The sequence below is a fragment of the Zea mays genome, chromosome 10 (genome assembly GCF_902167145.1).
Source record: "Zea mays cultivar B73 chromosome 10, Zm-B73-REFERENCE-NAM-5.0, whole genome shotgun sequence".
NCBI lineage: Eukaryota > Viridiplantae > Streptophyta > Magnoliopsida > Poales > Poaceae > Zea > Zea mays.
The window spans coordinates 137,375,743-137,519,495 of record NC_050105.1 but is presented as its reverse complement, the minus strand read 5'-3'; the positions used below and the strand labels follow the sequence as shown (position 1 = coordinate 137,519,495).

Sequence of the window (143,753 nt, the reverse complement as noted above, 5' to 3'; positions counted from 1 at the left end):
ACAAATCCGGCAAGGTGGTTGCCAAGTATGTTGGGTACAAACACAAGGGATCAAAGACTTGTGTTTGGGTACCCAAAGTTCTCGTATCTAATGTCAAAGGACCCAAAACTGTTTGGGTACCTAAAATCAAGAACTAAACTTGTGTTGTAGGTTTACGCATCCGGGGGCTCAAGTTGGATCATTGACAGCAGGTGCACGAACCATATAACTGGGGAGAAAAGAATGTTCTCCTCCTACGAGAAAAACCAAGATCCCCAACGAGCTATCATATTCGGGGATGGAAATCAAGGTTTGGTCAAAAGATTGGGTAAAATTGCTATATCACCTGACCATTCCATTTCCAATGTTTTTCTTGTAGACTCTTTAGATTACAACTTGCTTTCTGTTTCTCAATTGTGTAAAATTGGCTACAACTGTCTTTTTACGAATACAGGTGTTACTGTCTTTAGAAGAAGTGATGATTCAGTAGCTTTTAAGGGAGTATTACAGGGTCAGCTATACTTAGTTGATTTCAATAGAGCTGAACTCGATACTTGCTTAATCGCTAAGACTAACATGGGTTGGCTCTGGCATCGCCGACTAGCCCATGTTGGGATGAAGAATCTTCACAAACTTCTAAAGGGAGAGCACATTTTGGGACTAACAAATGTGCATTTTGAGAAAGACAGGATCTGTAGCGCATGCCAAGCAGGGAAGCAAGTTGGCGTTCATCATCCACATAAGAACATCTTGACGACTGACAGGCCACTCGAGCTCCTCCATATGGACCTATTCGGCCCGATCGCTTACATTAGCATCGGCGGGAGTAAGTACTGTCTAGTTATTGTGGATGACTATTCTCGCTTCACTTGGGTATTCTTTTTACAGGAAAAATCTTAAACCCAAGAGACCTTAAAGGGATTCTTGAGACGGGCTCAAAACGAGTTCGGCTTGAGGATCAAGAAAATTAGAAGCGATAATGGGACGGAGTTCAAGAATTCACAAATTGAAGGCTTCCTTGAGGAGGAGGGCATCAAGCATGAGTTCTCTTCTCCCTACACGCCACAATAAAATGGTGTAGTGGAGAGGAAGAATAGAACTCTATTGGACATGGCAAGAACCATGCTTGATGAGTACAAGACTTCGGATCGGTTTTGGGCCAAGGCGATCAACACCACTTGCTACGCCATCAACCGGTTGTATCTTCACTGAATCCTCAAGAAAACATCTTACGAACTCCTCACCGGTAAAAAGCCAAATGTTTCATATTTTAGAGTCTTTGGTAGCAAATGTTTTATTCTTGTTAAAAGAGGTAGAAAGTCCAAATTTGCTCCTAAGGCTGTAGAAGGCTTTTTACTAGGATATGATACAAACACAAGGGCATATAGAGTCTTTAACAAGTCCACTGGACTAGTTGAAGTTTCTTGTGACACTGTGTTTGATGAGACTAACAGCTCTCAAGTAGAGCAAGTTGATCTTGATGAATTAGATGATGAAGAGGCTCCGTGCGTAGCGCTAAGGAACATGTCCATTGGGGATGTGTGTCCTAGGGAATCCGAAGAGCCTATTCAAGCACAAGATCAGCCATCCTCCTCCATGCAAGCATCTCCACCAACTCAAGATGAGGATGAGGCTCAAGATGATGAAGAAGAAGATCAAGAAGATGAACCACCTCAAGAAGACGGCAATGATCAAGGGGGAGATGCAAATGATCAAGACAAGGATGATGAGCAAGTTCCAAGGCTGCCACACCCAATAGTCCACCAAGCAATCCAACGAGATCACCCCGTGAACACCATCCTCGGCGACATTCATAAGGGGGTAACTACTAGATCTCATGTTGCACATTTTTGTGAGCATCACTCTTTTGTTTCCTCTATTGAGCCACACAGGGTAGAGGAAGCACTTCAAGATTCGGATTGGGTGATGGCGATGCAAGAGGAGCTCAACAACTTCACGAGGAATGAGGTATGGCATTTAGTTCCACGTCCTAACCAAAATGTTGTAGGAACCAAGTGGGTCTTCCGCAGCAAACAAGACGAGCATGGTGTGGTGACAAGGAACAAAGCCCGACTTGTGGCCAAGGGATATTCACAAATCGAAGGTTTGGATTTCGGTGAAACCTATGCACCCGTAGCTAGGCTTGAGTCAATTCGCATTTTACTTGCCTATGCTACTTACCATGGCTTTAAGCTTTATCAAATGGACATGAAAAGTGCCTTCCTCAATGGACCAATCAAGGAAGAGGTCTATGTTGAGCAACCTCCCGGCTTTGAAGACAGTGAGTATCCAAACCATGTTTATAGACTCTCTAAGGCACTTTATGGGCTCAAGCAAGCCCCAAGAGCATGGTATGAATGCCTAAGAGATTTTCTTATTGCTAATGGCTTCAAAGTAGGAAAAGCTGATCCTACACTCTTTACTAAAACACTTGCAAATGATTTGTTTGTATGCCAAATTTATGTTGATGATATTATATTTGGGTCTACTAACGAATCTACATGTGAAGAGTTCAGTAGGATCATGACTCAAAAATTCGAGATGTCTATGATGGGGGAGTTGAAGTATTTCTTAGGATTTCAAGTGAAGCAACTCCAAGAGGGCACCTTCATTAGCCAAACGAAGTACATTCAAGACATTCTAACCAAGTTTGGGATGAAGGATGCCAAGCCCATCAAGACACCCATGGGAACTAATGGGCATCTCGACCTCGACACGGGAGGTAAATCCGTAGATCAAAAGGTATACCGGTCGATGATAGGTTCCTTACTCTATTTATGTGCTTCACGACCGGACATTATGCTTTCCGTATGCATGTGTGCAAGATTCCAAGCCGATCCTAAGGAAAGTCACCTTAGGGCCGTAAAACGAATCTTGAGATATTTAATTTATACTCCTAAGTTTGGCCTTTGGTACCCCAGGGGATCCACATTTGATTTAATTGGTTATTCCGATGCTGATTGGGCAGGGTGCAAAATTAATAGAAAGAGCACATCAGGGACTTGCCAGTTCTTGGGAAGATCTCTGGTGTCTTGGGCTTCAAAGAAGCAAAATTCTGTGGCTCTTTCTACCGCCGAAGCCGACTATATTGCCGCAGGCCATTGTTGCGCGCAATTGCTTTGGATGAGGCAAACCCTCAGGGACTATGGTTACAAATTAACCAAAGTTCCTCTTCTATGTGATAATGAGAGTGTAATCCGCATGGCGGATAATCCCGTTGAGCATAGCCGCACTAAGCACATAGCCATTCGGTACCATTTTCTAAGGGATCACCAACAAAAGTGGGATATCGAGATTGCATATGTTAGCACCAAAGAACAATTAGCCGATATCTTTACCAAGCCATTGGATGAACAAACTTTTACCAAACTTAGGCATGAGCTAAATATTCTTGATTCTAGGAATTTTGAATGATATTTTGCACACATAGCTCATATACATACCTTTGATCATTTCTTTCATGTGCTATAACTAATGTGTTCTTTCAAGTCCATTTCATGCTAAGTCATAGATTGAAAGGGAAAAGGAGTCTTCGGCGAAGACAAGGCTTCCACTCCACTCCATCGAATCATTCATCCTTCGCCGTCGCTCTACACACCTCTCCAATTTTGGTATAATCTTCACTCATATTTTTATATATGCCAAAGGGGGAGAAAGTTTGAACAAGGGCTTATATTTCACTTAAGTATCCGTTTTTGGCGATTCATGCCAAAGGGGGAGAAAGTATTAGCCCAAAGCAAAAGGACCGCACCACCACCAATTTTAAAAATATAGTCTTTCAATTGGTATTAAAAGAAGTTTTTCAATTGGTATCTTATTTTTGATATAATTTCAAATTAGTATACCCTCTTCAAAATTAATATCTAAAACCCTCTTGAACACTAAGAGGAGGATTTCATTAAGGGGGAGTTTTGTTTAGTCAAAGGAAAAGCATTTGAACCAAGGGGAGAAAATTCCAAAACTTGAAAATGCTTCTCAAAATCTTATTCATTTACCTTTGACTATTTGCAAATGAACTTTGAAAAGAAATTCCAAAACATTTTGCAAAACAAAACATGTGGTGCAAGTGTGGTCCAAAATGTTAATAAGAAGAAAAGCCATCCATGCGCATCTAGTAGTAATATTTATTGGTTTCATTCCAAGCAACCTTTGCACTTACATTATGCAAACTAGTTCAATTCTGCACTTCCATATTTGCTTTGGTTTGTGTTGGCATCAATCACCAAAAAGGGGGAGATTGAAAGGGAAATAGGCTTACACCTATTCCTAATTGATTTTGGTGGTTGAATTGCCCAACACAAATAATTGGACTAACTAGTTTGCTCTAGATCATAAGTTTTACAGGTGCCAAAGGTTCACAATAGACCAATAAAATGACCAAGGAAGGGTTCAAACAAAGAGAGAAAAGACAACCGAAGTTTGCCCTGGTCTGGCGCACCGGACTGTCCGGTGTGCCACCGGACAGTGTCCGGTGCACCAGGGAACTTAACGCTGAACTTGCCACCTTTGGGAAAATCAGAGGGCGCTCCGCTATAATTCACCGGACAGTCCGGTGTGCCAGCGGAGCAACGGCTACTACAGCGCCAACGGTCACCTGCAACGCATTCAATGCGCTACAGTGCGCGCCAGAGTCAGAGCGGCGCCAGAAGGCGCACCGGACAGTCTACAGGAGATGTCCGGTGCACCACCGGACAGCCAGATGGCCCCACCTGTCAGAGCTCCAACGGTCGAACCCTAACGGCCCGGTGACGTGGCTAGCGCACCGGACTGTCCGGTGCGCCATGCGACAGCAGCCTCCACCAAACGGCTAGTTTGGTGGTTGGGGCTATAAAAACCCTAACCACCCCACCATTCATTGCATCCAAGTTTTCCACCTTCCAACACATTACAAGAGCTATAGCATTCATTACAAGACACATCAAAGAGATCAAATCCTCTCCCAAGTCCGGAATCACTCCAAATTAAATAGTGATTAGAGAGAGTGACACTTGTGTTCATTTGAGCTCTTGCGCTTGGATTGCTTCTTTTCTTTCTCATTCTTTCTTGTGATCAACTCAATTGTAACCGAGGCAAGAGACACCAATTGTGTGGTGGTCCTTGCGGGGACTTAGTGTCTCGTGTGATTGAGAAGAGAAGCTCACTCGGTCTAAGTGACCGTTTGAGTGAGGGAAAGGGTTGAAAGAGACCCGGTGTAACACTCGAAAACCTATTGTAGGATTTATAGGAGTTTTTTTCAGAAAGTTTGAGTAAAACAAAATGTCTTTTAATATATTCCTCTTTTTACAATGTATATCTCCCTAAAGTAAATGGATACTAATATTAAGGGTTGATATTCAAAACCTAGGTACAAAGAAACTAGAATATGAGTTTCTACATAATTAAAATATTGTGCATATATATATGCATTCATGCTAGCACTTTGGTTGAGTATTTGAGTTCAAGTGTCAAGTTTAAAACAAAGAGTGAATAAATATAAAGTATATATATATTTCAGTCAAAGTAAGTAAGAAACAAATATTCATTCTTGAATTAACGACCACTCATCATATTTCTTTCTTCTAAAACAAACAATAAGTAAATTTATATGATTTGGAACATCTACTTAAGGAAGAGTAATAATAAGCAAATATATATTTTTGCATTTGCATACTGGAATTTTGTTGGTGCTTTTGAATAAGAGTTTGAATTTTAAAGCTAGATTTAAATTGAATTTGAAGTTTGAAAATTGGAGAAATGAACTGAAAAAAAGAAACAGAAAGACCTCACTGGGCCGATTTCTTTTCCCCCGCGGCCCATCTCCACCTTTTCCCTTCTCTTCACCGCGCCGACCCAACTCTGCTTTCTAAGCCCAGCCGGCCCATCATTCCCACGGCCTTTTCTTTTTCTCCGTTGTGTATGGCACGTGGGCCCCGCGTGGTCAGCACCATCTCCTACCTGTGGCGACCGACACCACTGGATCCACCGCAACAGACGCCGCGTGCTTCGCGCGATCTTCTCGGTCCCCCGCGGACCCCGCGTTTCAGCTGGTTGCGGCCTGGCCGAGGCTCCCTCTCCGGCTATAAATGGAAGTCGTGACCCCCCCCCTTCTTCATCCTCTCAGAACGTCGCGCCGTGTGCCACTTTGTCGTCGTGAGCCACAACAAACTCGACTCGAAACAAACTCCGAACCCCACCCCATGATCCCCTCTGGCCGGATTCCGCCGCGACGCTATAAAGCACGAGGATTGTGACTCCCCAACCAGCCGAAGCCGTGTATAGCTTGGTGCCGTAGGCGCATGGATGGGGGGTGCGGGGAGATGTGATTGCCGCTGCCGCCATCGATCCTGCCCATGGGCGATCCTTCGGCCTCGACGGGTGGTACTGGGGCATCGAAGGATCCCGCCGCGCACATATGTGGCCTTGTCGTGCGTGAACCCCGGGCGGGAGACCAACAATTTCACGCCGATGCTCACCCTGTCCACCAATCCGTAGCATGTCGTGGGCGGGCATACTCACTGGTGTACTCTCGGTAATATGCTATTGATCGCATTTGTTACCTTCCGATCTTTGCTTGGCAGCTTTTGGGGGATCGATTAGGCCACTGTTTCGTCGTTGTTTGGTGCGCCGGCGAGGTGCCGCCGTGGAGATTCCTGTTCACCGATGGTTGATCGGTGAGCAAGGGGATGGGTCTGGTGCCATTGGATTGTTGGCGTGCGGCTGCGATTGGATGGAGGATAAGGCTTCGGCCGGGAATATCTGTACCGTCTGATGTAATCGAGCAGTTGGTGTGAGATGTGGCGTCATGAAAATCCTAACCGTGGGTCTCGGGATCGACGGTCTATAGCGCATGTCGTTTTGATGAAGCTCTAATCTAATCCGAACCGCATATATCATATCCTACGGCTGATACTGGGTGATACCCCTTCGGCCCACCCCTTTTGCTAATAAGCCCCTGCGCTTACCAGAAACTAGCCCGCCATCCACACTCGGCGTAAAGTAATTACTAAAAGATCCTGGAATTAACAAAAACGACCCTGAGCTCTCTGGTATTTGCATCAGCAGTCCACAAATCCCAGAAATTCATAAAATAAGTGTTAAAAATACATAGAAACTTGTTTATTCCATAACTCATTCATTTTAACTCTGTTTTAGTCCATTCAAATTGCGTTGGTTTCATGAAAATTTTTTCTAAGCAGTACTAACATTATTTGTAGCATATCAAGTACTTTTATATTTATTTAACCTATGGTTAAGTACACTAACTCTTCTAATCCAAGGACGACACATCTATAATTATAATTTTACTATAATATGATTTCTAAATAAATTATAATCTAGATTAAAGTTTACTTAATCATTTGGAGTATATTTTCTCATACAATGTATATTAACCAATTTATAATGTAGTTTAAATGTTCAAATCACATTTATCTTCCATAAATCATATCTCCTTAACCATAACTCCAATTTTAGTGGTTCTTGAACCCACGATCTCGTAGCAGCGCGTAGATTATTACTACACAGTTTATTCTTATGTTTGGTGTAATGTTAATTTTTGCCTATACCATGTTTGTCTGTGTTTACGTTTAGCAGTGAGGACACGTGTCATCTGAAGAGCAAGTTGGTACCTGGAATCTCAAGTCCTAGGCAAGTTGTGCCCTTGATCACTTCTTTTTACCCATGCATGTTCTAATTAATCATGATGATCTGCATAGGTTAATTTTGATGGGACCCAATAGGATACCCTAGTTTGTCTATCTTTATACCTTGTTTACCACTGAACTTTCTGGGTAGTACTTGCTAGTGCTATATGTGGTTTTAGGTATGGAGATACATTATTCATGATTACACTTTTGTTATCAGTTGTTATTTACTGTTCATGATAAGATCATTATGTTAATTGGAACATGGAGAACCACCCGGGAAAATAGTGCTACCACAAGGGTTTAATGGGACGCCCTTGGCTGATTAATTAGGAAAGCTAGTGGATGACTACCTTACCCGAAAGGGGCAAGGGCAGTAGGGGAGTGGTCAGTGTAGGGAGGCCCTTGGGATGATTTTGCTGCGATGGCGGTCATGCGAGGGATTCCTGCATTGGAGCTTCCTGTAAACTGTAGCGGGTTTTCTGAAGCTAGTGGAACTTTGTAAAGGCCTCGTAGTGTTACCCTGCCTCGCCTCCTCGGTAGAGGTGTATGAGATTGGCCGTCTCTTGGCAGATGGGTAACATGACTTGTGGGTAAAGATGCGCAACCTCTGCAGAGTGTAAAACTGGTATACTAGCCGTGCTCACGGTCATGAGCAGCTCGGACACTCACATGATTAAATTATGGAACTAAATTCAATTTGTCATATGCATTGCATCGCAGGTGATGTTGTTACTTTTGTTCTATTACTTAATTGGGTTTGGTATTTACTTATACTTAGTAATTGCTAATAAAATTTTGACCAACTTTAAAAGCAATGCGCAGCTTCAACCATCCTCTTTGGTAAGCCTTACACTTCACGTGAGCTCCCACCTTTGGCGAGTTCATGCACATTATTCCCCACAACTTGTTGAGCTATGAACGTATGTGAGCTCACTCTTGCTGTCTCACACCCCCCACAGGTCAAGAACAGGTACCGCAGGATGAGGCGCTTGGAGGATGCTGCGATGTGTTCGTGAGAGGTCTAGGCCGTCGTCTCCCAGTCAACTTTGGGTTGCTGGACCGTTGTCTCCTTATAATGTAATTATCTATTTATTTTATATAGAACTCCTGTTATATAGTGAATATGTGACATTCGATCCTGTGCCATGATTCATCATATGTGTGAGACTTGGTCCCAGCACACCTGGTGATTATGTTCGCGCCCGGGTCTTGGTGCCCCTAAAACCCGGGTGTGACACCCGGTCTTTGTGGCCACCTCAACGAGGAGTAGGTTTGCAAGAACCGAACCTCGGTAAAACAAATCCTTGTGTCTCACTCTTTATTTGCTTGCGATTTGTTTTTCACCCTCTCTCTCGGACTCGCTTATATTTCTAACGCTAACCCGGCTTGTAGTTGTGATTAAGTTTGTAAATTTCAGATTCGCCCTATTCACCCCCCCTCTAGGCGACTTTCAGTTACGATGACGTGCGGCCGCAACATAATGAGAACATGGAAAATGGTATTGTCTAGGTTTACCACAACCGCACGAGAATGCATCAAGTAACACGACATGTGTCCTCGAAGGTTGTACCTCACCGTCGGAAGTTATGCCGCCTAGTGTTGTTACCTCGTATTTACCCAACTCCTCATCAAAGCATTGTATCTCATGTCTATGGGCACGTTCCTTTGCATTATTAAGGTGTGATGTTGGTTTAGGTGCCTATCTCTACCCTCGCGTCTGCATTGCCTTGGCATGTGCGTGTCTATCATTAAACCAAGCCACAAGCCTATAAAAAGTGAATGTTACTATAGCATTGACTGGCATGCCGCGTATACCCTTGAGCACACTGTTAAATGACTCGGCCATGTTGCTAGTCTGAAACTCGAACCGCCAGCCACCTTCGTCGTAGGCCCTTGTCCATTTCTGCGGTTCCCTCAGCAATCCAGTTCTTACCTTCAGCATTTGTTGCATCTTTTAGTTCCTTCAACTTATCCTCGAAAAACGAAACCTCCAACTGTCGACATACCTCCTCAAAAAGGGGGAAGTTAGCCTTGCTATGATCCTTTCGAAGAAGATTTTCTACTAGATGTCGAGTGCACCATCTGTGGTGCATGGATGCGTAGCCAGGAATCTGCTCTTGCACTGCACTAAGAATACCTTGATGTCTGTCAGATATGACACCAACCTCACGACCAGGGCCTACGACATGGATCCGAACAAGCCGCAAGAACCAAGACCAACTATCTCTGTTCTCCCTCTCCACCAAAGCAAATGCCAAAGGAACCAGTGCGTTGTCTGCGTCGCATGATATGGCAACCAACAATGTGCCCTTATACTTCCCAAGCAGAAAAGTACCATCAATAGAGAGCACGGGACGACAATGCCTGAAGGCCTCTACGCAATGCGAGAAACACCAGAAAGCACGAAAAAATATCTCTCTGTCGTTCCTCCATTCATTAGGTTTGGGGATGTACTCGTAATGCATGCCTGGGTTTTTTGCTTTAATTGCATTGAACAATGCTGGTAACTTCTCATAACCCTCCTCCCAATCCCCGTATTTCATCTTCCATGCTCGCTGCTTTGCCCTCCATGCTTTCCCATATTTGATCCTGTAACCAAACAGCTCCGAAGTCATGGTCATAATTGACTCCACCTTCAAGTTTGGCTGACCCTTCAATATCCCCAATATCCTTTTCGCAATCAGGGTAGATGTCAACTGACGATGCTTAGAGCTCAGCTCTGTCTGGGCACAAGTGTGTGGACCTACAATTTTGGTGATCTTAAACTTTCCGGTGTCCTTCTGCCTTCGGGCACATACCCTCCAATTACATTCCGACACCTCGCACACAACAGTGTAACGACGCTGTGCATACGAATGTCTCACCTTGAACGGCCTCTTGCGGTTCACAGAATATTCCTGTAGCCATCGTCTCAGTGTAGGCAGGTCCTTGAAAAGTAAGCCTACCTTAATCTCAATGCTGTCGGCGTTATCCGGAGCCTCTAGCAGTTCATCATCACGTCCTTCAGCATATGCACGGGTGGAATGACTTAGACTGCTAAATTCATGTACTGCAGGGTCACGCTCCGGACACAAACGTCTTATGAGTTCAATTTCTTGCTCGGTCATTTCTTGAACCGGACGGTCATCATCAGAATCTAAGGCACGTGCAGCCTCATATGGCTCCTCCTCATCCTCAATCTGAACATCAACACTATTGGATGCCCTGCATATGTTGTCCATATTATATGACACAGGCACATCAAGATAAGCACCATTATCAATTTGTGGAGATCCTGCATCGGGTCGAAGCAAGAAATACCACATTAAAAAGTCTAATCAAACGAAATAACGATGGATATGAACAACGTGTCAAAGACACTTACTAGGATGATCCTGAACTGGATCCTGGGTCAATGGGATCTCTTGGGGGGTACCACCGGATTAGAAGCCCCACAAACGCCAGGAAGAGGACGAGAAATCCCATACTCGTGCGGCCCCGATTGAGCATCGGGCACAACAACCACTTCTTCCGGAAGCTCTACCAAAGGAGCTTCAATACGAGATGCATTTGGCATTTGTGGAGACAACCCGACTGGAGCATCATGATGAGTAACAGATAACGGCTGAACAACCACATCCAAACATGGTGGAAGCATCGTCTTCACAATTCTTACATATCTAACCCAATCATCTTCTGAGGCAATGGAGATCAACCGTCGGACAACTGTTCCATATGTAATATGGGACAACAAACCCTGAATTGATATTCTAGGGTTGTTTATGTCGCAACTAATCTCCTCACAAGCTCGAGCGAAAATCTTGTCAAAAGATGGTCTTTCATCGAACAACATGGTCACGATCTTCATACCATCAAAACTAACATTCCCATAAGCATCTATCCCCACGCTTCCTCCATGGTATAGTGTCACTAGGATGTCCATCTATTGCAAAAATGGATTACTAACTTAATAATGGCTAGGTACTTAAGCCTAAAAACTTACTGAAAGTCGCCTAGAGGGGGGGTGAATAGGGCGAAACTGAAATTCTCAAAAATAATCGCAACTGCAAGCCGGGTTAGCGTTAGAAATATAATCGAGTCCGCGAGAGAGGGCGCAAAACAAATCGCAAGCGAATAATGAAGAGAGACACGAGGATTTGTTTTACCGAGGTTCGGTTCTCTCAAACCTACTCCCCGTTGAGGAGGCCACAAATGCCGGGTCTCTTTCAACCCTTCCCTCTCTCAAACGGTCCTTCGGACCGAGTGAGCTTCTCTTCTCAAATCACTTGGGAATCAAACTTCCCGCAAGGACCACCACACAATTGGTGTCTCTTGCCTCAATTACAAGTGAGTGTTTGATCACAAGAAAGAATCAAGAAAGAAGGAAGCAATCCAAGCGCAAGAGCTCGAAAGAACACAAGCAAATCTCTCTCTCTAGTCACTAGGGCGTTGTGTGGAATATGGAGAGGATTTGATCTCTTTGGTGTGTCTAGAATTGAATGCTAGAGCTCTTGTAGTAGTTGGGAAGTAGAGAACTTGGATGCAATGAATGGTGGGGTGGTTGGGGTATTTATAGCCCCAACCACCAAACTTGACCGTTGGCTGGGCTGTCTGTTCGATGGCGCACCGGACAGTCCGGTGCACACCGGACATGTCCGGTGCCCCCGCCACGTCACCAGTGCCGTTGGAAATCGACCGTTGGGGTTCTGACTTCTGGGCCTGCCTTGATGTCCGGTGGCGCACCGGACATGTACTGTAGAGTGTCCGGTGCGCCAGCATGGGCGTGCCTGACCTCTGCGCGCGCTGGCGCGCAATAAATGCGCTGCAGGTAGCCGTTGGCGCCTGAAGTAGCCGTTGCTCCACAGATGCACCGGACAGTCCGGTGCACACCGGACAGTCCGGTGAATTATAGCGGAGCGGCTGGAATGAAAACCCGAGGCTGGAGAGTTCCTGGGGCCGCCCTTCCTTGGAGCACCGGACATGTCCGGTGCACACCGGACAGTCCGGTGAATTATAGCGGAGTGGCCTCTGAAAATTCCCGAAGGTGACGAGTTTGAAAACTGAGTCCTCTGGTGCACCGGACATGTCCGGTGGCACACCGGACAGTCCGGTGCGCCAGACCAGAGGAGCCTTCGGTTGCTCCTTTGTATTTTTGTTGAACCCAACACTTGGTCTTTTTATTGGCTAAGTGTGAACCTTTGACACCTGTATAACTTATACACTAGAGCAAACTAGTTAGTCCAAAGATTTGTGTTGGGCAATTCAACCACCAAAATTATTTAGGAACTAGGTGTAAGCCTAATTCCCTTTCAATCTCCCCCTTTTTGGTGATTGATGCCAACACAAACCAAAGCAAATATAGAAGTGCATAATTGAACTAGTTTGCATAATGTAAGTGTAAAGGTTGCTTGGAATTGAGCCAATATAACTACTTACAAGATATGCATGGATTGTTTCTTTCTTATTTAACATTTTGGACCACGCTTGCACCACATGTTTTGTTTTTGCAAACTCTTTTGTAAATCCTTTTCAAAGTTCTTTTGCAAATGGTCAAAGGTAAATGAATAGGATTTTGCAAAGCATTTTCAAGATTTGAAATTTTCTCCCCCTGTTTCAAATGCTTTTCCTTTGACTAAACAAAACTCCCCCTAAAGGATATCCTCCTCTTAGTGTTCAAGAGGGTTTTGATATATCATTTTTGAAATACTACTTTCTCCCCCTTTTGAACACAATAGGATACCAATTGATAAATACTCTTGGAAAACACTAAGTTTTTGAAATTGGTGGTGGTGCGGTCCTTTTGCTTTGGGCTCATACTCTCTCCCCCTTTGGCATGAATCGCCAAAAACGGAATTATTAGAGCCCTCGAAGTAATGTCTTCCTCTTTGGTCATAAACAAATGAGTTAAGATTATACCAAAGATGAAGTCCTTTTGTTCTCTCCCCCAAAGATGGAGAGTGGCTTGGAGCGACGGCGAAGGATGGGTTGCGGAGTGGAAGCCTTTGTCTTCGCCGAAAACTCCAATTCCCTTTCAATATACCTATGACTTGGTTTGAAATAGACTTGAAAACACATTAGTCATAGCATATAAAAGAGATATGATCAAAAGTATATAAATGAGCTATGTGTGCAATCTAACAAAAGAAGTTGCGGGAATCAAGAATATTGAGCTCATGCCTAAGTTTGGTAAAAGTTTGTTCATCAAGAGGCTTGGTAAAGATATCGGCTAATTGATCTTTAGTGTTAATGTAAGAAATCTCGATATCCCCCTTTTGTTGGTGATCCCTAAGAAAATGATACCGAATGGCTATGTGTTTAGTGCGACTATGCTCGACGGGATTGTCGGCCATCTTGATTGCACTCTCATTATCACATAGAAGAGATACCAGGGTCGGATTGGAATCTTGCACACATGCAAACGGAAAGCATAATGTCCGGTCGAGAAGCACATAAATAGAGTAAGGAACCTATCATCGACCGGTATACCTTTTGATCCACGGACTTACCTCCCGTGTCGAGGTCGAGATGCCCATTGGTTCCCATGGGTGTCTTGATGGGCTTGGCATCCTTCATCCCAAACTTGCTTAGAATATCTTTAGTATACTTTGTTTGGCTAAGGAAGGTGCCCTCTTGGAGTTGCTTCACTTGAAATCCTAAGAAATACTTCAACTCCCCCATCATGGACATCTCGAATTTCTGTGTCATGATCCTACTAAATTCCTCACAAGTAGATTCGTTAGTAGACCCAAATATGATATCATCAACATAAATTTGGCATACAAACAAATCATTGTCAAGAGTTTTAGTGAATAGAGTAGGATCGGCCTTGCCGACTTTGAAGCCATTAGCGATAAGGAAATCTCTAAGGCATTCATACCATGCTCTTGGGGCTTGCTTGAGCCCATAAAGCGCCTTAGAGAGCTTATAGACATGGTTAGGGTACTTACTATCTTCAAAGCCGGGAGGTTGCTCAACATAGACCTCTTCCTTGATTGGTCCATTGAGGAAAGCACTTTTCACGTCCATTTGATAAAGCTTAAAGCCATGGTAAGTAGCATAGGCTAATAATATGCGAATTGACTCAAGCCTAGCTACGGGTGCATAGGTTTCACCAAAATCCAAACCTTCGACTTGGGAGTATCCTTTGGCCACAAGTCGAGCTTTGTTCCTTGTCACCACACCATGCTCATCTTGCTTGTTGCGGAAGACCCATTTGGTTCCTACAACATTTTGGTTAGGACGTGGAACTAAGTGCCATACCTCGTTCCTTGTGAAATTGTTGAGCTCCTCTTGCATCGCCACCACCCAATCCGAATCTTGTAGTGCTTCCTCTACCCTGTGTGGCTCAATAGAGGAAACAAAAGAGTAATGCTCACAAAAATGTGCAACACGAGATCGAGTGGTTACCCCCTTATGAATGTCGCCGAGAATGGTGTCGACGGGGTGATCTCGTTGGATTGCTTGGTGGACTCTTGGGTGTGGCGGCCTTGGTTGTTCATCCTCCTTGTCTTCATCATTTGCATCTCCCCCTTGATCGTTGTCGTTATCTTGAGGTGGCTCATCCTTTTGATCTTCTCCTTCAGCAACTTGAGCCTCGTCCTCATCTTGGGTTGGTGGAGATGCTTGCGTGGAGGAGGATGGTTGATCTTGTGCATGTGGAGGCTCTTCGGATTCCTTAGGACACACATCCCCGATGGACATGTTCCTTAGCGCGATGCACGGAGCCTCTTCATCACCTATCTCATCAAGATCAACTTGCTCTACTTGAGAGCCGTTAGTCTCATCAAACACAACGTCACATGAGACTTCAACTAGTCCAGTGGACTTGTTAAAGACTCTATATGCCCTTGTGTTTGAGTCATAACCAAGTAAAAAGCCTTCTACAGTCTTAGGAGCAAATTTAGATTTTCTACCTCTTTTAACAAGAATAAAACATTTGCTACCAAAGACTTTAAAATAAGAAATATTGGGCTTTTTACCGGTTAGGAGTTCATATGATGTCTTCTTGAGGATTCGGTGAAGATATAACCGGTTGATGGCGTAGCAAGCGGTGTTGACTGCCTCGGCCCAAAACCGATCCGAAGTCTTGTACTCATCAAGCATGGTCCTTGCCATGTCCAATAGAGTTCGATTCTTCCTCTCCACTACACCATTTTGTTGAGGGGTGTAGGGAGAAGAGAACTCATGCTTGATGCCCTCCTCCTCAAGGAAGCCTTCAATTTGAGAGTTCTTGAACTCCGTCCCATTGTCGCTTCTAATTTTCTTGATCCTTAAGCCGAACTCATTTTGAGCCCGTCTCAAGAATCCCTTTAAGGTCTCTTGGGTATGAGATTTGTCCTGCAAAAAGAATACCCAAGTGAAGCGAGAATAATCATCCACAATAACTAGACAGTACTTACTCCCGCCGATGCTTATGTAAGCAATCGGGCCGAATAGGTCCATGTGTAGGAGCTCCAGTGGCCTGTCGGTTGTCATGATGTTTTTGTGTGGATGATGGGTACCAACTTGCTTCCCTGCCTGGCATGCGCTACAAATCCTGTCTTTCTCAAAATGAACATTTGTTAATCCTAAAATGTGTTCTCCCTTTAGAAGCTTATGAAGATTCTTCATTCCAACATGGGCTAGTCGGCGGTGCCAGAGCCAACCCATGTTAGTCTTAGCAATTAAGCAAGTGTCGAGTTCAGCTCTATCAAAATCTACCAAGTATAGCTGACCCTCTAACACTCCCTTAAATGCTATTGAATCATCACTTCTTCTAAAGACAGTGACACCTACATCAGTGAATAGACAGTTGTAGCCCATTTGACATAATTGGGAAACGGAAAGCAAATTGTAATCTAATGAATCAACAAGAAAAACATTGGAAATAGTATGGTCAGGTGATATAGCAATTTTACCCAATCCTTTGACCAAACCTTGATTTCCATCCCCGAATGTGATAGCTCGTTGGAGATCTTGGTTTTTCTCATATGAGGAGAACATCTTTTTCTCCCCTGTCATGTGGTTTGTGCATCCGCTGTCGAGTATCCAACTTGAGCCCCCGGATGCATAAACCTACAAAACAATTTTAGTTCTTGACTTTAGGTACCCAAACGGTTTTGGGTCCTTTGGCATTAGACACAAGAACTTTGGGTACCCAAACACAAGTCTTGGAGCCCTTGTGTTTGCCCCCAACAAATTTGGCAACTATCTTGCCGGATTTGTTAGTCAAAACATAAGATGCATCAAACGTTTTAAAAGAAATATTATGATCATTTGATGCAATAGGAATTTTCTTCTTAGGCAACTTAGCATGGGTTGGTTGTCTGGAACTAGATGTCTCACTCTTATACATAAAAGCATGGTTAGAACCAGAGTGAGACTTCCTAGAATGAATTTTCCTAATTTTGTCCTCGGGATAACCGGCAGGGTATAAAATGTAACCCTCGTTATCCTGAGGCATGGGAGCCTTGCCCTTAACAAAATTTGACAATCTTTTAGGAGGGGCACTAATTTTGACATTGTCTCCCTTTTGGAAGCCAATGCCATCCTTAATGCTAGGGCGTCTCCCATTATAAAGCATGCTACGAGCAAATTTAAATTTCTCATTTTCTAAGTTGTGCTCGGCAATTTTAGCATCTAGTTTAGCTATATGATCATTTTGTTGCTTAATTAAAATCATGTGATCATGAATAGCATCAACATCAATATCTCTACATCTAGTACAAATAGTGACATGCTCAATGGTAGATGTAGAGGGTTTGCAAGAATTAAGTTCAACAATCTTAGCATGTAGTATATCATTCTTATCTATAAGATCGGAAATTGTAACTTTGCAAACATCAAAATCTTTAGCCTTAGCAATCAAATTATCATTTTCTACTCTAAGACTAGCAAGAGAATCATTCAATTCCTTAATCTTAGCAAGCAAATCATCATTATCATTTCTAAGATCGGGAATTGAACCAATACAAACATGAGAATCAACCTTAGCAATTAATCTAGCATTTTCATTTCTAAGGTTGTTAATGGTCTCATGGCAAGTGCTTAGCTCACTAGACAATTTTTCACATTTTTCTACCTCTAGAGCATAAACATTTTTAACCTTAACATGTTTCTTATTTTCCTTGATTAGGAAGTCCTCTTGGGAGTCCAAGAGATCATCCTTTTCATGGATGGCACTAATTAGCTCATTTAATTTTTCTTTTTGTTCCATGTTAAGGTTGGCAAAAAGGATATGCAAATTATCTTCCTCACCACTAGCATTATCATCACTAGACGATTCATATTTAGTGGAGGAGTTGGATTTAACCTTCTTTCTTTTGCTGTCCTTTGCCATAAGGCACTTGTGGCCGACGTTGGGGAAGAGGAGTCCCTTGGTGACGGCGATGTTGGCGGCGTCCTCGTCGTCGGAGGAGTCGCTAGAGCTTTCGTCGGAGTCCCACTCCCGACAAACATGGGCATCGCCACCCTTTTTCTTGTAATACCTCTTCTTCTCCCTTCTTCTCCCCTTCTTGTCGTCGCCCCTGTCACTATCACTTGATAATGGACATTTAGCAATAAAGTGACCGGGCTTACCACACTTGTAGCAAACCTTCTTGGAGCGGGACTTGTAGTCTTTCCCTCTCCTTTGCTTGAGGATTTGGCGGAAGCTCTTGATGACGAGCGCCATTTCCTCATTGTCGAGCTTGGAGGCGTCTATAGGTTGTCGACTTGGTGTAGCCTCCTCCTTCTTTTCCTCCGTCGCCTTGAATGCGACGGGTTGAGCTTCGGATGTGGATGGATCATCAAGCTCGTTGATCTTCCTCGAGCCTTCGATCATGCACTCAAAACTTACAAAATTTCCTATAACTTCCTCGGGGGTCATTTTAGTATATCTAGGATTACCACGAATTAATTGAACTTGAGTGGGGTTAAGGAAAATGAGAGATCTTAGAATAACCTTAACCATTTCGTGGTCGTCCCACTTCGTGCTCCCGAGGTTGCGCACTTGGTTCACCAAAGTCTTGAGCCGGTTGTACATGTGTTGTGGCTCCTCCCCTTTGCGAAGTCGGAACCGACCGAGCTCCCCCTCGATCGTTTCCCGCTTGGTGATTTTGGTGAGCTCATCTCCTTCGTGCGCGGTTTTGAGCACATCCCAAACTTCCTTGGCGCTCTTCAACCCTTGAACTTTGTTATACTCCTCTCTACTTAAAGAGGCGAGGAGTATTGTTGTCGCTTGAGAGTTGAAGTGCTCGATTCGGGCCACCTCATCCTCATCATAGTCTTTATCCCCTACGGATGGTACCTGTGCACCAAACTCAACAACATCCCATATACTTTTGTGGAGTGAGGTTAGATGAAATCGCATTAAATCACTCCACCTAGCATAATCTTCACCATCAAAAGTTGGTGGTTTGCCTAATGGGACGGAAAGTAAAGGTGCATTTTTAGAAATGCGAGGGTAATGTAGGGGGATCTTACTAAACTTCTTACGCTCTTGGCGTTTAGAAGTTACGGAGGGCGCATCGGAGCCGGAGGTCGATGTTGATGAAGTGTCGGTCTCGTAGTAGACCACTTTCCTCATCCTTTTGTGCTTGTCCCCTCTCCGATGTGGCTTGTGGGAGGAAGATCTCTCCTTCTTCTCTTTGTGGTGCGAAGAAGATTTCTTCTCCTTCCCTTTGTTGGAGGAGTTCTTCTTCTTCTCCTTCCTCTTGGTGCGGGACTCTTCCGATGAAGTGCTCCCGTGGCTTGTAGTGGGCTTTTCGCCGGTCTCCATCTCCTTCTTGGCGTGATCTCCCGACATCACTTCGAGCGGTTAGGCTCTAATGAAGCACCGGGCTTTGATACCAATTGAAAGTCGCCTAGAGGGGGGGTGAATAGGGCGAAACTGAAATTCTCAAAAATAATCGCAACTGCAAGCCGGGTTAGCGTTAGAAATATAATCGAGTCCGCGAGAGAGGGCGCAAAACAAATCGCAAGCGAATAATGAAGAGAGACACGAGGATTTGTTTTACCGAGGTTCGGTTCTCTCAAACCTACTCCCCGTTGAGGAGGCCACAAAGGCCGGGTCTCTTTCAACCCTTCCCTCTCTCAAACGGTCCTTCGGACCGAGTGAGCTTCTCTTCTCAAATCACTTGGGAATCAAACTTCCCGCAAGGACCACCACACAATTGGTGTCTCTTGCCTCAATTACAAGTGAGTGTTTGATCACAAGAAAGAATCAAGAAAGAAGGAAGCAATCCAAGCGCAAGAGCTCGAAAGAACACAAGCAAATCTCTCTCTCTAGTCACTAGGGCGTTGTGTGGAATATGGAGAGGATTTGATCTCTTTGGTGTGTCTAGAATTGAATGCTAGAGCTCTTGTAGTAGTTGGGAAGTAGAGAACTTGGATGCAATGAATGGTGGGGTGGTTGGGGTATTTATAGCCCCAACCACCAAACTTGACCGTTGGCTGGGCTGTCTGTTCGATGGCGCACCGGACAGTCCGGTGCACACCGGACATGTCCGGTGCCCCCGCCACGTCACCAGTGCCGTTGGAAATCGACCGTTGGGGTTCTGACTTCTGGGCCCGCCTTGATGTCTGGTGGCGCACCAGACATGTACTGTAGAGTGTCCGGTGCGCCAGCATGGGCGTGCCTGACCTCTGCGCGCGCTGGCGCGCAATAAATGCGCTGCAGGTAGCCATTGGCGCCTGAAGTAGCCGTTGCTCCACAGATGCACCGGACAGTCCGGTGAATTATAGCGGAGCGGCTGGAATGAAAACCCGAGGCTGGAGAGTTCCTGGGGCCGCCCTTCCTTGGAGCATCGGACATGTCCGGTGCACACCGGACAGTCCGGTGAATTATAGCGGAGTGGCCTCTGAAAATTCCCGAAGGTGACGAGTTTGAAAACTGAGTCCTCTGGTGCACCGGACATGTCCGGTGGCACACCGGACAGTCCGGTGCGCCAGACCAGAGGAGCCTTCGGTTGCTCCTTTGTATTTTTGTTGAACCCAACACTTGGTCTTTTTATTGGCTAAGTGTGAACCTTTGACACCTGTATAACTTATACACTAGAGCAAACTAGTTAGTCCAAAGATTTGTGTTGGGCAATTCAACCACCAAAATTATTTAGGAACTAGGTGTAAGCCTAATTCCCTTTCACTTACTAAATAATAAATAAATAGTAACTACTTATTAACTAATAACTATATAGAAAATATTAAATGACCACATCAAACGAAATTACATAATCTATGAATAATGTACGAAAACAATGTATACCTGAGATTGCGTACGAGTCTAGCTAATGGTGGAGAAGGTCAAGTCGGAAGAACACCTATGTGCAAAAAATACTATTGTCAATAAAAAATTTGGCAGCACCTCCCCTGTAAAGTGATGTTTCGAAAACCTGCAAATAAATGACAACACGATGGTTGCCAACACAGAAAACTACACGATATCTACATAATAAACAATATGATGAACATGTAATATCAATGCGCTAAACAAAATGCTAACTATATAATCACTAACAATTTACTAAACACTAACAATATGCTAAACAAAAAAATAGCTAACTATTTACTAAACACTAACAAGAAAATAGCTAACTAATTACTAAACACTAACAATAGCTAACAATATGCTAAACACTAACAATTTACTAACTAAGTAACTAACAACAATAAAAAAATTTACCTACTGACGCGTGGCGTCGCGCGGTGGAGGCGCGCGGTGGCGGCGGCCGGGGCGGGCGCGCGCGGTGGCGGCTCGCGGCGGCGGGGCAAAACGCGGCGAGGTGGTGGCGGGCGGCTGGGCAAAACACGACGAGAAGCAACAGAGAAGACACGCAGAGAAGAGACGGGCCGCGCGGTGGCGGCGGCCGGGGCGGGCGCGCGCGGTGGCGGCGGCGGCGGGGCAAAACGCGGCGAGGTGGTGGCGGGCGGCTGGGCAAAACACGACGAGAAGCAACAGAGAAGACACGCAGAGAAGAGACGGGCCGCGCGGTTAAGTCCTAGCTCGGCGCCAAGATCTGTGGCGCCGAGCTAGGTGTCACGCGGGCTTCCACGTCAGCCCTGGCTGCCATGGCCACGTCAACGCTCGGCGCCATAGGCTATGGCGCCGAGGTGTGTTAGGTCGGCGCCGTAGCCTATGGCGCCGAGCTAAGGGTCCAAAATTAAAATTAAATTTTTTTAGGTCTAAATGTGATTTTAATCCTAATAAAGGGTTAAAATGCAAAAAAAAAAAAAAATCGGCGTGGTCGACGACGAGCACATGGATTACGCTTGCATGTTGCGCCGAGCATATATGACGTGAGGAGGCGTGCCAACCAGCGCGGTCAGGAGGTCTCTGCCGAAAATGATGATGGCTGGCGGTTTGCGATAATTCTGGTCAGGGCGTGCAATTATGGTCTCTGCCGAAAATTATCGTATTGTAATTAGAGGATACCCTTACTGAGCCATCATGATTGGGGAAAGATTGCCTGCCCTGTACTGTACGCTTCTCGTCTCCTTTTGTCCGGTGGGTGGGGTTGTACAGTCCACAGCATCGCATGTGCGGGAAGGGAAGGCCGCTCCACAAGTCTTGTCACTCGTGCCCGCGCACGGCAAAAGGAGACGAGCAGTAGTATCTCAGGACTACTCAGGAGAGGGACGCCAATGAAAACGACGTGTGCGTCACGATGGTTCTACAGTACCTACTTGATATTTCCAAGCCGTAGGTCCTGCTCCTCTAGCTTAGCTTCCTCCAGATTTGCTTAGGGCCTGTTTGGTTCAGGTTTTTTCTGACCAGCTTTTCCGAGAATCTAGCTGTGAGGAGAATTTGACTGTGTAGAGAATCTGAGTATCATTAGGATTACGTGCGGAGGAAAATAAAGTTGTCCATGAAGCTCAGGATCTATAAAATGACGGATTACTACTATTGCGACGACTCAACCGATTATATGTTTATGTTGATTTTGAATGATTTTTACCTAAACGAATTTTATAGAAGCTGTCTGAAAAGCTGAGTGTTTGGCAGTCCGCAGCAGCTTTTGATGGCCAGAAACTGCGAAAAGCCGAAACAAACAGGGCTTAAACGTCCGAAACCCACCACGGTAGCACTACCACCCAGATTCTGACGAGCGGAGATAAAAAGTTCACGTCAAACGCTTCTGACGAACGGGTCAACAACCAAAAAAAAACACACAGCGGGCATCCTTCAGCTCACGCACTTCCGCTGAATCTGTCGCCGCGACGAGGAGGACTGACGAGGTTTCCGATGGCTTCGGGCATCCTTCAATCTCGTGACCAGGTTCCCGATGGTTTCGGGCAAGCAGAAACGACGGACGTGACAGAGAAGATAGGAGAGGAGGCCGCACGGGCATTACCTACCTGGGATTCTGCTAAAGTTGTGCAGCGACACGGCCGCGAGGACCCTGTGCTGTGCCGTCCTCCTAGCTCGTCCAGCGATGCCAGCGCGCGGCTCAGCCCAGCCCAGGCATCTGATTCCTTGCTGGGGTCCGGTTCTTCTTCGACCTACGGATATGGTTGTGAGATGTAATTTATCATAAACTTTGGTATATTTCGTGTGAATAAAGCGTGCAGCTGGGATGTTTCCGGGGGATAATTAATGCTTTACATGTGGTTCGGACGTCTCACTGTCTAAACTGTTAGGCACGGGCAAGTTTGCTTCTGCCAACAACAGATTGTTTGAGGAACAATGTTTTATTATTTAGTAGGCTCTTGGAGTTGCTGGGCAGATGGTCAATTCCGCATACATGGCTAGGCCGGCCGGTACTATGAACAAGATGAAGAAGGCCGGATACATGGGCTGGGAGTTTAGCATGGCCTAGCTAGAACTAGAATAGAACGAGATCATCCTGCACGGCCCAGGACCAGGGGAACGTCAAACCAGCAAGCACTACAGCAGCTACGACTACGAACAGATAGACGACGGCAAAAAACGGTCACGTTGAAGCAGGGCCACGTAGGTCGGTTCCAGCTCCATACAAGACCATAGTCGATGGCCATTATGCTACTGGTGCGGTGCCTCACCCTTCAGGTAAAGGCAACGCGTTGCGTTGACTACTTGACTACCGACGTTTGGCCAGACAACACTCTTTCTTGCCGGCGGACAGCTCGATGCAGCCAGCCCCATTAAGAACAAGTATAATAAGTGTGACGGACTGTAATAAGTGACACATCAAATTTATGGTGACGTTGAGGAAAAAGAAGGAAGAAAGAAAAAAATTAGGTTGCTCACTAGTAACCAACTGAAAGTGAGATACACGCGAACTCTACAGCTCTCTCTGTGAGATAGAAAGAGTATTAAATGTACAAACTTGTATTGCGAGAGAATTATTATATAAATAACATAAACCCCGCTGCAGTTAAACTTGCTCTAATTGCCAAGAACACATAATCTAACGCATGCTTATGCTGATGACTGGACGTCGATCGGCACTCCTCCGAGCCTTGTCAGCACCCCACCAGGCCACCACCAAACTAAAGCTAGTGTCGCCTCTTCTCAACCACTAGTTTCTGAACGCCCTAATAACAAAGCGAACAACGTGGATCTCATCGGTATAGCTCCATGACGGATCTATCCATGAGATTGTTTAGCTCTTCCCCCCCCCCCCCCCCCCCCCCCCGGCCGGCCCCTTGTTCGGAAGCCACGAGCTTTTCCAGACGAGTGGGTGCGCAGAGGCATTATAAATTGCTTTGTGTTCTCGCGAGCCGCTGACTGTCTGATTATTAGGTCGTCCTCCGCGTTGTTGAGCTGATATGGCGAAGAAAGCACTGGATAACCGCCAGAGCAGCGTCATCCAACCATGCATGCATGCATCGCATAGTTGGGTTGGGGGGGGGGGGGGGGGGGGGTATGGCATCAGTCACCGTCTGAAACCTAAAGACGGCAGGGGTTTTCTCCTGAATTATCAGGGGCCGTCCACGCCATACCTGCTGTAGGACTTTACGCTAAATAAATAAATCAAGGCTTAGATAAAATGTACAGTTGCAACCGAAAGGAAAATGTGCTCTTCGGCCATTTCTAAATATTTTGGTGATTGAGTGCCAATACAAGTGGACTTGTGTTAATCTATGCAAAGTGATGGACAAAGTGCAAATCAAGTAAAAAGTTATGTTTCTAAGACTTAGTACATTATTTTGGAGAATAATGTATTGTGTCTAAGTGCTGGAAACACGAGAAATCAAGTTGGAAAAGAGATGACTTTGATTAGCCAAAGACAGCTCGGTCTGGGTGCACCGGACTGTCCGGTGGTGCACCGGATAGTGTCCGGTGCGCCAGGCTGGCGTCTGTCAACTGGCTACTCTCGGGAAGCAATTAACGACGTACGGCTATAAATCACCGGACTGTCCGGTGTGCACCGGACAGTGTCCGGTGCGCCAACGGCTCCCAAGCACCAACGGTCGGCTTCGCCAAAGAAGGAAAGAAATCCGCACCGGATAGTGTCCGGTGGTGCACCGGACTGTCCGGTGCGCCAGGCGACAGAAGGCAAGAATTGCCTTCTTGAAATGCTCTCAACGGCTCCTAGCTGCCTTGGGCTATAAAAAGGACCCCTAGGCGCATGGAGGAGAATATCAAGCATTCCTTGAGCATTGTTGATCACTCACACTTCATTCTTGCGCACTTGTTCGACATTCTTAGTGATTTGAGCTCCGTTCTAGTGAGAACCTTGAGATATTGTGTTGAGCTCAAGTCTTGATCTTGTGTGTGCGTATTTGCTGTGGATTTGAGTGTGTTGCTTCCCTCTCTTACTCTAGTGCTTCATCGTGATTCTTATTGTAAGGGCAAGAGACTCCAAGTTGTGGAGATTCCTCGCAAATGGGAAAGAGAAAAGTAAATAAGAACACCGTGGTATCCAAGTTGATCATTGGATCACTTGAGAGGAGTTGAGTGCAACTCTCGTCCGTTGGGACGCCACAACGTGGAGTAGGCAAGTTTTGTACTTGGCCGAACCACGGGATAAATCCTCGTGTCTCTTGTGCTTGTCCTTATTGTGTCTATTGTGCTTCACAAGAGTTCTCCTCTCTACTCACTTGATTTCATTGATCTAACTCTTAATCAAGTTTGTGGTGTTAAGTTTTAAGTTTTACAGGATCACCTATTCACCCCCAGGTGCTCTCAGCAACTTAAGACAAAAAAAGACAGCAAGTAGTCTAGTAGTAGGTGTGTGTAAACCCTAGAATCTAACTTCTAAAACCCTAGTCAGTCAAAAAAAATGAAATGAGGGTATATAAAAAGATCTTTATATGGGTAATATATTTATAAACACTTTCTTGAAATATCTAAGTTAACATATGATATATATATATATATATTAGAAATTACTTAAAAATATATATATATAATAAATACAATTCAAAATATACAAGTGACATATTAAAAAGCATTTTTATAAATAAAATAATGAATAGATTAATAAAAATATATTCATGTATTCGTATCAAAGTTTTGACTGAACATGTATTTGAAATTGAAACTTGAATTCTGATTGAATTGGGAATTTAAAAATAGAAAACAATAAAAGAAAAACAAAAGAAAAAGAGGAACCTCCAACTGGGCCAAATCCCTTTTCTTCGGCCCATTCCCCCTTGGATCCGCGCGTCCAGGCACTGACTGGGCGGGCCCTCGCGCTAGTCTGCTATCCGCGCGCGTATGAAAACCTGGCGCTAGCTCGTGGGCTCGGCCCGGCTTGCGCGCATAGCTCAACACGGCCGCCCGACCGATGGGTCCCACCGGGCATCCTCTGTGCACCAGGCGCATTCTCTGGGTCGCCGCGGTGTGGGCTCCACTGGTCGGATTCCCCTTCTTCAATCCAGCTCGCGTGCACCCCGAACGGACTCCGCATCGCAGGCCCTGGCGATTGGATCTGCCGTTTTCCCCCCTGGTCGGACTTCGTCGCCTTCTATGTGTTCGCGAGTATCGCCTGGAATCCAAACAAATTCCTCTGGCATCTCCCCTGAATTTAGCCGCTATGATCGGAACCGGCAACAGCAGCGCCTGCCCCTATATATATCCGGTTGCCGCGGACCCCTTGAACCCGAAGTCCCGGCCATGTATACTTGCGCGTGCACCGCTCCCCTCGGCTATCTAGATGTGCCACCAAGTAGGGAAGAGCTCGGGTGAGGGAGAGAATCGCACACCGCCGCATGAACTCTGCTTCGCCTCCGCGCCGTCGACCTGCGTCCCTGTCACTGAGATGGCCTCGAAGTCAGTACAGGGAACTCCACAGTATAGCTTGGATAGCGTCCGTGGCCGTGACGGGGTGGATCGACCACTGTGGCGGCATCAATTGCTCATCGGAGAAGGAAGGCCGCCGCGGATTGCGTCTCTCCGTGGACCGCCCTCACCTCGACGTCACGGCTGGTAGAAGCTTACAAACTCGATTTGTTTTAATCTTGGCATCGTGTTGCATTAGTCGGGGTGGTAAATTGTGGGCCGCAGCGGAAGAAGAACCGGCGACGGCGAGGTCCGTCGTGGTGCCTGGGCGGCGGCGCCATGCTCTGGGCGGTCGAGAGGTGGAGGATGGTTGTGTGCCGTTGATATTCTGTTGGACGATGTGGATTAGATGGTAGGATAGCCCTTGGATCGTGATCGCAAGGCCAGTATTAGATCAGGCATTATAGGAATCTCGACCATCGGATCTCGGGTGTAGGGACCAGATTAGAATAGAGCATACCCTTTCGCGAATCTAATCTAGGCCGCCGGATGGCGATCGGGCGGCTTTCATGTGAGGATACCCCTTCGCCTTGGCATTTATTCTAAAGACCCCCTCGGCTTTTCTCAAATCAACCCGCCACCCGAGTCAGTGTTAAGATCATTATACAGAAGCCCTCAGATTTACAAACTAAACCCTGAACTCCTGTTAAATTGTGCCTGCAGTACACTTATTCGCTGGAATTAATAAAATAGACCTAGAAAATGATTTCTTGTGTAAAGGAAATACTAAATGCTTACAAAATTCATAACTTCTACGTTTTAACTCCGATTTGACCCGTTCAAGTTGTGTTAGCTATGTAATAGAATTATCTACACCTTGGTAACCTTATTTTATCATGAAACATGTTTGTAAATAATTTGTTTACCCTATGCTCATTGGGTTAACTTACTTAATTTAAAAATTAAAGTAGTATTTTCACTTCCTAGTTGTAATTTGACTAAAATACGTTCTCTAATCAAGTTATAGCTTGGATTAAAATTAAATTAATGATTTCTTAGGAATATCTTTCTCACATGATTTATAATAATCAACCTAGAACCTAGTTTTCCTATTTAATCACATAAACCTTCGGAAAATCGTAACTCGATAACGTAACTCCGAATTTAATGATTCTCGTTCCTACGATCTCGTAGCAGCGCGTAGAATATTAGTACGCGGTTTATTCTTATGTTTGGTGTGATGTTAATTTTGCCTATACATGTTTGTCTGTATTGCTACGTTTAGTAGTGAGGACACGTGTCATCTGAAGATCATCCTGGTACCTGGAATCTCAAGTCCCAGGCAAGTTGTGCCCTTGATCACTTCTTTTTACCCAGTCATGTTCTGATTAATCATAATGATCTGCATAGGTTAATTTTGATGGGACCCAACAGGTTACCCTAGTTTGATTATCTTTATACCTTGACTCCACTAAACTTTTTGGGTAGTACCTGCTATTGCTTTATGTGGTTTTGGGTATGAAGATTACACTATTCATGATCACACTTTTATTGCCTTTTTATTATTACTGTTCATGATAAGATCATTATGTTAATTGGAACATGGAGAACCACCCGGGAAAACAGTGCTACCACAAGGGTTTATGGACGCCCTTGGCTGATTAATTAGGAAAGCTAGTGGAGGACTACCTTACCCGAAAGGGGCAAGGGCAGTAGGGGAGTGGTCAGTGTAGGGAGGTCCTTGGTTGATTTTGCTGCGATGGCGGTCAGGCAAGAACCCTGCATTGGAGCTTCCTATAAACTGTAGCGGGTTTTCTTAAGCTAGTGGAACTTTGTAAAGGCCTCGTAGTGTTACCCTGCCTCGCCTCCTCGGTAGAGGTGTATGGGAAGTCATGATCCCTTGGCAGATGGGTAACATGACTTGTGGGTAAAGATGCGCAACCTCTACAGAGTGTAAAATTGGTATACTAGCCGTGCTCACGGTCATGAGCGGCTCGGACACTCACATGATTAAATTATGGAACTTAAACTCAATTTGTCATATGCATTGCATCGCAGGTGAGGTTGTTACTTTTGTTCTACTACTTAATTGGGCTAGTATTTACTTATACTTAGTAATTGCTAATAAAATTTTGACCAACTTTAAAAGCAATGCTCAGCTCTAACCATCCTCTTTGGTAAGCCTTACACTTCACGTGAGCTCCCACCTTTGGCGAGTTCATGCACATTTGTCGGCGTTTCGAGACCGGGGGGGTCCCTGGGCCGACGAGTGAATGTCGTCGCGTGCCCTAGCCCAGATGGGTCGGCGCGAGGCCGAGCGCGAAGGGGGGAAGGAAAGGCAGCCAGAGACGGGCGTGAGAGAGGTGGAAATCTCGCGGCCTTCGTGTTCGTCCCGCGCCCAGGTCGGGTGCGCTTGCAGTAGGGGGTTACAAGCGTCCACGCGGGTGAGGGAGCGAGCGGCCTCACGCGAGCGCCTATCTCGTCCTCGTCCCCGCGCGGCCAACCCTCTGTAAGAGGGCCCTGGTCCTTCCTTTTATAGGCGTAAGGAGAGGATCCATGTGTACAATGGGGGTGTAGCAGAGTGCTACGTGTCTAGCGGAGGAGAGCTAGCGCCCTAAGTACATGCCATCGTGGCAGCCGGAGAGGTTTTGGCACCCGGTTCGTGTGATGTCGTGGCTGTCGGAGGAGCGCTGGAGCCTGGCGGAAGGACAGCTGTTGGGGCTGTCGAGTCCTTGCTGACGTCCTCTTGCTTCCGTAAGGGGGCGGAGAGCTGCCGTCGTCAAGGAGCGTGCGGGGCGCCATCATTGCCTATCTGGTGGAGCGAGCCAGATGGGACGCCGGTCTTGTTCCCCGTAGCCTGAGCCAGCTTGGGGTAGGGTAATGATGGCGCCTCCTGTCGACGTGGTCGGTCCGCGCCCTAGGTTGGGCGATGTGGAGGCTCCTCCGAGGTCGAGGTCGAGCCTGTCTTCCGTGGCCGTGGTCGAGTCCGAGCCCCAGGGTCGGGTGAGGCGGAGACCGTCGGCTGAGGCCAGGGCTGAGTCCTAACCCTGGGGTCGGGCGAAGCGGAGTTCGTCGTCTTCTGGGGCTGAGCCCGGGTCCGAACCCTGGGTCGGGCGGAGCGGAGTTCGCCGTCTTCCGGGGCTTAGCCCGAGTCCGAGCCCTGGGTCGGGCGGAGCGGAGTTCGCCGTCTTTAGGGGCTGAGCCCGAGTCCGAGCCCTAGGTCGGGCGAAGCGGAGCTTCCTATGGTGCCTGCGGCCGAGCCTGACTGCCTGTCAGCCTCACTCTGTCAAGTGGCACCGCAGTCGGAGCGGCGCAGGCAGCGTTGTCTTTCTGTCAGGCCGGTCAGTGGAGCGGCGAAGTGACGGCGGTCACTTCGGGTCTGTCGACTGAAGGGTGCGCGTCAGGATAAAGGTGTCAGGCCACCTTTGCATTGAATGCTCCTGCGATTTGGTCGGTCGGCGATTTGGTCAGGGTTGCTTCTTGGCGAAGACAGGGCCTCGGGCGAGCCGGAAATATGTTCGTCGCTGGAGGGGGGCCTCGGGCGAGACGGAGATCCTCCGGGGTCGGCTGCACTTGTCCGAGGTTAGGCTCGGGCGAGGCGTGATCGAGTCCCTCGAATGGACCGATCTCTGACTTAATCGCACCCATCAGGCCTTTGCAGCTTTATGCTGATGGGGGTTACCAGCTGAGAATTAGGAGCCTTGAGGGTACCCCTAATTATGGTCCCCGACAGTAGCCCCCGAGCCTCAAAGGGAGTGTTAACACTCGCTTGGAGGCTTTTGTCGCACTTTTTTGCAAGGGGACCAACCTTTCTCGGTTGCGTTTTGTTCCGGTGGGTGCGCGCGAGCGCACCCGCCGGGTGTAGCCCCGAGGCCTCGGAGGAGTGGTTTGACTCCTCCGAGGTCTTAATGCCTCGCGTAATGCTTCGGCTGGTCTGGTTGTTCCCTCATGCGAGCTGGCCGTAGCCCGGGTGCACGGTCGGGTTCCAAGTTCTCGGGCTGGTATGTTGACGCTGTCAACGGTTTGGCCGGAGCTGGGTTTGCGAGAGTAGCCCCCGAGCCTCTGCACAGGGCGAGAGGACGATCAGAGACAGACTCGACTTTTTTACATACGCCTCTGTGTCGCCTTTCCGCAAGGAGGAGGGGGGAAAGCGCCATGTTGCCCTCGGTGGGCGCCGAACATGGTGTCTCCGGTGAGCTGCTGGCGGGTAATCCGGGCGGACGTCTGTGCCCCATTTGCTAGGGGTCGGCTAGAGGCCCAGAGGCGCGCCCAAAAGTACCTGCGGGTGATCTGCCGGACCCGGTCCCCTGTCGACGGGGTCCGAGGGCTCGATGCCTCCCTCTGATGGGATTCCGTTACAAGATCGTTCCCGCTGGTCTCGGAAATGTCCTAGGGTACCTCGGGAGCGCAACCCGAGCCTTGGTTATGTATCGAACGTACCCATGGTCATCCCTCGCTCTGTGTCTAAGGCGGCTGTGAACCCTTCGAGGGCCAGCCTTCGAACCCCTGATCAGTAGTGGGCGCGGGGCCCGAGTAGCCTGAGGCGGTCGTTGAACCCTTCCGAGGGGCCGACCTTCGAACCTCTGACCAGTAGTGGGTGTGGAGCCCACGTGCTCTGAGGCGGCTGTTGAACCCTTCCGGGGGGCCAGCCTTCGAACCTCTGATCAGTAGGGAGTGTCACACCCGGTTTTAGAAGGCAAACCGAATGCGAACCATGTACGTGCCAGGATCAGTTATTCACGTACACAGCAGTTACATAACATGGACATCATCACACAGTGCTCAAAATAGTATTAATAAGGGAAATAGTCGATTACATCATACGTCTGAGACGTCCATATAGTTCTTACAATAAATCAAAGTGCGGAAAAGAAACGTAGATAACGCGGCCTTCACAGGCAGCCGACTGGGGGTTGCCGCTAACCCACACCTAGAACTCGTCGTAGTCTTGGAACTCCTGGAAGTCTCCTTCCACAGCTTCATCTTCGCCTGAGCAGTGGTTGCAATGCTGACAACCTGGGGGGGGGGGGGGGTTTGGTGTGTAGAGCAAGGGTGAGTACACATCAACATACTCAGCAAGTATCCTGTTTGGCTGTAGTGGACTAGCTTTATGTGGGGATAAGTCAAGCAGTTGCTTTTAGTTGGTCAGATTATTATTTACTAGTAGAAAGCCAAGTTTTAGCATTAACCCAAGTTATTAACCCGATGTACCCTTTCCAAACGGAAAGAATACCACTTACCAATACCATAATCATAACCAGAACCATCAATCTCATAACCACCTGTACCACAATGTCTCTGATCAAGTACCACTAATCACTGGAGCTCCCTTGGCCGCTCATAACCGTGAGCACGGCTGATATATCAGTTTCATAACACTCTGCAGAGGTTGTGCACTTTACCCACAAGCCGTGATTCCCTCTTGCCTCGGGCCGATCAAACCCTTAAACACTACCAAGGTGAATAGGCAGGGTTTCACTACGTAGCCTTTACAAAGATTCCCCGGGACTGTAGCCACCCGTTAGGTTTCCTAAATGCACCGCACTCCTCCCCAAGGGGCGAACCCAAACTTGGCAGAGCGAGCCGCATACACCGAGCCCCATTGACGGCACGACGGCTAAGTGAACTACATCCCGGATCCTCTAATTATTCAGCTAAGGGCACCCCATTCCACCCTCATGGTTGCACTGTTTTCCCGGGCGGTCATCCATAGAACAGGTCCTTACGGAGAGGCACTCGAGAAACCGCTCGAGTCCCCTTGAAAACCACAAGTATGATCATAAAGAAGAACGGGAAAACAGCGTATCATAGATAACCACATCATGTTCATTGATTAGAGTTGAGCAATAGCATAAAGCTAAACAGTAATAATCCAACCCAGATAGGTAAACAAGGACATGGATAACAAAAGCTAGTCAATCCTTAGGCATAAATGTGTAAGCGGGAGGTGAATTAAATAATGAATAGGACAGAGATAGGTCAAAGGACACTTGCCTCCACCAACCGACTGCTGCTCAGGGGCTTCTCCTGCGAATTCCTCGGGCTCTCCGACCGGATCGTTCTCTATGCGAGCGCAAACGTACATACATCCATCCACATATTTAATACAAAAGAACAGTACACCATACAAGATAACAAATAAAGCGAATATGCATCAAGTATGACATTCGATATCGCATTTGTTATGGTTAGAAAGAAACAGGAAAGGGTCTCGCAGGGGGTTAAATCTTATGCACTAATGACACAATTGGTTTTTAACAAAATAATTCTGTTATATATATTTATATATACTAATGGAAACCTAATCACTTTTAGTTGATCAACATTGCACAGGGTAAACAATTAACTACGTGAATCAATAGCATAACGGAATTTTAAATTAAACTTCCTATTTTCCCATAGCATGAACAGTGATTAGCCTACTTAAAATACAGTAATTATAATCACAGAAAGTAAATAAAATAAAATAAAAAATAAATAAAAAAAACAGAGGGGGGGGGGCGGTTGAACCGGCCCTAGGGGCGGTTGAACCGGCCCGGGGGCAGGCGGCCGAGCTGGGGCCGGGGGCGGCTGAGCCGGGGCCGAGGCCGGCTGAACCGGCCCGGGACAGGGGGGCGCGGCCAGGGGGCCAGGCGGCCGGGGCGCGGGCTAGGGGCGGCTGGCGGCCGGGCGGGGCGCGGCTGGGGGCGGCCAGCGGCCGGGCCAGGGCGGCCAGGGGAGCGGCCGGGGCGGGCCAGCGGCGGCCGGGGCCGGCTGGGCGCGGCCGAGGGCCGGCCAGCGGCGGCCAGGGGCCACGGCGGGGCTGGGGCGGCTGCCGGCGCGGCCAGGGGGCGCGCGGGGGTGGGGAGAGAAGAGGGGAGGGAGGAGAGGGAGGAGGGGGAGGGGGCTCACCGGCGGGGATCGACGGCGAGGGGCGGCCGGCGGCAGGGGGCGGCGCGGCGGCCTAGGGTAGGGGGCAGGGGCGGCGGCGGCTTAGGGCAGGGGTAGGGGCGGCGCTAGGGAGAGAATGAGAGAAAATGAGAGGGAGAGGGAGAGGGTTTGGGGGAAAAGGGGAGGTGGGGGGCGGCTTGGGCCAATTGGGCCCAAGGGGGGGGCGCCAGGGGGCGGCTGGGCCGGCCGGGGTCGGCCCAGGGCGCGGGAGAGAGAGAGAAAGGGGAGAGAGAAAGAGAGAGAAAGAAAGATAAAAGATTTTCCGCTTGTTCTCGAAATCCGATCTTTTAGATGAATGCGATTGCACTTTCAAACAACCAAAAATGCAAGGGCGGCATGGTGCATCAAACAACATAAAGTATTTAGGGTTTTTATACATACGGGAATTCCAAACCGAATCCCGCTAAACTTTGAAAAAGGTCAAGGTTTAGCGAGGGGAAAAAGAAAAAGAAAAGGTAACGCCCGAATTTTGGCGAGTAAAGAAAGAAAAAATTCAACTGCAAAAATTCGGGGCGTTACAAACCTATCCCCCTTAAAAGAATCTCGCCCTCGAGATTCAGGGCTGGCTAGCAAAGAGCTCTGGGTACTTAGCCACTAGATCATCTTCACGCTCCCAGGTTGCTTCTTCCTCAGAGTGGTGATTCCATCTGACTTTGCACATTCTAATGGTCTTCCTTCGGGTGACTCTATCTGCAACCTCAAGGATCTGAGCTGGCTTCTCAATATAGGTCAAGTCCTCCTGGACTTCAAGACCTTCCACTGGCAACTGCTCTTCTGGCACACGCAAACACTTCTTCAACTGAGACACATGAAAGACATCATGCACAGCAGACAAATTCTCTGGCAGGCTGAGCTGATAAGCCACTTCTCCACGCTTTGAGAGAATTTGATACGGACCAATGTAGCGGGGTGCTAGCTTGCCTTTGACTCCGAATCTTCTGACTCCTCTGATCGGTGACACTTTCAGATAGACAAAGTCTCCGACTTCAAAACTCAGCTCTCTTCTTCTTGTGTCTGCATAGCTTCGCTGCCTCGATTGCGCTATCTTCAGATTCTCTCGAACCATCTTGATGTTCTCTTCGGCTTCAAGCAAAATATCTGGCCCAAACACCTGCTTCTCTCCAGGCTGATCCCATTGCAACGGAGTTCTGCAACTCCTTCCATACAGCGCTTGAAACGGTGACATCTTCAAACTGGCCTGGTAACTGTTGTTATAGGAAAACTCTGCATAAGGCAATCGCTTGTCCCATCCGGACTGATCTTGCAACGCACAGGCTCTCAACATATCTTCAAGAATTTGATTGGTTCTTTCAGTCCGACCATCTGTCTGCGGGTGATAAGCTGAACTGAAATTCAGATGCGTGCCCAAGGCTTCATGCAACTGCTGCCAGAAATGAGAGGTGAACTGCGTTCCTCTGTCTGACACTATCTTCTTTGGCACACCATGAAGACAAACGATCCGAGACATATACAATTCTGCCAATACTGCACTGTTGTAGTTGGTCTTGACAGGTATGAAGTGGGCTGACTTGGTCAAACGGTCCACTACTACCCAAATGGAATCGTAGCCGGCTCGAGTGCGAGGCAATCCGACTATGAAATCCATGCCAATTTCATCCCATTTCCACTGAGGGATCTGCAACGGTTGCAACAATCCAGCTGGTCTCTGGTGTTCTGCCTTAATTCTTCGACAACTATCGCACATAGCCACATGCTCTGCGATTTCTCTTTTCATTCCGTACCACCAGAATTTCTTCTTCAGATCCTGATACATCTTCTCACTGCCAGGGTGAATCGAATAAGCTGTCTCATGAGCTTCCTTGAGAATCAACTCCCGAATAGACTGGACATTGGGAACACACAAGCGGTCTTTGAACCATACCACACCTTCTGCATCTTCTCGAAAGTCTTTGCCTCTGCCATCTAGAATCAATCGCCGAATCTCACTGATCTTCTCATCATTTTTCTGCGCTTCTTTGATTTCGCGCTCCAAGGTAGGTTCCAATTCAACTGTGACTCCTCGCGAATTGTTCAGAAATCCGAGACTCAACCTGTCAAACTCCTTGGCCAACTCATAAGGCATCGGACGAGCGACCATCAGATTGACTTGACTCTTTCTGCTCAAAGCATCTGCCACTACGTTCGCTTTTCCTGGATGGTAATGGATCTCCAACTCATAATCTTTGATCAACTCTAACCATCTTCGTTGCCTCATGTTCAACTCCGACTGAGTGAATATGTACTTCAGACTCTTGTGGTCTGTGTAAACATCGCATTTCTGTCCATACAGATAGTGCCTCCATGTCTTCAGTGCGTGAACCACTGCTGCCAACTCTAGATCATGGATTGGGTAGTTCTTCTCATGAACCTTCAGCTGTCGGGACGAGTAAGCCACAACTCTTCCCTCTTGCATCAACACGCATCCCAAACCTGTGTAACAAGCATCACAATACACAGAGAAGGGCTTGTGCACATCAGGCAAGACTAGGACAGGCGCTGTTGTCAACTTCTCTTTCAGCGCTTCAAAGGCCTCTTGGCATTTCTGGGTCCACTTGAACTCAACCTTGTTGCCTAGCAACGCTGTCATTGGTTTCGCAATCTTCGAAAACCCTTCAATGAATCGCCGATAATATCCGGCCATTCCAATGAAGCTCTTGATTCCTCTAGCATCTGTTGGCGCTTTCCAGTTTAGAATGTCTGCCACTTTCTTCGGATCCACAGCCAATCCTTCTTTGTTGATTATGTGACCCAAGAACAGGACTTCACTGATCCAGAACTCACACTTGCTCAACTTTGCATACAACTGGTGCTCTCGCAATCTCTGCAATACCATCCTCAAATGATCTGCATGCTCTTCTTCACTTTGAGAATAAACCAGAATGTCATCAATGAATACCACCACGAACTTATCAAGATAATCCATGAATACACTGTTCATCAAGTTCATAAAGAACGCTGGTGCATTGGTCAAACCAAAAGACATCACTGTGAACTCATATAAACCGTACTTGGTAATGAATGCCGTCTTCGGAATGTCCGAAGGTCGGATCCTGAGCTGATGATAACCTGACCTCAGATCGATCTTGGAGAACACACTGGCTCCTCTCAACTGGTCGAACAGATCTTCTATTCTGGGCAAAGGATACTTGTTCTTGATCGTGACTTCATTCAAAGCTCGATAATCGATACACATCCTCTTGGTGCCATCTTTCTTCTCCACAAACAAGACAGGGGCGGCCCAAGGCGAGGTGCTTGGCCGGATGTAACCTTTCTCTGACAGCTCATCAATCTGCTTCTTAAGCTCAACCAACTCTGGTCCAGATATTCTGTAAGCTCTCTTAGAGATAGGGGCGGTTCCAGGAAGAAGCTCTATAGCAAATTCAACTTTCCGCTCTGGTGGCATACCCGGTAAATCCTTTGGAAACACATCTGGGAATTCAGACACAACCTTGATACTCTCAATTGGGTCTGCTTCACTGCTATCGACAGCCATCTGATAACAACTTCCTTTCTTTGGCTCAGGCGGGACTAACTCGGTCACCACTTCCTCTCCTAGTGGGGACACCAACTTGATTGTCCTTTTATCACAACTGATAACTGCCTGATACTTATCTAACCAATTCATCCCTAGGATGACATCTATTCCCTGAGTACCCATTACTATAAGGTTGGCGGGAAACGCTATCCCCCTTATTTCCACACTTACATTTAAACAAATGCTATCAGCTCGAATTCTACCACCAGCTGAGTCAATTTGAATAGGGGTTGACATGGTAGTAATTGGAAGATTATGTGCTTCTACCCATGATGCAGTAATGAAAGAATGTGTTGCTCCAGTATCAAATAACACTTCTGCAATATGGGAATCGACTGGGAACATACCTACTGTCATGTCGGGGGTCTCCTGAACTGCTTCAGCCTCCAAGTGGTTCAGTCTTCCATGATTATAGCGCTGCTGAGAGCGGTTGCCTGCTCCAGGCTGAGACACATTCTGCTTTGCTGGGGCATTGGGGCCTGACTGCTGCTGGGCTGCCTTCTTCGGACATTGCATCACCCAATGGCCTTGCTCTCCACAGTGGAAACATGCCCTGTTTCCAACCTGAGCTGGTGCTGCCTGACTGTTCTGCTGATTTGCTGGGGCAGGAAGACGAGGTGTCTGTTGATTCTGCCTCTGAAACTGACCTCCTCCTGACTGATTGCTCTGACGATTCTGGTACTGATGCTGAGGATACTGCCTTTGGAACTGCTGATACTGCTGACGCTGCTGATGCTGCTGAGGTGGACGCTGGTTCTGCCTGAACTGCTGAGGTTGATTGCCTGAGAAACGGGGACGGCTGCTGCTTCCAGGCTGGGGTCCACTGATCTTGCGCTTACGATCTTCCATCTCCTTGCGCTTTCTCTCTGTCATGATTGCTCTGTCAATCAGGTGCTGGAATGTTGGGAAGGTGTGATTCATCAGCTGATACTGCAGAGGGTCAACCAAGCCTCTCAGAAAACGGTATTGTCGCTTGGCGTCGGTGTTGACATCTTCGGGAGCGTAGCGAGACAATTGCAGAAACTTGTCCCGGTACTCACTGACAGACGATGACCCTTGCTTAAGGGCCAGGAACTCCTCCTTCTTCACTGTCATCAGACCTGCAGGCACATGGTACTGACGAAAGCTACCTCTGAATTCTTCCCAGGTGATGGTGTCGGGGTTGGCATGGGTGGCGAGGTAAGACTCCCACCATGATTGGGCTGCTCCTCTCAACAGACGGGGACCATACAGAACTTTCTCCCTGTCATCGCACTGAGCGGTATGCAACTCTCGCTCCACAGTGCGCAGCCAATCTTTAGCATCCATAGGGTCAGAAGAATGAGCAAACGTTGGGGGATGACCTCTCATGAATTCAGCACGCTTGTCTCTGGGCATCTGAGGCATCTGAGGCTGAGGTGGAGCCTGCTGCTGCTGCTGCTGCTGAATGGCGGCCAGAGTCTGACCGATGGCTTGAACTGCCTGAGTCTGCATCAGAAACATCTGCTCAATCGACATCGGGGGCGGGGGCGGCAGCTGCTGCTGCTGGGGCGCCTCATCTTGCTGACCGGCTTGCTCCTGCTGAGCACGCCTTCCTCCTCTGCGCCTGTTCTCTGACATCTGCAGAACGCAACCACACATCAGAACTGATCTGGCAAATCTTGCAGCATAAGAAAAGAGAATAGAATTCCTCAACAGCACTGAACAGATGAGCATCTTCACTGATCTCCAACACAGGCCACACAGCTTCTCAGAAAAAGAGGAAAGTAGAATAAAGGTTTTCCCAACTATATAACTAACTTTATTAACATAATAGGTAAACCAAAATGCAGGGGATACCCACACTCTGGTGACAATCATTACAAAGATCCAAACCAATCATAGTTCATCATGACAAACATAAATGCACAGGATATAGCAAACTACCCTGTCTAACTAAGACTAACTAAGACCGAGACTAACGCTAAGACTGAAGCTTCTACGTATATATTTCGTATTAATTACAAGATCCAACTCTAACGATCTATGGCTCTAGAGTTATCTTGGTCTTGCAGTCGGGATTGCCATAAGACTGGTGTCCACGCCGAGGTGAGCGGTACAGGTGCTGAGTCCCGACGGGAGCGGGGGAACCACCATCCAGATAACGACGTTCCGCGCGCTCAGCCCGCAGCTGGGCGATCTCAGCACGAGCCCTACTCAGCTCATCTAATGCATGGTCCAGCTCCGTGTTTAGCACGGCGGCTAGGTTGACTGTGCTGCTCAACCTAGGATTGCCCTCACCGACAGGTGAGACAATCACGCCTCCTGTGCTGCCAGATGGACGGCGGGGGTAATACTTCAGGTCAAGACCATCAGCTGCCCCACCGAAAACCGAGCAGTAGTGCGAAAGCGCACGCCGTGCAGCATCTTGCATGGCTGCTTCAGCTGAGTCCCGTTCAGAGATAGAATAGTGCTCTGAACAGGCCTCCGCTCCCTGGAGACTGTTCTCCGGGCAGCGCACCAAGCAAGTTGCCTCCCAGCGATCCGGGTAGACCCCGCGACTATGCTGGTAGACCACACAGCGATACTCGACGGACCAAGTATGTCGGTCAAATGCCCGACGTAGCAGGGTGTCGAGCGCATCGTGGAAGTGACACCCGCGAGCAGCGTCGCGAGTGATGGGTCGAGCAACCCATCCTTCCGGCTCAAGGTTAGCAGAGAAGTCGGTGTCGTGGCTCGAGCTGTCGTCGCCATCTCCGTCGTCTGGGTCTCCTCCAGCAGCTACTCCAGAAGCTGGGGCGCCCAGTGGTGGTGCAGGGGGCGCCTCCAGGGGAAGCACAGGGGAGCAGCTCCTCACAGACTCTATCTCCTGGTGGAGCGAGAAGGAAGAGCTCTGCTGCTCCTGTCGTCGACGCTCCTGCTCCTCACGCAGGCGGTGGTGTAGTCTCTCCAAGTGGCTGGACTGTCCGGCCACGGGACGGCGAAGCGGACGCTCAGCAAGGCGGGAGGGTAAGAAGGGGATGACTGACTTTCGTGCAGTGTGTCTAAGTCGAGCCATCTACAAAAGACATCGCAAGCAAAAGGGGTGAGAATAGAATTAATATGACCAGCAAGTAATGAATCATAAATAAATGAAGGATCAGAATAAAACATAATTTTCAGCAAGGTATAATATGTAGTAGAACATAGGTTTGGTCAGTAGGACCAACTTTTGAAGAGATATCAAAGTCAAGGCAGAGACAGAGGTCTATAGTCCTTAGAACGACCATTCTACTCTAGGTTAGCGGTCCTACAGTCAGCACGGCTCTGATACCACTTATGTCACACCCGGTTTTAGAAGGCAAACCGAATGCGAACCATGTACGTGCCAGGATCAGTTATTCACGTACACAGCAGTTACATAACATGGACATCATCACACAGTGCTCAAAATAGTATTAATAAGGGAAATAGTCGATTACATCATACGTCTGAGACGTCCATATAGTTCTTACAATAAATCAAAGTGCGGAAAAGAAACGTAGATAACGCGGCCTTCACAGGCAGCCGACTGGGGGTTGCCGCTAACCCACACCTAGAACTCGTCGTAGTCTTGGAACTCCTGGAAGTCTCCTTCCACAGCTTCATCTTCGCCTGAGCAGTGGTTGCAATGCTGACAACCTGGGGGGGGGGGGGGTTTGGTGTGTAGAGCAAGGGTGAGTACACATCAACATACTCAGCAAGTATCCTGTTTGGCTGTAGTGGACTAGCTTTATGTGGGGATAAGTCAAGCAGTTGCTTTTAGTTGGTCAGATTATTATTTACTAGTAGAAAGCCAAGTTTTAGCATTAACCCAAGTTATTAACCCGATGTACCCTTTCCAAACGGAAAGAATACCACTTACCAATACCATAATCATAACCAGAACCATCAATCTCATAACCACCTGTACCACAATGTCTCTGATCAAGTACCACTAATCACTGGAGCTCCCTTGGCCGCTCATAACCGTGAGCACGGCTGATATATCAGTTTCATAACACTCTGCAGAGGTTGTGCACTTTACCCACAAGCCGTGATTCCCTCTTGCCTCGGGCCGATCAAACCCTTAAACACTACCAAGGTGAATAGGCAGGGTTTCACTACGTAGCCTTTACAAAGATTCCCCGGGACTGTAGCCACCCGTTAGGTTTCCTAAATGCACCGCACTCCTCCCCAAGGGGCGAACCCAAACTTGGCAGAGCGAGCCGCATACACCGAGCCCCATTGACGGCACGACGGCTAAGTGAACTACATCCCGGATCCTCTAATTATTCAGCTAAGGGCACCCCATTCCACCCTCATGGTTGCACTGTTTTCCCGGGCGGTCATCCATAGAACAGGTCCTTACGGAGAGGCACTCGAGAAACCGCTCGAGTCCCCTTGAAAACCACAAGTATGATCATAAAGAAGAACGGGAAAACAGCGTATCATAGATAACCACATCATGTTCATTGATTAGAGTTGAGCAATAGCATAAAGCTAAACAGTAATAATCCAACCCAGATAGGTAAACAAGGACATGGATAACAAAAGCTAGTCAATCCTTAGGCATAAATGTGTAAGCGGGAGGTGAATTAAATAATGAATAGGACAGAGATAGGTCAAAGGACACTTGCCTCCACCAACCGACTGCTGCTCAGGGGCTTCTCCTGCGAATTCCTCGGGCTCTCCGACCGGATCGTTCTCTATGCGAGCGCAAACGTACATACATCCATCCACATATTTAATACAAAAGAACAGTACACCATACAAGATAACAAATAAAGCGAATATGCATCAAGTATGACATTCGATATCGCATTTGTTATGGTTAGAAAGAAACAGGAAAGGGTCTCGCAGGGGGTTAAATCTTATGCACTAATGACACAATTGGTTTTTAACAAAATAATTCTGTTATATATATTTATATATACTAATGGAAACCTAATCACTTTTAGTTGATCAACATTGCACAGGGTAAACAATTAACTACGTGAATCAATAGCATAACGGAATTTTAAATTAAACTTCCTATTTTCCCATAGCATGAACAGTGATTAGCCTACTTAAAATACAGTAATTATAATCACAGAAAGTAAATAAAATAAAATAAAAAATAAATAAAAAAAACAGAGGGGGGGGGCGGTTGAACCGGCCCTAGGGGCGGTTGAACCGGCCCGGGGGCAGGCGGCCGAGCTGGGGCCGGGGGCGGCTGAGCCGGGGCCGAGGCCGGCTGAACCGGCCCGGGACAGGGGGGCGCGGCCAGGGGGCCAGGCGGCCGGGGCGCGGGCTAGGGGCGGCTGGCGGCCGGGCGGGGCGCGGCTGGGGGCGGCCAGCGGCCGGGCCAGGGCGGCCAGGGGAGCGGCCGGGGCGGGCCAGCGGCGGCCGGGGCCGGCTGGGCGCGGCCGAGGGCCGGCCAGCGGCGGCCAGGGGCCACGGCGGGGCTGGGGCGGCTGCCGGCGCGGCCAGGGGGCGCGCGGGGGTGGGGAGAGAAGAGGGGAGGGAGGAGAGGGAGGAGGGGGAGGGGGCTCACCGGCGGGGATCGACGGCGAGGGGCGGCCGGCGGCAGGGGGCGGCGCGGCGGCCTAGGGTAGGGGGCAGGGGCGGCGGCGGCTTAGGGCAGGGGTAGGGGCAGCGCTAGGGAGAGAATGAGAGAAAATGAGAGGGAGAGGGAGAGGGTTTGGGGAAAAAGGGGAGGTGGGGGGGGCGGCTTGGGCCAATTGGGCCCAAGGGGGGGGCGCCAGGGGGCGGCTGGGCCGGCCGGGGTCGGCCCAGGGCGCGGGAGAGAGAGAGAAAGGGGAGAGAGAAAGAGAGAGAAAGAAAGATAAAAGATTTTCCGCTTGTTCTCGAAATCCGATCTTTTAGATGAATGCGATTGCACTTTCAAACAACCAAAAATGCAAGGGCGGCATGGTGCATCAAACAACATAAAGTATTTAGGGTTTTTATACATACGGGAATTCCAAACCGAATCCCGCTAAACTTTGAAAAAGGTCAAGGTTTAGCGAGGGGAAAAAGAAAAAGAAAAGGTAACGCCCGAATTTTGGCGAGTAAAGAAAGAAAAAATTCAACTGCAAAAATTCGGGGCGTTACAGGGAGGCTCGGAGCCTGGTTCCTTCACGGAGAAGGATCCTTTTCGGGGTATCCCCCTTTCCCGGTCCCTGTTGTAAGAGAGAGAAAGAGGAAAAAAGGAAAAGGATTTGAAATCGAATGACGTGGCGTACCTTTTTGACGCGGTCATTATGGCGAAGGCGAAGCGCCGCTCGCTTCCCCTGCCAGAGGCGCCGCCTTTCCCGCCGCGGAGTTAATGCGACGGGGCGTGCGGTTCGCGGGGCGTCCGTTGCGCGTGCGCGAGCCGTTTGAGGAACGGAACACGGGCGCGTCGTCTTTACACCGTGAGAGAGGGTTCTCTCGCTGCCCCCGGATGGGACGTAGGCCTGGCTGACGACGTGACCGCTGCTCCTGCCCGCCTGCCACCGCCATTACTGCCGGCCCATTTTTGGCCGCGTTGACCGTCGCGCCAGGCTGGCGCTGCTGGGTCATGCGTAGGGTTGCCTCGAGTCGCGGTACTGGTTCCGCAGTCGAGGAGGCGTGGCAGTGGCGCGGGTGGCGGTGCAGTTGCTCGCACGCAGCATCCGGCGCGCCGGTTGCATGACGCGTGGGCCTGGGCCTCCATGCTGGGCGTGTTGGAAGTCGGAGAAGTGCGCCCACTTGGCGCGGTTGCATGCCGCCTGCATGGCTACCCACCCTTTCGCCCGCTGGTCTGGGCAAAAGTGGAGGGCCACTTGTAACCGCTGGGCGGTTGCATGCACCGCGCGCGGCGGTTTGGCTCCTTCTGCTCTGGGTCGGCTTGCATGACGTGTGGGACCCAGCCCCCGCGCCGTAGGGGGAGGACCTTAGAGCGTGTTGGAGAAGACTCAGCCCACGACGGCTGGGGACGCAAGCAGGGAGAGTCGCCTTTAAAAGGAGGTGACCCCCTTGAAAGGCGACCATGTCTTCGCGCTCCCTTATGCATCGTGTCTTTCCATCTTCCAAGCCCCCGGATGGGGGATACCCGCAGTCTTTCCGCCTTGTCGTTGGAGGAACGCAACTCCATGGGAGTTGGTACCTTTCAGCCATCGTTCGGCTTCAAGGATTTTTATCACGCAAACCGGTTGCACCCCTCCGCCGGCGGTCACCCAAGATGGTGACCTCCAGTTCGATGGCGGGGGAAAGCAAGCCGGGTTGCGGCCTCTGCCCCTCCCTCAGCCTCAAGGATTTTCATCACCAGGGCTGGGGAGGGGAGTGTGCCGAGTTGGGGTCGGCCCCTGCGTGGGCGGTGGCCCGCTCCTTCCCTCAGTGATCGGGGGAAGGGCGGTTGCCGTCCGTGGCGCTGGCAGCTGCCGTGTGCCTGGCTCTCGGACCCGAGTGGCTTCGGAGCCGCTCTCGGCGCCGGCTCCCGCCACGGCAGCTGGAAGAGGTTCTTCCGCCGACGAGATAGCCGGGGCCGCCTACGGACCGACCTCCAACTCTACGGCCTTCTGCCCATCCTTGCCTCACGAGTTTGGGCATGGGCGGGGGCCTCCTGGCAGCAGCATCCGCCCTGAGGTCGTCGCTGCCGCTGTTTGGCCCCCCGGAGCAGAAGTCGTCGTCGTCGCCGCTGCTGGAGCGGGTGACGGCGCGCCGTTCGTCGGTCTTCTGTTGCTCCGCAGCCCCCCCTCTCGAGTGGGGTTGTTCGTACCTGCGGAGGTGGAACCGGAGTTCCGTTTGTAATGGCACTTTGAATGCCAGTGTTTTTGTTCACTGTGGCTGTCGAGGCCTGAACATGTATGTAATTTTGGCACGGAGCCGTGTTTTTTCCTCATTTTCGAGCACTAAGACTCGCCTGTTGGTTGTCTGAACCGCTTCACCAAACGTGAGTCGCCCCGTGCAAAGGTGACGAGTGAGGTATCCGTATCCCGGAGGCGTAGGAGTCCCTCGGCTCGGTCGGCCTTGCTGTCCGAGGCTTCTCTAGCTTAGTTAAAGGAACCCCTCGGCCGCTCTTCGATGAGCCGAGGCCAGGGGTAGCGGTGTCAGCACGGACAGAGGCAGAGTTGGCTCGAAAAGAAGACTTGGTCGGCCGGAGCCTGGCCGGGTTGTCCGTTAGCGGGACCGCCGCCAGAGTTGATCTGCCGAGGCCTCGGGTCGGGCTGATGTCCTCGGGGGACAGCTGGCCGAGGCCTCGGGTGAACAGCCGAGCCGCATGCTCGAGCCGGATTCTCGGAGAAGACCCTGGCGGCGATGGCCCGGGCGTGGTGATGACGTTGTCCTTCAGAGTGGAGATCCTCAGACCGCGTCGCCGTCCGAGGCTAGGTAGGACCTCGCCGAAGGTGTTGCCGACGCCGAGGGTGCTGCTGCTCCCTTCAGCCGTCAAGATCCGAGCCTGCAGGATCGGATTATCTTGTAGCGTGTGTTTTCTGCGGCCGCCGAGGCCCAAACACACCCTCGCTGTGTTGTAAAGCTGCGTTTCTTTTCCTCTTATTTCGAGTATCTGGACTTTTTCGTCGGTAACAGAATTGTCTGTGCGAGCGAGAGTTGCTTTTCACGGAAGGTGATGAGTGAGGTATCCGTATCCCGGAGGCGTAGGAATCCCTCGGCTCGTCGGCCTTGTCGCTTACGCGCGCTCTTGCCTGTCCATGGGGTTCTGTCACCGACGCAGTCAAGAAGGCCCGAAGAACCGCTTCGGCAGAGGAGCTTTCGAACGTGAAGACTTGTTCGGTCCGCGGAATCACTTATCCGAGCGTGAGTTACTTATCGCAGAAGGTGATGAGTGAGGTATCCGTATCCCGGAGGCGTAGGAGTCCCTCGGCTCGGTCAGCCTTGGCTGCTTACGTGTACTCCGTCGTTTTCAGGATCCACTTTCGAAGTAGTCGAAAAGCACGAAAGATACTCTGGCAGAAAAGATCTTTTTTCGAGGAAAATTTCGACGCAGAGGGGGTTCCCCCCTTTTAGCCCCCGAGGGAGTGTCGGGCTTTGCTGAGGCAAGGCTGACCCTTCCTTGATGACTAAACTTTGCGTGGGAGCGAGGTATATGAACAACTTGAAAGCATCTTAAGGGTAGAAGCGACGTAGCTGTTGGATGTTCCAAGCGTTGCTGTAGACCTCGCCTTGACTGTTGGCCAGCTTGTACGTTCCGGGCTTCAGAACTTTGGCGATGACGAACGGCCCCTCCCAGGGTGGGTGAGCTTGTGTCGCCCTCGGGCGTCTTGTCGCAGCCGAAGCACCAGGTCGCCCGCCTGGAGGTCTCAGGACCGGACCCCTCGGGCGTGGTAGCGTCGCAGGGACTGCTGGTACCGCGCTGAGTGTAGTAAGGCCTTGTCCCGAGCCTCTTCCAGCTGGTCCAGCGAGTCTTCTCGATTAGCTTGGTTGCTTTGGTCGGCGTAGGCCTTCGTCCTCGGGGAACCGTATTCTAAGTCTGTGGGCAAGATGGCCTCGGCCCCATAGACTAGAAAGAACAGCGTGAAGCCCGTGGCTCGGCTCGGTGTTGTCCTCAGGCTCCATACCACCGAGGGGAGTTCCTTCATCCATCGCTTGCCGAACTTGTTGAGGTCGTTGTAGATCCGAGGCTTGAGTCCTTGTAGAATCATGTCGTTGGCACGCTCTACTTGCCCATTCATCATGGGGTGAGCCACGGCGGCCCAGTCCACCCGGATGTGGTGATCCTCGCAGAAGTCCAGGAACTTTATGCCGGTGAACTGGGTGCCGTTGTCGGTAATGATGGAGTTCGGGACCCCGAAACGATGGATGATGTTGGTGAAGAACACCACCGCCTATTCAGACCTGATGCTGTTTAGGGGTCGGACCTCGATCCACTTGGAGAATCTGTCGATGGCGACCATCAGGTGCGTGTAGCCCCCGGGTGCCTTCTGCAAGGGGCCGACGAGGTCCAGACCCCACACAGCAAAAGGACAGGTGATGGGTATGGTCTGCAGAGCCTAAGCAGGCAGGTGGGTTTGCCTTGCGTAGAACTGACACCCTTCGCAGGTGCGGACAATTCTAGTGGCGTCGGCCACCACCGTCGGCCAGTAGAAACCTTGTCGGAAAGCATTTCCGACAAGGGCTCGAGGTGCTGCGTGATGGCCGCAAGCCCCCGAGTGTATCTCTCGGAGGAGTTCCTGACCTTCGGTGATGGAGATGCATCGCTGGAGGATGCCTGAGGGGCTGCAGTGGTAGAGCTCCTTCCCATCTCCCAGCAAGACGAACGACTTGGCGCGTCGCGCCAACCGCCGAGCTTCGGCTCGGTCGAGGGGCAGCTCTCCTCGGTGGAGATATTGCAGGTACGTGGTCTGCCAGTTTTGATTAGGCGTGACCCCGCTTCGCTCCTCCTCGACGCGTAGTGCCTCACCCTCGGGGGCTGAGGGTACCTCGCGCTGAACCGAGGATGCCTCGAGCCGAGCTGAGGGTGCCTCGGGCCGAGCCGAGGGTGCCTCGGACTGAGCCGAGGGTACCTCGGGCTGGGCTGAGGGTGCCTCGGGCTCGGGCGTGTCGTCGATCTTGACGGAGGGTTGATGCAGGTTTCGGGAGAAGGCTTCTGGGGACTTTCCTCGTCTTGACTACGATGTCATCGACGTAAGCCTCGACCGTCCGGCCAATGTGTTCGCCGAACACATGGTTCATGCACCGCTGGTACGTCGCACCCGCATTCCTCAAGCCGAACGGCATGGTGACATAGCAGTACATGCCGAAGGGTGTGATGAAAGAAGTCGCGAGCTGGTCGGACTCTTTCATCCTGATTTGGTGATACCCTGAGTAGGCATCGAGGAAAGACAGGGTTTCGCACCCAGCAGTGGAATCCACGATTTGATCGATCCGAGGCAGAGGGTAGGGAACCTTCGGACATGCTTTGTTTAGACCAGTGTAGTCTACACACATCCGCCATTTCCCTCCTTTCTTTCTCACAAGCACAGGGTTGGCAAGCCATTCGGGATGGAATACCTCTTTGATGAACCCTGCCGCCATTAGCTTGTGGATCTCCTCGCCTATGGCCCTGCGCTTTTCTTCGTCGAATCGGCGCAGAGGCTGCTTGATGGGTCGGGCTCCGGCTCGGATGTCCAGCGAGTGCTCGACGACATCCCTCGGTATGTCGGGCATGTCCGAGGGACTCCACGCGAAGACGTCGGCGTTCGCGCGGAGAAAGTCGACGAACACTGCTTCCTATTTGGGATCGAGCTCGGAGCCGATCCGGACTTGCTTGGAGGCGTTGCTGCTGGGGTCGAGGGGGACGGACTTAACCGTCTCCGCTGGCTCGAAGTTTTCGGCATGACGCTTCACGTCTGGCACCTCCTTAGAGAGGCTCTCCAGGTCGGCGATGAGGGCCTCGGACTCGGCGAGGGCCTCGACGTACTCCACGCACTCCATGTCGCATTCGAATGCGTGTTTGTACGTGGGGCCGTCGGTGATGACCCCGTTAGGGCCCAACATCTTGAGCTTGAGGTAGGTGTAGTTGGGGACGGCCATGAACTTCGTGTAGCATGGCCTCCCCAGTACCGCGTGGTAGGTTCCTCGGAACCCGACCACCTCGAACGTCAGGGTCTCCCTTCGGAAGTTGGAGGGTGTTCCGAAGCAGACGGGAAGGTCGAGTTGTCCGTGGGGCTGGACGCGCTTCCCGGGGATGATCCCATGGAAAGGCGCAGTGCCTGCCCAGACCGAGGACAGATCGACACGCAGGAGCCCGAGGGTCTCGGCGTAGATGATGTTGAGGCTGCTGCCTCCGTCCATGAGGACCTTGGTGAGCCTGACGTCGCCGATGACGGGGTCGACAACGAGCGGGTATTTTCCCGGGCTCGGCACGTGGTCGGGGTGGTCGGCTTGGTCGAAGGTGATGGGCTTGTTGGACTAGTCTAGGTAGACTGGCGCCTCCACCTTCACCGAACAGACCTCCCGACGCTCTTGCTTGCGGTGCCGAGCCGAGGCGTTCGCCGCTTGCCCACCGTAGATCATGAATCAGTCGCGGACCTCGGGGAACTCTCCTGCCTGGTGATCTTCCTTCTTGTCGTCGTCGCGAGCCCTGCACCCTCCGCGGGTGGCCCGGCCCTGTGGAAGTGACGCCGAAGCATGGCGCACTCCTCCAGGGTGTGCTTGACGGGCCCCTGGTGATAGGGGCACGACTCCTTGAGCATCTTGTCGAAGAGGTTGGCACCTCCGGGGGGTTTCCGAGGGTTCTTGTACTCGGCGGCGGCGACAAGGTCCGCGTCGGCGGCGTCGCGTTTCGCTTGCGACTTCTTCTTGCCCTTCTTCTTGGCGCCGCGCTGAGTTGACGCCTCGGGGGCATCTTCCGGTGGGCGGCCCTGGGGCTGCTTGTCCTTTCGGAAGATAGCCTCGACCGCCTCCTGGCCAGAGGCGAACTTGGTGGCGATGTCCATCAGCTCGCTCGCCCTGGTGGGGGTCTTGCGACCTAGCTTGCTCACCAGGTCGCGGCAGGTGGTGCCAGTGAGGAACGCGCCGATGACATCCGAGTCGGTGATGTTGGGTAGCTCGGTGCGCTGCTTTGAGAATCGCCGGATGTAGTCCCGGAGAGACTCTCCCGGCTGCTGTCGGCAACTTCGGAGGTCCCAGGAATTCCCAGGGCGCACGTACGTGCCCTGGAAATTGTCGGCGAAGGCTTGGACCAGGTCGTCCCAGTTGGAGATCTGCCCCGGAGGCAGGTGCTCCAACCAGGCGCGAGCGGTGTCGGAGAGGAACAGGGGGAGGTTGCGGATGATGAGGTTGTCATCGTCCGTTCCACCCAGCTGGCAGGCCAGCCGGTAGTCCGCAAGCCACAGCTCTGGTCTCGTCTCCCCCGAGTACTTTGTGATAGTAGTCGGGGGTCGGAACCGGGTCGGGAACGGCGCCCGTCGTATGGCCCGGCTGAAGGCCTACGGACCGGGTGGTTCGGGCGAGGGACTCCGATCCTCCCCGCTGTCGTAGCGTCCTCCGCGGCTGGGGTGGTAGCCTCGGCGCACCCTCTCGTCGAGGTGGGCCCGACGGTCGCGGTAAAGGTGCTCGTTGCCGAGGCGACCCGGGGCCGCAGGCGCTGTGTTGCGCGTGCGCCCGGTGTGGACCGAGGCTTCCTGCATGAATCGGGAAGTCGCGGCATGATGTTCCGAGGGGTACCCCTGCCTCGGCCCGTCGGACCGCGGCGCCTTCCAGGAGATTCTTGAGCTCTCCCTGGATTCGCCGCCCCTCGGTGGTTGATGGCTCTGGCATCGCACAGAGAAGCATGGCTGCTGCAGCCAGGTTCTGGCCGACCCGACTGGAAGCGGGTGGTGGCCTCATCCTGACATCATCAACGATGCGGTGCTGGAAGCCCTGGGGTAGATGACGCATTTCCCCGGCCGGAGGTTGGCCCGCCCATTCCTTCCCGATGTCCCGGCGGATCGGCTCAAGCGCTCCTGCTCCCTCGTCGAGCCTGGTCTGCACCCCGCGGATTTTCTCGAGCTATGGGTCATGGCCCCCCGCCTGAACGGGGACCACAGCTAGCTCCCGTGGGATGTCAACGCGAGGCACCGGCCTAGGGAGATCACCGTCCTCCGACATGCCGAGATGGTTGCCTTCGGAGGGACCCCCTAGATCGACGTGGAAACATTCGCGGCTTGGGCCGCAGTCCTCGTCGCCGAGGCTGCGGCTACCGTCGGAACAGTCGGAAAGGCAGTAGTCGCATGCGGTCATGAAGTCCCGCATGGCACTGGGGTCGCCAAGTCCAGAGAAATCCCAACAGAAGTCGGGCTCGTCATCTTCCTCGGACCCCGAGGGCCCGTAGGTCGAGACGTCCGTCAGCCGGTCCCAGGGTGACCGCACACGAAACCCCAAAGGGTTTGGACTCGCCTCTACGAGAGCGTCCGCCAAAGCGAAGCCGCTTGGCGGGTCGAGGCTGAATCCGATAGGCGTGAGATGGGAATCGGTCGGTACCTCTTGGTCGACGGGCGGTGATGAAGTCACGTCGGGGACTGACTGCACCGTCGTCTCAGGTACGAGGGTGACGTCCAGCAAGCCTTTCGCGAGCGTGCTGGCGTCGTCCGTTTGCTCGGAATCGGCGTGTTGCGGGGAGACGGCGCTCGTCTTCGTCTCAAACGCGAGGTCGATGCCCGACGCGCCCCCCGTTGGGGCGCTGGCGCCGTCGACTCGCTCGACAGCGGACGAGGCGCTGCCTCCTGCTTGGCCTTGATTGCCCCGCCTCCTCCTTTGTCGGCGGGGGAGAGGACGGGATGAGCTCGAATGTTGTTCTTCCACCACGCGGGGAAGACGTCGTCGATTCCGCCGCTGGCGGGCGGGCTGTCAGCCGCCATTGTAGCTGTCGCACGGCGGCGGAAGGAGTATCATGTCGTAGCTGCCGTCGAGGGACATGAACTCGAGACTCCCGAAACGGAGCACCGTCCTGGGCTGGAAAGGTTGCTGGAGACTGCCCATCTGGAGCTTGACGGGAAGTTGTTCGTCAACACGCAGCAGGCCCCTACCTGGCGCGCCAACTGTCGGCGTTTCGAGACCGGGGGTCCCTGGGCCGACGAGTGAATGTCACCGCGTGCCCCAGCCCAGATGGGTCGGCGCGAGGCCGAGCGCGAAGGGGGAAGGAAAGGCAGCCGGAGACGGGCGTGAGAGAGGTGGAAATCTCGCGGCCTTCGTGTTCGTCCCGCGCCCAGGTCGGGTGCGCTTGCAGTAGGGGGTTACAAGCGTCCACGCGGGTGAGGGAGCGAGCGGCCTCACGCGAGCGCCTGTCTCGTCCTCGTCCCCGCGCGGCCAACCCTCTGTAAGAGGGCCCTAGTCCTTCCTTTTATAGGCGTAAGGAGAGGATCCAGGTGTACAATGGGGGTGTAGCAGAGTGCTACGTGTCTAGCGGAGGAGAGCTAGCGCCCTAAGTACATGCCGTCGTGGCAGCCGGAGAGGTTTTGGCACCCGGTTCGTGTGATGTCGTGGCCGTCGGAGGAGCGCTGGAGCCTGGCAGAAGGACAGCTGTTGGGGCTGTCGAGTCCTTGCTGACGTCCTCTTGCTTCCGTAAGGGGGCGGAGAGCTGCCGTCGTCAGGGAGCGTGCGGGGTGCCATCATTGCCTATCTGGCGGAGCGAGCCAGATGGGATGCCGGTCTTGTTCCCCATAGCCTGAGCCAGCTTGGGGTAGGGTAATGATGGCGCCTCCTGTCGACGTGGTCGGTCCGCGCCCTAGGTTGGGCGATGTGGAGGCTCCTCCGAGGTCGAGGTCGAGCCTGTCTTCCGTGGCCGTGGTCGAGTCCGAGCCCCTGGGTCGGACGAGGCAGAGACCGTCGGCTGAGGCCAGGGCTGAGTCCGAGCCCTGGGGTCGGGCGAAGCGGAGTTCGTCCTCTTCTGGGGCTGAGCCCGGGTCCGAACCCTGGGTCGGGCGGAGCGGAGTTCGCCGTCTTCCGGGGCTTAGCCCGAGTCCGAGCCCTGGGTCGGGCGGAGCGGAGTTCGCCGTCTTCCGGGGCTTAGCCCGAGTCCAAGCCCTGGGTCGGACGGAGCGGAGTTCACCGTCTTCAGGGGCTGAGCCCGAGTCCGAGCCCTGGGTCGAGCGAAGCGGAGCTTCCTATGGTGCCTGCTGCCGGGCCTGACTGCCTGTCAGCCTCACTCTGTCAAGTGGCACCGCAGTCGGAGCGGCGCAGGCGGCGCTGTCTTTCTGTCAGGCCGGTCAGTGGAGCGGCGAAGTGACGGCGGTCACTTCGGCTCTGTCGACTGAAGGGCGCGCGTCAGGATAAAGGTGTCAGGCCACCTTTGCATTGAATGCTCCTGCGATTTGGTCGGTCGGCGCGGCGATTTGGTCAGGGTTGCTTCTTGGCGAAGACAGGGCCTCGGGCGAGCCGGAAATATGTTCGTCGCTGGAGGGGGGCCTCGGGCGAGACGGAGATCCTCCGGGGTCGGCTGCCCTTGTCCGAGGTTAGGCTCGGGCGAGGCGTGATCGAGTCCCTCGAATGGACCGATCCCTGACTTAATCGCACCCATCAGGCCTTTGCAGCTTTATGCTGATGGGGGTTACCAGCTGAGAATTAGGAGCCTTGAGGGTACCCCTAATTATGGTCCCCGACAACATTATTCCCCACAACTTGTTGAGCGATGAACGTATGTGAGCTCACTCTTGCTGTCTCACCCCCCACAGGTCAAGAACAGGTACCACAGGATGAGGTGCGTGGAGGATGCTGCGATGTGTTCGTGAGAGGTCTAGGTCGTCGTCTCCCAGTCAACTTTGGTTTGCTGGACCGTTGTCTCCTTATAATGTAATTATTTATTTTATACAGAACTCCTATTATATAGTATAGATGTGACATTCGATCCTGTGTCATGATTCATCATATGTGTGAGACTTGGTCCCAGCACACCTGGTGATTATGTTCGCGCCCGGGCTTTGGACCCCTAAAACCCGGGTGTGATAGAAGTGGTATCAGAGGAATGTTGACTGTAGGACGAAACCTAGATAGAACTGGACAACCATTATCTACTTACCTTTGCTACTCTGATTCTTTTCTAAACTTCTCTTAATCTTTTCTCATCTATTTCCGCTTTACTCTGATTATTCTTACCTTTTCACTTCTAAAGACAAACTTGGATTTCACACTTTGAAATCATGTGGTTAAAGTGACTTTTTGGAATAGGAGACCTACTCTTAGGAACAAAAATAAAACTATTTTTATAGATATCTATGAATTTGAATGTTTTGTTCTTATGATACTTGTCTGATTTGGATCTTTGATTGAGTGTGATTAGTTGTGGAGTAACGTCCACAATTACATCTGCATATACATATAGACATAAATAGAATTCATAAGATAACTAAACAGCCTAGATTACTCTCCATTAAAGTGTATCTATTTTAATAGATCAATCTTATCTTGAAAGATTCTTTCCTATCTTAATAGATTCTCTTATCTTAAAAGATACTCTCCTATATTAATAGATCCATTTTATCTTAAAAAGATTCTCTTTTATTTTAAAAGATTCTCTCTTGTATTAAAAGATGCTCTCTTACCTTAATAGATCCATCTTATCTCGAAAAAGACTCTACCCTATCCTACTAGATCTAACTAATCTCAAAAGATTATGTCTTATTCGTAGAGACTTGTCTTGTTCTAGCAAGCATACTTATCCCAACCACTTGGCTTATATCATAACCTTCTAACGAATATGATCTATTCCCATCTAACATCAAACAAACATTTGACCTACATCATGTAGTCCATCTCACCCATAACTATTCTAACCATATTTCCCCAAATATACACTAACCTCGAATCAATGAGCTCAAGACCGGAGAAGAAAGGATCAACCTCATCAAGAAAGGAGAGAAGTCAAACTCGATCTTCAGATGTATTACCACCCAACAAGGAATCCTTTATCACCGTATACTTTCTTACCCTAGGCTATTCTTGCCCTAACCTATCTATCTCTTATAAGTAGTTGGATACATATGCTCTCCTAATCACCCACTATTGACTAAAACAATGAGACTCTGAATTTTTGAACCAAATATAAACTAATAGCTCGCCAATCCTTCTGTGTTCCTTTTCTCACAAATCTCGAGGTCGAGATTTCTCTTAAGGGGGTAGGATTTGTAAACCCTGGAATCTAACTTCTAAAACCCTAGCCAGTCAAAAAATGAAATGAGGGTATATAAAAAGATCTTTATATGGGTAATATATTTATAAACACTTTCTTGAAATATCTAAGTTAACATATGATATATATATATATATATTAGAAATTACTTAAAAATATATATATAATAAATACAATTCAAAATATACAAGTGACATATTAAAAAGCATTTTTATAAATAAAATAATGAATAGATTAATAAAAATATATTCATGTATTCGTATCAAAGTTTTGACTGAACATGTATTTGAAATTGAAACTTGAATTCTGATTGAATTGGGAATTTAAAAATAGAAAACAATAAAAGAAAAACAAAAGAAAAAGAGGAACCTCCAACTGGGCCAAATCCCTTTTCTTCGGCCCATTCCCCCATGGATCCGCGCGTCCAGGCGCTAACTGGGCGGGCCCTCGCGCTAGTCTGCTATCCGCGCGCGTATGAAAACCTGGCGCTAGCTCGTGGGCTCGGCCCGGCTTGCGCGCATAGCTCAACACGGCCGCCCGACCGATGGGTCCCACCGGGCATCCTCTGTGCACCAGGCGCATTCTCTGGGTCGCCGCGGTGTGGGCTCCACTGGTCGGATTCCCCTTCTTCAATCCAGCTCGCGTGCACCCCGAACGGACTCCGCATCGCAGGCCCTGGCGATTGGATCTGCCGTTTTCCCCCCTGGTCGGACTTCGTCTCCTTCTCTGTGTTCGCGAGTATCGCCTGGAATCCCAACAAATTCCTCTGGCATCTCCCCTGAATTTAGCCGCTATGATCGGAACCGGCAACAGCAGCGCCTGCCCCTATATATATCTGGTTGCCGCGGACCCCTTGAACCCGAAGTCCCGGCCATGTATACTTGCGCGTGCGCCGCTCCCCTCGGCTATCTAGATGCGCCACCAAGCAGGGAAGAGCTCGGGTGAGGGAGAGAATCGCACACCGCCGCATGAACTCTGCTCCGCCTCCGCGCCGTCGACCTGCGTCCCTGTCACTGAGATGGCCTCGAAGTCAGTACAGGGAACTCCACAGTATAGCTTGGATAGCGTCCGTGGCCGTGACGGGGTGGATCGACCACTGTGGCGGCATCAATTGCTCATCGGAGAAGGAAGGCTGCCGTGGATTGCGTCTCTCCGTGGACCGCCCTCACCTCGACGTCACGGCTGGTAGGAGCTTACAAACTCGATTCGTTTTAATCTTGGCATCGTGTTGCGTTAGTCGGGGTGGTAAATTGTGGGCCGCAGCGGAAGAAGACCCGGCGACGGCGAGGTCCGTCGTGGTGCCTGGGTGGCGGCGCCATGCTCTGGGCGGTCGAGAGGTGGAGGATGGCTGTGCGCCGTTGATATTCTGTTGGACGATGTAGATTAGATGGTAGGATAGCCCTTGGATCGTGATCGCAAGGCCAGTATTAGATCAGGCATTATAGGAATCTCGACCATCGGATCTCGGGTGTAGGGACCAGATTAGAATAGAGCATACCCTTTCGCGAATCTAATCTAGGCCGCCGGATGGCGATCGGGCGGCTGTCATGTGAGGATACCCCTTCGCCTTGGCATTTATTCTAAAGACCCCCTCGGCTTTTCTCAAATCAACCCGCCACCCGAGTCAGTGTTAAGATCATTATAGAGAAGACCTCTGATTTACAAACTAAACCCTGAACTCCTGTTAAATTGTGTCTGCAGTACAGTTATTCGCTGGAATTAATAAAATAGACCTAGAAAATGATTTCTTGTGTAAAGGAAATACTAAATGCTTACAAAATTCATAACTTCTACGTTTTAACTCCGATTTGACCCGTTCAAGTTGCGTTAGCTATGTAATAGAATTATCTACACCTTGGTAACCTTATTTTATCATGAAACATGTTTGTAAATAATTTATTTACCCTATGCTCATTGGGTTAACTTACTTAATTTAAAAATTAAAGTAGTATTTTCACTTCCTAGTTGTAATTTGACTAAAATACGTTCTCTAATCAAGTTATAGCTTGGATTAAAATTAAATTAATGATTTCATAGGAATATCTTTCTCACATGATTTATAATAATCAACCTAGAACCTAGTTTTCCTATTTAATCACATAAACCTTCGGAAAATCGTAACTCGATAACCGTAACTCCGAATTTAATGATTCTCGTTCCTACGATCTCGTAGCAGCGCGTAGAATATTAGTACGCGGTTTATTCTTATGTTTGGTGTGATGTTAATTTTGCCTATACATGTTTGTCTGTATTGCTACGTTTAGCAGTGAGGACACGTGTCATCTGAAGATCATCCTGGTACCTGGAATCTCAAGTCCCAGGCAAGTTGTGCCCTTGATCACTTCTTTTTACCCAGTCATATTCTGATTAATCATAATGATCTGCATAGGTTAATTTTGATGGGACCCAACAGGTTACCCTAGTTTGATTATCTTTATACCTTGACTCCACTAAACTTTTTGGGTAGTACCTGCTATTGCTTTATGTGGTTTTGGGTATGAAGATTACACTATTCATGATCACACTTTTATTGTCTTTTTATTATTACTGTTCATGATAAGATCATTATGTTAATTGGAACATGGAGAACCACCCGGGAAAACAGTGCTACCACAAGGGTTTATGGACGCCCTTGGCTGATTAATTAGGAAAGCTAGTGGAGGACTACCTTACCCGAAAGGGGCAAAGGCAGTAGGGGAGTGGTCAGTGTAGGGAGGTCCTTGGTTGATTTTGCTGCGATGGCGGTCAGGCAAGAACCCTGCATTGGAGCTTCCTATAAACTGTAGCGGGTTTTCTTAAGCTAGTGGAACTTTGTAAAGGCCTCGTAGTGTTACCCTGCCTCGCCTCCTCGGTAGATGTGTATGGGAAGTCGCGATCCCTTGGCAGATGGGTAACATGACTTGTAGGTAAAGATGCGCAACCTCTGCAGAGTGTAAAACTGGTATACTAGCCGTGCTCACGGTCATGAGCGGCTCGGACACTCACATGATTAAATTATGGAACTTAAACTCAATTTGTCATATGCATTGCATCGCAGGTGAGGTTGTTACTTTTGTTCTACTACTTAATTGGGTTGGTATTTACTTATACTTAGTAATTGCTAATAAAAATTTTGACCAACTTTAAAAGCAATGCTCAGCTCTAACCATCCTCTTTGGTAAGCCTTACACTTCACGTGAGCTCCCACCTTTGGCGAGTTCATGCACATTATTCCCCATAACTTGTTGAGCGATGAACGTATGTGAGCTCACTCTTGCTGTCTCACCCCCCCAGGTCAAGAACAGGTACCACAAGATGAGGTGCGTGGAGGATGTTGCGATGTGTTCGTGAGAGGTCTAGGTCGTCGTCTCCCAGTCAACTTTGGTTTGCTGGACCGTTGTCTCCTTATAATGTAATTATTTATTTTGTACAGAACTCCTATTATATAGTAAAGATGTGACATTCGATCCTGTGTCATGATTCATCATATGTGTGAGACTTGGTTCTAGCACACCTGGTGATTATGTTCGCGCCCGGGCTTTGGACCCCTAAAACCCGGGTGTGACAGTGTGCATTTTGGATCCTAAATACTCTGTCCGTTTTTTTATTTTGTCAGCGGTAGTACAAACCAAAAGTACTATAAATGTTTGCCCTTATCATGCTCCTCCATCATGGTGTCATGGTGACTTCTCATTTTTCGTGATCTAGTTTGTAGTAGGGACAACTTAGGGGGTGTTTGGTTAGAGGGACTAAAGATTAGTCTCTAGTTTTTAGTCCCATTTAGTCTTTTTTTTGTCAAACACTAGGACTAAAATATAGACTAAAATGATTTAGTCTTTAGTCCTTCACATATATGCTAAAAGAGACTAAACCATATTAATTCCACATTTACCCTTCATTTAGTTCAATTGTCTAATAGCAGGAGAATGTTAAAGGCTATTTTAGTCTTATTATGCGTCATTTAGTATATTCTTACTATTTTTAGCCTGTAAAACCAAACGTGTTAGAGACTAAACTTTAGTTCCCTAACTAAATTTTAGTCCCTAGACTAAAGAAACCAAACATGACCTTAGTCTGTCCATGATTACCTTATTTTTTTGCTAACTAGTGGGAAACGTCAAATATTTGGAGGGGGTAGGAGGTGGCTGCCTGGCTGGTTCCATTCTCGTGTGCTGGTTGTTCTGACTTCTCAGTTGCCCATTCGTCTTTTAATTTTTTTCTCTTTCTTTTTTTCATGCATGCCCCACAATTAATTTTTTTATTTTCTAAGTCTTTTAATTTTTATTTTCCTGTTACCTCCGTCAATATACAATTGTTTTTCATGCTAAGTCATGCATAACTGCATGTATAATAACGAGATGCATTTTGATTCCAGTTTTATGAAATTCTCTATTTTTCACTGTGCCATTTATGATGTAGTTACCTTTTATTTTCCACCACTATATTCTGTATAACTATCGTACTTGCTCAGCGGTGCATGGCGTGCGCTAAGGAGGGTGATTACACATGATGGGTGTGTTTGGTTGCACGTGTAATGTGTCACACCTAAGGTTAGCACCCTGCCCCATCTGTGGCGTGCCTAAGACGTCTAAGGTTAGATCTTTGTTTGGTTTATCTCCACGCCTAAGACACTTTTATCCTCCCTAGAAGACTCTTTTATCCTTCCTATATAAACTTGTTTTCCTCTTATCTATCCATCTGTATACTTTAGACAGTGGATTAAGCATAATTTAAAAAAAATAAGATATTTGAGGGTATCATAAATATGTAAGGAAAAACCCTAAAGCAAAACATGTAACTTACATAGTCTTTGATATATAGAAGACACAGTTACAAAGAATTAAGATATAGAAAATAAAATTTCTAGAGAAAAATTACAGATATAAAGTAGAAAAACTTGTTTGTTTGGATTTAATCGGTACCAACTTTTATTATTTTTATAGTATTTTTGTCTTTATAGATTATAATTGTAGCAGTTCAAATAAATAACTTTAATTCGAAGGGAACCACCCATAGAATATGCCAATTGTCAGTCTCCAGAATTCCAGCCACATACTTGTGCGTCGCTGCCACGAGCACGTGATGCCGCAACGACAAACCACGATATCAAACTGGACGGGGTCCACCTACTGCAACTACAGTACAATCGCCGATGCCCCCCTGCAAGGAAACCCAAGCGACAGGTGCCAGAACATGCCTCTGACAGGTGGGCTGTCACGAAGTAACGACACGAGTCGCATCGCCAAAAGCACCAAGACCCTTTTTCTTTTTCTTTTTGAAAAACCAAAGCCCAAAACTCTCACGAGTGGAGAAAAGAACAAGGCATGAAGCCGCGCTTGCCTGCAGAACATGTGGACGAGGATTTCCCACTGAACTTCTAGAGCAACCGACGCATGGAGCCTGGCCGGCCGGTCCGCCGGAGCTCGTGGCCAGGGATCCAAGACCCGTTGCTCTCACTGTCCACAGCAAAGCGCAATACGAAGAACGGTTTCCCTGCTGCTGGGCTTATCTACTAGTAGCAGATAGAGTAAAGGAGGCACGTGTCCGGCGGTGTGGCGACAGACAGGACCGGTGTTTGGCCGGGCCTCGACACGGCACCGTTCGTGGTCGTGGCGTGGGTTTGACGTGGCAAAAAGCGATGGGACGGTGGGCCAGCCGACGGCGCCAATCCGTCGCTGCGCTTTTCTACTCGCTATATCCATCTGAGAGCAACTCCAGTAGTTCTCTAAAAGACTTCCTAAATCAATAATTTAGGTAGTTAACATGAAAACTATTCTCCAACAGTTCTCTAAATGGACTTTCTAAATTTAACAACTTGTCATCTAACCTCATTTTCTCTCTACATTTGGCAACCATTTAACAACTCTCTAAACAAAAATGTTGACTGCATTATATAGTTTTTTGTGACTTATTTTTTATGTGGATAAATACAAAACAAAATTACAACCTATATTTAGAGAACTATTGGAGAACTCACATTTTTTTACTCCAAAAGTCATTTAGCAACTTCTTAAATCTGTGATTTAGAGAGCTAAAATTTACATAACTAGCCGTGCCGAGCGGACGGAGCAGGCGCCGAGCGCGAAAGCGGGCAGCGGATAGGATCAGATTTCGGCGGGAAATCCTAGGCCCCAGATATTTCGGAGGAGCAGCAGCGCAAAGTCAAGCTCTCCGAGATAGATAGATACTCATAATGTGATATTTACAACCTCATTTGGCTTGATAATATATTCTACACTAACAGGTGCAGGTATGTCTTTGCCAGACTAATGCCCATGATAATTTCGGAAATATTTACTGAGAATCTCAGAGAAGTATGGCCTTTTGCCTTTTCCGGAGCTTCAACGTCGATCCAACAACCTAACCAGTAACCCACAGGGCAGGGCACACCAAAGTCGACGACGGGAAGCCGGCCGCGCTCCCCGGGTAAAGATAAGACCGCCACGACGAGCCCCCAGCATAATTGTGGTGCGCTGCCCTGCGCTGCGGCGGTGGACGAGCAGCTGGCGGCCGACCCGGGGAGCAGCGACGGCCACCAGAATCGAGCGGCGACCGGGCCCCCCCCCGTAAAGAAGGATAGATTCTTCATCCGGCGGCGGCGTGAGGACGGACGGAAAAGCGCGCACGGAAAAGGGAAGGGCCCAGCGGGGAGGGAAAAAAAATCCTGTCCGACGTGGCGCCCTGGCCCCGCCCCTTTTTCTTCGCCCTCTCTCCCCCTCTCGCTGCACCATCCAGCCTCCATTTCGTTTCTCGCCTTCGCCTGCCTCCCTCCCTCTTCTCCTCCACTCGTGCGAAACCGGCAGCCCTCAGGAGCTGGTGGCTTGGCCTTGGCTGCGCACGCTCTCGCCTTGTGCTGCTGCTCGATTCGTGCTCGCTGGGCTGACAGACTCGGTGCTTCGGCCGGTTCAGAAATCTCGAGATGGCTCGTATTCAGGTAAGGCAACCACTCGTGCTTTACTCAGCTGTCGACTGTTCGTCATACGCTTTCCCGATCTTTTTTATGTTGTTTGGCTGAGAAATTCCTGAATTCCCTTCTCCGTTTGTGAAGCCGAGGACCGATCAAAGGCCTGCTGTGGACGTGGACCACGTCGGCCATGGAAACTTCACGGGTCATCTGAAGAGCACTCTCAGCTCCGGCGATATGGACTTGCCAGGAGGAGCACGAGCCCCTAAGGTACAGCGCGGCTCTTTCGCACCTGCAACTCCCTTTCGATCTGGCCGAATTGCGAAACCTGATGAGGCTGGAGATGTTTTTCTTTTCCTCTCACCCAAGGTCACACTTTTGGCCACTTGCCGTTTAGGCACGCAAGCCATACACGATATCCAAGCAGAGGGAGAAATGGACCGAGGACGAGCACAGGCTCTTCTTGGAAGCCCTGCGGCAGCATGGCCGTGCCTGGCGCCGTATACAAGGTGAGAGTTGTGACACACACCTACTTTATTTATGCTCTTGTCTCTTGTACAAGCTTTACTATTATTACCAGAACTGCACGGAACCTGGCTGATAACCGGTACAATCTGCAGAGCACGTAGGCAGCAAGACTGCCGTGCAGATCAGGAGCCACGCTCAGAAGTTCTTCTCCAAGGTCTCGTTGCCTCTTTGCATAGAAAAAAAACACACACACACACACCATCAAATCCCCACTCTGCCTGGAAAAAAAAATCCATGGATTGTGTTGCTTGCAAGGCGATGTAAGTCAGCTCAACCATGGACAGCAGGTGCTATCCATGCTGTGTCACTGAAGACGTACGGGCTTCTGATCGATCTTGTTTCGCACGCTGCAGGTCATCCGAGAATCCTCTGGAGGGGATAGCAACGGCAACGGCAACGGCGTAGCGGCTCCACCACAAATTCAGATTCCGCCGCCGCGGCCCAAGAGGAGGCCAACGCACCCGTACCCGCGCAAGCTGGGTAGTTCGGTCGGCAAGGACGACGCCTCCGCGATCAAGCGGCTTCAGGAGCCCCAGCTGCAGGCACAGTCCCCGTCTCTGTCTGAGCAGGAGACTTGCTCACCGAAGTCTGTGTTAACCACAGCTGAAGGTAGTGGATCACCAGCTTCCTCGGTTTACATGATGGAGGACAGATGCCTCACACCAAGCACGGCAGTTGCACTTTCCAAGGTACTGAACATTGCTACAGCCTAACAGCCATAACATGCCTTGTAAACATGCTGAGTCTAACAAGCGCCTTAAACATGCTGCAGGAGGCCACCACTTCTGACGAGGCGGCGTGTGAACTACCTGGAGGTCCAGTTCTTTGGCTATTTGGCAAGAGGGTTGTGGTTAGTAATTTATTCGATCAGCAACCAAGCTCCAATACTGGGAGCCTGCAACTACAACGTGTGGCAGACATGGAACTGGACGCTTCAGCTCCTGAGTCACCGACTAGTTGTGGAACTGGGAAGAAGCTGTCCTCCCATGCCGCAGAGGAAGCGAAGACATGGCACCCGTGGCTGACCGGTACGCGGCAGTTTATGCACTGTCTTCCTCAAGGCGAGCAGTTCTCCGTGCATTCTGCTTGCCGACCCCTGAGCTACGGTGATGGAAGCATGCCTTACACGGCGTGGAACGCGCAGACAGTTACCTCAAACAAGCAGCAGGACAACCAACCGTCTCAAGCCGCAGCAGACTGCGAGGTCACGAGGGCACAAGGATCGTGGACGGAGCCGTCCGTCACAACCTCCTCCAGCAGCGTGGTTGAAACAGCTCAGAATTCAGATTCTGTAGAATCCACGAAAGTAAACAACGACGGAGACAAAGTGGCACCTGTTCCAGGTTCAAGGAAATGCGCGAGCGTAGTTCCAGACTGCCTTCGAGGTTTTGCACCGTGCAAGCGCACGCCTCAGAGCAAGATGCTGCTGCAGTCAGAGGCACCTGGGGAGGCAGATAGAGAGATGACAAGGCTGTGCCTGTAAAATTTTTGCGCCCTCGCCAGCCACCGCTGCTCTGGATATATATATTTTTTTGCTGATATTGAAGACGTATGACTGTACAGTACAGCAGTGCTGATGTTTTGCAGGACGGCCATTCAGGCGTTCTGCTGTTACTTATGAGAGGCAGATTGACACTGGTGAAGCAGCCTTCCACAAAAGGGATGGAGGTGACTGACTGGCTGTGGTTCCTGTCTGTCATTTGTATAGTTCAAGACAATGCAGCAAGCAGTGTAATAGTTGTAGTAGGAGACCATATTGTATGACCTATATATGTAAATTACGAATGTTGTTTTGTAAAACAATGAAATGACAACAGCTACACGACCGAATGTTGCTAAGGCCTTGTTTGGATAAAGAGGGATTGAAGTGGATTGAAGTGTATTTTAGGGATTGAAAGAGAAATTAGTTCATATTACACTTCAATACACCTTATACCCCCTCAATCCATTCTAATCCAAGGTTACCCAAACAAGCCCTAAGGTTTCTTCGGTTCCTCTGTTCACATCTAAACTTCACCTAAACCTTGCCTGCATCAATGTGTGTCTCATCAGGGACTTTGCTGGAACCAACAATCAAGTTTTTTTTTAGCAATATTTGGGCGCGATCCTTCAGGCTTCAGCTCTTCGTTTCGCAACCTCGACAAAGATCACTCTGCCATCCAGGAACTGCAGAAGATAGAACGTAAGCTACAAGCACAGACTATCTATCACACGAGCATCCGACGATCTGGACATCTTTCACCTTCCCGTGCATCCCTTCCATGGCGCCCCTGGCTTCCTCCTCCCCGGTGTAAGAAAGGAAAGCGAAACCTCTCGGTCGCTTCGCTACTCTATCCATCACGAGACAAACTGGAGTAGCAAGCACGGAGCAAATTTTCAATAATTCTGAATTTAAAACACAGACATTCGCTCATCTCGGGCTCTGTCACCTTCCGTAAGGTCACCAAACTTCTCGAACGCGTCCCGGAGGCTCCGTTCGGTTGTGCGGAACGAAAGACCTGTTCGAGGAAGAGGAAGGGAACCGTCAGAACGAGTGCTTTAAGATTTGTCCTGAAGATTTTTTCCGAATTTCGTCAGGAAATCGTTGGCTCGAAGCCCTAAAATGCACGGTAGGATTACCAAATCTAGGAGCCAAGAGAGTGCGCTGAGTCGGGGCGCCTAGCATAGGATTACCAAATCTAGGAGCGAAGTCTGAGATCGGAGCGCCTACCGCTGACGTACAGCCTGGTGGCGGCGCCATGGGAGGTATTCGGCGGCGGCAGGCAGGCGGTGGCAGTGGACGCGCGCTGCTGATTGCGAACCCCAACGGAGGAGGCCGCTGGAAGATGAGTGCGCGAGGGGAAGGGGCATGCCACGATAGTGAAGCGGCTGAAGCCGAAGCTTGTGGAAGCAGCGACGGTGGGGGCAAAGCCGGCGGGAGCGCTCGCCATTGTAAAGGGTGGAAACTCGGAAGGATAAGCCTTTGCGGCTTTGCCTTACTATTCGGCCGAGGGTTTTGAACTGTTTTCAGTTGTATAGTTTTTTTTAGTTTTATTATTTAGTCATTGTCAATTTTACCACTATTGTCACACCCGAATGGGTACGCCTTATATGGCGTCGCCTTATATGGCGTCAAGAAGAACATCACATATAATAACAAAATCTATAGAGATAAATGTCACAAGTATCATTATTACATAACGGAAGTCTTACAGAAATAAATGATAACAATAAAACGAACTAAATAATTATTTTTTGTCGTCATCAAGCTGACTGGGAGACGCCACCTAGATAAGCTCGTATTCCTCATTGTAGGGCTCCTCTTCGACCACCTACTCTTCACCAGTATATATGTCCAGAAAGCACGTGACCCGTTACCCCGGTACGAAGCACGTTATTTTAGCACGACACGAGCACAACACGACACGGATTGAAGAGGGCCCAGGCTCAGCCCGGCCCGAATAACGTGTCGGGCCCGACAGACATTTGAGCCTGTTGGGCTGGCCCGAGCATGGCCCGGTATCTGTCGGGACTTTTAACCGGCTCGTTTATTCTAATACCCCTAAAACCTAAATCCCCATTTCCCCACCCACCCCCGCATCCAGCCCACAAGTCCCTGAGACCTCGATGGTCCAACCCGAGGGCTGCCGCATCCACGTATAACACCTCGTCACCTCCTAACGCAAACCCTAACCCACTCTCCCACACTTCCTCCCTCTCGCTCCTGGCTCCCTCCTCCCTGCGGCGACGTGGCGCGGCGAGTGCCGAGTGTCGGCATCCGGTGCGCACAGCGCACCTGCTCCCTGCTCCCTTCTGCAGCTCAGCAGTCATGGCTCGCCCCCGCAGCAGCAGTAGCGCCGCTGCCCGCCTCCTTCTGCTGCTCGTCGCCGTCGCAGCGGCGCTCCAGGCCACGGACACCGCGCTGCCGGTGGCCAGCGGCTTCATCCGCAAATCCTGCCGCGCGATGCAGTACCCGTCGGTGCGCGAGCATAGCCTCGCGGCGTACAGAGGCTCCCCGCCGTCGTGGAGCCTGCGGGAGCTGGCGCGCGCCGCGCTGGCGGTGAGCGTGGACCGCGCCCGGGCATCGTTCGCGTACGTGGGCCGCCTGTGTGGCTCCCGGTCTGGATCCGGCGATGGCAGCCCCCGCCGTGGTGCGAAGAAGGGGTCAGCGGCTGCGGGTCCCATGCGCAACTGTCTGGAGAATCTAGCGGACAGCGTGGGCCACCTCCCCGACGCGGCGCAGGAGATAGGCGGTGCCGGGATGGTTTTGTGTTTTGCGGGCTCGGGCCGGCACGGGCCACTAAATGGGTCGTGCTATTTGGGCCGACCCGGCACGGTCGGGCCTACACCGTGCCGTGCTCGGGAAGAGTTATGGGCCCGTCGGGCGGCACAACATGGCACGACACGATTAAGTGTTCGGGCTTAACCATGCTGGGCTCAAACGGGTCGGGTCGGGCCGAGTCGGGCTTGGGCTGGGCCTGGTCGTGCCACCCGTTTGGACATCTATACCTGTGAGAGGTTTATATATCGCAAGAGTGAGCTCACAAGAGATCATAGCTCAACAAGTTGTGGGGAATAATGTGTAAGAACTCACTAAAAGCGGGAGTTCATGTGAAGTGTAAGGCTGATCAACATAATAATGGTTGAAGCTGAGCATTGCTTTTAGTAAGTTGGTCAAATGTTATTAGCAGCTACTAAATGTTAGTAAATACCAAACCAGAGTTATAGTAGATCAAAATTAATAGTAAACCACAATGCGATGCAAATGACAGATTGAATTTAATTCCATAGATTACTCATGTGAGTGTCCGAGCCGCTCATGACTGTGAGCATGGCTGATATACCAATTTTACACTATGTAGAGCTTGCACATCTTTACCCACAAGTCATGTTACCCATCTACCAAGGGATCGCTACTTCCCATACACCTCTACCAAAGAAGCGAGATAGAGTAACACTACAAGGTCTTTACAAAGTTCCACTAGCTTTAGAAAATCCGCTACAGTTTATAGGAAGCTCCAATGCAGGGATCTCTCGCCTGACCGCCATCGCAGCAAAATCAACCCAAGGACCTCCATACACTGACCACTCCCCTACTGCCCTTGCCCCTTTCGGGTAAGTTAGTCATCCACTAGTTTTCCTAGTTAGTCAGCCAAGGGCATCCCATACCACCCTTGTGGTAACACTGTTTTCCCGGGTGATTCTCCATGTTCCAATTAACAATATGATCTTATCATGAACAGTAAATAACAAATTGATAATAAAAGTATGATCACGAATAATGTGTATCACAATACCCAAAACCACATAAAGCAATAGCAGGTACTACTCAAATATTCAGTGGTAAACAAGGTATAAAGATAGCCAAATCTAGGGTAACCTATTGGGTCCCATCAAAATTAACCTATGTAAATCATAATGATTAAAAGGAACATTATTGGGTAAAATAGAAGTGATCAAGGGCACAACTTGCCTTCAACGAGCTCCTACTCAGCAGTCTCCACCTTCTGAACACCCGGATCCTCTGTAGCTGGCTCGTCTACTCACAACAATACAAACAAACATGATATATCAAAAATTAACATCACACGAAACATCAAAATAGAATGCATGATAATATTCTACGCGTTGTAACGAGATCGTAGGAGCAAGAATCACTAAATTTGGAGTTACAGTTATCGAGTTATGCATTTCTGAAGTTATTAAGTGCCTAGTATAGACTAATTCAAGTGGATAATTTTAATCCAAGTTTCATGGCTAAACTCTCAGGTGATGAACAATATTAAAACAAAAATATTGCCATGGGAATGGATTAAAAAGAAATTAAAATGAATTTTCTATGAATTAAATGAGTTTCTGCAATTATTTATATACTAAAAATCAATTTCTATAATCATTCATCTGATTTCTCTATTCTCTGGACTGCGCGTACTATTACAGAGAAGCGCAGGGACTGAATCAAAAAATTCTCAAGACTCGGGCTACACCGAGATGTACTGCATGTTAAATCTTAAATAACGCGGGGTCTCAAGTGAAAATCTACAACAGCGAAAGGGTACCATGCAACTACAGTCGTCTGATCCACCCCCGACGCACCGGATCAGATCAGGACACCCGCGAAACGGTACGCGGCGTAGATCGCACAATCCGCGATCTACGACGCGGATTTAATTACTCCGGAGTCGCCATGATCCGTCCGTTCGAATCTCTACGGTCCAAAACAAACCGAGCGAATCACCACCCTGGTTTTAAGCTCACTGAAAGTCGCCTAGAGGGGAGTGGATAGGCGGAATCTAAAATTTACAAACTTAAGGCACAACTACAAGCCGGGGTTAGCGTTAGAATTAAATCCGAGTCCGAAAGAGAGGGTGAAAACAAATCACAAGCAAATGAAGAGAGTGACACGGTGATTTGTTTTACCGAGGTTCGGTTCTTGCAAACCTAATCCCCGTTGAGGTGGTCACAAAGACCGAGTCTCTTTCAACCCTTTCCCTCTCTCAAACGGTCACCTAGACCGAGTGAGCTTTTCTCCTTAATCAAACCGGGTCACTTAGACCCCTACAAGGACTACCACAACTTGGTGTCTCTTGCTTTGATTACAAGTGCCTTGAGAACAAGAAAGAGGAAGAAGAAAAGTGATCCAAACGACAAGAACTCAAATGAACACGAAAATCTCTCTCTCACAAGTCACTAAGTGTTTGGAGTGGTTTTGGACTTTGAAGAGGATTTGATCTCTTGTTTGTGTCTTGGAGTGAAGTCTAGAGCTCTTGTATTGAATGCAATATGTTGGAAACTTGGATGCCTTGAATAGAGGTGGTTGGGGGTATTTATAGCCCCAACCACTAAAACAGTCGTTGGGGAGCGCTGCTGTCGATGGGCGCACCGGATAGTCCGGTGCGCCACCGGACACTATCTGGTGCACCAGCCACGTCACCCAACTGTTAGGGTTCTGACGGTTTCGACCGTTGGAGCTCTGACTTCTTGGGGCACCGAATAGTCTGGTGCCGCACCGGACAGGCACTGTTCACTGTTCGATGCGCCTTCTGACGCTGCTCTGACTCTGCGCGAATTGTCCGCGCACTGTTCACGTTCACTGTTTACTTTTGCAGACGACCGTTGGCGCAGTAGCCGTTGCTCTGCTTGGCACACCGGATAGTCCGGTGAATTATAGCGGAGCGGCTCTCCAGAAACCCGAAGGTGGCAAGTTTGAAGGAGTACGGCCCTGGGCACCGGACACTGTCCGGTGGTGCACCGGACAGTCCGGTGTGCCAGACCAGGGTTCTCTTCGATTTCTTTTGCTCCTTTGTTTTGAACCCTAACTTTGATCTTTTTATTGATTTGTGTTGAACCTTTGGCACCTGTAGAATATATAATCTAAAGCAAACTAGTTAGTCCAAATATTTGTGTTGGGCATTTCAACCACCAAAATTATCTAGGAAAAGGTTTGACGCTATTTCCCTTTTAATCTCCCCCTTTTTGGTGATTGATGCCAACACAAACCAAAGCAAATATATAAGTGCAAAATTGAACTAGTTTGCATGAGGTAAGTGCAAAGGTTGCTTGGAATTAACCAATTTATACTTTTACTAGATATGCATGGATTGCTTTCTTTTCCTTTAACATTTTGGACCACATTTGCACCACTTGTTTTGTTTTTGCAAATTCCTTTGGAAAACCTTTTCAAGATTTGAAATTTTTCTTCCCCTGTTTCAAATGCTTTTCCTTTGACTTAAACAAAACTCCCCCTGGATGAAATTCTCCTCTTAGTTTTCAAGAGGGTTTTTGAGTTTTAAATGCCAATTGAAAGATCTTTGACAATATATATCAATTTGAAATATGTACACCAATTGAGATATAATTTCCAGAGAAATACTAATTTGAAAGATACAAATTGAAAACTTTATTTCAAAAAATTTGAAATTGGTGGTGGTGCGTCCTTTTGCTTTGGGCTAATACTCTCTCCCCCTTTGGCATTAATCGCCAAAAACGGAGACTTTGTGAGCCCTTTTACATTCTCTCCCCCTTTGGCAAACAATATATGAGTGAAAGATTATACCAATGTGGAGAGATGGCGGAATACCGGCAAAGGGTAAGTAAAACCGATGGAGTTGAGTGGAAACGTCGTCTTTGCCGAGTACTCCATTTCCCTTTCAATCTATGACTTAGCATAAAAATGTACTTGGAAACACATTAGCCGTAGCAAGTGAAAGAGATATGATCAAGGTATATAAATGAGCAATGTGTGCAAAGAGTCAATCAAAGTTCCGAGAATCAAGTATATTTAGCTCATTCCTAAGTTTGGTAAAGGTTTTCTCGTCTAAAGGATTGGTGAAGATATCGGCTAATTGATCTTTGATGTTAATATAGGCTATCTCGATACCCCCCTTTGTTGGTGATCCCTCAAAAAACTGATGCCGAATGTCTATGTGCTTAGTGCGGTTGTGTTCGACGGGATTCTCCGCTATGCGGATAGCACTCTCATTGTCACATAGAAGAGGGACTTTGCTCAACTTGTAGCCATAGTCCCTGAGGGTTTGCCTCATCCAAAGTAATTGCGCACAACAATGACCTGCGGCAACATACTCGGTTTCGGCGGTGGAAAGAGCTACTGAGTTTTGTTTCTTTGAAGCCCAAGACACTAGGGATCTCCCAGAAACTGACAAGTCCCTAATGTGCTCTTCCTCTCAATTTTACACCCTGCCCAATCAGCATCTGAATATCCTATTAAATCAAAGTTGGATCCCTTGGGGTACCAAAGTCCAAACTTAGGTGTATAAACTAAATATCTCATGATTTTTTTTCACGGCCCTAAGGTGAACTTCCTTAGGATCGTCTTGGAACCTTGCACACATGCATACGGAAAGCATAATATCCGGTCGAGATGCACATAAATAGAGTAAAGATCCTATCATCGACCGGTATACCTTTTGATCTACGGATTTACCTCCCATGTCGAGGTCGAGATGCCCATTAGTACCCATGGGTGTCTTAGTGGATTTGGCATCCTTCATTCCAAACTTGTTAAGAATGTCTTGTGTATATTTTGTTTGGCTGATGAAGGTGCCCTCTTGGAGTTGCTTCACTTGAAATTCTAGAAAATACCTCAACTTCCCCATCATAGACATCTTGAATTTTTGAATCATGATCCTACTAAACTCTTCACAAGTAGATTTGTTAGTAGACCCAAATATGATATCATCAACATAAATTTGGCATACAAACAAATCTTTTGCAATAGTTTTAGTAAAAAGAGAGTAGGATCGGCTTTTCCGACTTTGAATCCATTAGTGATAAGAAAATATCTTAGGCATTCATACCATGCTCTTGGGGCTTGCTTGAGCCTATAAAGCGCCTTAGAGAGTTTATACACATGGTTAGGGTACTCACTATCTTCAAAGCCGGGAGGTTGCTCAACATAGACCTCTTCCTTGATTGGTCCATTGAGGAAGGCACTTTTCACGTCCATTTGATAAAGCTTAAAGCCATGGTAAGTAGCATAGGCAAGTAATATATGAATTGACTCAAGCCTAGCTACGGGTGCATAGGTTTCACCAAAATCCAAACCTTCGACTTGTGAATATCCCTTGGCCATAAGTCGACTTTGTTCCTTGTCACCACACCATGCTCATCTTGCTTGTTGCGGAAAACCCACTTGGTTCCTACAACATTTTGATTAGGACGTGGAACTAAATGCCATACCTCATTCCTCATGAAGTTGTTGAGCTCCTCTTGCATTGCCAACACCCAATCTGAATCTCTTAATGCATCTTCCACCTTGTATGGCTCAATAGAAGACACAAAAGAGTAATGTTCACAAAAATGAGCGACTCGAGATTGAGTTGTTACCCCCTTATGAATATCGCCGAGGATGGAGTTCACGGGGTGATCTCTTTGAATCGCTCGGTGGACTCTTGGGTGTGGCGGTCTTTGACCCTGTACTTCTTAATCATCTTCCTTGTCTTGATTATCATCATCTCCCCTTGATCCTTGTCCTCCCCTTAAGGTGGCTCATCTTCTTCATTACCTTGAGCTTGATCCTCATCTTGGGTTGGTGGAGATGCTTGCATGGAAGATGACGGTTGATCTTGTGCTTGTGGAGACTCTTTGGATTCCTTAGGACACACATCCCCAATGGATATGTTCCTTAGTGCGACGCACGGAGCCTCTTCATCATCTAGCTCATCAAGATCAATTTGCTCCACTTGGGAGATATTAGTCTCATCAAACACAATGTCACAAGAAACCTCAACTAATCCAGTGGATTTGTTGAAGACTCTATATGCCCTTGTGTTTGAGTCATAACCAAGTAAAAAGCCTTCTACAGCCTTAGGAGCAAATTTTGATTTTCTACCTCTTTTAATAAGAATAAAACATTTGCTACCAAAGACTCTAAAATATGAAACATTGGGCTTTTTATTGGTTAGGAGTTTATAAGATGTCTTCTTGAGGATTCGGTGAAGGTAGAGCCGGTTGATGGAGTAGCAGGCGGTGTTAATTGCCTCGGCCCAAAACCGGTCCGGTGTCTTGTATTTATCAAGCATGGTCCTAGCCATGTCAAGTAGAGTTCTATTCTTCCTCTCCACTACACCATTTTGTTGAGGTGTGTAGGGAGAAGAGAACTCATGCTTGATGCCCTCATCCTCAAGAAAGCCTTTAATTTGTGAGTTCTTGAACTCCGTCCCATTGTCGCTTCTAATCTTTTTGATCCTCAATTCGAACTCATTTTGAGCCCGTCTCAAGAATCCCTTTAATGTCTCTTGGGTTTGTGATTTTTCCTGCAAAAAGAACACCCAAGTGAAGTGAGAATAATCATCCACAATTACAAGACAATACTTACTCCCGCCGATGCTTATGTAAGCGATCGGGTCGAATAGATCCATGTGGAGTAGTTCAAGCGGCCTGTCGGTCGTCATGATGTTCTTGTATGGATGGTGGACTCCAACTTGCTTCCCTGCTTGACATGCGCTATAAATCCTGTCTTTCTCAAAATGAACATTTGTTAGTCCCAAAATGTGTTCTCCCTTTAGAAGCTTGTGAAGATTCTTCATCCCAACATGGGCTAGTCGGCGATGCCAGAGCCAACCCATATTAGTCTTAGCAATTAAGCAAGTATCGAGTTCAGCTCTATTGAAATCAACTCAGTACAGCTGACCCTCTAATACTCCCTTAAATGCTACTGAATCATCACTTCTTCTAAAGACATTAACACCTATATCCGTAAAAAGACAGTTGTAACCGATTTTGCATAATTGAGAAACTAAAAGCAAGTTATAATCTAAAGAGTATAAGAGAAAAACATTGGAAATAGAATGGTCAGGTGATATAGCAATTTTACCAAGTCCTTTGACCAAATCTTGATCTCCATCCCCGAATGTAATAGCTCTTTGGGGATAATCGTTTTTCTCGTAGGAGGAGAACACCCTTTTCTCCCTTGTCATGTGGTTTGTGCAGCCGCTATCAATTATCCAACTTGAGCCCCGGATGCATAAACCTGCAAAACAATTTAGGCCTTGTTCTTAGGTACCCAAACGGTCTTGGGTCCTTTCACAATAGAAACAAGCACCTTGGGTACCCAAACACAAGTCTTTGATCCCTTGTGTTTGGCCCCAACATATTTGGCAACTACTTTGAGTGATTTGTTAGTCAGCACATAAGAAGCATCAAAAGTTTTAAATGAAATGTTATGATCATTTGATGCAGTAGGAGTTTTCTTTTTAGGCAATTTAACATGGGTTGATTGCCTAGAGCTAGAAGCCTCATTCTTATACATAAAAGCATGATGGGAAGCAGAATGAGACTTTTTAGCATGAATTCTCCTAATCTTGTGCTCGAGATAACCAGCAAGATATAAAATATAGCCCTCGTTATCCTGAGCCATGGGAGCCTTACCCTTAACAAAATTAGACAATTTCTTGGGAGCATTAAGCTTGACATTGTCTCCCTGTTGGAAGCCAATGTCATCCTTAATGTCAGGGCGTCTCCTATTATAGAGCATGCTTCTAGCAAATTTGAATTTTTCATTTTCTAATTCATGCTCATTAATTTTAGCACTAAGTTGAGCTACGTGATCATTTTGTTGTTTAATTAAAGCTAGGTGATCATGGATAGCATCAACATTAATATCTCTACAACTAGTGCAAATAGAAACATGATCAACAGTAGATGTAGAGGGTTTGCAACCATTTAATTCATCAATCTTAGCATGTAACATGGTATTTTCATCTCTAAGATTGGAAATAGCATTATTGCAAACATTTAAATCCTTAGCCTTAGCAATTAATTTATCATTCTCAATCTTAAGGCTAGCAATTGATTCATTTAACTTATCAATCTTAGCAATTAAACTAGAATTTTCATTCTTAAGATTGATAGTTGAATCATGACAAACATTTGATTTTTCAACCTTAGCAATTAAACTAGCATTCTCAGTTCTAAGGTTGGAGATAGTGTCATGACAAATGCTAAGCTCACTAGTTAATTTTTCACATTTCTCTATTCCCTGAGCATAAGCATTTTTCACTTTAACATGCTTTTTGTTTTCCTTAATAAGAAATTCCTCTTGGCTATCCAAGAGTTCATCCTTCTCATGAATGGCACCTATCAATTCATTCAATTTTTCTTTTTGTTGCATGTTTAAGTTGGCAAAAATAGCAAGCAAATTATCTTCATCCTCACTAGAGCTACCCTCATCACTAGATGTTGTATATTCAGTGGAGGCTCTAGATTTTACCTTCTTCTTTTTGCCGTCTTTTGCCATGAGGCACTTGTGGTCGACGTTGGGGAAGAGGAGGCCTTTGTTGACAGCGATGTTGGCGGCGTCCTCGTCGGAGGAAGAGTTGGTGGAGCTCTCATCGGAGTCCCATTCCTGACACACGTGGGCATCGCCGCCCTTCTTCTTGTAGTATCTTTTCTTTTCCTTCCTCTTTCCCTTCTTGTCGTCGCCCCTGTCACTATCACTAGATATAAGACATTTAGCAATGAAATGACCGGGCTTACCACACTTGTAGCACACTTTCTTGGAGCGGGGTTTATAATCCTTCCCCCTCCTTTACTTGAGGATTTGGCGGAAGCTCTTGATGATGAGCGCTATTTCCTCGTTGTCGAGCTTAGAGGCGTCGATGGGGAGCCTACTTGATGTAGACTCTTCTTTCTTTTCTTCCGTTGCTTTGAATGCGACGGGTTGCACCTCAGGTGTGGAGGTGGCGCCTTGCTCAATGATTTGTTTGGAGACTTTGATCATCAATTCAAAGCTCACAAACTTTCCTATCACTTCCTCGGGAGACATTAACTTATATCGAGGATCACCACGAATTAATTGAACTTGAGTGGGATTACGAAAAACAAGTGATCTAAGAATAACCTTGACCATTTCATGGTCATCCCACTTGGTGCTCCCGAGGTTGCGCACTTGGTTCACCAAGGTCTTGAGCTGGTTGTACATGGCTTGTGGCTCCTCTCCTTGGTTGAGAACGAATCGACCAAGCTCCCCCTCGATCATCTCCCGCTTGGTGATCTTGGTCACCTCATCCCCTGCGTGTGCGGTTTTGAGTACATCCCAAATCTCTTTGGCGCTCTTCAACCCTTGCACCTTGTTATACTCCTCTCGACATAGAGAGGCGAGAAGTATAGTGGTGGCTTGGGAGTTGAAGTGCCGAATTTGGACGACTTCGTCCGAGTCATAACCTTCATCCCCCACGGATGGTACTTGCGCTCCAAACTCAACAATGTCCCAAATGCTAGCATGGAGTGAGGTTAGATGATGCCTCAATTTATCACTCCACATACAATAATCTTCACTGTAAAAAACCGGTGGTTTGCCTAGTGGGACGGAAAGTAAAGAAGTGCATTTAGAAATGCGAGGATAGCATAAAGGAATCTTACTAAACTTCTTGCGCTCATGGCGCTTAGAAGTGACGAACGGCACGTCAGAGCCGGAGGTGGATGACGATGAAGAATCGGTCTCGTAATAAACCACCTTTTTCATCTTCTTTTTTTGTCGCCACTCTGATGCGACTTGTGAGGAGGTGATCCCTCCTTTAGCTTGTTGCCGGACTCCTTTGATGGAGCCTTCCCGTGGCTTGTGGCCTTCTCGCCCGTTTTCATCTTCTTATTGACATGATCTCCCGACATCACTTCGAGTTGTTAGACTCTAATGAAGCATCGGGCTTTGATACCAATTGAAAGTCACCTAGAGGGGGGTGGATAGGCGGAATCTGAAATTTACAAACTTAAGGCACAACTACAAGCCGGGGTTAGCGTTAGAATTAAATCCGAGTCTGAAAGAGAGGGTGAAAACAAATCACAAGCAAATGAAGAGAGTGACACGGTGATTTGTTTTACCGAGGTTCGGTTCTTGCAAACCTAATCCCCGTTGAGGTGGTCACAAAGACCGGGTCTCTTTCAACTCTTTCTCACTCTCAAACGGTCACCTAGACCGAGTGAGCTTTTCTCCTTAATCAAACCGAGTCACTTAGACCCCTATAAGGACCACCATAACTTGGTGTCTCTTGCTTTGATTACAAGTGCCTTAAGAACAAGAAAGAGGAAGAAGAAAAGCGATCCAAGCGACAAGAACTCAAATGAACACGAAAATCTCTCTCACAAGTCACTAAGTGTTTGGAGTGGTTTTGGACTTTGGAGAGGATTTGATCTCTTGTTTATGTCTTGGAGTGAAGTCTAGAGCTCTTGTATTGAATGCAATATGCTGGAAACTTGGATGCCTTGAATAGAGGTGGTTGGGGGTATTTATAGCCCCAACCACCATGTAGAAAACGGGTGACGCCTAAGAGGGGGGGGGGGGTGAATTAGGACTTCTAAAACTTTTACTAAACTAGGCCACAGTTAAATCCCTAGAGCAAAACCTATGCAAGTAATCAAAACTAAAATGTGCAAACTAGGTTTTGTCTAAGTGTTGCTATCTCTACCGCAAAAGGCTAAGTTCCAATCTACACTAGATAAGTATGACTACAAGATTGAAACTTAAATGCTTAATATAAATGCGGAATGTAAAGAGCTAAGTAGAGAAGCAAACTCTCGTGGATGACGCCGGTATTTTTACCGAGGTATCCGGAACCGCGCAAGGTCCCGACTAATCCTCGTTGGTGCCCCTACGCAAAGGGAAGCCCACGCGAGGGCCAAGCACCACGGTCGAGTAACTCCGTAGAGAGCCGCGGGCCTTCTCCACGCGCAAGTGGTGCTCCGCTTCCGGCTCCTCTCGGACGCTCCCCGCCGTCTCCACTATCGAGCTTCCGGCCGAAACGCCGCGGGCCTCGTTCCCTCCGGTACACGGTGGCGGCCGTGACACAAACGCGGTTGTCACGGTCTCGCAAGACTCTCGCCCCACTCGGTACAATTACAACGGCTCGCGCAAGAGCCGAGGGGTTGTGAGGTTTATCTAAACTCACTCAACTAACTAGGATTCACCTAGAGCAAGCGCTAAAGCGGTCTAACTAACCTAAGCACTTCGCAAAGCACCTACGCTAATCACCGAGTGATTCTATTAAGCACTTGGGTGTTTGAGCACTTGGAGATATGCACTATGTGTATTGGAATGTTGCTTGGGCTCTCACACTAGAGAATGGCCGGTTGGGGTGGTATTTATAGCCTCCACACCCCCAACTAGCCGTTGGACAGAAAGCATCAGCTTTCTGTCGACGGGTGCACCGGACAGTCCGGTGCACCACCGGACACTGAACAGTAGATGTCCGGTGCACGCCACGTCAGCCGACCGTTGGCGCCTGTAGCAGTCGACCGTTGGATCCGACCGTTGCCTTTCTGCCCGTTGGCACACCGGACAGTCCGGTGCACACCGGACAGTCCGGTGCTACAGCCAGAGAGTGCCATTCTGCGGCCTCTCTGCGCAGACTGTCCGGTGCCTCACCGGACAGTCCGGTGCACACCGGACACCGATGTCCGGTGCGCCACCTGGCGCTGGCTGACAGCCCTTGACTTGGATTTCTTCGCTGATTTCTTCGGGCTTCTTTGTTCTTGAGTCTTGGACTTCTATGCATCTTTTTATGTCTTCTTTTGAGGTGTTGCATCCTCATTGCCTTGGTCCAATTCTCTTCGCATCCTGTGAACTACAAACACAAACACTAGGAAACTTATTAGTTCACGGATTGTGTTGTTCATCAAACACCAAAACTCAATTAGCCAAATGGCCCGGGGTCCATTTTCCTTACAATCTCCCCCTTTTTGGTGATTGATGACAACACAACCAAAGCAAGCAAATAATACAAGTATTTGAATGAAAATATGCATTTTACTTGCTAAGATGCATGATTGTCCCACAATGTGAAATTATGGACTTAAGCCTCCCCCTAACTCCATAATTCACTTACTTCCTATTTTTGGACCAAATAACCAAAACCACTTAAAAAGTCATTAGTAGATATAAAATTTGAAATTGGTGGTGTTTGGTGTTTGATATAGTTTTCATTGCTTTGGCCCCTAGACTTCTCCCCCTTTGGCATCAACCACCGAAAAGGAAGACATTAAAAGCATGTAGGAAGTAAATAAAAGCTTGCCCTCAACAAATGATATCATTAGAAGGATATTAAATTAAGCCATGAAAAATACCACTTGTAGACCATGAAAGATACCATGTGTAGGAATTCCTCAAAAGATTACTCCCCCTAAATGAGTATTCTCCTTTGGAAAGAGTTTTTCTCCCCCTTTAGAGATGAAGAAATACTCCCCCTGACAGAGATCCTCTACTTAGGAAAAAGCATGTGAAAATTAGAGGTGCAAGACATGATTTGAAAAGGCTAACTTCCCTTATGCATAGGTAACAGAATATGAGTTAACCACTTATGCATTTTTAGCAACAAGGAAGCATATGATATGAAATATAGTCTAATCAAATATTGGAGAAGACATGTAAATGATACTGAATGTAGTCTCAAAAGATACCACTTGAAGATCAATGGCGAGCTTGAGAGACATGAGAGTTCTTGGAGATTTTGCAGTGGAAGATTGTTGTCTTTCTCCGGGGACCTTATTTTCCTTACAATGAGACTATCACATGAAATAGACTTGAAAAAGTGTTAGTCTCAAAGTATTAGATTATAGAGTAACCTCCCCCTAAAGGTGTGCATACAAGTTTTGAATACTTGTAGGAGACATGCACTTTGATTTGATATCAAGAGGGGCAAATTATCCATAATCCTAACTTTGGCACATATAAGTTAAATGATACACTTGGTAGAAATCAAAATTTTCAATTGATGCATCATTTACTAGGGAGTGATATAAAAGCTATGTGCCGTGCTTGAATAAACATTTTAAGCCATGTAGGTTTGCTTAAGTATATGAATTAAAAACAAGCAATCCTACCATATGATTTACCTAGTATGCATGATTTTAAACAAAAGTACATAACAAATGTAATACTAGGCAAGAAAGGTAAACTAGATACAAAGTAAAATAGATACGCATATCTAAAAACGAGAAATACAATAAAACTAGTTACCTTAGTCATGGGTGGGAAATTTGGGTCCAAAGTTTTCACTAACTCACTTGGTAATAATCTTGATCCAATATGATGTATCCCATGATATACATCCCAACTTTGCCAAGTCTCCAAATTTCCCGTGGACCTTCGGTCCACTCACTTCCCTTTCGGGATCCAAACCTTCTTGGTGCTTTTCATGGTTGAAATTATCTCCTTTGGCACCCAGATGCGTTTGGCCCCCTTTCCTTTGTTGGCTTGCTTGTTAGCCTTGATTGCTATCACCTTTCCGTTCTTTTTCTTCTTGATCAAATATGGTGTAGCATCCTTTTTGTTCACCTTTTTGATGTAGGTGTTGGAGATTTTGCTTGATGGCTTTTGCTTGAGCTTTTGCCTTTGTTTATCCCCGGTCATCGCCTTGCATTGGAAAGACTTGTGGCCTTCCTTGTGGCACAGCCTACAAATCACAGTTTCTCCCTCTACAGGCTTGTTCACTCCCGTAGTGGTGTTATCCTGTGGAGGTCGGATTTGTTTAGCTTTGCCTTTCTTGTCATACAAAGCCTTGCCAAGACGAGCCACTTCTTGCTTTAATTGTTCATTTTCCTTTGCAACCTCATCCGAACATGTCTCTACAACAATATTCTCAACAACAACTTGGTTGCAGGGGTTAGAATCATCAATTAAATCAAAGTAGGAAGTAGAAGCATCTTTCTTAATTATTTCAGGTATTTCAACTAAAGATGCTGCTGGGGTGCTACCAATGTTTTCTAGCTTAGTAGTTAGCTCATTATTGTGTATGCTAAGAATTTCCATTTTCTCTAGCAAATTTTCAATAGCTTCTTGGGAGCTAGCTAACTTAGCCTTAAGTTTTTCACTCTTTTTAATAAGGCTATCATCGGTAGCAGTGGATGGAGCACTAGACTCTAATAGCTCAATTTTAGTTGATAGCTCACTATTTAAGTTTGCAAAAGTTTCAAATTTTTCTAGCAAACCTTTGTAATCATTTTGAGAGCTAATCAACTTATTTTTCAAAGTTTTAAGTTGAGCTTTTTGCTTAGTGCAAACATCCTGGAAAAAATTTACGGCTTCCACAAGTTCTTCTAGAGAGGCCTTTCCCTCACCTTCATCATCACTACTACTTTCATCACTAGAGGATGGAATGCTTTTGTTACCTCTTGCCATAAGGCATTTGTGTGATGACCGTGATGATCGTGACGAGGACCGGTGGCTGCGCGTCCTTGGAGGTTCATCTTCACTTGAAGAGTCGTCCCAAGTTCTAACACTTGTGAGCGCCTTGCCTTTGCTCCTCTCCTTTTTGGGTTTGGCCATATTTGGACAGTTGTCCCTGAAGTGGCCCTTCTCCCCACATGCGAAGCATCCTCTCTTCCTTTGCTTTTTCCTGTCAATGTTAAAGAGAAGATCCTCGACCTGCAGGGGGCACACCCATTAGATTAATCTTGCGGATCATCCTCATTACCTTTCCGACGCGTCGGATTGTTTCTTCGTCCTCGGAGGATGATGTGCATGGTTGATTATCTTCATCATCATCACTTTCTTCTTCTTCTTCCTCTTCTTCGCTTGAGGAACTTGGAGTGGGAGCCTTCTTTTTGCCCTTCCTTTCATCACATGCAAAAGCATATGGTCTTGAGGAAGTTGGCTCCTCTCCCCGACTCATTTTTCGCGACATCTCAAAGGCCGCGATTTTCCCAATCACAATGGTCGGGGTCATGTTGCTCAAATCCTCCATGTTGTGAAGGATGGTGATGATGCTCCCATATTTTTGTTGTGGTAGCAGGGAGATAATCTTCCTCACAATGTCCGCATCACCTAGCTTATTAATGCCAATAGAATTGAGCTCATTGATAATTAGATTCAAGCGAGAATACATGTCTCTAACAAGCTCATCATCTTTCATAGCAAAAGAATTATACTCATTTAAGACTAGGCAATGTTTTTGCTCACGGACATTGGATGTGCCGTCATGGAGCTCATGCAATTTTAGCCAAATCTCATTAGCAGTTTTCAAGGTAAATACTTGATTGAAAATATCCATGCTAAGAGATTCATACAAGCAATTTTTGGCTCTAGCATTTAAATGGATTTCTTTTTCCTCACTCGTGGTGGGTTTCTCGGGATTCTTGGGAGGTTTCATCCCGTCACGAGTGACTCTCCAAACACCTAGATCAACGGCCTCTAGGTAACAAGCCATTCTAGCACTATAATATGGGAAGTTAGTGCCGTCGAAGTGTGGTGGCCTATGGGTATCCATCCCTTCCTCTAAAAAGCGTCGGCTCTTTTAGCGGTGAAGCTAAAGCGTTTCAAATGAGCCAAACCGGGCTCTGATACCAATTGTAGAAAACGGGTGACGCCTAAGAGGGGGGGGGGTGAATTAGGACTTCTAAAACTTTTACTAAACTAGGCCACAGTTAAATCCCTAGAGCAAAACCTATGCAAGTAATCAAAACTAAAATGTGCAAACTAGGTTTTGTCTAAGTGTTGCTATCTCTACCGCAAAAGGCTAAGTTCCAATCTACACTAGATAAGTATGACTACAAGATTGAAACTTAAATGCTTAATATAAATGCGGAATGTAAAGAGCTAAGTAGAGAAGCAAACTCTCGTGGATGACGCCGGTATTTTTACCGAGGTATCCGGAACCGCGCAAGGTCCCGACTAATCCTCGTTGGTGCCCCTACGCAAAGGGAAGCCCACGCGAGGGCCAAGCACCACGGTCGAGTAACTCCGTAGAGAGCCGCGGGCCTTCTCCACGCGCAAGTGGTGCTCCGCTTCCGGCTCCTCTCGGACGCTCCCCGCCGTCTCCACTATCGAGCTTCCGGCCGAAACGCCGCGGGCCTCGTTCCCTCCGGTACACGGTGGCGGCCGTGACACAAACGCGGTTGTCACGGTCTCGCAAGACTCTCGCCCCACTCGGTACAATTACAACGGCTCGCGCAAGAGCCGAGGGGTTGTGAGGTTTATCTAAACTCACTCAACTAACTAGGATTCACCTAGAGCAAGCGCTAAAGCGGTCTAACTAACCTAAGCACTTCGCAAAGCACCTACGCTAATCACCGAGTGATTCTATTAAGCACTTGGGTGTTTGAGCACTTGGAGATATGCACTATGTGTATTGGAATGTTGCTTGGGCTCTCACACTAGAGAATGGCCGGTTGGGGTGGTATTTATAGCCTCCACACCCCCAACTAGCCGTTGGACAGAAAGCATCAGCTTTCTGTCGACGGGTGCACCGGACAGTCCGGTGCACCACCGGACACTGAACAGTAGATGTCCGGTGCACGCCACGTCAGCCGACCGTTGGCGCCTGTAGCAGTCGACCGTTGGATCCGACCGTTGCCTTTCTGCCCGTTGGCACACCGGACAGTCCGGTGCACACCGGACAGTCCGGTGCTACAGCCAGAGAGTGCCATTCTGCGGCCTCTCTGCGCAGACTGTTCGGTGCCTCACCGGACAGTCCGGTGCACACCGGACACCGATGTCCGGTGCGCCACCTGGCGCTGGCTGACAGCCCTTGACTTGGATTTCTTCGCTGATTTCTTCGGGCTTCTTTGTTCTTGAGTCTTGGACTTCTATGCATCTTTTTATGTCTTCTTTTGAGGTGTTGCATCCTCATTGCCTTGGTCCAATTCTCTTCGCATCCTGTGAACTACAAACACAAACACTAGGAAACTTATTAGTTCACGGATTGTGTTGTTCATCAAACACCAAAACTCAATTAGCCAAATGGCCCGGGGTCCATTTTCCTTACACACCAAAATAGCCGTTGGAGAGGGCTGCTGTCGATGGACGCACCAGACAGTCCGGTGCGCCACCGGACAGGCACTGTTCACTGTCTGGTGTGCCTTCTAACGCTGCTCTGACTCTGCGCGAACTATCCGCGCACTGTTCACGTTCACTGTTCACTTTTGCAGACGATCGTTAGCGCAGTAGCCGTTGCTCCGCTTGGCACACCGGACAGTCTGGTGACCCACCAGACAGTTCGGTGAATTATAGCGGAGCAGCTCTTTAGAAAACCCGAAGGTGGCAAGTTTGAAGGAGTACGGCCCTGGGCACCGGACACTGTTCGGTGGTGCACCGGACACAGTCCGGTGGCACACCGGACAGTCCGGTGCGCCAGACCAGGGTTCTCTTCAGTTTCTTTTGCTCCTTTGTTTTGAACCCTAACTTTGATCTTTTTATTGGTCTGTGTTGAACCTTTGGCACCTGTAGAATATATAATCTAAAGCAAACTAGTTAGTCCAATTATTTGTGTTGGGCATTTAACCATCAAAAATATTTAGGAAAAGGTTTGACCCCAGCTGAAACGATATATTTTTCTAATCCTCAGCGCTCCCTGCCGATCCAACGGTCGCTAAGCCATCTTCCTCGGCATCAGGTCGCGTCATCTTACCCACGGCCGAACGACGGCGGTCACTGCGACGAGCCCCTGCTGGTCGTCCAATGCCCCAAAGCCCTCCCTGCGGAGTCCTGCGTGAAGCACACGGTATCGTGAATAGGGTTGGGCCATTATTACCTACGATTGTATGGCGACGCAGCACGGCTACGGCAGTAGGCGTCCGCGGCGGTGATGCGCGTCCGGCGAGAAATTCCTAGGGCTTCAGCTAGTCACCCTCCGATTAACACTCCTCGGAGCTTCTACGGGTAACCGTGCTAGAGCACAAATCCCGTCGCCGCCGAGAACCCCCGGTGGCGGCCCGTTTCCTTGTGTTCCCCCCTTCTCACTGTGGTCGGCCGCGGCACGATAGGGAAAGGGGAACAAGGTCCCGACGTATTGGATTTATACACCTGGAGCTGGTGTAACCACCCCAGCGGAGATTGGGCTGGCGTGCGCGCGATTTGCGCGGCCGGTTACGAGCGCCGCCGGTTAGGGGAGGTGAAACTGGCGCGTGGGGCATTATGTCAGCGCCAGGCTTCAACGACCAGCGCACGCGTACGACACAAACAGATGGGGTCCGCCCGGCAGTGGAAGACGGAAAGGGCTTAAGGCGCGCGGAGCGGGCTAGACGGCCGCTGGGTGAGGTGGGCCGAAAAGGCGAAGATCGACCTAGTGAATATTTTCCTTTTTTCTTTCTTCTTTTCTTTTTTTTCTGTTTTGTTTTCCCTTTTATTTCAAATCTAAAATTTGAATTCAAATCTCATAGCGAATTTATACTCAAATGAAATATTCAATTTGAACATACCAGGGTGGCATGAATTTATTTATTTATAAATTTTATTTTGTTTGGTATAGTATTTCTCTCCTTCCTTGTCTATATTATTTCCAATTTCCTAAATTGTACTTTTGGGTTAAATCCAAATTCTCAACTCATTATTATATTTTGATTTATGTTATTATTATTTTTATTAGATGCACAAACAAACAACACTCCAACATGATGCATAGTTTATTTGAGGTGTCCTTAGTCATTTGTTCCCTTTATATATGGTTATTACCATGTTATGATGAGTATGGGGCAAAAACATATAATGAGATCTACTCTCTTCGTGTTATTTACAAACTGGGTATTACAATTATCATTTGTGGCTTCGCCAGTATGCCATCAGACCTACAAATTATATACACAGATGATTCCACAAGTCAGAGACACGAGATGTCATAATAACAAACAACCAAAACTATGAGTGCCAAAATAACAAATTTCTACAATTGACAATTTTGCCATTATTATTTGTAGGCTTCGCCAATATTCCATTGGACCCATAAATTATAGACACAGACGGTCCCACCAGCAACAGACAAAAAAATGAGTGATAAAATTATTTAGGCCAGTGTCCTAGTTTTTTTAAACCGCAATAAAAAACCGTTTAAGCCGTGAATGACCTACTTTAATATATGGAAATGGCTCTAATTCCAGAATAAGACTTATATGCCAAACGAATTACAAAATGTCTTTAGCTCCAACAAAAATACTGTTGTCAGTAAAAACGAGCTGTTTTTGATAAATCAGAGCCTTGCCAAACGGCCTTAAGAACTAGTAGCTGTCCAATGTCTACCAGGCAATATGTGCTAACTGCTAAGCTCACAGCTGCTGGATCCAACGTAGCCTATCTCCTCTCTGAACGTATCAAGACCAATATACTGTGTTTCTCTGTTTAACAATTGGAGGTGAAGCCTATCTATTCGGATAGTTTGGTAAGGTCTAGAAACCTGTCGATTTTATGGAGAGTTGGTGCAAATCTAATCTACAACAACATTGTAGATAATGCTAAAATAATCATTGGAGGTATTTATATTTATCAATAATAGAAACGTGAGGAAGGTATAGAAAACTCTGATGCTCGTTACCTTCTCGTGACGGTGCAAATTCGTTATATTTTTTGTTGTATAGAAAAGTAAAATTACGGTGGTTATTAACAGAGCTGATTCTATACTTTTCTCGCCATAGAAAAGTAAAGTTACGGATGAGTGATGACCAGCAGCCAGCACCATGGTCTTGCTAAGCCTCCGGGCCAGACAATCCAGTACAGCCCAAGTTGTACCAGAACCAGCCCAAAATCCTCGGCACCGTTCTGCAAATCCAGACCTCCTCGCGCTCCCCGCCACGTCATCGATCCGTGCCGACACCCCTCCTCGCATCCCTCCCCTCTGGTCCCGATCCAACGCGCCAGCCCCACCGTCCCACGGATCGACCCAAGCCACCTCCCGCTCCGCGTTCCTCCAAACTTCCGCGTTCCCTCCCAAACCCCACCTATAAACCCCCCTCCCACCCAAAGATCTGCAACAACAACAACAACCCGCACAACGGCACGATTCTCCTCCTCCGTCCGCGTAGCTCTCGGTTTCGGCGATGTCGGGGCGCGGCAAGGGCGGCAAGGGGCTGGGCAAGGGCGGCGCCAAGCGCCACCGCAAGGTGCTGCGCGACAACATCCAGGGCATCACGAAGCCGGCGATCCGTAGGCTGGCCAGGAGGGGCGGCGTCAAGCGCATTTCTGGGCTCATCTACGAGGAGACCCGCGGCGTGCTCAAGATCTTCCTCGAGAACGTCATCCGCGACGCCGTCACCTACACCGAGCACGCTCGCCGCAAGACCGTCACCGCCATGGATGTCGTCTACGCGCTCAAGCGCCAGGGCCGCACGCTCTACGGCTTCGGCGGCTAGGCCGCCTCCCCTTCTGATGCTTTGATATGACGGCCGTGGTCGGTTGTGTGTCTAGTTGGCCGGTCTACTGTAGTTTGTTCTGTATCTTCGTTTCGAGGTGTTCCAGTTTCTAGCCCATTTGGTGTAATATTTTCACAGCTATTATCAATGGAAAGCCCTCGGTTCTATCCTCATTGTTCTGGATCAAGATAATCCGTTTGATATGGATACAGTACCCCTCATGCTTTTACTCTTTGATACGACGGTAGTACCCCTCATGCTTTTACACTTTGATACGACGGTGGCAGTTCGATTTGATGCTGATAAAAGCTGCAACAACTCGTCTTATTTTGAATTGGTCTGATCTCTTTTGCTTCAAGTAAAGTTCTACCCATATTGTTGACAACGGGTCCCTGCTATCATGTTCAGTTTCAGTTTGGATCATTTGTTCTTACGGGGCGTTTGGATCCCTTCATTTTAGAGGAATTGGAATTCACTCAATAAAGTAACTTATTTAGTTTGGAATTTGACATTCCACCACTTTCCAAAGTTTAGATATAAGCCTATCTCAAATTCATGGGGTGGAGGATGAGAATTGATTTTATGCATTAGTAGAATTTGTTTCTACTCTGTAAATTACATGACACTCTTCGTCTTACTCTTCTATAGTAAAAATGTAGCATATAAATATCTCCGACATCTTGCTAATAATAATATACAAATATATTTTGCATAAAACCGAATTAGCTTAATTGATATATGCCTAAATTACTATTATTAGAATGGAATTAAATTCCAATGATCCAAACGAGGCGTTAGGTAATTGATAATGGGTGCATCCGTGCTACTCGGTCTCAAGTATTACACTAGTACTATCATGATTCCATCTGCAAGCTGACAAACCTACAATCTGTAAAATGAACGCCTGGATTTGGTAATATGTTTCATGGATCAAACATTTTGCGACTCAAGACTAGTGTCAGAGTTTAGCCTAACCTGACTGACTGATAAATAAGAGTTCATTCAAAAGAAACAGAGATGCAGTTGCTGCCCTTGTGACAGGTTGCAAGTACAGAAATGGAGAGACATTTTATCATTGCTTGCCAGGAAAAAAAATATATTGTAATACACCGGACATACCCGAATCCGGCCTCCTATTTTGAATGATACATCAAGCCTCTTTAGACAACTATGAAGGGTACATGAAAAGGCGTTATGAGCCATAGTAACTATCTGAGCCCTGCACTAAGTGATTTTCTCCTAATAACGATATTGCTTCTTCTGCAGAGGAATATACATACACCACAGCCCAACTCGTAGGATCAGAAGAAAAATGAGGAACTGTAAGCTGATCTTGCGGCACTCCATTCTCTACAGAAGAAACTGCTTCCCCGTGTATGTCTTGCCGAACTCCCAATCCTTGGGCACGACGTTGAAACTGGTCAGCGTCTTGCTATCGCTTGAGCTGAGCTCAAACGATAGAGGCTGTCCCCTCATGTCACAGTTGATGTGCCACACCTGGCCCCAGTTGCGGCCCATAGGGAGCCATCCTAGCTCCGTTCCTTTGATCTTCACAGACCTAACATCACCCGCGCCACCAACGTTGCTGATTAGGACTGTGAAGAAGAAGTGCCGACCGTTGACGGAGAACCTGACACCACCTTCGCGGAGGCACTTAACACTGCAAACAAGCAAGGAAACATGTCAAATGTAAGCTCAGTCTAACATCGGTCGCTATTGCTTTATTCTTAACATGTTATCATGCGGCTTTGGTCAGCTGCATTATATATTAACATATGTTGGAGAGGGTTAAAAGCACAGTTGACAGTGATTGTATATTTTTATGGAAACACTGGCCGTGATTAATGAGATAGTATGCAACAAGTTTTGGGAATAAAAGTCTGAAATAGCGCAAAGAGACAGCAGTGTGGATGATTTCAGCCAAATATCCTCAGACCTCCCTCTGAATATAGATCGATCAGGAAATAAATCCGATAGCAGCACATTTTATCAACATGCACCTCACACTGCAGAGTGTCACTTATATTCACATAATGATGATTGAACATTAGTAGAATATTTCACAGCACATATAAGTAAAAATTCATAAAAATATCTTTTCAATGGCACTGAAAATATCCGGTAAGTATTTGACTAATTTATGAATGCATGTGCCAAGCATATTTGTATTCTGTTTGCCTCTGGCACTGGAAGTACCAGATTAGGGCATGTACAATGAGTGTCTTAAGTTGTGTCTTAGAGTGTGTCTAAGGGGGTGAATATAAAAAAACTCAAGACATGTATCTTGACGAAGACACAGTGTCTTGGCTCTATGTTCGAGACAAGAGGCTAGCTGATTGGTCACTTTAATTTATTGAATGTTCTGATTGGTACAATGAATATGGTAAGACACACGTTTTAGACACGACCACTGTATTATGTTGTGTTTTAGCTGTGTCTTATACTTGGAGTACCGTGCAGCCGTATCTGGGTTGTACATGCCCTTAGTCACTTCCTGAAGTTGTCTAATACGAAGAGTCATCTGTCAGATAGATAGTTTGTAGGACTGAAAAGGACGTACCGAGTACCAATCATCATAAAATGCTACCACAAACACAGAAAGCGAGGTTAAGGACAACTACATGTAGCATAAGGGCATGTACAATGGGTGTCTTAGGTTGTGTCTTAGAGTGTGTCTAGGGGGGTGAATGTAAAAAAACTCAAGACATGTATCTTGACGAAGACACAGTGTCTTAGCTCTATGTTCGAGACAGGAGACTAGCTGATTGGTCACTTTAATTTATTGAATGCTCTGATTGGTACAATGAATATGGTAAGACACATGTTTTAGACATGACCACTGTATTATGTTGTGTTTTAGTTGTGTCTTATACTTGGAGTACCTGTTAGAAATATAGGCATTTTCTGTATTATTTTAATTCCATAAATTAACATTATGATGATGACATATAATAGATAATCAAACATGGAAAACGTGATCTCAAAAATATCCATAACAATATGGATCATGAGAACACAAAGCATATGAAGCATGTAATTCATATAAATAAAATAAGCATATAAACATGGTTCATGGATTATTGCAGAACAACTGGAAATAAACAGATAACAATATAAACAGCATGACTGTAAAATTAAGACAAACAGATTTATTATATTACTAGTATGATCAGGCATCAGACACGTCATGATATAATACGACAAAACAGATTGGATAAATTTATGGCTATAAATAAAACAGCAGGAATGAACATATATAATTTGCAGAATGAAAAACAGTAAGGAGATGAATTGATCATACCCTGCCATGCGCTCCGAGGATCTAGATCCTTGTCCAACTTCACTTGTCATGTCAGCAGGAAGAAGACTTTGGGCAGTCGCGTAGACGCTCCCCAAAAACCTAATTGCCGATCCCTCGTGCAAGGTCTCGAACGGCACCGGCTTCGGAGGCACCTGCCCTCTCGCTTCTCTGTGCGCGCAGAGTCACGAGATGGAAATACCCTCACTCGGCTGCTGGATTGTGAGACTGAAAGTGTTTCTCGTGTGTACCGAGTGACAGGGGTGCTCCTCTATTTAACCTCTCGCAGAGGGAAGCTGAAGGAGAAAGGTCGCCGAGTCACGCCAAGAGTCGGCCAGCTCTAGCCGAGTTATGTCATGAGTCGGCCAGCTCTTGCCGAGTCACGCCATAAGTCGGCAGCTGAAGGAGAAGGGTCACTCGGCTGGCTGACGAAGAGACAGGGTCACTCGGCAGACGAAGAGACAGGGTCACTCGGCTGACGCGGTTAGTGAGTGCTAAAAATTAACACAACCACACCACGCCCGCTCGCCTGCCTGCCTGCCTGCCTCGCCTCGCCTCGCCACGCCACGCCACGCCCGGCCCGGCCCGGCCGGCGGCGGCGGCGGCGGCGCGCGCGCGCGCGTGTGGCACGCCCTTGTCCATTTCTTGACTTCTCAAGTTAAGTGGAATAAATCCCACCATATAAGTCAAGGCAAAAGACCCTTGGACTTCCAATGTGGTACTATTGGTATTCTCCACCATTACACACCATAGAGTTTATTCAATAAATGGGCCAAGCCCATAAAAGATCCAACAATCCCCACCAAACTCTAGGGTTTGTAATGATGAAGTATCAGAATCACAATCCTTTGATATACCAGTGTTTCGATGGAGACTGTTAAGTTGAACATCCATCTAGAATAAGAGTTTCACTTATTCACAACTGAACAATGGACTATGCCTTGAATTGACAGTTTTGTGCGAATTAAGATTCACTCAAATCCTTTGCCGATACTAGGCTGCAGAAGGGTATTCCCGCTGTTTAGAAGCATATAAGTCACACTTCAGTGCCTTTCATGAGTATTTAGGGATTACCCAAATCCCATAGACTGTGACTAGCAGTCTGACTCATATAGGTGTATTCCTCAGAAGATGTTCTGTAGGACAACATCTCACCTTTATAAGACTCTTGGAATACATTAAGGTAAAAACCATCCTGCCTTACAGATAGGAAAGATGTGCATCAGAAATGAGTTAAAGAAGGGATCTTTCCTCACAATCTACTCCTAGCTTGTTTCTCCACTCTACTTCACGGGATCTCCGATCACATAGAGCAGGTTACCACTAGAGTAGATCTCACATGGGTCTCATACCCATTTCCCTCGATGCACTTTCTATCACATTGCGTGATAGACCCTTAGTGAATTGATCTGCCAGATTATTTGATGTGTGGACATAATCCACAGTTATAACTCCGGAGTTTTTCAACTTTCTGACAGATTTCAATCTCCTCTTAACATGCCTTGTAGACTTCATGTTATTCCTAGAACTGTTAACCTTTGTAATCACCGTTTGGTTGTCACAGTTCATGGAAATAGCCGGTATCGGTTTTTCAACCACCGGTAAGTCCAACAGGAAATCACGAAGCCACTCGGCCTCAGCCCCAGCAGTGTCTAATGCTGAGAGTTCTGCTTCCATTGTAGACTTCGTTAAGATAGTCTGCTTGCAAGACTTCCAGGAAACAGCGCCACCTCCAAACAGAAACACATATCCGCTTGTGGCATAAAGCTCATCAGCATCAGAAATCCAGTTGGCATCACAATAGCCTTCCAGCACTTTTGGGTTTCCGGTATAATGAATACCGTATGTCATAGTACCTTTCAAATACCGCAACACTCTTTCAAGAGCACGCCAGTGATCATCTCCTGGTTTCGACACAAACCGACTTAGCTTACTCACAGCATAAGAGATGTCTGGCCTTGTTGCACTTGCAAGGTACATGAGCGAGCCAATGATCTGGGAGTATGTCAATTGATCCCTTGCTATTCTCCGATTCTTTCTTAATAGCACACTGGGGTCATAAGGTGTTGGAGCAGGATCACAGTCACTAAAGCCAAAGCGACTCAATACCTTTTCCACATAATGGGATTGTAACAAAGTTACCCCACCATCAGCTTCTCTAACAAGCTTGATGTTTAGAATGACATCAGCCTCTCCCAAATCTTTCATCTCGAAATTGCTCGATAGAAGATTTTTAACTTCCTCAATCACATTGAGATTTGATCCAAAGATCAAAATGTCATCAACATAAAGACACAGCATAACAGACTCACCCCCACCATACCGATAGTATACACACGTGTCAGATTCATTTACAACAAAGCCAGCGGCTGTAAGAGTATTATCAAACTTTTCATGCCATTGCTTAGGTGCTTGTTTTAGGCCATATAATGATTTTATCAACCTGCACACCTTGTTCTCTTGACCATCCGCAATGAACCCTTCTGGCTGATCCATATAGATCTCCTCATCCAACTCTCCATTTAGGAAAGCTGTCTTAACATCCATCTGATGAATGATAAGACCATAAGAGGCTGCCACGGCTATCAATGTGCGAATTGTAGTCAATCGAGCCACTGGTGAGTAGGTATCAAAGAAATCTTCACCCTCCTTTTGGGTATATCCTTTGGCCACAAGCCTTGCCTTGTACCTCTCAATTGTACCATCAGGCCTAAGCTTTTTCTTGAAGATCCATTTGCAACCTATAGGTTGACAACCATAAGGACGGTCAACGACCTCCCAAGTTCCATTAGACATAATAGATTCCATCTCACTCCTTACTGCTTCCTTCCATAAGTCAGCATCAGGAGAGGAATATGCCTCACTAATGGTAGTTGGTGTGTCTTCCACAAGGTACACTATAAAGTCATTACCAAAGGATTTTGCAACCCTCTGTCTCTTGCTCTTTCGAGTGACTATAGTGTCATCCTCCTCAGGGATGTGCACGTGAGAATCCTCAGCATGATCTATAGGAATCGACAGTTCGTGCTCATGGTGAATTATAGTCTCATGACTTATATCACTAGGTGTATTCTTCATGGGAAACTCATTCTCAAAAAATGTTGCGTCTCTTGATTCCATGATAGTATCAACATACATATCAGGCACATCAGATTTTATAATTAAGAACATATACCCAGTGCTGTGAAAAGAGTACCCAAGGAATATACAGTCAACAGTTTTAGGCCCAAGTTTACGCTTTTTGTTGATTGGCACATTCACTTTAGCCAAACAACCCCAAGTGCGCAAATATGAGAGATTTAATCTTCTCTTTTCCCATTCCTCAAATGGTGTGATCTCTTTGTTCTTTGTTGGAACTCTATTCAGGACATGACATGCTGTCAAAATCGCCTCACCCCACCATGCCTTGGATAATCCCGCTGTACTCAACATGGCATTCACCAAATCTGTTAGAGTGCGGTTTTTCCTTTCAGCAATCCCATTGGATTGTGGTGAGAATGGCGGTGTCCTCTCATGAATAATACCATGTTCCACGCAGAACTCATCGAACACATTAGAGAAATATTCTCCACCTCGGTCGGACCTTAAACGTTTTATTTTCCTCTCAAGTTGGTTCTCAACTTCAGCTTTATAGGCCTTAAAAAAAAATTGAACGCTTCATCTTTTGTTTTTAAAAGATACACATAGCAAAATCTAGTGGAGTCATCTATAAAAGTGAGAAAGTATCTTTTACCACCTTTGGTCAAAATTCCATTCATCTCGCACAGATCAGAATGAACAAGTTCTAGAGGTGCCAAATTCCTCGCCTCAGCAGCCTTGTGTGGCTTGCGGGGTTGTTTTGATTCAACACACACATGGCACTTAGACTTTTTGACCAAGTTAAATTTAGGAATTAAATTTATATTTGCTAACCGCATAAGACAGCCAAAGCTTGCATGACAAAAACGTGAATGCCATAAATCTGACTCATCAGAAAAATGAACAGAATTCACCAGTTTATTACACACATCATGCAGTGATAAGCGGAACAAGCCTCCGCAGTCATATCCTTTACCAACAAAAGTACCATGTTTCGACACAACACATTTATTTGACTCAAGAACAACTTTATATCCATCTCGACATAGCATCGAAGCGCTAACGAGATTCTTCTTGATAGAGGGCACATGCTGCACGCTCTTCAATGGCACCGTCTTTCCCGAAGTAAACTTCAGAATGACCGTACCAACACCAAGAACATGAGCACGCGACCCATTTCCCATCAACAAGGCGCCAGACCTCCCGACCTGATAGGAAGTGAACATAGAGGCATCAGCACACACATGAATGTTTGCACCACTGTCCATCCACCACTCAGGTGAATTACAGACTGAAAGAACAAATGGTAAAGAATTACCATACCCAGATGTTCCTTCTTCAGTTTCAGTGGTAACAACATTTGCTGATTTCTTGTCCTGTGTGAACTTGCGATCAGGGCACTCTCTAGCCCAATGTTGATCACTGCCACAGACAAAGCAACCTCCCTTTCCCTTGTTGTTGTTCTTCTTCTTTTTAAACTGTGCTGTATGAACAGGTTTATTTGCATTCTCTTGTTTGTTCTGGTTTTTCTTCTTGTTAAACTTGCGGAAGTTTCTCTTCTGCACCACATTAGCAGTAGAGGTCTCAACACCTTTTCCACTGTCCTTTGTTCTAGCCCTTTCCTCAACATCAAGAGTACCAATGAGCTCTTCCACATTGAACTCTTGTCTCTTATGTTTGAGAGAGGTAGCAAAGTCCTTCCAAGAAGGTGGCAACTTGGCGATTATACCGCCAGCCACAAACTTGTCAGGCAAAGGACAAGGAAAAAGTTCGAGTTCCTTAGCTAGTGCCTGAAACTCATGAGCCTGTTCCACTACAGATCGGTTCTCAACCATCTTGTAGTCATACAGCTGCTCCATGAGATACAGCTCGCTACCAGCGTCAGTAACTCCAAACTTTCCAACAAGAGCATCCCACAGCTCTTTCCCTGTGGGAAGGATGATATAGCTTTTCTGGAATTTAGTATCCAGTGCGCTAATTACTGCTCCTCGAAAGAGGTTGTCTTCAGCCTTAAACTTAGCCTCATCCTCAGGAGGTAAGTTGGCAGGCTTGCCCTCAGCGGCATGAAAACAAGACATTGCAGTTAGCCACAATTCCATTTTAGCTTTCCATATCAAGAAGTTTTTACCGTCAAAAAGGATCAGGCTTTAGCACAGCAGCAAAACCTCTGACAGAAAAATGCCTAACATTAGGTTTTTGGATTGTTAGAAATATAGGCATTTTCTGTATTATTTTAATTCCATAAATTAACATTATGATGATGACATATAATAGATAATCAAACATGGAAAACGTGATCTCAAAAATATCCATAACAATATGGATCATGAGAACACAAAGCATATGAAGCATGTAATTCATATAAATAAAATAAGCATATAAACATGGTTCATGGATTATTGCAGAACAACTGGAAATAAACAGATAACAATATAAACAGCATGACTGTAAAATTAAGACAAACAGATTTATTATATTACTAGTATGATCAGGCATCAGACACGTCATGATATAATACGACAAAACAGATTGGATAAATTTATGGCTATAAATAAAACAGCAGGAATGAACATATATAATTTGCAGAATGAAAAACAGTAAGGAGATGAATTGATCATACCCTGCCATGCGCTCCGAGGATCTAGATCCTTGTCCAACTTCACTTGTCATGTCAGCAGGAAGAAGACTTTGGGCAGTCGCGTAGACGCTCCCCAAAAACCTAATTGCCGATCCCTCGTGCAAGGTCTCGAACGGCACCGGCTTCGGAGGCACCTGCCCTCTCGCTTCTCTGTGCGCGCAGAGTCACGAGATGGAAATACCCTCACTCGGCTGCTGGATTGTGAGACTGAAAGTGTTTCTCGTGTGTACCGAGTGACAGGGGTGCTCCTCTATTTAACCTCTCGCAGAGGGAAGCTGAAGGAGAAAGGTCGCCGAGTCACGCCAAGAGTCGGCCAGCTCTAGCCGAGTTATGTCATGAGTCGGCCAGCTCTTGCCGAGTCACGCCATAAGTCGGCAGCTGAAGGAGAAGGGTCACTCGGCTGGCTGACGAAGAGACAGGGTCACTCGGCAGACGAAGAGACAGGGTCACTCGGCTGACGCGGTTAGTGAGTGCTAAAAATTAACACAACCACACCACACCACGCCCGCTCGCCTGCCTGCCTGCCTGCCTGCCTGCCTGCCTGCCTGCCTGCCTGCCTGCCTCGCCTCGCCTCGCCACGCCACGCCACGCCACGCCACGCCCGGCCCGGCCGGCGGCGGCGGCGGCGGCGCGCGCGCGCGCGTGTGGCACGCCCTTGTCCATTTCTTGACTTCTCAAGTTAAGTGGAATAAATCCCACCATATAAGTCAAGGCAAAAGACCCTTGGACTTCCAATGTGGTACTATTGGTATTCTCCACCATTACACACCATAGAGTTTATTCAATAAATGGGCCAAGCCCATAAAAGATCCAACAGTACCGTGCAGCAGTGTCTAGGTTGTACATGCCCTAACAATATAAAGGGACATCTCATGTAGCCATGTTCCCCCAAGAAGGAAATGAACTGCACGTTGTTTCTTATGATAAAACTGTTGGCTGTTAAATGCCTGCGAAAATGTGCAGATGTGGTTGACACATTTCTTTCTGGCTACCATGATAGTTATGGCACTTCTCAGAAGCAACCAATGGAAAATAATATTTCTCACATAATGCTTCTCGAGGATTCAAATGCTTTTAACTTTGAACACATATATATGAGAAAGTATTAATCTTTATTTGTTTCAAAATATATATTAATATTTATAGTACATATTTAGTATCATTAGATAGGTGAATGAATCTATTTTCATAACTTATTATTTAGAGATACAGATGTCGCTAATATTCTCTACAGACCCAGTTAAACTTAAATTTTTTTGACTGCACATAGACCCTAGCGACACTTACTTTAGGACTAGTAAGTTTTTTGTTTTGAGAAACTATGTAGTTTTGTTGATAGCCAAAACCCAAAGGGCCGTGACAACTGATGAAACTATCTTGTTCTGGTTGAAACGCTCACACAAGTTGACATATGACACCGCAAAGAGGGTCCACTTCCACTTCCTCTACACTTTCCTCACCAACGGACACTAGCAATTCAACAGCTTTTCTTGGGTTCCACATTGAGCAAAGCAACACAATTCTAGGTCAGCAAGCGCTTTCACAGTTTCACACAAAGAGCGTTAGGAAAGAAAGAAAAAACTCAGATCTAGCAGCAGCAGCAGTGGCACGTACCGGCGGTACTGGATGGGCATGATGCCGGCCTTCCAGAGCGCGATCTTCTCAAACGACTGGATGGGTAGGAGGAAATGGTGGTTGGGCGGGTTGCAGTGGCCGCCGGCGTCGGCGGGAAGGCCGTAGTTTGGGGCGCAGAAGTTGGTTGCCGTGACGACGATGGAGGTGCCGGGGAGGCAGTACTTGAGGTCCTCGACGCACTTGACCTCGTAGCAGCCGCCGCACGCCGCACCGCGCTCAAACAGCGCCGTGCTCAGCCCCACCGTCGCCATCCCGTAGCCGTGTTTCCCCAGATCCCCGAACCCGCACGCCCCACCTGCACGCCGCATAGCGGAGCAAGAATTAGGAGTAGACATTTAGGAGGTGTTTATTTAGGATTATAATCTACCTAGATTATATAATTTAGTTCAAAATAAAATGAATTATATAATCTGAATAAATTATAATCCCAAACAAACCACAGTCCGGAATATAATTTAGTTCAAAATAAAACGAAGCCTCTACGGGTAGCACCGTGCGGCCGGAATCAATCAATAAACCGTACGGACGCATAATTCCGGTAACCGAACGCGCGGTTCGGGGGGAAATTTCGTTCCAGTGGCACCCTGGAAGAGAAATCTTTATGCGTGCTTGCAGCATTGGTACGACGAACTAAAGATGCCCAAGGACGGCTGACAGGATTGCGGTCGATGGGATGAGTAAGAGTAATGAATGCAGGCAAGTTTGGAAGCGTACCGATGGCGTCTTCGGGGTCGGCGGCGTAGTAGGATGCCTTGGCGGGGCGCCAATCGGAGAGCGCGGAGGAGCCGTAGGAGGACAGGTGCTGGTGTCCGTCAGCGAGGGCCGTGAGGAGGGGGAGGAGGAGGAAGAAGAGCAGGAGCGGCGGAGCCATGGCTCCCGACTGCTCGCTGCCGGTGCCGGTATGGTATGCCGTATGCCTCGGTGAAGCTGGGGACTGGGAGAGGAAGGAGTGAGGTTCCGAGAGGCGGAACTCTGCAAGTGTTGTCCTTTCAGCTTGGGTACTTTTTACTGGTTTTCTGGGGGGCTTCCTGCTTTTATAGATGTTTTTACATGATATTTTAGTTGGGAGTGTTTTTTAAAGTAGCCTTTACATGCTTTTATTTAGATTTTAGATTACACAGTATGACTTCTGTAAAGGTATGTACGTAAACTCTAATCGCGTAATCATTTTCGAAGTTTAGACCGATAAATTAGAAACGTTTTATCGTTAATAAAAACGTGGTCGTAGCACTAAAAGCACTGCCAAAATCTAAACAATCATTTTCATAGGTAGTTAAACTTAGGATAAACTCTTCTAACTACTAAATTACAAGTCCGTGTTTGTTTTGTATGGATTACTGAGTGGAAAGGAGTCGACGCAGAAAGGAATCGGAAGGCTGGGTGGTAGACATGAATGCAATGCATCAATGGTGTTTAACTAGTAAACCTAGAACTACCAGATTCTGAACCTTTTTGAATATCCCTTTTTAAACCGACTGCCGATCTCTATTAACCGGAGCATGCAATCCTTTTGAACCCATTTTTCTGCATTATTATGACGTATAACTGCAAAATGATATATTAGTTACAATAACATTATATTGCCATTAATTCTCAAAACCAAACATAAGTATATATGCTTTTAGCAGAGAACAAATAGTGTGTTGGGTTTGAAGAATGAGATAGTTCGTCATTGAAAGGGAATTAGGCTTACACCTAGTTCCTATATAATTTTGGTGGTTAAATTGCCCAACACAAATCTTTGGACTAACTAGTTTGCTCTAGTGTATAAGTTATACAGGTGCCAAAGGTTCACACTTAGCCAATAAAAAGACCAAGTGTTGGGTTCAACAAAAGAGCAAAGGGATAACCGAAGGCACCTCTGATCTGGCGCACCGGACTGTCCGGTGTGCCACCGGACAGTGTCCGGTGTACCAGAGGACTCCAACTCCAACTCGTCACCTTCGGGAAAATCCAGAGCCGGCGCGCTATAATTCACCGGACTGTCCGGTGTACATCGGACAGTGTCCGGTGCTCCAACGGGACGCGGCTCTGGAACTCGCCAGCTTCGGGTTTTCACGAAGGCTACTCCGCTATAATTCACCGGACATGTCCGGTGTGCACCGGACTGTCCGGTGCATCCTCGGAGCAACGGCTACTTCGCGCCAACGGCTACCTGCAATGCATTAAATGCGCGCGCAGCGCGCGCAGAAGGCAGGCGCGCCCATACCGACGCACCGGACACTGAACAGTTCATGTCCGGTGCGCCACCGGACATCGAGGCGGGCCCAGAAGTCAGAACTCCAACGGTCAGATTCCAACGGCACTGGTGACGTGGCTGGGGCACCGGACATGTCCGGTGTGCACCGGACTGTCCGGTGCGCCATCGAACAGACAGCCTCCACCAACGGTCAAGTTTGGTGGTTGGGGCTATAAATACCCCAACCACCCCCACATTCATTGCATCCAAGTTTTCCAGCTTCCAACCACTATACAAGAGCTAGCATTCATTGCAAAGCACACCAAAAGAGATCAAATCCTCTCCCAACTCCACACAAAGCATTAGTGATTAGAGAGAGTGATTTGTAGTGTTCATTTGAGCTCTTGCGCTTGGATCGCTTCTTTTCTTTCGCATTCCTTCTTGTGATCAAACACTCACTTGTAATTGAGGCAAGAGGCACCAATCGTGTGGTGGCCCTTGCGGGAAGCTTGATTCCCAAGTGATTTGAGAAGAGAAGCTCACTCGGTCCAAGGGACCGTTTGAGAGAGGGAAGGGTTGAAAGAGACCCGACCTTTGTGGCCTCCTCAACGGGGAGTAGGTTTGAGAGAACCGAACCTCGGTAAAACAAATCCGCGTGTCTCACTTCATTATTCGCTTGCGATTTGTTTTGCGCCCTCTCTCGCGGACTCGATTATATTTCTAACGCTAACCCGGCTTGTAGTTGTGATTATTTTTGAGAATTTTAGTTTCGCCCTATTCACCCCCCCTCTAGGCGACTTTCAATTGGTATCGGAGCCCGGTGCTTCATTAGAGCCTAACCGCTCGAAGTGATGTCGGGAGATCACGCCAAGAAGGAGATGGAGATCGGCGAAAAGCCCACTACAAGCCACGGGAGCACTTCATCGGAAGAGTCCCGCACCAAGAGGAAGGAGAAGAAGAAGAGCTCCTCCAACAAAGGGAAGGAGAAGAAATCTTCTTCTCACCACAAAGAGAAGAAGGAAAAATCTTCTTCCCACAAGCCGCATCGGAGTGGTGACAAGCACAAGAGGATGAGGAAAGTGGTCTACTACGAGACCGACACTTCATCAACATCGACCTCCGGCTCCGATGCGCCCTCCGGCTCCGATGCGCCCTCCGTAACTTCTAAACGCCAAGAGCGTAAGAAGTTTAGTAAGATCCCCTTACACTATCCTCGTACATCTAGACATACTCCATTACTTCCCGTTCCATTAGGCAAACCGCCAACCTTTAACGGTGAAGATTATGCTATGTGGAGTGATTTAATGAAATTTCATCTAACCTCACTCCACAAAAGTATATGGAATGTTGTTGAGTTTGGAGCACAGGTGTCATCCGTAGGGGATGAGGATTATGATGAGGACGAGGTGGCCCAAATCGAGCACTTCAACTCTCAAGCTACAACCATACTCCTTGCTTCTCTAAGTAAGGAGGAATACAACAAGGTGCAAGGGTTGAAGAATGCGAAGGAGATTTGGGACCTCCTCAAGACCGCGCACGAGGGTGATGAACTAACAAAGATCACCAAGCGGGAAACGATCGAGGGGGAGCTCGGTCGCTTTCGACTTCGCCAAGGGGAAGAGCCACAAGACATGTACAACCGGCTCAAGACCTTGGTGAACCAAGTGCGCAACCTCGGGAGCAAGAAGTGGGACGACCACGAGGTGGTTAAGGTTATTTTAAGATCGCTCATTTTTCTTAACCCCACTCAAGTTCAATTAATTCGTGGTAATCCTAGATATACTCAAATGACCCCCGAGGAAGTTATCGGGAATTTTGTGAGCTTTGAATGCATGATCAAAGGCTCCAAGAAGATTAACGAGCTTGATGATCCCTCCACGTCCGAAGCACAACCGGTGGCATTTAAGGCGATGGAGGAGAAGAAGGAGGAGTCTACACCGAGTAGACAACCAATAGACGCCTCCAAGCTCGACAACGAGGAAATGGCTTTAATCATCAAAAGCTTTCGCCAAATCCTCAAGCAACGGAAGGGGAAGGATTACAAATCCCGTTCCAAGAAGGTTTGCTACAAGTGTGGTAAGCCCGGTCACTTTATCGCTAAATGTCCATTATCAAGTGACAGTGACAGGGATAACGACAAGAAGGGCAAGAGAAGAGAGAAGAAGAGGTACCACAAGAAGAGGGGCGGCGATGCCCACGTGTGCCGCGAGTGGGACTCCGACGAGAGCTCCACCGAGTCCTCCTCTGACGAGGACGCCGCCAACGTCACCGTCACCAAGGGACTTCTCTTCCCCAACGTCGACCACAAGTGCCTCATGGCAAAAGACGGCAAAAGGAAGAAGGTAAAATCAAGATCCTCCACTAAATATGATACCTCTAGTGATGAGGATGATGCTAGCAATGAGGAGGATAACTTGCGCGTTCTTTTTGCCAACCTTAACATGGAACAAAAGGAAAAACTAAATGAGCTAATTAGTGCCATCCATGAAAAGGATGACCTCTTGGACTCCCAAGAGGACTTCCTAATCAAGGAAAATAAAAAGCATGTTAAGGTTAAAAATGCTTATGCTCTAGAGGTAGAAAAATGTGAGAAATTATCTAGTGAGCTAAGTACTTGCCATGACACTATTACCAACCTTAGAAATGAAAATGCTAGTTTAAATGCTAAGGTTGATTCACATGTTTGTAATGTTTCAATTCCCAATCTTAGAAATGATAATGATGATTTGCTTGCTAAGATTGAAGAATTGAACATTTCTCTTGCTAGCCTTAGAGTAGAAAATGAAAATTTAATTGCTAAGGCTAAAGAACTAGATGTTTGCAATGTTACAATTTTCGATCTTAGAGATAATAATGATATCTTGCGTGCTAAGATCGTTGAACTTAATTCATGCAAACCCTCTACATCTAGTGTTGGGCATGTTTCCATTTGTACCAGATGTAGAGATGTTGATATTAATGCTATTCATGATCACATGACTTTAATTAAACAACAAAATGATCATATAACAATATTAGATGCAAAAATTGCCGAGCATAATTTAGAAAATGAAAAGTTTAAGTTTGCTAGAAGTATGCTCTATAATGGGAGACACCCTGGCATTAAGGATGGCATTGGCTACCAAAGGGGAGACAATGTCAAACTTAGTGCCCCTCCTAAAAGATTGTCCAATTTTGTTAAGGGCAAAGCTCCCATGCCTCAGGATAACGAGGGTTACAATTTATACCCTGCCGGTTATCCTGAGAGCAAAATTAGGAAAATTCATTCTAGGAAGTCTCACTCTGGCCCTAATCATGCATTTATGTATAAGGGTGAGACATCTAGCTCTAGGCAACCAACCCGTGCTAAGTTGCCTAAGAAGAAAACCCCTAGTGCATCAAGTGAACATAGCATTTCATTCAAGACTTTTGATGCATCTTATGTTTTGACTAACAAATCCGGCAAGATCGTTGCCAAGTTTGTTGGGGGCAAACACAAGGGCTCCAAGACTTGTGTTTGGGTACCCAAAGTTCTTGTTTCTAATGCCAAAGGACCCAAAATCGTTTGGGTACCTAAAGTCAAGAACTAAAATTGTTTTATAGGTTTATGCATCCGGGGGCTCAAGTTGGATACTCGACAGCGGGTGCACAAACCACATGACAGGGGAGAAGAAGATGTTCTCCTCATATGAGAAAAACCAAGATCCCCAACGGACTATCACATTCGGGGATGGAAATCAAGGTTTGGTCAAAGGATTGGGTAAAATTGCTATATCACCTGACCATACTATTTCCAATGTTTTTCTTGTAGATTCTTTAGATTACAATTTGCTTTCCGTATCCCAATTATGTCAAATGGGCTACAACTGTCTATTTACTGATGTAGGTGTTACTGTCTTTAGAAGAAGTGATGATTCAATAGCATTTAAGGGTGTGTTAGAGGGTCAGCTATACTTGGTAGATTTTGATAGAGCTGAACTCGACACATGCTTAATTGCTAAGACTAACATGGGTTGGCTCTAGCACCGCCGACTAGCCCATGTTGGAATGAAGAATCTTCATAAGCTTCTAAAGGGAGAGCACATTTTAGGACTAACAAATGTTCATTTTGAGAAAGACAGGATTTGTAGCGCATGCCAAGCAGGAAAGCAAGTTGGGTCCCAACATCCACACAAGAACATCATGACGACCGACATGCCACTTGAGCTACTCCACATGGATCTATTCGGCCCGATTGCTTACATAAGCATCGGCGGGAGTAAGTATTGTCTTGTAATAGTGGATGATTATTCTCGCTTCACTTGGGTATTCTTTTTGCAGGAAAAATCTCAAACCCAAGAGACCTTAAAGGGATTCTTGAGACGAGCTCAAAATGAGTTCGGCTTAAGGATCAAGAAAATAAGAAGCGACAACGGGACGGAGTTCAAGAACTCTCAAATCGAAGGCTTTCTTGAGGAGGAGGGCATCAAGCATGAATTCTCTTCTCCCTACACCCCACAACAAAATAGTGTAGTGGAGAGGAAGAATCGAACTCTATTAGACATGGCAAGAACCATGCTTGATGAGTACAAGACACCGGATCGGTTTTGGGCTGAGGCGGTGAACACCGCCTGCTACGCCATCAACCGGTTATATCTTCACCGAATCCTCAAGAAGACATCCTATGAACTCCTAACCGGTAAAAAGCCCAATATTTCATATTTTAGAGTTTTTGGTAGCAAATGCTTTATTCTTGTTAAGAGAAGTAGAAAATCTAAATTTGCTCTTAAAACTGTAGAAGGCTTTTTACTAGGATATGATTCAAACACAAGGGCATATAGAGTCTTTAACAAGTCCTCAGGACTAGTTGAAGTTTCTTGTGACATTGTGTTTGATGAAACTAACGGCTCTCAAGTAGAGCAAGTTGATCTTGATGAGATAGGTGAAGAACAGGCTCCATGCATCGCGCTAAGGAACATGTCCATTGGGGATGTGTGTCCTAAGGAATCCGAAGAGCCTCCACATGCACAAGATCAACCATCCTCGTCCACAAAAGCATCTCCGCCAACCCAAAATGAGGACGAGGCTCAAGTTGATGAAGGAGAAGATCAAAGAGACGAGCCCCCTCAAGATGACAGCAATGATCAAGGGGGAGATGCAAATGATCAAGAAAAGGAGGATGAGCAAGAACCAAGGCCGCCACACCCAAGAGTCCACCAAGCAATACAACGAGATCACCCCGTCGACACCATCCTCGGCGACATTCATAAGGGGGTAACTACTAGATCTCGTGTTGCACATTTTTGTGAACATTACTCGTTTGTTTCCTCTATTGAGCCACACAGGGTAGAGGAAGCACTACAAGATTCGGATTGGGTGGTGGCGATGCAAGAGGAGCTCAACAACTTCACTAGAAATGAGGTATGGCATTTAGTTCCACGTCCTAATCAAAATGTTGTAGGAACCAAATGGGTTTTCCGCAACAAGCAAGATGAGCATGGTGTGGTGACAAGGAACAAAGCACGACTTGTGGCCAAGGGATACTCCCAAGTCGAAGGTTTGGATTTCGGTGAAACCTATGCACCCGTAGCTAGGCTTGAGTCAATTCGCATATTATTGGCCTATGCTACTTACCATGGCTTTAAGCTTTATCAAATGGACGTGAAAAGTGCTTTCCTCAATGGACCAATCAAGGAAGAGGTCTATGTTGAGCAACCTCCCGGTTTTGAAGATAGTGAGTACCCTAACCATGTTTATAGGCTCTCTAAGGCGCTTTATGGGCTCAAGCAAGCCCCAAGAGCGTGGTATGAATGCCTTAGAGATTTCCTTATTGCTAATGGCTTCAAAGTCGGAAAGGCCGATCCTACGCTATTTACCAAAACACTTGAGAATGATTTGTTTGTATGCCAAATTTATGTTGATGATATTATATTTGGGTCTACTAACGAATCTACATGTGAAGAGTTTAGTAGGATCATGACACAAAAGTTCGAGATGTCTATGATGGGGGAGTTGAAGTACTTCTTAGGATTTCAAGTGAAGCAACTCCAAGAGGGCTCCTTCATTAGCCAAACAAAGTATACTCAAGACATTCTAAACAAGTTTGGAATGAAGGATGCCAAGCCCATCAAGACACCCATGGGAACTAATGGGCATCTCGATCTCGACACGGGAGGTAAGTCCGTGGATCAAAAGGTATACCGGTCGATGATAGATTCTTTACTCTATTTATGTGCATCTCGACCGGATATTATGCTTTCCGTTTGCATGTGTGCAAGGTTCCAATCCGACCCTAAGGAATCCCACCTTACGGCCGTAAAACGAATCTTGAGATATTTGGCTTATACTCCTAAGTTTGGGCTTTGGTACCCTCGGGGATAGGGCTGGGCAAAAAACCCGTAACCCGAAACCCGAACCCGAACTCGAAATACCCGAAACCCGAATTTTGTTTGGGAATTTCGGGTAGCAACTTGCAAAACCCGAATTTAGTTCGGGTAATTCGGGTATCACAATCGGGTACCCGAAATACCCGAATTACCCGAACTTTCATGTGTCATGTACTCATGTCATGCTTAATTATTAATTTGTATATTTATAATTATGTGTATGTGTGCATAACTTGTGATTGTAGATTGCTTGTGTTTTATATGTCCATGTATATCATTATTCAAACTATATTTTATACTAATTTAATAGGGTGTATGTATTTTTATGAAGTCGACACAATAGTTCGGGTAGTTCGGGAATACCCGAACCCGAAATTTCGGGTACCCGAATTTTCGGGTATTGTAAAACCCGTTGTAATTTCGGGTATCGATTCTCAAAACCCGAAATTTTAAAAACCCGAATTACCCGACCCAAAATTTTCGGGTAACCCGAACGCCCACCCCCACTCGGGGATCCACTTTTGATTTAATTGGTTATTCGGATGCCGACTGGGCGGGGTGTAAGATTAATAGAAAGAGCACATCGGGGACTTGCCAGTTCTTGGGAAGATCCTTGGTGTCTTGGGCTTCAAAGAAGCAAAATTCGGTCGCTCTTTCAACCGCCGAAGCCGAGTACATTGCCGCAGGTCATTGTTGCGCGCAATTGCTTTGGATGAGGCAAACCCTGCGGGACTACGGTTACAAATTAACCAAAGTCCCTTTGCTATGTGATAATGAGAGTGCAATCAAAATGACCGACAATCCCGTCGAGCATAGCCGCACTAAGCACATAGCCATTCGGTATCATTTTCTTAGGGATCACCAACAAAAGGGGGATATCGAGATTTCATACATTAACACTAAAGATCAATTAGCCGATATCTTTACCAAGCCTCTTGATGAACAAACTTTTACCAAACTTAGGCATGAGCTCAATATTCTTGATTCTAGGAACTTCTTTTGTTAATTTGCACACATAGCTCATAAGTATACCTTTGATCATGTCTCTTTTATATATATGCTATGACTAATGTGTTTTCAAGTGTATTTCAAACCAAGTCATAGGTATATTGAAAGGGAATTGGAGTCTTCGGCGGAGACAAAGGCTTCCACTCCACTCTACTACTCATCCTTCGCCGACGCTCCGCATCACCTCTCCATCTTTGGTATAATCTTCACTCATTTATTTATGACCAAAAAGGGAGAGGGTAGTTCTAGAGGGCTCTAATGATTCCGTTTTTGGCGATTCATGCCAAAGGGGGAGAAAAGTAAGAGCCCAAAGCAAAAGGACCGCACCACCACCAATTTCAAAAACTTCGTGTTTCCAAAAATACTATCAATTGGTATCCTATTGTGTTCAAAAGGGGGAGAAAGTAGTATTTCAAAAAGGATATATCAAAACCCTCTTGAACACTAAGAGGAGGATCTCATTTAAGGGGAGTTTTGTTTAGTCAAAGGAGAAGCATTTGTAACAGGGGGAGAAAATTTCAAATCTTGAAAATGCTTTGAAAAATCTTATTCATTTACCTTTGACTATTTGCAAAAGAACTTTGAAAAGGATTCACAAAAGAATTTGCAAAAACAAAACATGTGGTGCAAGCGTGGTCCAAAATGTTAAAATGAAAGAACTGATCCATGCATATCTTGTAAGTATTTATATTGGCTCAATTCCAAGCAACCTTTGCACTTACATTTACGCAAACTAGTTCAATTCTGCACTTCTACATTTGCTTTGGTTTGTGTTGGCATCAATCACCAAAAAGGGGGAGATTGAAAGGGAATTAGGCTTACACCTAGTTTCTATATAATTTTGGTGGTTAAATTGCCCAACACAAATCTTTGGACTAACTAGTTTGCTCTAGTGTATAAGTTATACAGGTGCCAAAGGTTCACACTTAGCCAATAAAAAGACCAAGTGTTGGGTTCAACAAAAGAGCAAAGGGATAACCGAAGGCACCTCTGATCTGGCGCACCGGACTGTCCGGTGTGCCACCGGACAGTGTCTGGTGCACCAGAGGACTCCAACTCCAACTCGTCACCTTCGGGAAAATCCAGAGCCGGCGCGCTATAATTCACCGGACTGTCCGGTGTACACCGGACAGTGTCCGATGCTCCAACGGGACGCGGCTCTGGAACTCGCCAGCTTCGGGTTTTCACGAAGGCTACTCCGCTATAATTCACCGGACATGTCCGGTGTGCACCGGACTGTCCGGTGCATCCTCGGAGCAACGACTACTTCGCGCCAACGGCTACCTGCAATGCATTAAATGCGCGCGCAGCGCGCGCAGAAGGCAGGCACGCCCATACCGACGCACCGGACACTGAACAGTTCATGTCCGGTGCGCCACCGGACATCGAGGCGGGCCCAGAAGTCAGAACTCCAACGGTCAGATTCCAACGGCACTGGTGACGTGGCTGGGGCACCGGACATGTCCGGTGTGCACCGGACTGTCCGGTGCGCCATCGAACAGACAGCCTCCACCAACGGTCAAGTTTGGTGGTTGGGGCTATAAATACCCCAACCACCCCCACATTCATTGCATCCAAGTTTTCCAGCTTCCAACCACTATACAAGAGCTAGCATTCATTGCAAAGCACACCAAAAGAGATCAAATCCTCTCCCAACTCCACACAAAGCATTAGTGATTAGAGAGAGTGATTTGTAGTGTTCATTTGAGCTCTTGCGCTTGGATCGCTTCTTTTCTTTCGCATTCCTTCTTGTGATCAAACACTCACTTGTAATTGAGGCAAGAGGCACCAATCGTGTGGTGGCCCTTGCGGGAAGCTTGATTCCCAAGTGATTTGAGAAGAGAAGCTCACTCGGTCCAAGGGACCGTTTGAGAGAGGGAAGGGTTGAAAGAGACCCGGCCTTTGTGGCCTCCTCAACGAGGAGTAGGTTTGAGAGAACCGAACCTCGGTAAAACAAATCCGCGTGTCTCACTTCATTATTCGCTTGCGATTTGTTTTGCGCCCTCTCTCGCGGACTCGATTATATTTCTAACGCTAACCCGGCTTGTAGTTGTGATTATTTTTGAGAATTTCAGTTTCGCCCTATTCACCCCCCCTCTTGGCGACTTTCAGTCATCTTCTCAGTCCTCACTTTTTTGTTTGGTTTGTGGAATGAAATAGGTTGATCCATCACCATTGCATTCCTAATAGGCTAATAATTAGCAATAATATAAAGAATGAGTTTATTCCACTAAATTTATGGAATGGACTCATGATGCACACATCATTTAGATTAATTGATTCTCTAAACCAAACACTCCAAAACAGAATCAAGGAATTGGTGACTGCATCCATATAAGTTGACATCATGTATTGTTTGAAGTTGTGGACCATAGTGTAGATGTTCATATTACCGTCCCTTGAAAGCCCTTTAGGATTAAGATTCTTAGCGAACGGTCACGAAAACATTGTCCAAAAACCTGATCGTCTACACTCTACACGCACGAGCGAGTGTATTTAGTAGTCCATGATACTAGAGGTTTGCTCTAACTCTCTATGCGCGTAAAGGATTGGGACGAGGAGATTCATATGCTACTCAATTGAGAAGCGAGCTGTAGCGTTGTAATGTTGTATTCTATCCTGTTCGTGCGACGAGAGCTAGATATAGTGGTAGGAGTTAAAAAAAAAGATTAAAAGATGGGGTAATCAACCTAAAATACACCCATTCCAAGTCCATTGCATCTCCACCAATCCAGCTATTAACTCCTACATGAACTTAGGGCATGTTAGGATCCTCGTGGCAAACAATTTGCCGACTAATTTTAACACATTAGCCTCCAAACAGGTGGGCTGATAAATTGACTAATTGTTAATCGGAGGGTTGACAAACTGTTTATCCATCAGCTATTGGATAGGTGCTAATAGATCGTATAAAGAGAAAAAACATCTATTAGCCAAGTCTACAAACATAACCTGGCTAATTTTTGCTAGCTGATTATTTACCACCGTCAAACAATAAGCTAGAAGGATCTAAAGACGGCCTTAGCGAAGTGGCAAAACTAGCTCACCACATAGCATTGTCAAGATCAATACCCGCCACATCAACCGGCCTCTTGAGAGCATCGAAGGTTTGAAGAACCTTATCGCACTGAGATCCTTGGAGGGCCAAGGACGTCCCAGCATCCATGGAGCCACCAGTCACCCAACATTACCTTCACTATGCTCCAATGAGAGGAGGGGGCGCTCACCGGGGAAGGAAATTCCAGGGAGCTGCCGGTCTGACTGCCTTGTTTCAGGTGGCTTCTTCTGGCTGAGCCACCGAAACGAAAACAGCGGGGAAACAAAGGGGGTTGGACTTCCACAGGCAGGCCGGCGCGACGCGTGTGCGCCAGGGCGTTCGTACGCATGTGAGCCGTCTCGTTTCTGTCCCCTTGCGACCCTGGGATTCTCCGTGGCACACGCATCCAGGCTCGCGGCCATTGGCGCTGGCGAATTTCATGATGCGCCGAGCCGAGCCATTTGCGATCTCGAGTCGCCTGCTGCGGTCAACTTCGGCGGTGGCCGCGGCGCGGCAGCAGGATCCGCTTCTGTAGGCGAGCAGCAGTGCAGTGGGTCGTGACAAGATGCGCCTGCATTTCCTGAAGATTTGTCAACGTGCCTGATCTGTCTCCTGCATGTGGAGTTGTGGACATGGGGGCGTCCGTCGAATGCCAGAGTACTTGGACTGGGATTTTGCATGTTATTATTATTAGCCACCGCGCGCGACTGACTCGCCGGTGTTAAATGTGCATGTGTTGGCGTCGGGCGTCGTACAGGCGCGGTGGCTAGTACGGCATGTCGATCAGTCCATGGGGAATCTATGAGAGGTACAGGAACTGCAGGGCATAATGAGGACCAAGGAACAGTCATGGAACGAAGCAAACCTGTGCCTCATGATCTCACCATCCCGTGTCCTAGGCCAACGCACAGGTGTCGTAGAGCCCCACGGCTCAAGACGTGTCCGGCGGCGACGCGTACGTGCGTGCTCCGCCGCGATCTGGTACCAACCCGGCGGCTCGGCCGGCGTGCGCCATGGCCCTTGCCCTTCCCGGCGGCGCGCGTCGGCATGGCAGCAGCGAAAGGGAGCGAGCCGTGTGTCGGAGGGCCCGTGACCGTGTGAGGCCTGGACCATCCTGTAGTTTTTTGCACGCGCAGTAGTAGTAGGGCCGGCCGGCTCACAAATCAAGCGGCCCGCACCGAGCGACGGCAAACCCAGCGCATTTTCTAGGCGGGCTTCAATCCTAGGCGGAGCGAGTGTTGGGTAATATTCCGTGGGCTTCCCCGGGAAGATCCCCGCTAGCCCGCTCCATCATTGCGACGCCATCATGGGCCGTGAAATAAGAATGTTTACAGCCCATACAACCAGGCCCCACAACGATCCAGCGCCTTTTCTACATTTTCCAAGTTCTTTGTTTATTGTTAAGGGGTGTTTGGTTTATAGGGACTAAATTTTAGTCTCTCCATTTTATTTCATTTCAGTTTATAAATTGTTAAATAGGGAAACTAAAATAGAGTTTTAGTTTCTATATTTAGTAATTTAGAGACTAAAATATAATAAAATGGAGTGACTAAACATTAGTCCCTAGAAACCAAACACCTTAGTTTGTTACCCCGAGCCCAAAGCCTGACCTAACGCCGCTTCAACCGTCGTACCTGCACCAGAATTAGTATAAGAGCGTACCGTGTAGTACATATACAGTAGCATCTGACGCGCGCGATCCTGATGTTGAAGGCGAAGATGACGTCCGGTTAGGTGTCCATCAGTCACCGTTGGAGCCACATCAGCAGCCTGCCCCTTGACGTGGACAAGCGGGCAGCTCTGAGCCACGGGGAGCCACACGCATCTCCTTGTTGCAATTAGGATGCTTTCATTGCAGAATCTGGAGAGTTCGCAATTGTCGCCTGCCAAGTAAGTTATTGATAGTTATATACCATAGATATATCATATCATAGCAACTTATATATCAGGCTGCCTGCAGTCACGTACTTGAAAAGGAACTGTAAAGAATACCGTAGGCTATAGAGTTCGAATGGTGCTGCAGCGAGTGACTGGAAAGATAGCTGTAAAATACAGTCGGCTGAGAAGAACTCTATCTGCAGCGTTCGCTGCCGTGCGACTGGATGACAGAGGTGGGACCGGAGGTGGGGCCCAAGAGAGACGTTGTGAGAGGCCGGTTAGGAGAGAGGTGAAAATAAATAATAGAATATGTGGTAGTTGGTATAGGGTAGAGATTTAAGGTGAATATGACTGCGAAATATTGTGAGATAGAGTACAGAATCTCGCTGACGAGGATAGAATATTCCTTTTAGAGTAGAAATTTAGGGTTCCATGAGTGCGGATAGCCTCATACTAGGTGAATGCCCGTGTCTTACAACGGGAACATATAATATTACAATAACTTATATATAAATGTGTTATATTGTTATAAGAAAAAAAATTATAATCCATTGGTGATCTTGGTCATACATAAATTTTATTATTTTAATCTATTTGTTTCACCACTACATTACGACCATCAATATAATGCAGATTTCTAAATATGATAGTTAGGTGTCTGTGCATTGCGATGACTCACAAATTATTAATAAAATGTTAGTGAACAACAATTATATGAAAATGAACAATACATATTGTCATCGACCTCAATATATCACTAATTTTTTACCACCAAACAATACATAATTAAACTGGAACAAATCAAATTATACTACAATGTGTATATCACAAATACAAGGACTAAGAAGTGAACTTCTTTGTACGTCAAAAGCTCCATGTTAAGGTTAGCATGATCTGAACAAAAGAAACGATGCTTAATATATATAGAGATTAGGGAAAATATATCGAGACGTATCCAATAACATCTCGCAGATACAATCTCAGAGGGTGATCAGGGTAATATAGGTCCATATCTGAAATACTTACATTAGGATGGAAGTAAGCATAAATCATTCCAATAATCCATATGTATCGATCGAGGCCAGATCAGAAATGCCACTCATGTAGCACGGGTAAGTGTGCCTTGGATGGTGATGGATCTTTATAGCCTGAATAGAAAATAATTAAGGTTGGTTCTGAACTCCTGAGCATGACTGGTAGGGAGAATGTCATACAAAACTACATCAATAACTTACCTAGCAGAAACGTAAAAGGGGCCCACAATAATTCAAATACCCCAGGGATTTCCCATATCAAAATTACAGACAAGAAGCAGCAAGCAATCTTAATAGCCATGATTGATGGTACCTCATTGTATTTGTTAAACAGACCAAGTGATCCATATACCATAAGAGTAAATAGTGTGTGCATTGGGCATATATAATAGAGCATGAGATCATTGTCAAGGACAATGCAACAGAATGCCACAAAGAAATTTAACCTCCACATCATCTGCATGGAAAGTATAGTTATTGGTCTAGTGCTTAAAAGGCGGTAACAAGAAATACAGGAGACTAAACTCATTAGGACATAGCACAAAATAAGACTGATGAGGTAGCATAGGCACCTGAGCAAATCTTGCAATACTAAAATCTTTCTTGATATAGTAATATGAGAAATTCCCAAATCCAGTCATCCAGACATAGCAAGCAATGAACACACGGATTGCATTGTATATCTCAGAAGCAGCAAAATAATGGTACACTCTTGCAAATTGGCCTCCAGGTAAGATATCAGCTTCAGAAGACGCCTTCCAAAAGGGGCCATTCTCTCCAAGTGTTCCTGATCTTGATCATCAGAACTTCTGAAAGTATCATGACCACTGCTGTATTCAGCCAATAGTGCATCAAGTGTCTCACTGTAAACAACTAGCAACCTCAAATAGTTACATAACGTGTCATTGGGTGGATCTCTCCAGCTGTCATCGCCCTCCTTGAGGTCTCCTGCTGAAACATCTTCCCAAACTCAAACATGTTACCCCACACGACATCCCCAAGCCTATCAAGAATGGCTTGCACGTCACTGATCACGCCATCCCCAGAACATCCTATGCACCAGTCCTTCATTTCAGGGATCACCTCTGCAAGTGCCTCATACATGTCAAGGATCCGAGGGACCTTCTCTGGCGAGCGGGGGCACACCGCCACGACACCCCCAAAGCTAATAATCTGCATAATGCATCCTTTGGTGGACTCAAGGAAACACGCATCCATAAGTTCATCAGACGCATCGAGCACCTGGTCATAGAGGCGACACTCACCAGCCAGCAGCACGCGCACGACCGTCTTGACCCCGTGCACCCACTTCTTCATCTTGTCGTTGAGCAGCTTCCACTCGATGCGTTGCACATCGTCGATGCTGAGGCGCTCGACGCTAAGCACGGAGAGGTACTCGTCGAGCAGGTTGCGGCGGATCCCGCGTGCGCCATCCGGTGGGCGATGGCGCGCAGGTCTTCGACGGCCCCGGGGCGCACAGGATCGAACACCTGGTCCTCAAAGGGATTAGATCCGAGGGAGGCGCCGCGCGCGGTCTCCGGACCGGCGGGGGTGGCGTCGAGGCTATGCGGCGTGGCGGCGTCGAAGTTGGGGCAGGCGTTGAGGTCGTCCATGGACTCGAGCGAGAGGCGGCGGAGCAAGAAGAAGAGGCCCGTGGGGTCAATGGGGACGGCGTGGCGGACCATGAGGTGGCGCAGCTCCTCCTCGAGGCGCACCATGGCGAGCTGGACGGCGACGCCGGCCCGCGCGCCACCAAGGCCGCCGCGCGCGAGGTGGTCGATGGCGACGTCCAAAGCGGCGAGGTACTGCGCGATGTCGTCCTTGGGAGCTAAATTCTAGGAACTGCAAGCAGCTGTAACACGAAAGCTGCACGCTCTCCAACAAATCATCCAGCCCCGCTCCGCACCAGAGATACCTGTTGATGAGCATCGGCATGGCTGCCTCATGGATGGAGCCCCTCTTCTTGTGCATGCGCTCGGCGAGTCGCTGGTGCGGGGTCAGACAGCGACGGGCGGGGTGGCCGGCCGCGACCTACTTTTGCGTGGAGAAGGGATCGGAGGCGGGCATCACGTCAGGGGAGAGGGGGCGCGGTGTCGGGGTGGGCTACAATCGTGGGCGGCGGCAGACAGGCGTGGATCGGCCGTGGCGCGACTTCGAGATTAGCGGCGTGTTGTGGGCGAGGATGTCGAGGTGGGAGGCAGAACGTGCACCACCTGTGTGTGAATGCCTACGGTCCTCTTTTAAGAAGTAGTAGAGATATTCATAGTGTTTCAGTTACCGACTTTACTCTTAGGTGTTGTTTGGTTCGGATCTTTTGATCCGTGTAGTTGGTTCACATTAGATTCTCTTGGCTGGCGTTTGGTTGGACAGAGTTGCAACCCATCGCACCACGAACTAATACGAACCCCATGAAACTTGGTTATCGCTCCTCAACGGGCGCTATCTTACAACGTGCGTCCCTCTTCAAAAATTGGCTGCTACAATGGATGAGATGGCGTTGCCCAAAACAACCAAACAAAACCAGGTAACCATTGCATTGCAACAAATCATGTTGGGGTCTCATTGCATTACCGTTCTGTCACCTTTGGTGAACCGAACACCACCTTAGTCTACAGTTCAGCGCCACATCCACTTCTATTTTTACATGCCTTCAATTAAGATAAAACACATCGTTTTATTGAAATAAAAAATAAATCAGACTATATAATTAAACAAATAAAAGTTATGTAATTCATAAAACATAAATAAAATTACGAAACAAAAAAACTATATAATTCATACATAAAATCAATTGATATATGTTTAAATATGTTTAATTAAACTATGTTGGAGCCGATCATGGACCATACTAGTATGGATAAGGATGGCTGCAAAGATCATAGGTGCTTCACGAGTGATGATTGATGATATAACAAAGGACTCATCTATCTTATAGTCGTCCATATCGTATGCTCCTCCATACTCATCCTCAATGATCATGTTGTGCAGAATGATACATGCGCATATGACAACACCAAGTATTTGGTGGCAAACATAATGACCTGGGATAGTGAGGGTATGGAAGCGAGCCTTAAGGACCTCAAATGCTCTCTCTCTCTGCTCACATGAAGCAAACATCCACAACTTTGGAGTCTATGTGAGGAGAATGATATTCACAACACTGGGCACTATGGGTAGATGACATCGACAAGATAGTACCCTTGCCTGTACTTATGTCCATTCACCATGAAGTTCATATTTGGTGTTTCTCCCTTGAGTACATTAATGGACAACGATGATTAGTTGAACATGGAATGATACACCTAAGGAAATATTCAGGGCACTCTCAAGCTTTTCCCTATTTTGATATATTAATCAATGGAGTCAGCAACGCTACCATAGGCAAACATGTAGAGAGCAGATGTGCGTCTTGGTGGGGGTAGAAATCGTTGCGGTTAAGTGCATCGACTATAAGCGTCAAATAGGGGGAATGCTCACCAAACCTCTATAAGGTTTGAAGAAAGAGATCCTTCACCATACGGTACCTTCGATGAAGTAGAGCGAAGTGTAGACACATAAGTCATTGAAGTAGTCATACATCCGTCGGTTGTGTATGGCTTCACAAACTGAGAGCACCTAGAGGGGGGGGGGTGAATAGGTGATCCTGTAACACTTAAAACTTAGGCCACAAAAACTTGGTTAAGTGTTAGCACAATAACCGCCAAGTGGCTAGAGAGGAATCTTCAACAAAACACAATAACCAACAAGATCAGTCACAGAGATGTCACGGTGGTTATCCCGTGGTTCGGCCAAGACCAACGCTTGCCTACTCCACGTTGTGGCGTCCCAACGGACGAGGGTTGCAATCAACCCCTCTCAAGCGGTCCAAAGACCCACTTGAATACCACAGTGTTTTGCTTGCTTTTTCTCAATCCCGTTTGCGAGAAATCTCCACAACTTGGAGCCTCTCGCCCTTACACTTGAAATTCACAAAGAAGCACAGAGCAAGGGAGGGATTAGCAACACACTCAAGACTGAAAGGGAAATGTGCCTTTGGGCCATTTCTAAGTATTTTGGTGATTGAGTGCAAACACAAGTGTTTAAATGTGAAAATATGCCCATGGATGAACAAAGTGCAAATCACAAGTTAAGGTATGTTTCTAAGCCTTAGTACATTGGTTTTGTGTACTAATATTCTTGTCTAAGTGTTAGAAACAGGAAGAAGAAGAGGAGTGGAGGGCTGCTTCGGGCTGGGGCACCGGACTGTCCGGTGTGCACCGGACAGTGTCCGGCGCGCCAGACCAGCGCGGAGCAAACCAGCCGCTCTCGGGTTTTTTCTCCGGCGACTTCGGCTAAAATTCACCGGACCGTCCGGTGTGCACCGGACTGTCCGGTGAGCCAACGGTCGGCCGGGCCAACGGTCGGCCGCGTGATCGGCGCGCGACACGTGGCCGAGCCAACGGTCGGAATGGGGCACCGGACCGTCCGGTGTGCACCGGACATGTCCGGTGCGCCAACGGTGCCCGGATCCGCAACAGACAGCAACGGTCGGATGCGATGTTTATGGAAATAAATCGGGCACCGGACAGTGTCCGGTGTGCACCGGACTGTCCGGTGCGCCCGACGACAGAAGGCAAGGATAGCCTTCCAGATGTGTTCTCAACGGCTCCTAGCTGCCTTGGGGCTATAAAAGGGACCCCTAGGCGCATGGAGGAGAATACCAAGCATTCCTTGAGCACTCTTGATCACTCACACATCAATCTTGCACACCTGTTTGATATTCTAGTGATTTGAGCTCCGTTCTAGTGTGCTAGTCTCTTGAGCTCAAGTCTGGGTCTTGTGTGTGTGTTTTCGCTGTGATCTTTGTGTTGTGTGTGAGTTGCTAATCCCTCCCTTGCTCCGTGATTCTCTGTAAACATCTTTTGTAAGGGCGAGAGGCTCCAAGTTGTGGAGATTCCTCGCATACGGGATTGAGAAAAGAAAAGCAAGAACACCGTGGTATTCAAGTTGATCATTGGATCACTTGAGAGGAGTTGAGTGCAACTCTCGTCCATTGGGACGCCACAACGTGGAGTAGGCAAGTTTTTGTACTTGGCCGAACCACGGGATAACCACCGTGTCATCTCTGTGATTGATTTCTTGTGGTTATTGTGTTTTGACTCCTCTCTAGCCACTTGGCCATACTTGTGCTAACACTTAACAAGTTTTTGTGGCTTAAGTTTTGAAGTTTTACAGGATCACCTATTCACCCCCCCTCTAGGTGCTCTCAATTGGTATCGGAGCCGTTCTCTTCAAGAAAGGGACTAACCGCCCGAAGAGATGGATCCTAAGGGGAAGGGAATTGTGATCAACGACAAGGAGAAGGAGTCTTTCGTCAACGAGCCAAGGGATGACAAGTCCAACAACTCGGGCTCGGGCCACAAGCGAAAAGATGGGAAGAAGAAGACAAGACGCATCAAGGAGATCGTCTACTACGACAGCGATGAGTCCTCTTCTTCCCAAAAGGACGACGACAACGACTACAGGAAGACGGTTAATTCAAACTTTTCATTTGATTATTCTCGTATTCCACATAGTTCGAATTCGCATTTGCTTTCCATTCCTCTTGGCAAACCTCCACACTTCGATGGGGAGGACTACGGATTTTGGAGTCACAAAATGCGTAGTCACTTATTCTCTCTCCATCCAAGCATATGGGAGATTGTAGAGAATGGAATGAAATTTGATAGCTCGGATAGCCCTATGCTTATAAATGAACAAATCCATAGAAATGCACAAGCTACTACTGTTCTCTTAGCATCTTTGTGCAGGGAAGAATACAATAAGGTGAGCGGCTTGGACAATGCCAAGCAGATATGGGACACCCTCAAAATCTCTCACGAGGGCAACGACGTCACCATGCTCACCAAGATGGAGTTGGTGGAAGGCGAACTTGGGAGATTCGCTATGATAAGGGGAGAGGAGCCAACCCAAACATACAACCGGCTCAAGACCCTTGTCAACAAGATAAGAAGCTATGGAAGCACGCGATGGACGGACCATGACGTCGTCCGCCTAATGCTAAGGTCCTTTACCGTTCTTGATCCTCATTTGGTGAATAATATTCGTGAGAATCCCAGGTACACCAAAATGTCGCCCGAAGAAATTCTTGGAAAATTTGTAAGCGGGCGGATGATGATCAAGGAGGCGAGGTACGTCGATGACGCGTTGAACGGTCCAATCCACGAGCCTCAACCCATTGCTCTCAAGGCATCGAGAAGCAAGGAGGCACTACCAAGCAAGGTGGCGCAAATTGAGGCGGCCGGACTTAATGATGAAGAAATGGCTCTCATCATTAAGCGCTTCAAGACGGCGTTAAGGGGTCGCAAGGAGCATCCCAACAAGACCAAGACGAAGGGGAAGCACTCATGCTTCAAGTGTGGTAAGATTGGTCACTTTATCGCTAATTGTCCCGATAATGATAGTGACCAGGAAAAGAAGAGTGGAAAATGGGAAAAGAAGAAGAATTACAAGAAGGCAAAGGGCGAGGCTCATATTGGAAAAGAGTGGGATTCGGATTGCTCCTCGTCCGACTCCGACAACGAAGGACTCGCCGCCATTGCCTTCAACAAATCGGCTCTCTTCCCCAACGAGCATCACACTTGCCTCATGGCAAGAGAAAAGAAGGTAATCACTCGTAATGCTAATACTTATGATTCTTCTAGTGATGATGAATCTAGTGAGGAGGAAATTGATTACTCTAGTTTATTCAAGGGATTGGATAGAACTAAGATAGCTAAGATTAATGAGCTGATTGATGCCTTAAATGAAAAGGATATAATCTTAGAGAAACAAGAAGACCTTTTATATGAAGAGCATGATAAATTTGTTAATGCTCAAAATTCACTTGCTCTAGAAGTTAAAAGAAATGGAATACTTTCTTGTGAACTTTCTACTTGTAATGAAACCATTTCTTCTTTAAAAGGTGAAATTAATGTTTTAACTGCTAAACTAGAAGTAGCAAGTAACTCTTGTGTTGAAAATATTACAATTTGCACTAGGTGTAAGGATTTTGATGTTAATGCTTGTAGTGAACACTTAGTTTCAATTTCAAAACTAGATGATGAAGTGGCTAGTCTCAATGCTCAACTTAAGACTAGCAAAAGTGAGTTTGAAAAACTAAAATTTGCCAGGGATGCCTACACGGTTGGTAGACACCCCTCAATTAAGGATGGACTTGGCTTCAAGAGGGAAGCCAAGAACTTAACAAGCCATAAGGCTCCCATTCCCACCAAGGAGAAAGGGAAGGCCCCTATGGCTACTAGTGCTAAAAGGAACCATGCCTTTTTGTATCATGATAGAAGACAAACTAGAAATGTAAATAGAAGTTATGATGCTTTTGATTCACATGCTTATGACTCTTATGCTATGACTGCTTCTAGTTCTCATGTTATGCATAGTAGAAATGTGTTTAGAAGAAATGTTGTTCACCAAATGCCTAGGAGAAATGTAGTTCATAATGCTCCTAGGAAAGTAGTGAATGAACCTTCCGAAATTTATTGTGCTCTAAATGCTTCCTTTGCTATTTATAGAAAGGATAAGAAAATTGTTGCTAGGAAGTTAGGGGCAAGATGCAAGGGAGATAAAACTTGCATTTGGGTCCCTAAGAATATTTGTGCTAACCTTATAGGACCCAACATGAGTTGGGTACCTAAGTCCCAAGCCTAAATTTGCCTTGCAGGTTTATGCATCCGGGGGTTCAAGCTGGATTATTGATAGCGGATGCACAAACCATATGACGGGGGAGAAGAAGATGTTTACCTCCTACGTCAAGAATAAGGATTCCCAAGATTCAATCATATTCGGTGATGGGAATCAAGGCAAGGTAAAAGGGTTAGGTAAAATTGCAATTTCTAATGAGCACTCTATCTCTAATGTGTTTTTAGTAGAGTCTCTAGGTTATAATTTGCTATCTGTTAGTCAGTTATGCAACATGGGGTATAACTGTCTATTTACAAATGTAGATGTGTCTGTCTTTAGAAGAAGTGATGGTTCACTAGCTTTTAAGGGTGTATTAGACGGCAAACTTTATTTAGTTGATTTTGCAAAAGAAGAAGCCGGTCTGGATGCATGCTTAATAGCTAAGACTAGCATGGGCTGGCTGTGGCATCGCCGCTTAGCACATGTGGGGATGAAGAACCTTCACAAACTTCTAAAGGGAGAACACGTGATAGGGTTGACTAACGTACAAATCGAAAAAGATAGACCTTGTGCAGCGTGTCAAGCAGGGAAACAGGTGGGAGGCTCTCATCACACCAAAAATGTGATGACGACATCAAGACCCTTGGAGATGCTGCATATGGACCTTTTTGGACCCATCGCCTATCTGAGCATAGGAGGAAGTAAGTATGGTTTAGTTATTGTTGATGACTTTTCCCGCTTCACTTGGGTGTTCTTTTTGCAGGAAAAGTCCGAAACCCAAGGGACCCTCAAACGCTTCCTAAGGAGAGCTCAAAATGAGTTTGAGCTCAAGGTGAAGAAGATAAGGAGCGACAACGGGTCCGAGTTCAAGAATCTTCAAGTGGAAGAGTTCCTTGAGGAGGAAGGGATCAAGCATGAGTTCTCCGCTCCCTACACACCACAGCAAAATGGTGTGGTAGAGAGGAAGAACAGGACACTAATCGACATGGCGAGGACTATGCTTGGAGAGTTCAAGACCCCCGAGCGTTTTTGGTCGGAAGCCGTGAACACGGCTTGCCACGCCATCAACAGGGTCTACCTTCACCGCCTCCTCAAGAAGACGTCGTATGAGCTTCTAACCGGTAACAAACCCAATGTATCGTACTTTCGTGTATTTGGGAGCAAGTGCTACATTCTAGTGAAGAAAGGTAGAAATTCTAAGTTTGCTCCCAAAGCTGTAGAAGGGTTTTTGTTAGGTTATGACTCAAATACAAAGGCGTATAGAGTCTTCAACAAATCATCGGGTTTGGTTGAAGTCTCTAGCGACGTTGTATTTGATGAGACTAATGGCTCTCCAAGAGAGCAAGTTGTTGATTGTGATGATGTAGATGAAGAAGATGTTCCGACAGCCGCTATAAGAACCATGGCGATTGGAGAAGTGCGGCCACAGGAACAAGATGAACGAGATCAACCTTCTTCCTCAACAACGGTGCATCCCCCAACTCAAGACGATGAACAGGTTCATCAAAAGGAGACGTGTGATCAAGGGGGAGCACAAGATGATCATGTGATGGAGGAAGAAGCGCAACCGGCACCTCCAACCCAAGTTCGAGCGATGATTCAAAGGGATCATCCCGTCGATCAAATTCTGGGTGACATTAGCAAGGGAGTAACTACTCGATCTCGATTAGTTAATTTTTGTGAGCATTACTCCTTTGTCTCTTCTATTGAGCCTTTCAGGGTAGAGGAGGCCTTGCTAGATCCGGACTGGGTGCTGGCCATGCAGGAGGAACTCAACAATTTCAAGCGCAATGATGTTTGGACACTGGTGCCACGTCCGAAGCAAAATGTTGTGGGAACCAAGTGGGTGTTCCGCAACAAACAGGACGAGCACGGGGTGGTGACGAGAAACAAGGCTCGACTTGTGGCAAAAGGTTATGCCCAAGTCGCAGGTTTGGATTTCGAGGAGACTTTTGCTCCTGTGGCTAGGCTAGAGTCAATTCGAATCTTGCTAGCATATGCCGCTCACCATTCTTTCAGGTTGTACCAAATGGATGTGAAGAGCGCTTTTCTCAACGGGCCGATCAAGGAGGAGGTGTACGTAGAGCAACCCCCTGGCTTCGAGGATGATCGGTTCCCCGACCATGTGTGTAAGCTCTCTAAGGCGCTCTATGGACTTAAGCAAGCCCCAAGAGCATGGTATGAATGCCTTAGAGATTTCTTAGTTGCTAATGCTTTCAAGGTTGGGAAAGCCGATCCAACTCTTTTTACTAAGACTTGTAACGGTGATTTGTTTGTATGCCAAATTTATGTCGATGACATAATATTTGGTTCTACTAACCAAAAGTCTTGTGAAGAGTTTAGCAGGGTGATGACGCAAAAATTCGAGATGTCGATGATGGGCGAGTTGAACTACTTCCTTGGGTTCCAAGTGAAGCAACTCAAGGACGGCACCTTTATCTCCCAAACGAAGTACACGCAAGACTTGCTAAAGCGGTTTGGGATGAAGGACGCCAAGCCCGCAAAGACGCCGATGGGAACCGACGGACACACAGACCTCAACAAAGGAGGTAAGTCCGTTGATCAAAAAGCATACCGGTCCATGATAGGTTCCTTGCTTTACTTATGTGCTAGTAGACCGGATATTATGCTTAGCGTATGCATGTGTGCTAGATTTCAATCCGATCCTAAGGAGTGTCACTTAGTGGCGGTGAAGCGAATTCTTAGATATTTGGTTGCTACGCCTTGCTTCGGGCTCTGGTATCCAAAGGGGTCTACCTTTGACTTAGTTGGATACTCAGACTCCGACTATGCTGGATGTAAGGTCGATAGGAAGAGTACATCGGGGACGTGCCAATTCTTAGGAAGGTCCCTGGTGTCATGGAACTCTAAGAAACAAACCTCCGTTGCCCTATCCACCGCTGAGGCCGAGTACGTTGCCGCAGGTCAGTGTTGCGCGCAACTACTTTGGATGAGGCAAACCCTCCGGGACTTTGGCTACAATCTGAGCAAAGTCCCACTCCTATGTGATAATGAGAGTGCTATCCGCATGGCGGAAAATCCTGTTGAACACAGCCGCACAAAGCACATAGACATCCGGCATCACTTTTTGAGAGACCACCAGCAAAAGGGGGATATCGAAGTGTTTCATGTTAGCACCGAGAACCAGCTAGCCGATATCTTTACCAAGCCTCTAGATGAGAAGACCTTTTGCAGGCTGCGTAGTGAGCTAAATGTCTTAGATTCGCGGAACTTGGATTGAATTGTAACATACATGTGTTTATGCTTTTGATCATGTTCATTCTGCATTTTGTTGCTTATTGTGGTGCTCAAGTTGTACAAACACTCCCTGGACCTCACAAGTCCGTTGCAAAGTGATGCACATGTTTAGGGGGAGATGTGTTACAACTTGACCCTTTGAGACTAACCATATGCTTGAGTTTGCTTGATTTAGTCTCGAAGGAGAATTGAAAGGGAAAAGGTGGACTTGGACCATGAAAGACTTCCACTGCACTCCGATGAGAGGGTAATTTATTCCAAATCCATCTCATGAACTCTTATTGCCATTTGGTCTTAATTGAAGATTTTGGTGAGGCAATGGGGTTAAAGGGCCAAGATTGATCCCGTTTTGGTGCTTGATGCCAAAGGGGGAGAAAATAAAGGCCAAAGCAATAAATGGATCAGCTACCACTTGAGAAATTTTGAAAAAGTATAATAGAGCTTTTGGTTTGTCAAAACTCTTGTATTGTCTCTTTTGTCAAAAGTTGGCTTCTTGTGGGGAGAAATGTTGATTATGGGAAAAAGGGGGAGTTTTTGGAAATCCGTGGTCAAATTTCTTTGGAATGACTCTCTTTATGCTTCAACATGTGTGTTTGACTTAGAGATAGAGATTTGAGTTTGATTTGCAAAAACAAACCAAGTGGTGGCAAAGGATGATCCATATATGCCAAAATTGAATAAAACTCAAAGTTAGTTTTTATTTGAAGTAGTTTTGCACTTGTTCCACTTGCTTTATGTTGTGTTGGCATAAATCACCAAAAAGGGGGAGATTGAAAGGGAAATGTGCCTTTGGGCCATTTCTAAGTATTTTGGTGATTGAGTGCAAACACAAGTGTTTAAATGTGAAAATATGCCCATGGATGAACAAAGTGCAAATCACAAGTTAAGGTATGTTTCTAAGCCTTAGTACATTGGTTTTGTGTACTAATATTCTTGTCTAAGTGTTAGAAACAGGAAGAAGAAGAGGAGTGGAGGGCTGCTTCGGGCTGGGGCACCGGACTGTCCGGTGTGCACCGGACAGTGTCCGGCGCGCCAGACCAGCGCGGAGCAAACCAGCCGCTCTCGGGTTTTTTCTCCGGCGACTTCGGCTAAAATTCACCGGACCGTCCGGTGTGCACCGGACTGTCCGGTGAGCCAACGGTCGGCCGGGCCAACGGTCGGCCGCGCGATCGGCGCGCGACACGTGGCCGAGCCAACGGTCGGAATGGGGCACCGGACCGTCCGGTGTGCACCGGACATGTCCGGTGCGCCAACGGCGCCCGGATCCGCAACAGACAGCAACGGTCGGATGCGATGTTTATGGAAATAAATCGGGCACCGGAAAGTGTCCGGTGTGCACCGGACTGTCCGGTGCGCCCGACGACAGAAGGCAAGGATAGCCTTCCAGATGTGTTCTCAACGGCTCCTAGCTGCCTTGGGGCTATAAAAGGGACCCCTAGGCGCATGGAGGAGAATACCAAGCATTCCTTGAGCACTCTTGATCACTCACACATCAATCTTGCACACCTGTTTGATATTCTAGTGATTTGAGCTCCGTTCTAGTGTGCTAGTCTCTTGAGCTCAAGTCTGGGTCTTGTGTGTGTGTTTTCGCTGTGATCTTTGTGTTGTGTGTGAGTTGCTAATCCCTCCCTTGCTCCGTGATTCTCTGTAAACATCTTTTGTAAGGGCGAGAGGCTCCAAGTTGTGGAGATTCCTCGCATACGGGATTGAGAAAAGAAAAGCAAGAACACCGTGGTATTCAAGTTGATCATTGGATCACTTGAGAGGAGTTGAGTGCAACTCTCGTCCATTGGGACGCCACAACGTGGAGTAGGCAAGTTTTTGTACTTGGCCGAACCACGGGATAACCACCGTGTCATCTCTGTGATTGATTTCTTGTGGTTATTGTGTTTTGACTCCTCTCTAGCCACTTGGCCATACTTGTGCTAACACTTAACAAGTTTTTGTGGCTTAAGTTTTGAAGTTTTACAGGATCACCTATTCACCCCCCCTCTAGGTGCTCTCAAAGACAAGAAATCACAGCAACACCACGCACACAAGTCGCAACGAGAGCTCACAACACAACTCAATGAGTTCACTACTCAACTAGAGCTCTAATTGCTATCGCAAAGAATCAAAGGCGCGGAATTGATGTCTTGGTGCTTAGAAATGTTGTAGGAATGCTTGGTGTGCTCCTCCATGCGCCTAGGGGTCCCTTTTATAGCCCCAAGGCAGCTAGGAGCCGTTGAGAGCAATCTAGGAAGGCTGATCTTGCCTTCTGTCGACTGGCGCACCGGACAGTCCGGTGCGCACCGGACAGTCCGGTGCACACTGGACACTGTCCGATGCCCGATTTCCTTCCAAAAATGGCGCAGTCGACCGTTGGCAGCCTGAGAGCCGTTGGCGCACCGGACATGTCTGGTGCACACCGGACAGTCCGGTGCCCCCTTCTAGCCGTTGGCTCGGCCACGTGTCCCGCGCAGATCGCGCGGCCGACCGTTGGCTCACCGGACAGTCCGGTGCACACCGGACAGTCCGGTGAATTATAGCCGTACGTCGCCGGTGAATTCCCGAGAGCGGCCACTTCGCTCGAGCCAGCCTGGCGCACCGGACACTGTCCGGTGCACCATCGGACAGTCCGGTGCTCCCAGACTGAGCCGAGTCTTGGCTGCTCGAGCCAAGACATTTTCAATTGGATTTTTCCTGTTTCCAGCACTTAGACACAATACATTAGTCCATAAAACAATGTACTAAGTCTGAGAAACATACCTTCATCCTTGATTTGTACTTTGTCCACCTTTTTACACTTAGGCACTTGTGTTGGACACTAAATCACCAAAATACTTAGAAATGGCCCAAGGGCACATTTCCCTTTCAATCTCCCCCCTTTTTGGTGATTTATGCCAACACAACATAAAGCAACTAGAATACGTGCAATATCAATGCAAATAAGAACTCAAAATTGTTTTGATTCAATTTTGACATATATGGATCACTCTATGCCACCACTTGGTTTGTTTTTGCAAATCAAACTCAAATTCCTATCTCTAAGTCAAATCCACTTGTAGAGACGTAAAGAGAGGTATTCCAAAGAAATTTGATCAAGAATTTCAAAAAACTCCCCCTTTTTCCCATAATCAACACTTCTCCCCACAAGAAGCCAACTTTTGACAAGAGAGACAATAAAAGAGTTTTGACAAACCAAAAGCTCTAATCTACTATTTTCAAAATTTCTCAAGTGGTAGCTGATCCATCTATTGCTTTGGCCTTTATTTTCTCCCCCTTTGGCATCAAGCACCAAAACGGGATCAATCTTGGCCCTTTAACCCCATTGCCTCACCAAAATCTTCAAATAAGAACACAAAGGCAATAAGAGTACATGAGATGAACTTGGAATAAGTTACCCTCTCATCGAAGTGCAGTGGAAGTCTTTCATGGTCCAAGTCCACCTTTTCCCTTTCAAACCTCCTTTGAGACTAAAACAAGCAAACTCAAGCATATGGTTAGTCTCAAAGAGTCAAGTTGTAGCACAGCTCCCCCCTAAATATGTGCATCACTTGCAAAAAGGACTTGTGAGGTCTAGGGAGTGTTCGTACAACTTGAGCACCACAATAAGCAACAAAATGCAGAATGAACATGATCAAAAGCATAAACATATGTATGCTACAATTCAATCCAAGTTCCGCGAATCTAAGACATTTAGCTCACTACGTAGCCTGCAAAAGGTCTTCTCATCTAGAGGCTTGGTAAAGATATCGGCTAGCTGGTTCTCGGTGCTAACATGAAACACTTTGATATCTCCCTTTTGCTGGTGGTCTCTCAAAAAGTGATGCCGGATGTCAATGTGCTTTGTGCGGCTGTGCTCAACAGGATTTTCCGCTATTCGGATAGCACTCTCATTATCACATAGGAGTGGGACTTTGCTCAGATTGTAGCCAAAGTCCCTGAGGGTTTGCCTCATCCAAAGTAGTTGCGCGCAACACTGTCCTGCGGCAACATACTCGGCCTCAGCGGTGGATAGGGCAACAGAAGTTTGTTTCTTAGAATTCCATGACACCAGGGACCTTCCTAAGAATTGGCACGTCCCCGATGTACTCTTCCTATCGACCTTACATCCAGCATAGTCGGAATCTGAGTACCCAATCAAGTCAAAGTTAGACCCCTTTGGATACCAGATCCCGAAGCAAGGCGTAGCGACTAAATATCGAAGAATTCGCTTCACAGCCACTAAGTGACACTCCTTAGGATCGGATTGAAATCTAGCACACATGCATACGCTAAGCATAATATCCGGTCTACTAGCACATAAATAAAGCAAAGAACCTATCATGGACCGGTATGCTTTTTGATCAACGGACTTACCTCCTTTGTTGAGGTCGGTGTGTCTGTCGGTTCCCATCGGAGTCTTTGCGGGCTTGGCGTCCTTCATCCCAAACCGCTTTAGCAAGTCTTGCGTATACTTCGTTTGGGAGATGAAAGTGCCGTCCTTGAGTTGCTTCACTTGGAACCCAAGGAAGTAGTTCAACTCGCCCATCATCGACATCTCGAATTTCTGCGTCATCACCCTGCTAAACTCTTCACAAGAGTTTTGGTTAGTAGAACCAAATATTATGTCATCGACATAAATTTGGCACACAAAAAGATCACCATCGAACGTCTTAGTGAAAAGAGTTGGATCGACTTTCCCAACCTTGAAAGCATTAGCAATTAAAAAGTCTCTAAGGCATTCATACCATGCTCTTGGGGCTTGCTTAAGTCCATAGAGCGCCTTAGAGAGCTTACACACATGGTCGGGGTACCGTTCATCCTCGAAGCCAGGGGGTTGCTCCACGTACACCTCCTCCTTGATCGGCCCGTTGAGGAAGGCGCTCTTCACATCCATTTGGTACAACCTGAAAGAATGGTGAGCGGCATATGCTAGCAAGATACAAATTGATTCTTGCCTAGCCACAGGAGCAAAAGTCTCCTCAAAGTCCAAACCTGCGACTTGGGCATAACCTTTTGCCACAAGTCGAGCCTTGTTCCTTGTCACCACCCTGTGCTCATCCTGTTTGTTGCGGAACACCCACTTGGTTCCCACAACATTTTGCTTGGGACGAGGCACCAGTGTCCAAACTTCATTGCGCTTGAAGTTGTTAAGTTCCTCCTGCATGGCCAACACCCAGTCCGGATCTAGCAAGGCCTCTTCTACCCTAAAAGGCTCAATAGAAGAGACAAAGGAGTAATGCTCACAAAAATTAACTAATCTTGAACGAGTAGTTACTCCCTTGCTAATATCACCCAGTATTTGGTCGACGGGATGATCCCTTTGGATCGTAGCTCGAACTTGGGTTGGAGGTGCCTGAGGTGCTTCTTCCTCTTCAACTTGATCATCCTGTGCTCCCCCTTGATCATGCGCCTCCACTTGAGGTACCTGTTCGTCATCTTAGGTTGGGGGATGCACCATAATTGAGGAAGACGGTTGATCTTGCTCCAATTGTTCCTGAGGCCGTACATCTCCAATCGCCATGGTGCGTATCGTGGCAGTTGAAACGTCTTCTTCATCTACATCATCAAGATCAACAACTTGCTCTCTTGGAGAGCCATTAGTCTCATCAAATACAACGTCGCTAGAGACTTCAACCAAACCCGATGATTTGTTGAAGACCCTATACGCCTTTGTATTTGAATCATAACCTAATAAAAACCCTTCTACAGCTTTGGGAGCAAATTTAGAGGTTCTACCTTTCTTCACAAGAATATAACACTTGCTCCCAAATACACGAAAATAAGACACATTGGGTTTGTTACCAGTCAGCAGCTCATATGAAGTCTTCTTGAGGAGGCGGTGAAGGTAGACCCTGTTGATGGCGTGGCAAGCCGTGTTCACGGCTTCCGACCAAAAGCGCTCGGGGGTCTTGAACTCTCCAAGCATAGTTCTCGCCATATCTATGAGCGTCCTGTTCTTCCTCTCTAAACCATTTTGCTGAGGTGTGTAGGGAGCGGAGAACTCGTGCTTGATCCCCTCCTCCTCAAGGAATTCCTCCACTTGAAGATTCTTGAATTCGGACCCATTGTCGCTCCTTATCTTCTTCACCTTGAGCTCAAACTCATTTTGAGCTCTCCTGAGGAAGCGCTTGAGGGTCCCTTGGGTTTCAGACTTATCCTGCAAAAAGAACACCCAAGTGAAGCGGGAAAAGTCATCAACAATAACTAGACCATACTTACTTCCTCCTATGCTCAGTTAGGCGACGGGTCCGAAGAGGTCCATATGCATCAGCTCCAGAGGTCTTGAAGTGGTCATCACATTCTTGCTGTGATGAGCTCCTCCCACCTGTTTACCTGCTTGACAAGCTGCACAAGGTCTATCTTTTTCGAAATGTACATTGGTTAGACCTATCACGTGTTCTCCCTTTAGAAGCTTGTGGAGGTTCTTCATCCCCACATGTGCTAAGCGGCGATGCCACAACCAGCCCATGCAAGTCTTAGCCATTAAGCATGCATCTAGACCGGCCTCTTCTTTTGCAAAATCAACTAAATAAAGTTTGCCGTCTAGTACACCCTTAAAAGCTAGTGAACCATCACATCTTCTAAAGACAGACACATCTACATTTGTAAATAGACAATTATATCCCATATTACATAATTGACTGATAGATAGTAAATTATATCCAAGAGACTCAACTAAAAACACATTAGAGATAGAGTGCTCATTTGATATTGCAATCTTGCCTAAACCTTTCACCTTGCCTTGGTTCCCATCACCGAATATGATTGAGTCTTGGGAATCCTTATTCTTGACATAGGAGGTGAACATCTTCTTCTCCCCCGTCATATGGTTTGTGCATCCGCTGTCGATAATCCAGCTTGAACCCCCAGATGCATAAACCTGCAAGGCAAATTTAGGCTTGGGTCTTAGGTACCCAACTCTTGTTGGGTCCTACAAGGTTAGTCACAATTTCCTTAGGGACCCAAATGCAAGTTTTATCACCCTTGCATTTTGCCCCTAATTTCCTAGCAACTATCTTCCTATCCTTTCTACAAATAGCAAAGGAAGCATTTAAAGCATGATAAATTGTAGAGGGACCATTCATAACTTTTCTAGGAACATGAACAACATTCTTTCTAGGCACATGATGAATATTTTTCCTAGGCATATCTCTACCATGCATATAGGAAGAACTGGAAGTATACATAGCATAAGAATCATATGCATGTGAATAAAAAACATTGCAACTCCTATGAGACTGTCTTCTATCATTGTACATAAAAGCATGGTTCTTTTTAGTACTACTTGCCATAGGGGCCTTCCCTTTCTCCTTGGCGGAGATGGGAGCCTTATGGCTTGTTAAGTTCTTGGCTTCCCTCTTGAAGCCAAGCCCATCCTTAATTGAGGGGTGTCTACCAATCGTGTAGGCATCCCTAGCAAATTTTAGTTTATCAAAATCACTTTTGCTAGCCTTAAGTTGGGCATTAAGACTAGCCATTTCATCATTTAATTTTGCAATAGAAGCTATGTGTTCACTACAAGCATCAATATCAAAATCTTTACATCTATTGCAAATAACAACATTTTCTACACAAGTTGTAGATTTACTAGCTATTTCTAATTTAGCATTTAAATCATCATTAATGCTCCTTAAGCTAGAAATTGTCTCATGGCAAGAAGATAATTCACAAGAAAGCATTTCATTTCTCTTAACTTCTAAGGTATGAGATTTTTGTGCTTCTACAAATTTGTCATGTTCTTCATACAACAAGTCCTCTTGTTTTTCTAAAAGCCTATTCTTATCATTCAAGGCATCAATCAATTCATTAATTTTATCTACCTTGGTTCTATCTAGGCCCTTAAATAAACATGAATAATCTATTTCATCCTCATCACTCGATTCGTCCTCACTTGAAGAAGCATAGGTAGAGTCTCGAGTACATACCTTCTTCTCCCTTGCCATAAGGCATGTGTGACGCTCGTTGGGGAAGAGGGATGACTTGTTGAAGGTGGTGGCGGCGAGTCCTTCATTGTCGGAGTCGGACGAGGAGCAATCCGAATCCCACTCCTTGCCAAGATGTGCCTCGCCCTTTGCCTTCTTATAGTTCTTCTTCTTCTCCCTCATGTTCCCTTGATCCTGATCACTATCATTGTCGGGACAGTTAGCAATAAAATGACCAAGCTTACCACATTTGAAGCATGAGCGCTTCCCCTTTGTCTTGGTCTTGCTTGGCTGCCCCTTGCAACCCTTTAGCGCCGTCTTGAATCTTTTGATGATAAGGGCCATTTCTTCATCATTAAGTCTGGCCGCCTCAATTTGTGTCACCTTGCTAGGTAGCGCCTCCTTGCTTCTTGTTGCCTTGAGAGCAAGGGGTTGAGGCTCGGTGATTGGACCATTCAATGCGTCGTCCACGTACCTCGCCTCCTTGATCATCATTCGCCCGCTTACGAATTTTCCAAGGACTTCTTCGGGCGACATTTTGGTGTACCTGGGATTCTCACGAATATTATTCACCAAATGAGGATCAAGAACGGTAAAGGACCTTAGCATCAATCGGACGACGTCGTGGTCCGTCCATCGCGTGCTTCCGTAGCTCCTTATTTTGTTGATAAGGGTCTTGAGCCGGTTGTATGTTTGTGTCGGCTCCTCGCCCCTTATCATCGCAAATCGTCCAAGCTCGCCCTCCACCAACTCCATCTTGGTGAGCAAGGTGACGTCGTTCCCCTCATGTGAAATCTTGAGGGTGTCCCAGATCTGCTTGGCGTTATCCAAGCCGCTCACTTTGTGGTATTCATCCCTGCACAATGAAGCTAGAAGAACAGTAGTAGCTTGTGCATTCTTATGAATTTGCTCATTAATGAACATGGGACTATCCGAACTATCAAAGTGCATTCCACTCTCTACAATCTCCCATATACTAGGATGGAGAGAGAACAAGTGACTACGCATTTTGTGACTCCAAAATCCGTAGTCCTCTCCATCAAAATGAGGAGGTTTACCAAGTGGAATAGATAATAAATGAGCATTTGTACTTTGAGGAATACGAGAGTAATCAAAAGAAAAGTTCGAATTGACCGGTTTCCTTCTCTCGTAGTCGTTCTGGTCGTTGTCCTTTTGGGAAGAAGTAGACTCATCGCTGTCGTCGTAGTAGACAATTTCTTTGATGCGCCTTGTCTTCTTCTTCTTCCCATCTTTCCGTCTATGGCCCGAGCCGGAGTCGGTAGGCTTGTCATCCTTCGGCTCGTTGACGAAGGATTCCTTCTCTTTGTCGTTGATCACGATTCCCTTCCCCTTAGGATCCATCTCTTCGGGCGGTTAGCCCCTTTGTGAAGAGAATGGCTCTGATACCAATTGAGAGCACCTAGAGGGGGGGGGGTGAATAGGTGATCCTGTAACACTTAAAACTTAGGCCACAAAAACTTGGTTAAGTGTTAGCACAATAACCGCCAAGTGGCTAGAGAGGAATCTTCAACAAAACACAATAACCAACAAGATCAATCACAGAGATGGCACAGTGGTTATCCCGTGGTTTGGCCAAGACCAATGCTTGCCTACTCCACGTTGTGGCGTCCCAACGGACGAGGGTTGCAATCAACCCCTCTCAAGCGGTCCAAAGACCCACTTGAATACCACAGTGTTTTGCTTGCTTTTTCTCAATCCCGTTTGCGAGGAATCTCCACAACTTGGAGCCTCTCGCCCTTACACTTGAAATTCACAAAGAAGCACAGAGCAAGGGAGGGATTAGCAACACACTCAAGACAAGAAATCACAGCAACACCACGCACACAAGTCGCAACGAGAGTTCACAACATAACTCAATGAGTTCACTACTCAACTAGAGCTCTAATTGCTATCGCAAAGAATCAAAGGCGCGGAATTGATGTCTTGGTGCTTAGAAATGTTGTAGGAATGCTTGGTGTGCTCCTCCATGCGCCTAGGGGTCCCTTTTATAGCCCCAAGGCAGCTAGGAGCCGTTGAGAGCAATCGAGGAAGGCTGATCTTGCCTTCTGTCGACTGGCGCACCGGACAGTCCGGTGCACACCGGACACTGTCCGGTGCCCGATTTCCTTCCAAAAATGGCGCAGTCGACCGTTGGCAGCCTGAGAGCCGTTGGCGCACCGGACATGTCCGGTGCACACCGGACAGTCCGGTGCCTCCTTCTAGCCGTTGGCTCGGCCACGTGTCCCGCGCAGATCGCACGGCCGACCGTTGGCCCTGCTGACCGTTGGCTCACCGGACAGTCCGGTGAATTATAGCCGTACGTCGCCGGTGAATTCCCGAGAGCGGCCACTTCGCTCGAGCCAGCCTGGCGCACCGGACACTGTCCGGTGCACCACCGGACACTGTCCTGTACACCATCGGACAGTCCGGTGCTCCCAGACTGAGCCGAGTCTTGGCTGCTCGAGCCAAGACATTTTCAATTGGATTTTTCCTGTTTCCAGCACTTAGACACAATACATTAGTCCATAAAACAATGTACTAAGTCTGAGAAACATACCTTCATCCTTGATTTGTACTTTGTCCACCTTTTTACACTTAGGCACTTGTGTTGGACACTAAATCACCAAAATACTTAGAAATGGTCCAAGGACACATTTCCCTTTCACAAACCCGGTCAACGTAGCTCTGTTGTTGCATCATTCGTCTCAATCTTGTTGAAGACCTGGAGGAAAGTTTCACCACTGCATCCATTATAGTTTGATATAACATTTGAGTATCTCGTCTTCAGTCATCTCAACCTTGGGGCTAAAAAAAGGGATGACGAGAGTGGTTTAGTGGAGTGAAAGGAGAGTGGGAGTAGTGAAAAAGAAAGTGCTAGGAGGGAAATAGAAAATGAGGGATGTGAACGAATCAAACATTCTCCTTTATTTATATGTCGTATTCCTCTCTTTTTGAATTTTAAATTTTTTAGACTTCAAATAGTTTAAGGCTGTTAGCTGATGCAACATACACATGAACCAATAATAATGTGTCAGGTCGCTAAAGATGACAAATACCGACCGAATTGATTAATCAGAAGCCGCCACGCAAAACCACTTGATCGATACCAGATCAACCCTCCAACAAATCGATACAGACCGTAATACGTTCAGTACCAATCCATTGATAGACTCACCGATCAATCGAAGTTGAAGTCAGACCAGACAATATCGGTCGACGTTTAACTCCACCGGTAGTTGTTACTGATCACATTAGAACCAACCTTCCTCGTGTCTCCTGGTAGGCCGTATCTTTAGCTTGCCATTGGCAACTTGATGCCACGCTGTTAAGTGTATATAGAGTTCCAATTTTTTGAAGCAACTTTTTCGCTTTTCTAATGCAACCGGTGTATATATATAGTTCTTTTGACTATTCTTGTTACTTTTGCATATGGTAAGTGAAGTTTTTTCTAAATTTTTGAAGCATTTGACAGTAAAATTATAGAGACGATTGAATATAAAAATACCGTTAAATATTTTTATTTTGAAGAGCACTAGAGGATAGTGTTTTACAAATAAAGGTCATGCGACCGATATAATATTTAGTCATCATCATTATATTACGTGTATATCAAACATATTATTACCGGGACGCCTCTGCTTTAGCTTGTCGTTTGCATTGTTACAAAATATTGTCATGTGATCAACCCTCTCCTCTGACAGTTTTCTCCCAAGGGACACACCCCTTGGGAGACACTGTATCCACATGTATATAAATCAGATTCTCTGCAATAAAGATCTACAACTGTCATTTCTAGATTCTCTCGAATCTCGTTTTTCACTGCACTCTAACACGTTATCAGACACTTTGCTCTCCCTGAGCGATTTTGTATGATTCTGGCCACCGGTGAGAGAAGAAGCTGTCAGGCCGACGGCCATTGTGACGAGGGCGACAATTTTTTTTCTCTCAGTAGCAACTGATGTTGCAATGGAGTGAAGCGTACTCTTCCACTTCAAACTGAAGTGGTGAATTGTCTCATGGTCTTCAATCAAGAACCGTAAGCATTTCTTTTCTATACAAGATAAGAAAATTCCTGCTGCATCGTTCTTTCAAGACATATGGCATAATCTGGAACCGCCACATCCATCACCATGCACCGGTTGTCCTGGCATCGGCTCTCACGCACCATCTGGCTGCGACATCACCCTGGCCGTGCGTCGTCGAGCGGCGGCAGCGCACGCAGCAGGCATGCACACCGGCTCGCACGTTCGCTCCCGAGCGGCGACAGCGGTGGCCTGCACGCCGGGGCTTGCCTGCGCGCCGCGCCGGGCTGCGTGCATGAGGCCGCACCCGTGCCCGTGCTCAACAGGGCTGCGTGCCAAGCGCCGTGGCCGAGCCTGCGCGTTGTGGCTGTGTGCCCGCGTGTCGTTGGGTTGCCACGCCACGCTCCACCGGGAGCCTGTCCGCGCGCGCCACCAGCGCCGCTGCCTGGTCACCTCCTGGGGCCGCGCCCATGCGCGCTGGGGACCGCCGAGCCCGTGCCGGAGGTGCCCTGGTCGAGGCCGCGCGCCCTTGCGCTGAAGCCGTGCGCTCGCCCGCGCAAAGCCCCGCAGGGGTCGTACAGCCGCCGGGGGAGGCCCGGGACAGGGGCCGCCGAGCCGACGGGGCCCGCAAGCCATCGGGGCCACGCCCGACTGGCTGGGCCCGCGCCGCCGAACGCCCACACGGCAGGGTCGCGCCCACGCTCGAGCGTCGGGGCAGCGTCCGCCGGGGCCGAGGCCGAGGACGCCTGCCTGACCTAGGCCGCGCGCGCTTGGGGTGCCGCTGGGGGGCCGCTCAGCCGCCGCGGCCGGGCCATCGCGCCACCGGGGCCCGCCCGCGCGCCAGGAGTCGCGCGCCTGGCCTAGGCCGCGCCGCCGGAGAGAGCCCGCCGGGGCCGCGCGCCCGCTGAGGCCGGCTTGAAAGTTCCCTTTGACCCGGGAACAGGATCTGGATGTCGCCTAGAGGGGGGGGTGAATAGGCGAATAAAACTTATTACTTTAAAACTTAAATTCTTACTCTACTCGAAGACTTAGTACGTAGTGGAATGAGAAGACTCTTCGAGTAGGTCGCAGCGGAATGGAAGATCCTGTCTCAAAAATGTCCTGCACTTCAAATCAAGCTTATACCACAGATAAGTATTGAAATGCAGATATAAAGGTGAGTAAAACAGAGAGTCAGGATACAATACAGAATAGAGCACACAGACGCAAGGATTTATCCCGAGGTTCGGCCAAGCCTGAAATGCTTGCCTAGTCCTCGTTGGAGTTAGCCACACCTGGGCTTGGAGTCTATTTCAACTCCTTCCTCCGTTTGCTCAGATCTGTCAGTATGACAGATAGAGCCTTTCACTATTGAATGGGGTTACAACAGAACCGTGGCTGCTTACAAACTTCTTGGCAGCACCCCGGCAGAGTAACGATACGCTCAAGACTTTGTTCTTGCTCTTTGCAGCACTTCTCCACTCTCTAAAGGCTTATAGCTTTGCCTTCTACACAAACTAGAGAGATACACACAAGAGGGAGAGTGAGAATTGATCCGAGTGATGTCTATACTTGTTGGCTGCTCTACTATACTGCTTGAGGCGCCTAGGGGTCCCTTTTATAGGCACAAGGGGCCTAGGAGCCGTTGGAAGCAATCCAGGAAAGCAAATCTTGCCTTCAGTCGGGTGGCGCACCGGACAGTCCGGTGCACACCGGACACTGTCCGGTGCCCGATTTCTTTCCTTCTACGGCGAAGCCGACCGTTGGCAGTCTTGGAGCCGTTGGCGCACCGGACATGTCCGGTGCACACCGGACAGTCCGGTGCCCCCACTTGACCGTTGGCTCGTCCACGTGTCACGCGCGGATTGCGCGGCCGACCGTTGCCCAAGCCGACCGTTGGCTCACCGGACAGTCCGGTGTACACCGGACAGTCCGGTGAATTATAGCCGATCGTCGCCAGACTTCTCCCGAGAGCGGCCTGTTCACCGGAGTTCAGCCTGGCGCACCGGACACTGTCCGGTGCGCCACCGGACAGTCCGGTGTGCCAGACTGAGTTGAGCTTTGGCTGTACACATCCAAGCCTTTTGTATTCCTTTTCTTTTCTTCTTTTCTCTGTTTCTAACACTTAGACAGATACATTAGTACACAAAAGCCGATGTACTAAGTCTAGAAACATACCTTCTCTTGACTTTCACTTCTTTAGCATTTGACATGCTTTGAGCTTTGATGTTGGACTCATAAATCATCAAGTCAGCTTGCCTTGATCTATATTAACGTTTCTGAGCTCCAACATCCTGCGAAGGTCACATAGAACATCTCCAAACATGGGAACAACCCAAACTAAAGGTCAAGGTGCACTTAGCTCTTTTGGGCTGCTTCCAGTCCTGGCTTTGACATTTGTTCTCCTTCTAGTGAACTTGTTCACTTCTTAGAGCTTGATCTTGAGCCTTATGACTTACACCACATAACTATAGCTGTTACCTCATTGGTTGTAAGTCATGTCCTTATGTAGTGATCCTTGATGTGCCATAGCTCTTCTCAACTCGATCACCCTTGACTTTGCAAGTCTTCTTCTTCACCCTTGGCTTTGGGTTCCTCAGCCTCTTTGACCTTCTCCCGTGCACTTGGTACCTCGAAGCTCTTCTTGCCTCCATCCTTGGCTTGATCAGTTGTTTTCGAGCTACGCACCCGAGTCTCACTTTATGCAATGTCCATCTTACTTGTGATGCCTGTTATCTATCCATCATCTAGTCCTTGGACCATCACACTTGTTCACTTGTGTTGAACCCTGTAGTCTTTACCTTAAGCACCTGTTCAACACTTAGTACACTTGTTAGTCCTTTAATTGAGTTGTCATCCAAACACCAAAACTCACAAGAGAGCTTTCAATCTCCCCCTTTTTGGTGATTGATGGCAACACAATTAAAGCTTACATAAGAATAAGATTTGAAGCACAAATTTTGAATTCTAAGTTTATAGAATGCTCCCCCTAAATATGTGCTTACTTCAAAAACATAATCTTGACCTCAGACGCCAATTTGCACATACTTAGGCAATTCGAAACATTTCTACACCTTAGCACTTTTTAGGATGCATTGTGTCAAGAATCAAACCATGATACTAAAACACACAAATGCACATAATCAAACACACAAATGCACATAATCAGAGTTAAACACCATTCAAATTAGTGGATATATCACAGGAATATCAACCTACCACTATTCACCATTAAGATACTAATTTAAACTAAGATACCAATTTAAAGCAATCTTAAAGCACCATTAACCACATGCATCATTATCCACATGACTGTCTATTTCAGAATGAACACAATAGATGCCAATTAATTCATAGCAACGGAAGCACTAGTCCATATGATGCAACACATATAATACTGCAGGAAGCATATGAATAACACACTAGCAAAGCTTAAACTAACACATCACCCCTTAGGATAAGCTTTCCTCTCAGGTTGAGATAAGCTTTAATGCACAAATTCTCCCCCTTTGACATCAAACACCAAAACCATATTCAAGCAAGAACATAGGATGATGTTAAGGGACAACAGGGTATTAAGCAGGGAAAATGCAACACACTAATATTACTCCCCCTTACACATTAAACATATGCAACACAAGCATTGGAGAAAAATTAAGGTACAAATATGCAAAAAGGTCAATACCTCCTTTTGTACCTTTACCATGTTATGGTGTACTTTCCATCTAAGTAGGCAGAGTCCCTTTTGTCATCAATTCAAGATTTCCATCTTGAAAGTTTTATCTCTAGGGAGCTCCTTTACACTTATGTCTGATCCTTTATCCTGACCTTTTCTTGTTGCTAAGATACAAAACTTAGAACAAGTTATAGTATTGTGGCACAAGATGAAGCTTCTATTCTAGTGATTACCAAAAGATACCAATTGAAGCACACTACCAAGGCTACCAATTGAAAAATCATCACTGTCATAGCTCCATGATATTTAAAGATAAGCATCTAGGATCACCAACTATTAGAGAGCACGAGCAACCTTTAAATACGTAATTACTCACAACTTTAGATACCAATTACTCGACTTGTGGAGGTACCCAAGTCCTGATCGCTCCAATTCTTGCTCATCTTCCCTTTTCCACCTTGAGACTATATAGGATCACTCAAAAAACAGTTAGTCTCAAAAGACACAAGTTATGTGTGCTCCCCCTAAAGTTGTGCATCAAGTATTTGAATGACTTGCACCTTGCACATTCTAGCATCCTTAGAAGTAAAGGGGAAACATACCTTGGTCTAGGCATAATATATCAATTACATCACAAAAAGATACCAATTGAATAGATGAGATAATACAACTTATGACTAGTGGAAACAATGCATGCCTCATGATATATAACATTTAAAAACACCAAGGCACGCTTCACACATGATGATCATTGCAACACATATACCAATTGAAAAACGACAAGATCATGTATATAAAGCACAATGTCTAAGCACACCATGATTAAGAAGTATTTTCTTAGGTACACCAAAGGAAACAACATTTTAAAGCATAAAGCACCTAAGCCAAGATACTACCAATTGAAAGGCAAGAACATAGCTATGATCACAATCAACGGAACTTCAAGATATTCAATGAAATTGCATAGTTCCATTCTCCATACCTTTGCCTTTTACCTGAATGCCATGAGATTCATTCTTTTAGGTAGTGTGTAGTGAGAGCACCTGTTGTCACCAATTTAGGGCTCCTTTTGCTCATGCACTTCATAGCTCGAGAGGGTGCATTAGAGACACAACATGGATTTCTTGTTTTGGTATACACAGAGTACCAAGACAAAGTAATCATGTGAACATGGACTAAACAAAACTATCATGCTTGCACATAGGTTAATCATTAAAAAAAACACATAGCATGACTTACAAAAAGATACATGTTTATCCACATACACCAAGAGAGTTAATCATGGTGGATATATCAAATGAAAAGCTACCCATTGAATGATTCAAGAGATATACCCTATAAAGCACACAGTTACGATTGAACAAGCATGATTATGATCTTGGAAATTATGGATCATTAATTGAAAGATATTCAACACAAGCAATCTCAAAAGCATAACTACTCCAAGGATAGGTATAGCACGACAATCCAACTTAAAAGCAATGCTGATTAGAAATAATGCACTTAAGATACACGGGTACCGTCCTTTGGAGAGCAAGTTGCAGATTCTCATCAAAGTCCTTCGCTTGATTCACCAATAATGATCAAGGACATCTACAACTTATTTAACTCGAGATGAACATGGGATTAGTATTGCACAATAATTCAACCTTGGGTCAATAAATAGACATTAAAATTGATAGCTTAAGCATAGAGTTTGAAATAACAGTCTTAAGCTCTCCCATGGTCTCCAGTTCATCTCAAGGTACATGCATGGTCTAGTTAGCACAGTTTGGTACCCACCTCGGTATGGGTCCATAATCATCTAAATGTGCCTTTGGTACCCAAATAGCCTTTATGCTAGTTCTAGGTGATCTTGTTATAGATCTAGCACAGGTGTATGATTTGGGTCTCCTAAGCGAATGAGATTGAGACAAATTTACTTGCTTAGAGACCTCACCTTTATTACATACCTTCGATAGATGACCCTGCTCACCACACAGTAGAGGACAAGAAGTGATCGTGTGGTTCTTGTCATTGCATCCAAAGCATCTCCTTATCCCTTCACCCTTGTTGGTGTATGGACACGATGCGATGAGGTGTCCTGACTTGTTGCACTTAAAACACCTCCTTTTCCCTTTTCTCTTTTTGTTCTTAGATGACATAGAGAAAAGGTCAGTGCAAACAACATGATTAATTGAATCTTTACCTTTTTCCAAGCTCATGTTGATTTCTTCATTTTTAGGAACATTCTTCTTATTGAGCTTGACACTTGCTGCAGTTTTTCCTTTCTCAAGCTTCTTCACCACGCGCCCGTGGATATCTTGAGAGAGTTGAGCAATGTGTCTTCTCCTTAGTTGTCTTTGTTTCTTGTTCCCACACAATTTCTTTTGTGACCCTGCAGCTTGATGCTTATTCAAACATTGGCTTTCTTTTGACCAGCAGGGGTTAGCACATGGTGATGAAATATCTGAATGTGTACTTGTGCAAGAATGAAGTTCACATGACTTTAAGTTCGTAATTACGACCTCATGAGCAACTTCAAGCATGATATGCCTATCCAAGAGATTATCATGATAACAAGACAATAAGTCATATTTTTGAGTCAGAGCAAGGTTATCATGACTCAACAATTCTACTTTATTCCTAAGCATAGAATTTTCAATTTTAAGTTGAGCAGCATTAGATAATACATCATGATTATTTCTTTGCTCAATTAAAATCGATTCATACCTTTGGACCAAATTCCCATGAGAGTATTTTAGCTCCTCATGTTCTTTGGTCATCTTCTCCAGGCTATCATTGGTTTTGATGAGAGTCTCCTCTAGCCTGAGAAGCGTCTCGCCTTGTTCCTTGTTCCTTCTCAACAACTTAACCAGGAGAGCTTTGTCTGCTTTGTTGAGATGGTTGTAGAAACAGCGAATCTCCTCTTCTTCCATATCATCGGTCTCATTTTCCCTGTCATTAATGTCAGTGGAAGCAATATAGGAAAATGTACCTTGTGATGATGAAGATTCATCCTCGCTATCATCCTCATATTCCTCCTCATCATGGCTTTCGTCTCCACCGTCATTGTTAGCAATAAAACATTTATCACTAGTGGAGAACAAACCTGTCGACGAGGTGGATTCATCGTTTGGGTGCCATCGTTCTTGTTCTTCTCCCTTTGAATGGTTAGTATCACAAGTAATGTAGGGAGTAGGAGCATCACAGTTTGCCATAGAATATTTTTCTTTAATTCTATTCCATAAATCATGAGCATCAACAATTAAATTATTACCACTACTCATGATGGCAAAATAAGCACCTCTAGAAAGAGAATCAACTAAGATGCTGCAAGCACGGTGATTGAGAGAAAAACATCTTAGTTCATCATTAGAGGGATTTTTACTAATATCAGATGGAAAAATACTTCTCCTAAAGATCTGTCTCAAATCAGGATCAACACTCATGAAAGCATTATAAATAGAGACAGACCAAGATTTGTAATTAGAGCCATCGCCTAAAAGAAGTTCTACAGTTACCTCTTGTGACGACATCGTTATCTCCGGACGGCTAAGCCCACACTGGAGAGGCCTAGCTCCGATACCAATTGAAAGTTCCCTTTGACCCGGGAACAGGATCTGGATGTCGCCTAGAGGGGGGGGGGTGAATAGGCGAATAAAACTTATTACTTTAAAACTTAAATTCTTACTCTACTCGAAGACTTAGTACGTAGTGGAATGAGAAGACTCTTCGAGTAGGTCGCAGCGGAATGGAAGATCCTGTCTCAAAAATGTCCTGCACTTCAAATCAAGCTTATACCACAGATAAGTATTGAAATGCAGATATAAAGGTGAGTAAAACAGAGAGTCAGGATACAATACAGAATAGAGCACACAGACGCAAGGATTTATCCCGAGGTTCGGCCAAGCCTGAAATGCTTGCCTAGTCCTCGTTGGAGTTAGCCACACCTGGGCTTGGAGTCTATTTCAACTCCTTCCTCCGTTTGCTCAGATCTGTCAGTATGACAGATAGAGCCTTTCACTATTGAATGGGGTTACAACAGAACCGTGGCTGCTTACAAACTTCTTGGCAGCACCCCGACAGAGTAACGATACGCTCAAGACTTTGTTCTTGCTCTTTGCAGCACTTCTCCACTCTCTAAAGGCTTATAGCTTTGCCTTCTACACAAACTAGAGAGATACACACAAGAGGGAGAGTGAGAATTGATCCGAGTGATGTCTATACTTGTTGGCTGCTCTACTATACTGCTTGAGGCGCCTAGGGGTCCCTTTTATAGGCACAAGGGGCCTAGGAGCCGTTGGAAGCAATCCAGGAAAGCAAATCTTGCCTTCAGTCGGGTGGCGCACCGGACAGTCCGGTGCACACCGGACACTGTCCGGTGCCCGATTTCTTTCCTTCTACGGCGAAGCCGACCGTTGGCAGTCTTGGAGCCGTTGGCGCACCGGACATGTCCGGTGCACACCGGACAGTCCGGTGCCCCCACTTGACCGTTGGCTCGTCCACGTGTCACGCGCGGATTGCGCGGCCGACCGTTGCCCAAGCC

General features: G+C 47.2%; 6 protein-coding genes and 1 pseudogene across 6 annotated transcripts; 3 read left to right on the top strand and 4 right to left on the bottom strand.

The window, feature by feature from the left end:
* The first annotated feature begins 61,412 nt into the window (after window positions 1-61,412).
* LOC100273483 (uncharacterized) lies at window positions 61,413-63,882 on the top strand. Its single transcript, NM_001147920.1, has 6 exons — window positions 61,413-61,569; window positions 61,684-61,809; window positions 61,937-62,048; window positions 62,160-62,221; window positions 62,421-62,756; window positions 62,840-63,882. The coding sequence occupies exons 1-6, from the start codon at window positions 61,555-61,557 to the stop codon at window positions 63,548-63,550; spliced, it is 1,362 nt and encodes a 453-aa protein (NP_001141392.1). The 5' UTR covers window positions 61,413-61,554; the 3' UTR covers window positions 63,551-63,882.
* Window positions 63,803-65,075, bottom strand: LOC103641920 (organelle RRM domain-containing protein 6, chloroplastic). Its single transcript, XM_008665228.4, has 4 exons — window positions 64,778-65,075; window positions 64,497-64,565; window positions 64,310-64,416; window positions 63,803-64,233 (listed from the first exon to the last, which is right to left on the bottom strand). The coding sequence occupies exons 1-4, from the start codon at window positions 64,995-64,997 to the stop codon at window positions 64,177-64,179; spliced, it is 453 nt and encodes a 150-aa protein (XP_008663450.1). The 5' UTR covers window positions 64,998-65,075; the 3' UTR covers window positions 63,803-64,176.
* An 800-nt stretch (window positions 65,076-65,875) lies between these two features.
* On the top strand, window positions 65,876-68,064 carry LOC103642864 (pectinesterase inhibitor 9-like). The gene is made up of 2 exons (XM_008666035.1): window positions 65,876-66,310; window positions 67,987-68,064. Exons 1-2 carry the CDS (start codon window positions 65,876-65,878, stop codon window positions 68,062-68,064), a joined length of 513 nt encoding a protein of 170 aa, XP_008664257.1.
* An 18,169-nt stretch (window positions 68,065-86,233) lies between these two features.
* LOC100192931 (histone H4) lies at window positions 86,234-86,848 on the top strand. Its single transcript, NM_001138113.2, has one exon. It carries the CDS (start codon window positions 86,302-86,304, stop codon window positions 86,611-86,613), a length of 312 nt encoding a protein of 103 aa, NP_001131585.1. The 5' UTR covers window positions 86,234-86,301; the 3' UTR covers window positions 86,614-86,848.
* Window positions 86,849-87,663: 815 nt separating this feature from the next.
* On the bottom strand, window positions 87,664-98,256 carry LOC100191303 (Expansin-A13). Its single transcript, NM_001136737.1, has 3 exons — window positions 97,977-98,256; window positions 97,242-97,557; window positions 87,664-88,273 (listed from the first exon to the last, which is right to left on the bottom strand). Exons 1-3 carry the CDS (start codon window positions 98,131-98,133, stop codon window positions 87,964-87,966), a joined length of 783 nt encoding a protein of 260 aa, NP_001130209.1. The 5' UTR covers window positions 98,134-98,256; the 3' UTR covers window positions 87,664-87,963.
* Window positions 98,257-112,779: 14,523 nt separating this feature from the next.
* On the bottom strand, window positions 112,780-113,445 carry LOC103641919 (protein REDUCED WALL ACETYLATION 3-like). The gene is made up of 3 exons (XM_020545723.1): window positions 113,315-113,445; window positions 112,944-113,199; window positions 112,780-112,856 (listed from the first exon to the last, which is right to left on the bottom strand). The coding sequence occupies exons 1-3, from the start codon at window positions 113,381-113,383 to the stop codon at window positions 112,795-112,797; spliced, it is 387 nt and encodes a 128-aa protein (XP_020401312.1). The 5' UTR covers window positions 113,384-113,445; the 3' UTR covers window positions 112,780-112,794.
* A 6-nt stretch (window positions 113,446-113,451) lies between these two features.
* Window positions 113,452-114,688, bottom strand: LOC103642863 (exocyst complex component EXO70E2-like; annotated as a pseudogene).
* Window positions 114,689-143,753: the final 29,065 nt, after the last annotated feature.

Excerpts from the sequence above, each read along its gene's own strand:
- LOC103641919 (XM_020545723.1), bottom strand. The coding sequence starts at position 113,383 with ATGACTGGATTTGGGAATTTCTCATATTACTATATCAAGAAAGATTTT. Across the intron at positions 113,200-113,314 it reads GTATTGCAAGATTTGCTCAG|ATGATGTGGAGGTTAAATTT; the intron begins GTGCCTATGCTA and ends CTTTCCATGCAG. Across the intron at positions 112,857-112,943 it reads CCCTTTTACGTTTCTGCTAG|GCTATAAAGATCCATCACCA; the intron begins GTAAGTTATTGA and ends TTTTCTATTCAG.
- LOC100191303 (NM_001136737.1), bottom strand. The coding sequence starts at position 98,133 with ATGGCTCCGCCGCTCCTGCTCTTCTTCCTCCTCCTCCCCCTCCTCACG. Across the intron at positions 97,558-97,976 it reads CGACCCCGAAGACGCCATCG|GTGGGGCGTGCGGGTTCGGG; the intron begins GTACGCTTCCAA and ends TGCGGCGTGCAG. Across the intron at positions 88,274-97,241 it reads ATGCCCATCCAGTACCGCCG|TGTTAAGTGCCTCCGCGAAG; the intron begins GTACGTGCCACT and ends GCTTGTTTGCAG.
- LOC103641920 (XM_008665228.4), bottom strand. The coding sequence starts at position 64,997 with ATGGCGAGCGCTCCCGCCGGCTTTGCCCCCACCGTCGCTGCTTCCACA. Across the intron at positions 64,566-64,777 it reads CACCAGGCTGTACGTCAGCG|GTCTTTCGTTCCGCACAACC; the intron begins GTAGGCGCTCCG and ends TTCCTCGAACAG. Across the intron at positions 64,234-64,309 it reads TGGAAGGGATGCACGGGAAG|TTCCTGGATGGCAGAGTGAT; the intron begins GTGAAAGATGTC and ends TATCTTCTGCAG.
- LOC103642864 (XM_008666035.1), top strand. The coding sequence starts at position 65,876 with ATGGCTCGCCCCCGCAGCAGCAGTAGCGCCGCTGCCCGCCTCCTTCTG. Across the intron at positions 66,311-67,986 it reads AGATAGGCGGTGCCGGGATG|AGAAGCGCAGGGACTGAATC; the intron begins GTTTTGTGTTTT and ends GTACTATTACAG.
- LOC100273483 (NM_001147920.1), top strand. Across the intron at positions 61,810-61,936 it reads GAGGAGCACGAGCCCCTAAG|GCACGCAAGCCATACACGAT; the intron begins GTACAGCGCGGC and ends CTTGCCGTTTAG. Across the intron at positions 62,049-62,159 it reads TGCCTGGCGCCGTATACAAG|AGCACGTAGGCAGCAAGACT; the intron begins GTGAGAGTTGTG and ends TACAATCTGCAG.
- LOC100192931 (NM_001138113.2), top strand. The coding sequence starts at position 86,302 with ATGTCGGGGCGCGGCAAGGGCGGCAAGGGGCTGGGCAAGGGCGGCGCC.